We start from the raw sequence: 142,837 nt of genomic DNA on the forward strand, positions 1-142,837 counted from the left end.
AGTAAACAGAGGCCATACATGGTAACAGAAAGAGAGATGCATGTGTCTGTGGAATTCCTCAAAACTAAAACATTACGTGGTGGAGGTGGACAGGAGGTGTTGATCTGTATTTCTGCTAGATCATGTCGAGGTTTAACGATATAAGGACAGTTTCCAGCTCAGGTTCTCATAAGCGGTGCTTTTGTTGAATGGAGACTGTTGAATCAAAATGTTTTCATCTTAGGGAAAATATCTAGAAAACGATGGCATAAAGTTCTTATAAATGTCTTGTACTGCAAGGTTGCAGAACATTTCTATCATAACTGATATATTTTATATTATCAGCATTAAACATTTTATACATTTTGCAATGCAAAAATAAGAGGAGAATAAAGAAGGAGGGCTGTGAATATTCAGAAATGTTAATGACCAGTTGCTAAATTTTCATCTGAACAATTAGAAGTAAATAAGATACAAACTTCAACAGACCTCTGTTTCTTTACAAATGAAAAAAAACATGGATGTGTTTTTCTGTACTACAGATGGATGTGATTCACTCATTTGCCGTTTTATCATAAAACAACTTTAACCGATTCAGAGTACAAAGCAGTTTTAGAATAAAATGTCAGACCTCTTCATATTTTACACATGCTTTTCATAATTTACAGCATCACGTAAGAATGCAAAATGTGTGCTAATGAAGCGTTTTTGGCAGTATCAGGCTTTTATTTGCCTGGACATAAGATAAAAACAGTTCCAGGTGGGCCGCTGAACTCTTTTAACACTATTAAAGGGATACTTCAGGTTCCTCATTAATGTTAGGATTTGGGGCATAATGTTAAGTTATGTTCAATATAAAAACTTTGTTGCCATGACAACAAGGATAGTAATTTTTACTAAACTAAAATAAAGTTACACATGAAAGAAATCGTACTGTAGCTAACCTATTTTTGAAACACAGAAACAGGACCAGTCTTCAATTACTCACCCATGTTGTTTAAAATGTTGTTCCGATGAACACAGAGGAAGATATTTGAATGCTTGTAACCAAATAGTTCCTGGCCACCACTAACTACCATAGTAGGAACAAATATTTGTACATTTTGGGAAGATCTTTTGAAGAAGTTCTCTGGGACTACCATTGTCATTTGTCCTACTTAGGGTTGGATATCGATTGGGTTTTTTCAGTACCGGTGCCAAATCAATACTTTTAAAACGGTACTGGTGCCAAAACGGTGCCTGAACCGATACTTAAAAAGTTAAAGTCAAAAAAGTTATTTAAATTGAACTATTTAAAAGTTTAAAGTATACATGAATATATAAGTAAATACAAAACCTAACATAAAAACTACCATGGAAAAGGAATGCAGTCCCTTGACCACAAATTTGGTCACAGCCCTGTTGACTTAATCCACCTTCTGCATATTCAAAGTAGCCTTCTTTGCCATGGTAAATGGGGTCATGGCAAAACAACCTTTTAGTCAATCAGCAGTAAGGTACAGGATGAACATTAGTCGTGCCGAGCACTGAGGAAAAAAGAAAACACATTGAGAAGAGACATTGACACTGATACATTATTAGATATATCAGTGCAAGCTATATACCTGTACTGTTAGGAGAGCTGAAACATTAATTTTAGTCTGGGAATTTAGTCTGGGAAACCTGGGCTTTAAAGGAGGAGTAACATGCTATTATATTCATTTTGCTGTTAAACGTGCTGGGTCCTCAAGCTTAATTTGTTAAAATACGAATTGGACGTATGATGTAGTATTTCTGAGCTCGATACTGTCCGCCAGCACTTCAAAAAAGTTTTTTATAAGTCTGGATCCCTGTTTCGAAACAAGGATCCTAAGATTTTATTGGCCATTCTCCTGCAAGAGCCAACCCATGAATGAAGAGCACGCCCATGAATGAAAAGCACACCCATGAAAGTACTCTACTTTTTTATAAGTCTGCATCCCTGTTTCGAAACAAGGATCCTAAGATTTTATTGGCCATTCTCCTGGAAGAGCACGCCCATGAATGAACCAGAGAGCGAGCAGAAGAGCATGCCTATCAGCGTTGTTTTAGCTAATAGAGCTAATAATGGCACCTAAGAGATGTGTTTTTGGATGTGAGGGGAAACAAGCCTTGTTCAGGTTTCCAAAAGACCCGGTGTCACGACATCAGTGGATGGAGTTTGTATTTCCCGGGAGGTCGGGGTGTGGCGAGCAGGGCGGGACGAGAGCCGTGAGGGATGGCGCGAGGCTGGTCCCGTGAGGGATAACAAGTGTCAGCTGTGCGTGCACCGGTTTCACATCTCTCACGGAGGAGCTCAGGAAGCATAAGAGAGGAGCGACAGGAGTGTAGGACGAGAGAGGACCAGGCCCCGACATGTGTTTATGTTTTATGGCACAATACATAAATACATAACCTTTTACTTCCTTGTTTGTTTATTTAATTAAAATTTTGTTCAATGTTCGCCGGTTCCCACCTCCTTCCTTCCCTACATCTACGAACTGTGTTACAGTCGGCCTTCTTTGGAAATAAATGTAAAGCTGTATCTGTCTTCTGTAAATGTGAGAAAACTAAACACTTTTCAGAGATATGAAGAACGCAATAGTACTCAGGTGTTCAAGATTAACATAAGATTGGCAAAACCAGCTTATTTAACTCCTCCTTTAATGTTACATATGAAACCTTCAAACCATATTAGTTCTGAACTAATGTCTAGCTATAACATGACATGATTGCAGTAAACTATAATAGGAAATCCCAATGTGACGCCAGCAGGGATGTCTGAGAATAGCTGCCAAATTAGAGGTGTCAGCCCTTCCTGAGCTTAACCAGACACTGTACATCATGCATAACACCTTTCAATGGGTTTGATCAGACATATCACCTTCCACACAAAGTATATGCTTAACAAATGGAAATCGCAGATGATAAGACAGAAATGTACTATACAAAGAATATAGGCACATACAACGAGTGCTCGATAAAGTAAAAACTAAGAGGCACCATTAAAATGTAATTAGCATTATCTTGGCAGCCATTACAAGCAAAGAAGCAATGCTGATTTCCCCCAGGAATCAACAACCATTCAATAAGTTCTTCCTCCTTAACAACAAAGGTTCATTAAAAGCAGACTGTGACCAATGTTACAAGCTAATTCCCACAAACATTTGTTTCGATTTTATGAAATGTTCAAATACAATATGCAAGGAAAGTTAAAAAGACTCAAAAAACGCCTGCCATTGAACATTTTCTGTGCCATGCAGGGGCATCACAAACACTTTAAGTGGGTGGTTACTGCATGTCTCCCTTGTGGGAAGCTTTTTGATCATTCCTACACACTGGTTCTGTGCTAACACAAGGTAAACTATTTCTTGGACATAAACTGCTCCATGGAGTCTTTAATAGAGTTTGTCCGTAAATAACGTCTTGCCAGGTTTCACTTTCATCCACACTACTGAAACACAGCTGGAAGAGGGTTATACTCACAGTAAGGATGTATGAGTTTAAGGACAGGATATTAGTGCTGTTATTCAACACAATGCTTATATGACTACAGACCTGTAACGCTAGCTGTGCCACATTCATGTCTGTGTAGGAGTTTATGCTAGGCCATCACCCATCGCTTACACATAACTAGGCTGCAATTCACGCTTTTACTCAGGCATGCAGGTAGCCATAGCCAGCCAATTTATGTCGCATGTAATTTGCAACAGGCAGTATTGACTCCCCGCCTTCAAAACAGTTACTGATAGACACTTTTCAGAGCGCACACAGTGAGAGCTGATAATTTGCAATATTCGAGAATGACCTGCATTATAGGTTTGTTTGTACATTTTCTAAATAAAACACAATCTTGACTGTAGCACTGATGGTTCTGACAGTGTGAAAGATAGACCACATGCTGGATTACAGTAGGAGAAAGAATATAAATCATTATTTAAAGCGTCTTGATCAAAAGCACTGTTTTAACAAGTCAGAAAGCTTTTAGCAGTCCTTCTTTTGAATATTTTATTTATTCAACTACAAACTTACTGACAGGCATATGCACACATATATACACCATTATGAGTTAACAGGTAATTCACCAATCATAAATGCTCATTATAGGATGAAATAAATAGAATGAGTTTAAATTAAATGAGTCCATCTGTGATATCCTCTGTAAATTATACACACTACAGTATGTCCACATTTGATCCACTTTTGGTCTTGTATTACTCATACAAACAGCTACATTTAAACGTTATATTGCTCAAATTTAGGCCATATCACACAAGAATGCTGTTTCTTGAATACAGTGTGTTGTTGTGCAATTCACACGTTTACTGAATAACTGAACCATTATGGACGGGCCATTGTAGACAGAGAACAGAGAATTTCCAAAACAAGCAGCATCCTCAACCTAATGTGCAATTTTTCCAAAGATCTATTGACAGAAATGCTAATATAATGTACATAATTATGTCAGAGGTGTATAAAGACCTTACATAATGAGGGGTTACGCCTTTGTGATCTTAGTATCAGAGCCGATCCTTCCTGTACACAGACTACGCAGGTTGTGTAGGGCCTCTGCCCATTGAGTACCAAATCCAAAACACTATAACAAGACGCTATTTGCATAACTTGCGGATTCAACTATACAAAAATCATTTAGAAATGTCCTTTTTAATACTTAATTTATTGAATTACTTTACTCGGTCTCATACATCATGTAGTGCGCAGCAGGTTATGTCATGCGTGTGATGTGATGCCTCTTGAGCAAACTATATTTATCACGTTTTATTTTTGTTGATCACTCATTTGGTTAGTAAAAACACACCGCATTTGCGTGTACAGCTAGATGGTTCCAGAGCCACACGTCACTTGAGATAAATAATTATTTACATGTGAATCAAAATGTAAATTTAATTGTATACTTGTTCTAATGGTCAGTTTAATGTTTTTTATTTAAATGTGTTAATTGATTTAATATTTCTTATAGTTTATAGTTATGTTTATCTAAATTTAACTGACATGGGCCCCCGCAATGGTTTGCTTAGGGCCCCAGACGTCTAGGATCGTCACTGCTTGAGCTATAGCCTAGACACGAAGTCAAGGGAATTCGCCGGACAAAGCGCGTTTCGTAAATATGTTATCTCTTAAGGGAAAGAAGTAAAAAAGTGACCTTTAAAACTAAACAAGCTATGTTTGTGTAGCGCCACAGAACAAATAAATCCTGACAAATAACGTTAAACATTTAATGAACAACGTGAGGCTAGTTTTTATCATCGACGTGGATTTCTGCAATATTCGGAGCCTTCCCTTATTGGAGCCGAACTACAATTTTGCTGATGATAAATTAAGCAAAGGTTAACAAAGTAAGACAGAAATGGCCTACTCACGTGAGAACGAGATGTCGGGACAATACCATGCGCCAAAGATGCTAACGGAACAGGTAAATACAGAAATACAGTTACGCACGTGCCACAAACGTTGCCATATACATTGTAACTTTCTAACAAAAAAAAAAACTTTTACTCATGCAGGTTAATTAACTGTATGTGGAACCTAAATGTTTTTTACATGTCATTAAAAATAATTATATACAAATAACAAGACGAAAGCGTATGCAGTTTGAGAATCCTAAATCAAAGCTTGTCGTAAACAATTTACGTACTGTTGACGTAAGTTACCGTATAAGATGCCTGACGTTACTTTCTATGAATACATCTGTACATTTTCAGAGGGCCCCAGGAAAATCTGTTTATAATAGATGAAGGATGAGAGACTTTACAATGAACATTCTGCCGTCTGTCATTTTATTGTGTCACTACGGCCAATGTTTCCCTCTGCTGGATTATACTATTATTACAGCCCAATAGTAAACAGTGTACTGTAAACAGTTTTTGGAATATTTTAACATGGTCAAATATTTAACGTTATATTTAACTGCTGCTATCACATGTTTTCAATTCAATTTTAATAGGGCTATAAATGTACAGTATAAGCCCAAAGACTCCAAATAGGCAGTTAAAATGCCAACGCTTACAATAATTAAACATGGTTTAACTATTATTCATATTTATTTATTTGTTGTAGTAAAACCAAAACGCCCATAGATTGACTCGCCATAATTTAATTATGGTATTTATAGTAAAACTGTGGTAATACAAATGAATCATGCAAGCAAACAGGCACTTGCTGTATCAAGTGTTTAGTTTTTTGCTCAAGGCAGTTTACACAATTTGTTTCAGAAACTTTCATTTTTAATTAAAGTTGGAAGGTATACAGAAAACAGATTTAACCACAGATTCACATAGTTAGAACAAATATATGTACACAGAGATAAAAATACGTATTTACAATTATACAAAATCATCATAACTGATCTTTAAACACTATGAAACAATAGCAATATTTTTATAAAAGAAAACAGAAGGCTGCACAGAAGTTGCCATGTATCTTGCATGCTTGCACATCCAAACCATTCCTATGTTACAAATGTCAAGCCCTCCGTCAATGTACTTCCATTGGTGTGGTTTGTATTATCGGTGCAAGTAGTCTCCGGATTGGTATGATCAGAAGGCTCTGAGTCTGTTTTCTCTGAAAACCTGGTGTCCATGTCTTCTTTGTGACTGGTGTTAGACACCATGAACTCAGACTCCCCCTGGGAAGGGATCATAAGGCTAGTATCCGTCATGCTGCATTCTGGACCAATGCTGGAGTGTGAAAGGCCAGCGTTAGTTTGAGCGAATTTATTTGCATGGTCCTGATGTGTATCCGTAGAGTCAGAGTATCCTGCCAGTTCTCTCCTCAGATTCTGTGCGCTGTCCATATATCTCTGACATAGTTCTGCATCAGGCATGTGGTTGGCATGGATCTCTGCCAGCTTCATGTAGATGATGTACAGCGTGCTTAGGCTTTCTTTGTCCTCTAGAGCTGCTGCCAGGGCCAAGTGAAAGTAGCCCATGGCATCAAACGCATCCTGAGGCAAAAACACCAATGAACATTCTTCAATATGTATAGCAGATGCCATCAAATATAAAAGTATCTCTAAACAGGCACCTTGCCTTAAAACATGTGCTTTGTTGTATTCTTCATTCAAAAGGCACTGTTATGTCTTTAGATTTATGTAAAAATATAGAAACACTATAAAACAAACATGACACACACACAATTACGCAACTGCAGCAGACCAACAGGATGCAATCAGTTTTGGTAACTTTATTGCTGTAAGTAACTATATTATTTTTATACTTTGTACTCTTTAATTCATATGGAAAGGCTCTCACCTTTAATTTGTATAGTGTCAGATCCGCCAGTCTACAGTAAACTTTAACATTGTACCGAACATCAATGGCATGTTCCAGTGCAATGGGGCAAAGTGAAAGAGACTTCAGGTAGTAGTTCTCAGCCATCTCATACTTCCCTAAATAGAAGTTCACTGATGCAAGACGATGGAAGGACACTCTCTCATTCAGAGGCACACCTGTAATTTACACACATAACACTTATAGTGAACTGTGGAAATAACATTTCTGCAAACATTTATGCTCCACTGGGAGAAAAGAAGAAAGGAATGTTAAATGTAATCAATGTTAATAAAAAAGTGATCTTTGATTCACCCTGTCATTTGAAACCTGTATGACTTTATTTCTTTTGCAAAACACAAAAGACGATATTTTGAAGAATGTTGTTAACTGGCCCCTATTCACTTGCATTGTTTGTTTTTTGTCTATATAGAAGTGAATGGGGTCCAGTGCTGTTCGGTTACGAGCATTCTTCAAAATATCTTCTCGTGTGTTCTGCAGAAGAAAGAAAGTCATACAGATTTCTAATGAAAAGAGGGTGTGTAAATGATGACAGAATTTTTATTTTTAGGTGAACTACTATAATTTTAACTGTTGAAACTGTTGAAAACAGGACCATGCCCACAAGGAAGCCTCAACAACCTTTCACGGGGCATTGAGATGCCTTAAAATAATTTAAAATACAAAAGATATTTAGATAAGTGTTTAAAATATTTATTTTAAATAAGTGTAGTTTAGTTGTTTATTATATATATACATCTTAATATATATGCCAAGCTCTGAAATATTTTTTGGGTAAAGACGCAGGGGCCTGCAAATATTGCTATGGACAGTAGGGGGTAGTTTGTCGAAAAATAGCTTCACTGCTGGAAATGTCCAACAGGGGGAGACAGAGTCCAAGGTTTACATACACTCACATTTACACACACAGGCACATTTACAGGGGTAGTTCAATTTCAAAATGAAAATTCTGTCATCATTTACTCACCCTGTTGTCATTTCAATCCTGTATGTCTTTATTCCTTCCACAGAACACAAAAGAAGATATTTTGAAGAATGTCATTAACTGGCTCCTATTCAATTTGTTTTATGTCCAGACAATATAAGTTAATGGGGGCCTGTGCTGTTCTTTCACCAATATTTTTCAAGATATCTTCTTTTGTGTTCTGACGAAGAAAGAAAGTCAAACAGGTTTGAAATGACAAAAACATTTTTTTGAAGGTGAACTACTCCTTTAATTTGTCTATTGTCATCCATAGATTAAACATACTTAATATACATTACCTTAAGACTAGCACAACAAGTTTACAAAAACTAAAATCATATTCAAGAAAATGAAAAATGATATTTGTTTATAAATCATTTTAAAATTAAACCAAGGAGTTGAAGTGTAACAGGTCTCACCAGTGGTGGTGCTGACCTGCACTGCGAGTGTGGCGTATTGCAGTGCCTCTTCATACTGCTTGTGATTCATCAGAAGCTCTGTGAGTTTACCCAACAGCCTGAACTCCGAGTGCACATCCTTAATACTGCGGGCAAACGGCAAACTCCCATCCTTGTTTAAAAACAGATTTTTAAATTTAGAGTTATTTGTGTCTTGATAATATCTGTTTTGAAATCAAGGTGAAGCATACCCTGAAAAAAGGTAGAGCAGCTAGGCGGTTTCTGTGTCCCTTGAAAAACACATCTCCCGCCTCCTCGTAAATGCTCAAAGCGAAGCATGGGTCATTCACCTTCAGGGCTGTCTTTACTGCTGCCTGTAAACATTTGTTTATGGAGAAAACGGTTATCACAACACCTGATAATAATAGTTTTACTTTATGGATTACCACTAATGATTGATTTAAAGATTAGTCTTTCCATATAACTGGTCAGATACTTCAATATGTAAAAATTATCATGCTGAACAATAATTAACATCAGTCCTATTTTACCTGAAGGTACATGTCAGCCAGCTCATCCTCATGAATCAGATAGTAGATACGGCCCACCTGCAACCACGTCTCAGACTCTTCCTCTCTTTTACCCAGATCTATGGAGATCCTTAAGCTTTGCTTTGAGTAATCAAGAGACTTCATTGAAGACCTGCAATGGTTTTTCTACATTACATTTTTGGAAAAACCAATTGACCCATTCACAGAAAAGTACTCCCAAAAAGTATATAGTCATAATTCACTTGTGCAGCTAACACTATGTGTAATGTACGGTGTAGCTCTTACTTCTCTGTGTTTAATGAGAGATAGAGGGTGCTGAGCAGCTCCAGATATTCTCCTTCTAGTTGTTTGTTTTTAAGAGTTCTGCATAGCCCCACACAATGCTCATAATAAACAATACACTGTCCGTATAGCAGCAAGTCAGCATAATGACGACTTAGAACATTTGCCACAACCATCTGACCTGCAGATGAAATAAATGTTTATTCTTGGTTTATTTAGGAATGATGTAGGTCCAGCAAGTAACTCATCCCTGCCACTGACAAGATTTAAAACATTTACTTGATGAGTTCACCAGAATCAACTTTAACAATGCAACTCCAGAATATGCTCCAGAAATAAAATTATATCATGTTATACTCACTGTGCAAATTTTTGGCACTAATGGCAATAAGCAGACCCATCTCGTAGCACAGCCTGACTTTCTGACTCCCTCCTCTATCCTTGTAGCTCCTGCCCAGCCAGAGAAGAGTCTGGACGTGCTCCTCGTCCGTAGGGCTCTCTGAGAGAAACTGGTAGAGTTGTAGGGAATTAAGCAGAAAACATTCTGCCAGGCCAGAAGCCCCTACAGACAGACACAAGCAACCCATGTTAGCCAGGGCCAGCGCTTCATTCCTCTTGTTCCCGTTCTCTCTGGAAATCTGCAAGGCACAATGGAAGTTTTTGGCACCCTCTTGAACTCTTCCCTGTTTGCGGAGGCACAGGGCTAGGAGGTTGTAGACCACCCCACGCTGTGCCGGACTATCTGTTTCATTCAAAGAGTTGAGCAATGGATACAGAGTGGACTGGGCTTGTACGGGTTGCTCCGTTAGAACCAAGAGCCAGGCTAGCAGTACAGATGCCTCAAAGCCCTCCTCCTCATTTATTTGCCTCCCAGCACATGCCGCCTGGTGGGCAAAGGGCACAGCTTTTTCTAGAGCTCCATGCTGCTGGTAAACACTAGCCAGGCAAATGCAAAGATCTCTTTGAGTCTTCAGATCTTCCCCTTGGCTAGCTATGGACAAGGCCTGCTGAAGGTAAACCACAACCTGTGCAGGAGGCGCAGAAGTACTTTCCTTCCAGTGGGGATTGAGTCTGGCTGAGTTTTTAATAAAGAGTTCAATTTTCTGGAATGCATCGTCCAAGGAATGTTCTCGTTCTGAGTCCAGGCTTATAGAGGCTAGTGTAAGATAGGGCAAATACTTTTTATGATACAGCCTGCACAGCATCCAGTTAAGATCAACTGGAGCAATAGGTCTCTCTTCATCAGCAGACAAAGTGATGGTAAGAAACTGAAGTCTCTCAACGAACGGCAAAGCATCCTCTACTTTCCTCAGGCGAAGAAAGAGCGACAGGCAGAGGTAGCAGGTCCGAGCTTCAAGGTGCTTGTCTTTTTCGATTATGGCTGTGCGCATGATTGGTTTGAGCAGCTCAAACTCATCCGCTGAGCAGAAGTTGTGGCATGGAAGACACAGGATCAGTGCACTGGCCTTCTCCAGGGTAAATAGCAACTTGTCCATCATCTTCTGTTTCAGATAAACAGCAGTGAGATTAGTGTACAGGGCAATCAAAAGTGGTTCATCATAAAAACCATTAACAGGTACTTTCAATGCCTCCTCAAAATATACTCGCGCCTGGGAGTATTTCAGCTTCTTGGCGCACAGCCTGCCTAGGAGGAAGCAGGCTCGCCGATGGGCCCACAGCATCCTTCCTTTCTTAGCTACTTCTCGCAAGTTTTCCAGATGCTGAAGAACCTCGTCCTCTGAAAGACCACTGAAGACAGCGTCCAGGAAAGAGTATCGGATGTCGTAAAGAGTAGCGAATGAGTCCTGGAAAGTTTCCAGGTTTAGGAAGGTCAGGGTTGGGTCAGCAGTCTCTGCTTCATCAGCCTCCCAGATACCCTCATCCATGAAAGTTAGAGGATCTTCCTCATATTCATCCATCTCTCGGAATGTGTCCTCTGGGCTAAAGGAGAGCACTTCGGCATCCCGCTCGAGATGATTCCGAGAGGCGTAGAATGACGGCCGTGGGGACGAGTGGTAGGGAGTTGTGTCACTCTTTTCTGATATGGTGCTCTTCCTTGGATCTTCTACTGGTGTTTTTTGCTCTGTAGGTTACACAGAGTAAAGATGAGAATTTCGAATGCTACAAAATTGTTAAGTAGAAATGACATAAGATAAGTTGATAAGACAATTAAAGTCCATATTTACTTGGTGACATAAAATGAAAATTCTGTCATCATTTATCCACCCTCTTGTCATTTCAAACCTGTATGACTTTCTTTCAGAAAGGAAATTATACAGGTTCTTCTAAATACAGGTTTAAAATTCATTTTTGGGTAAACAATCTCTTTTAAATGGCTTACCTGACTTTGGATGGTTTCTAATATAAGTGAAATCAGAATCATCCAGTCTGTCTGCAATATAAAATGTAAAGATATAAATATTATCAACAAATTACAATTACATCATTGTCTCCAAATGTTAAGGTATCTCCCAGAGAGGCAATGCATAATCTCTTACCTAATCTGTACACAGTGCTTATGTCAGAGGAGAAGAGATTCCCCATCACATCAGACTGGCAGGATTCAAAGCAGGGGTTAAGTTTAGACAGTGCTGCCCTTTCCTCCTCACTCAGAAAGACCAATTGTCCATTGCTGTGAGAGGCCAACAAAAGCAACATTATCAACCACATGACTCTAATTCGAATCTCTTCATCACATCATCACATAACTTCAACAAGTCCCGCCTTCCAATTCCTGCATCGCCACCAGCTAGACAGAGGCACATTCAGCAAAGGTCAACAGAATAAAACAGTGTTTGCCAGCTGGATGCTTTCATCTGATAAGTCAGGGTCGCTGAGAGACACGTCAGATAAATAGTTTTACCAAACACAGATGTCAAGCACACAAATCTGTAAAAATGTTTACTTACAGAGGTTTGATGTTCTCAGGTTTTACATGGGCCTTGTGAACAAATCCCATCTCTCCACTAGTAGTGTGTTTTCCTATGAAAATGTTCAGAGAATTGAAGAGAAATCCCTCGATCTTGATAATGTCGCCCTGGTGTAAATGCAGCTCATCTTTAACCACGGAGTAATGGTCCACTATTGCCACACATGTCCCCACCACTAAAAGGAAGGTAAAAGAAAGAACAAATGTATAGTAACACCAAAAGTTGTTTGTGATTCAAATAGAAAGGTTGTGTTTAGGACACAATCAAGAACCTCACCAATAGAATGATCAAAGACACTTTCTGTAACCGAGACCCCTCCTGCGTTGCCAGGATATTTTTTAAGAAACCACCTAAAGAACAAACGTAGTTTTTTATGGCCAAACCATAGAAGTTTTTTTCAAAAATAGTAGAATAGAAATATGTTGAGTAAAGTAGTAGCCAGTCAATTGACCCTTCACGTGTAGTTTGATTGACAGGCGACCTTACCAATCATAACAGCGATATTATGTGCCCCTCTGTTGCTTTTCGCCATTTTGTCCCTCAATCAAACCATAGTGTTTAACGGCTGCAAAAGTCCTTCGCGACTGTCTAAAAGTCAATTTGTGGTGGAATCTTAGTCATCATAATGCACACCAATGAAGACTTCTTAAACCAGAGTCATACAAGAAGACTTGTCCGGAGTTTTACCTCATAGACTGACTATAATATGATCCGTGCTGAAGGACTGCTTCTCATCAACACGCTATCCAGACGTTATGTTGTTACAGCAAGCAGAGTACGTTAGGCTAGAGCTTCGATCTTTATTTTTGTTAACTTAATTCCGAGTCACTTTCACATTTTGAATATATACTTCAAATGCATATTGCAGACTTTCTTACTGCTTTTGGCTGAAAGTACACATAATTTTTTCCCAGAAATGTTTATTTAACGATAAATATTCTTTAGTACAGTGGAAGCGCTTTAGCTGATGTCGGACATAGCAAAAGGTGGCGGGCTTTGCGAAGGGTCAATTGAGTACACATTGTACATTGTATAAGTGTGTATTAGGAAGCCAGTTTGACTTACTGATAAAAAGGATAAGGCAGAGGTTGCGTATCATGCAGGGGCACTAGACCATGTCGGCCCGTGGACAGCTGCGTGCCTTCCCACATGTGCTCTTGACCAATGTCTTTCACCGTGATCAGGTCATTCCTCATGTAGGTCAGCTCATCTTCCTCCTCTCTGTCATCACTCTTGACTAAAGCCTTGGCAAAGAATGTACCTGCAAACAGTTATGAGACCGTTCAACTGCTTTTATATTCACTGTTCTTATTTCATATCTCTCTGTTGGCTTCTACTTGCTAATCGCAATCACTTCTCCTTATCTCATGTTTTCTTGCAAGTGCAAAAAGCTCATTGTGGACTTTTATGGTTCTGAAAGTGATAGTTTGACAGTTAACAAAAAAATTTATTCATATGTCAAGTATAAGGCGGAACAATTTTTGAACAGGGATTACCCTATCCTGGGACTAATGCCAGAGAACTTTTTCATTACTGTTTTGAATAAATATCACAATCATGAACAGCCAGACTTTGATATGAATGATATGTTGTTGACAGTGTGGCTAGTAGTGATTCTCGGAAGAAAGATATTTCATATGCAAACAAAATTCAAGAAAATGTTGTATCTAAAAACCGAAAAAGATATTTGATAACAAGGAGTCGCAGTCACATTTTTATCCTATATTGTTTCCTAATGTGACCTCTAAATAGGCTACCAAGCAGTCTTTCAATATGGGGCTTTAGAGCAGAAGAGATATATTAATCTGTCCATGTAGTTGCTATCTGGTTAGAGGGATGGTTCACCCAAAAATTTTTATTCTTTTATAATTTACTCACCCTTAGTGTGATACTTCACCCAAAAATGATAATTCTGTCATCATTTACTCACATTCAGGTTGTTCCAAATCTGTATACATTTCTTTGTTCTGATCAACACAGAGAATTACATTTGGAAGAATGCTTTTAACCAGATTTTACCCCCTTGACTACCAAAGTAGGAAAAATACAATGGTAGTCAAAAGTGCCCCAGACCTTTTGCAGTACTGCATTCTTCAAAATGTCTTCTTTTGTATTTACCACAACAAAAAATGTATTAAAGTATGTTTTCCTACTATGGGAGTCAATGGGGGGCTAAATGTGTCTGGATATAAGCATACTTCCAGATATCTTTCGCTGTATTCACATCAGAACAAAGAAATGTATACAAATTTGGAACAAAAGGAGTTGAGTAAATTATGACAGAATTATAGTTTGTTTCAAATCTATCTTAGTTCTGTTAAATACAAAGGAAGATATTTTGAAGAATGTGGGAAACCATACAGTTCTAGGGCACCAATGTCTATTATAGTAGTTTCCTTTCCTACTATAGTTGTCAATGGTGCCCCATAACTGTACAGTTCTTCCAAATATCTTCTCTTGTGTTCAGTGGAAGAATAAAATGTACACAGATTTGGAACCATTTGAGACTGAGTAAATTATGACAGAATTTTCATTTTGGGGCCAACTATCCCTTTTAAGGTGATGTTATTGATTCTTGACCGCCTGCGAGATGTGGTGAGTCCTTACCTTCCTGTAGCAGGAGTCCGAGGTAAAGAGTAGCTAAGTGATCCTCATCCACTGTCACACAGATCTCCACATCACAGAGCAATGCAGGGTCCAGCCACAATGACTGGTCACACAGAAAGTTCTCAAGACATCTTGCCACGTATCCTGAATTACAATAGTGCAACCATTATATTCCATCAGATTCACAAAAACATTATATTTATTCATACTAACCTAGTGCCAGATAAGTGGAGAACTTCCAGATCTCCTCAACAGTCTTGAAAGTGATGACAAAGCTGTCCTTCTCAACATGAACGGACACCAGTCTTGCAGACAGATCCTGTGTGCGGCATCAGCAATCACCATGATTGAATAAAGACTGAAATAATCAATAGTAACAAGTTCATCAATGGTGCCAGTGGATGTTTCGCAAGGACATTTCAGTGTCTGACCTTGAACAGTTGTGCGACGTCCTGGCTGTTGCTTTCTACAACCCTGAGTCTAGTGCGTAACGCCTCCTGAAGCTTAACATCAGGCTGGACACTAGATCGTCGCCTCCCTCTGAATAATAATACGACATCTCCAAGACACAAATAGGAGCTGAGTTAAGTATCCATCAGAAATCCAGATATATCAAGCCATCTTATTACAACTAAAATTTACTATATGCTCTTGTGGCAAAGGGTGTGATTATTCTCATGATATAAAAAAAATTATGCAGTAACAGCAATGACTGCATCGCTAAAAACATACCATTAGAGAAAAGATTAGACTGAGTGTACACATTAAGGAAGTCTGGCATTAGTCATTAGGGTGTGCTTAATAAGTGTAGCCATTAAAGGCCATTATGGAGAAGGCGGCCATTATTTCCACCGAGGTCTTCGAATACCTGGAGAAAAACGCTCTCCTGAAGATATGGTGCTGCTTCCGCTCAACGCCTCCTTCCTCCTCCAGTTACTCTCTCTGCCTTCTGCCTCCACCTCTGCGTCCGCTTCCTCATCTCCAATGGACAAGGAAACTGGGGTCAAACACAATTTTTTGGAGTGCAAGTTTGGTATGTATTTCTGTTATTTGGATAGAACCTCAAAACCTGAATTTTTATTCCGGTCACACTTACATGAATCAAAAACATACCAACAGCTAAACACTTCAACTACTATATAATTAAAGCCAATGGCAAATTAGAGTGTTGCTTTTATCAGTAGACATACTTGTTCATTCTATGCAAATATAGTTGATATTGATGTTAATACACATGGTATGGATACAATAAGCATGTTTGTTAATAATATAATCAGATGTATTTACAATCTCTTAAACCTCTGCTCATAAACAGGAAGTGCAGACCATATCATAATGGGTCTATAAATATCAGCCAGATGGCTTAAATCATAGCCCCTTTCTCATTTCCGGATGGTTATGACCTTCCCAGCTTTGTCCATTGAAAGAAAGGATGTTCCAAGCAGTTTCTTAGTACAACATTTACTGTATATAACACAACATTTTATAATTAAATAAAAACATGTATCATACAATTATATTAGAAAGTCATCTACATTTTGATATACTAAAACTGTAGCACTTTACAATGAGGTTCAGCATTAGTGAACTACATTAGTGACATTACAGTATGTTAATAAACGAAACCTTGCTGTAAAGCGCTGTCACTACAACTTTACGATTGTCTCATGGTTTACTCAAGAAGTCCTCTTACCAGCTGTCATGATGTCATTGGGTGGAAAGAGTTCACTGACGGCTGCTAAAGTGTATGGAGGGTCATTCCATAAGGCATCAAGCTCAGCAGGTGATATCACTATTGAAAGGGAGTGGGATGTTAAGGGATTGTTATTGAATTAACTACATGAGAAATAAGCAGAAGCTTTTGGGGTAAATGTGTCTGACAACGAACAGGAGGAAAATGTCATTACCTGAACATACAACAAGACATAATAACAGCCCTCATGCCGGCATAACACAGACTGAAATCTGATAGTTCAATGTGCGCATGCAAACAATGACAAACACGTTGTCCCTCATACGAATCGTCCTGAAACGTTGCTTGACATCATCTACATGCAGTTTATGTATTGCAAATACTCAGGAACATCAAATTAATACAATTTATCCATTTGCTATTTATTAGTCAACAGCTTGATGGTAGTATATTATCTTAAATCACACAAACGAAAAATACAGTATATCATAACTCACACAACAACAACAACAACAACAGAACACAATTAGTTACCACAGGCGATCAGAGCATTACACAGGACAAAAGCACACAAACCCCCAAGGGAGGTGCACATCCTGCATTACCTTCATGGGTAAATCTATTACCCATGACTGACAGAAACACTGTGATGTCTCCCTGTGAAAGTTACTCTTTCTTCTCATGGCACAAATCTATGAAAGCCAGGATGAGACCAACCTGAAAACGAGAAGCAGTTTCTGAGGCAGGGAACAGGACAACAGCAGCATGCCATGATGTGTACAGCCAGCTTCAATAGTGCCCGCTATAAGACAGATCCACTTTAACTCCAAGGAGCGTTATTGATGGAGTCGCTCCTCTCCTTCTCTCTCTCTCTCTCTCTCTCTCTCTCTGTCTTCCTATCCATCTTCCCCTTGTACATACACCGCACGCTCTTTAAACTTCCATCGATATCATTCTCTCTCTTCCTGTCTGCGTCGGCTCTGCGGATGAGTGAAGCACTTTGTGCTGCTGGCATGTTTGTGTGGGTTTGTCAGTGCCTCTCTGTGCCAGGGCTTTTCTGGAAAGTGAGAGCAGCAGCATTCTCACATCGCTGACATACGGACACAACTGGCCCAGTGAGAAACTCACTCACAATTACAAATTAACGTGTTGGAATTGAATAAGTTGGTGCTTAATTTGACTCTGTCTTGATGTTTCTTCTCTTTTGTTGTACTAGCTTAAGTATCATGCCGTCATCACTTCTTTTCTATGTCCTTTACATTATAGAATGATCAGAAAAAGTAAAACAGAAAGGTTCTTCGGCTGGTAAAGATTCTTTCTAGAACCAATCAGCCAAAAATGGTTCTTCTATGGCATCGTAGAGTATCTTTTAAAAGTTAAATAACATTGTTTTTGCATTGCACTGTTAAACTACCTTAAATGTTAAGTAAAATCAACTTGGCTTTACAAGTCATTTCACCTTAAAACTGTTTTGGCCAGCAGTGAGTTGTTATAACTTCAAATTGAGTTGATATAATGTAAAAAATAAGCTGAAATGGCTTGTAAAGCCAAGTAATTGTTCACCCAAAAATGAAAATTCTCTCATCATTTACTCACCCTCAAGTCATTTCAAACTTGTATGACTTTCTTTCTGTAGAACACAAAAGATGATATTTTGAAGATATCTTGAAACCGAACAGCACTAAACAGTCCCCATTCACTTCTATTGTATGGACACAAAACCAATGTGCAAAGTGTGTTCCAGTTAACAATATTTTTCTTTTGTGTTCTGCGGAAAAGCCACACAGATGACAAGAGTGTTTTCATTTTTTGGTGAACTATCTTTAAAGCAGCTGAGAATGTGTTCTTGGCTATAGATCATGGGTTCAATTCCCTGAGAATACATTTTAATGTATTTGCAACACAAGAGGTTTTAGGTAAAATGTCCAAATCAGTATAAATGTAAAATATTTTGCACATTCAAATCATATTCATATATCCTAACAGAGTGTTAAATAGTCTCTCCTTTTCTAAAACTGCAAAAAATGTGTTTCCCTGTCTTAAGTGCACAAAGAGGATCCTTATCACTACAGAATAATGCTGATCATCTCAGAGTTTTGTACAGAGAGGACTCAGTCAGATTCTAATTCAATTTGTGATGATCCCATGAGTCTGAACAGCTGTAAACAGCCAGGAGGCATTTCTCAGCACAGCTCCTTAACACTCACAGCATCTCTCTTCGTATTCATCTTAAATGTAAACACATTTTCTCCATTATCTCAAATCACATAATATTTTACTGTGTGAACACCAGAACATACAGTACTACTGCAAAGACTACCAAAGCACATCTGCAGAGAGCAGATAACAACATTAACTTTATATTCAATATAGTCATATTTTAAGAATCGACAAGGACAACAAAGCCTAATAAAATGTCCTTATGGCTTATAAACTTAACAGAGAAGTAGAGCGGTTTCTTTGTAGGTTACTGGCTCAGTGTGTGTGGCAGTCGGTGGAAAGAACAGGGAAACGTGTAACATGAGTAAGGGCTATAGACTCTAAGTTTAGAACGACTCCCTCCAGAGCCCAAGCTGTGCCCGCTGTTGCTATTAATTAAATAGGGTGAATAACACGTTCTCAAACACAGGCAGCGAAAAGCTTTTGGCAGTAAGAGGAAGTCAATATTCAAAGGTTTGAGAGACAGACTTGACAAAAAAAGATAGATAAGAAGACAACAAACTCAAGTTCAAAAAGTGAATGTACTGTTTGTCAAACAAGTTCACCTTCTTTTACAGACACCGTCAAAACTGTCGAATATATTTATGGAACAATTTCGACAAAGCGTACAGTTAGCCACACACAAACAGTAAATTCTAACCAAAACACATTTGCCTTTGAGAGAGCGAGGGCATACCTCTGTCCTGTTGACTCCCGGCTGTGGGTTCTCACCTCTGTCAATCTGTGCTCTGTGGAGGTGACGGTGGTGATACTGACTGGTCAGACCGACTTAAACTAACTGTCATTATCCCGTGTAAAGCTCCTGTAGGACAGAGAAATAAGCAGGAGGTGTGTGTATGACTTTGTGTGTGTATGCCCTTGTGGCATGAGTTCAGAGCTTGCGTTGAAGGAAGTATGTTAACTCCTCCCCTAAATGCTATGGTTCTTTCTCTCCCTCTCTCCCTCTCTCCCTCTCTCCCTCACTCTGAGTCTAGCCCTTTCACCCCCGTCCTGTTAAACTCTGGGTCAGGTCAGCAGAGTGTTGGATAACCTTCAAAGCAGAGTAGAAACAACCAGTCACATTAATGGCTCAGCCAATCTTACTTCGTCAGGAGGAGTCATGAATGCAAGTCATTTCTGTGAAAACGTGCAAAAATGAAAGGTATGTTTTCTTTTGACAGAACACAAAGTAATCCATCTGGTCGGACTTGTTTTGCATACACCACAAGAAAATGCAACTGGTGTCTCTATCAAACTCAATACAGGGCGTCAGATACGCCCTCTTGCTCACATTCCAAAGGTACCTTCGACAGAATATCCAGACTTATGTTTGTGCATTCCCATCATTCACTGAGATAGCAATAAGGATTTGAAATGTTCTTTAAATGATTATTTATTTTTCCAAGAACTTGCCGTGCTTCATCGTCAAAAGTGCAGATAACAGACTGAGGAGTCTTGGGTCAGCTCATTTCTTGAGTTATCCTTCTAGTTAAATATAAACCACAGAACATACTCCATATTCCACAGACTATTGTTGTGTTACTAAAGTCACCCTGAGAGCAAATGTTACTACAGTGTGGCGATTTCCTGACACACAGTGCTCAGATGATCTGGGTTAATAGATTTCAAACCACATAATAAGAGAAAATCACAATGTATGCCGTTGGAGCCAGCTGGTTATGTGTCTGGCAACCAACGGCTCACTCCACTGCCCCTTTAATGGTTACAGATTAAACCTAGAGAACAAGCAATGATGATTCACTGTTATGAATTCAATATTATGTATCTTAAGCTATAGGTTGGCTATATGTCAGCATAAACATTACAATATGACCCTTCATTTATACTATTATTATTAAAAAGGTCTTCATAACAATTACATTTTATGTAGCACAACCTAATAAACTGCCAATAAAGCTTGTCTTATTTGTAACTTTCTGCCAGAGCAGTGCACAGGGGAAGCAGTACAAGAGAAAATTCCGGTACCCCTTTGCACCGATGCCCTAAGGAAGAGCAACTTCCTGTTGTTGTGGACTCTGTCATATTTCAACACAATGGTATATCCAATGCCCTGACGAGCTGCTTGGCCCTCGGCATCCGTTGAAAACACTCAATCCTGGTACAAAGTGCACTCCAGTAAAGATATACAAATGTTGTAAAATCAAAGCTAAGGTTATACAATTCTGTGACCAACTATACCACGGTCTTTCGAAAGTCACTGTTCATAAGTGAAATCACAACAATTTATCATACAACTATGTGCTGGATATATTGTGGTGATAAAGATTATATCCAATCATTTAGTAGAATGGCCCTGGCTTAAAATAAAAATGTGATAAAAAATATTATGTGTTCCACATATTCTATGTAAAAATAGTGCCGCCACTAAAATTCAAGTGGCCTGGGATAAATGTAGACCCAGTTGCCATACAGCAGCAGTGTAAAGATACATTTACTATAGGCATCTAGTCTCATCACAGGGCCTGGTTCCCCTGACCCCCCGCCCCCTGGAGTTGGCCCTGGTTACATGAGGAGTACTCATATCACACAGATAGTGGGTGAGGGGTTTTGCAGCTGACGCGAGAGAAAGACTGTCTATTCCCAACAAAATGCTGATGCTATGACAGGCATAAGAATGCTGACTGTCTGCGCTCTCTATCTCAGACCCTAACCTTATGGCCCTGTCAAAATATCCAACTGTGTCAGGCTGAACGCACTGCATGGTCAGGCAAAGAGAAAAAGAGATAGAGAGACAGAAAGAGGAAGAAATGTAGAACGCAATTGGCGTCTGTCACATCCCTCCATTGTGCTGTTTCCCCTTGGCTTTTGTTTCTGTATACACATGACAGTAATGGAAAAGTCAAATACACAGTCTCTGGAATAGAGCACAGAAAACAATAATAGTCTTCCTGTTGAATCTAAAATGTCTGTCTCTCTCTTCAAAAGCGTATTATGGAGCACAGATTGTTCTTTGAATTTATGTTGTGCCGAACAAAGTATAACAGGGGGAATGTGGTCCAATACATTACTAAACAGCATTCAGAAAGAAGTAATTCAATGGCAGGTTAGTAGGCCTATATAGGTTGAGGTTGAGGTTGAGATTTAATCTTCTGTGGTGCGGTGTGTAATGAAATAGCGCCTACTAGTGAAAGTAAATCATAGAGATTGTCATCGAAACGAATACAGTAAAAAATCATTACGAGGGTGAATCCAGCTTCTTATTCACGCTATCAGCTTCACATTAAAACACGCAAAGTTTCCGTTTTTTCCGGTTTCTTATTCACGTTCATCTTAGGGACCGTCTTATATTTGAGATATTCGCTCTTTTCTTGCTCTTGTGTCTAGAAAATAATAATAAACATTTTCTCAATATTACTGACACAGTGTGTGTGCACACTTGCGTGCGTGCATGCATGCTCACAAAAGAGAGGTTGCTCTGCTGGCTGGTTCCTCATGAAGTCCACTATCATCTCAAGGGGCATTCAGCCCAAGCTTGTTTAAATCAAAACCCACAATTGGGCTAAACAAGGCAAATGAAATATAAACAAAACATCAAACAAAAACTTCCCAGGAGGGGGCAAAACAGGCAACAACTTGCAAAAATTATTTCAAGAACTAGATGAACAGGAACAATGCACATGGCAATCATAACAAACAATGACTAGTCCGGAAGGTGCTGGAGAAGGACGAGAGCAGGGAGTCTGGGGAATGGTCTCTTGGGACCAGGGCGAGGCAGGGGGCCCAGTTAAGGTGGGAAGGGTCCGGGGGTGACTGAGTGACCAAAGACGTGAGTGGCTGGGTTCCAGGACAGATGAGGGGCAGGAGAGGTGGGACCGGACAGGACTGAGGGCAAGGGCCACGAGGGAAGAGGACATGGGGCCAATGTGGGTAGGCATGGGGTAGGCATGGAGTCCATGGCAGAGGTCCCGGGCGACGAGCGCACAAGGGGAGGCTGCCGTTGACTTGGAAGCCGGCTCTGGGGAGGCTGCAGCTGACTCGGACTCCAGCTTTATGGAAGCGGCTGCTGGCTGAGGCGCCGCTGACTCGGATGCCGGCTCTGGGCAGCTGACTGAGGGCTGGCTGAGGGCCCACTGGCCCTGGGGTTGCTGCCGCTGACTTGGAAGCTGTCTGTGGGGAGACTGCTGCTGAATCACGCGTTGGGACAGGGGGGGACTGATGCCAAGGGATGAAAACTCTCTTCCTCCTCTTCTTCCGCCTCGCTCAAACCACAGGATTCATGGCTGGCTGAGGAGATACGGTCGGGAGCATGGCTGGCTCTGAGCTGGCTATAGAGGAAAGAGGAGGATAAACTCCGGGGATAGAGCACTGTCCATATTGTTGGGTTCAATCTGGGAAGTTCGTTCTGTCAGGCTGGCGCAGATAGACAACAATTGTAAATGTATTTAAATTGCCACATGAGTAGGAAATCATAACAAGGTTAGGCAGGATTATGACAGCGATTATGTTTGTATTGTAACATTTCCTGTGTTTTAACACGTGTGCACAGATGGCAAATAAAGCTTGTTCGTATTGTGATTCATAGTTATTTTAGTTATACATAAATAAAATGACATTACAACTTTTCAATGTACCATTCAATATAGTAATTGATTACATATGGTGCTCTTTGCTAATTACATGTCAAGATATTTGACATTTCTACTGTAGCATTTTTTAGTTATGGATCCATGAAGTTGGCATATGTGACAAGAGATATGAATGAGACACTGAAATATTGGACCATTGGTGGAGCTATATCTCAGCTGGCTTTGACGATGAGTTGAAAGGTTCTCTGAAGAACCATATCAATTATTATAGCCTTTCACCATGCAAAATACAGACCATTTTACTGTAACGTGTTTTGAAGCTATGGACCCACGAGCTTGGTATATATCACCAAACAGTTCAATGGGCCATTGCACTCATGGGCCATTTTGAGTTGCTTTATTTCTCAGGGTACGTTGAAAATGTCAAAGGTGGGTCACCTCTCCTCATGCAAAATGCCGACCTTTTTACTGTATCCTTTTAAAGTTATGGACCCAGGAATTTGCCATATATCGCAATACAGTTCAATGGGCCATTTTGAGTTGCTAATTCTCAAATAATTTTAATATTAAGAATTGTTTTACAGTGTAATTTCAAAGTATATGGACCCATGAAGTTGGCACATGCATATTCTGCGCACACACACACTATTTTATTAATATTTATTTTTGTAGACAAAAGCAAAAAAGAGCGAATAACAAGAACTGTCCCTATAACGGAAGTTTCGCGTCCTTTCAGGTGAAGCATCGTCAATAAACTGTGAATAAGAAGATGGATTCAGCCTCGTCAAATCATAGATGAAAAACTGGGATGTTAAGGCAATTTGGGAATAAGTGTGTTAGACAATAAGGAGAGTAAACAAATACGGTATATCTTTGTAGGGCGGATGTCTAGATTAAAAGACTAAACTATTTTATAAATTGTTTAACTAAATAAACATGGGATTTGTTCCTGTAATACTTTAATATAAATATTAAAATACATTATAACAATTATATTTATAAAAAATATAAAATATTGTTGTCGAACACGTCCCTAAACGAATCTAATTAGCTTTATTATGTGTTTATATTGACTCCGCGTAAGAGGGCGCTATATATCCACGTATATGTCACAGCAAATGTTGTAATCTGCGAAAACCCAACCCTAATCCTTCAACTTTCTCCTGCGTGACACAGTATCCCACCTGCTCTGCGACCGAGCAACGCGACAATGTGCACTTAAAGAACCTTTCTGCAATGTAAGCTTGACAGCGTGGATTATAAAGCAATCGCACCCGTTCCACGCTTCGCGAGCGGTGTGGATGGGCTGTGAGGAAACACGCTGCACGGCTCCGCCTGACGTCACCCCAGCAGCGAGCGCGTCCATAGATGTGAGAGTACAGTGACAGCGCCTCGTCCACTGTACACTTACTGTCTCAGGCATATATACCCGAGAAACAGCAGCAGAGGAGCAGGGATGTGACTAGGCGACATTCCGCGTTATTTGCAATTCGCCGTCCGCCCTATACTGATCCAACATTATACGGGGTGCAGGACTTTAAACGCTGCATCTACTGTGAAAAAAAACACCGTTCATGTTATTAACCAGCTGTTCAATGCCCTCCCGACGTCCGAGAATCGTATTGGGATATTTTATTTTTTGTTATCTATTTCTTTAGTTATTTTCTCCACTGGACTGTGACTTCAAACTGGGGTTCAATAACGGGATTTTACTGGCGGAACAATAGACGGTCGCGGCTGTCTGGATATTACATTTTACTGTTGGATTATTGTCACCAACATGAACACGAGTGGTAAGTAAATTCTTTGCATTCTTACCTTGGTCTACGTTCAACGACTAATGTCATTTCAGTGCAAACGAAAGCAAACCCATTTTGACCTTGTAAAATAATAGCGATTTGTCTTAAGGGTTTGACTGACCTGTCCTAAATACATTCTCATAGAATCGGGTATTTATGATAATAATAGTAACCATATTAAATGTACATGCGCATCTCGTGTTAGTGGTACACGGGACTTTTATTTCTTTGATGTGTATTTTAGACGACTTCTGGTCATTTTTTGATGTTGCAAAGATGTGTCAGGGGGATACTTGGCCGTTTTGCTAAGGCTTAACGATGCTGACAAAATGTTGAGATGTTATCTCTATAGAAAGCATATTTCAACACTCTAGTGATTGTTCAGTCCAGTTTAGTGCCAGAAAAGTCAGATACTATTGCTTAGATTCATTAACTTTGTAATGGTAATAAAGTCATTTTGACCAATGGATGTAGTTACATCATGTTGGTGTCCAGCTTTCCTCTGGCTTGTGCACGTCTGTCAGCTGATGTTGCAAAGGCATGACCACTTATAATGATCCTTTCATTGGGAAAGTTCAGAAGGAGCTAAGAAAATATCAAAATAAACCACAGATAGCGTTTCCTTTGTTTGTTGTACCATCTTGGCAAATGCCTTCTTGGTCTGTGGCATCTTGAAATTAAAAATAGTTTTGCAGTTCGTTGTTAAATTGAATTTTCAGTTGGTGAGTAGGTCTCGGATCCACAGCTCTCCTCAGAGTTCAGGGTCACAGCTTCAGGCACTGCTCACAGCACCGTCCCCTCTGATAAAACAGTTTCACATTGGCCTATTGAGCTTGCCATACTCTTTCGAAGCCATTTGCTTGTCAGCTGGGGACAGGGTTGCTACCAGCTTACCGTATGGAGGGCGAACATTTTCAGATGCACACAGATGGCAAGGAAATGTGCGGTCAGCCAGGCTCTGTCTTGTGGCAAGAAAAGCACTAATTGGAAGGTTTCCAATAAATGAACAGACATGCCTAGTCCACGAGGGACCTGGGACATTTTATTCTCTGCTTTACAGAGCATGCACAGATAGTTAACAAAATTACCAAACATTTTGTGCACTTTTCTCATAAGCATGATTGGTGCAAGAAATGTGCAGAATTGCTTTTTCACTTTGAGGGGATCACTTTAGATCTGTGATCTCCTCTTTGAAGTTTTTCAAACTGGTATTTCTCAGTTTTCAGTCTTCAGTGTACAGCCATTAACCAATTTCATGATAGACATCAACTCTCCAACTCTCCTACAACTCAACCAAGCATACACATGGCATTTGGATGGAGCTCCAGCCATGCACAATGCAGTGTTGTACGCTACATTGGGCATGATATAGCCTTGAGCCAGTGAAAACACAGAGCAATTACACAGAGGTCATTCAGTCTCTCTTTATTTGCTCTCATTTCTTATGGTCAGCTGGCTTCATCGGCCCTTTACCTTTTGTACCTTTGGGAGAACCCCCCCCTGTTATTAAAAAGGCTTTAAAAGTAATGTTGGAGAAAATAAAATACTTTTGTACTTTTCAAGTCTTTACAAAATGACTGAGGATATGCCTGATTGACTATAATGATTAATTATCAGTATTTTACTAAGCAAAGACCTTAGTTTAATCTGCAACACTTGTAGACTTACAAACAAAGTGTAAAACAGAGTATGAACTAGACAAATGCTGAAATATGATGGCAGAACTAACTAAACTCGATATTGAAATATCTTGATGAAATTGTTAAGATTGTAACTTTCTGAATGACCGTGACAGTCTGTCCATTTTTCATTTCAAACATCCATACTACATTGACCTAATGTATGTTCCTCAAGTCATCCAACCCTAGTGCTAAGAGTCAGGATATAGTCAGAATTGCTGAGTCGTGCATTTACAACTCAGCAGTCCTTCACATCAATCACATCCTAGCGCACACACACACTTCCAAGTGTCTCTGTCACCAGTGTTCTTTCATGCCAACCTTGTGAAGAGCAGTGGGGTGGAACCAACAATGTTTAGAGAACGACTGTTATCAGATCTCTTTATCATGGCCTCTTATAGACATCTGCAACTGCAGCAAGTTATTCTAAAACTGTGGACCGCAATATTGTTCAGATGTTATCAGCAGCTATTTTTTTTCTTTACAAAGAAAGTGGATGGGGACCAGGGATGGCAGCAGTGACCATGTACTCTCTATGGAGAAAGAGCAGCTTTACTTTCCTGCTTGATCCTTTGCCTTCTATCGACGGAAGAAAGTTATACTAAAACGGAAATTACAAAAAGACTCACTAAATGTTGACACAACTTTAATTTTGGAACAAACTTTTGTAATAACTTTACCGGTATTAACAAAACAAATGTATAATTCATTTTACAAATTTTATTATTCATTGTTCAAATTATAACTGCGTAACCACTGGATATGTGTAGGCAAAAATTCGATTTTCACGTTATTAATTTGGAATTTGCATCGATGTCACCATGTAGCCTGTATCTGCATAATGCATAACCTCTACCTGCGAGTAAATTTGAAATGAGCGATTGTGACATAGATATTGACTCACTGTGACACCAATAGAAACACTCTCATCCCATCTGAAGTGCAGTCCAGTCCTGTGTCAGTATCCATTTGTCTACCCTGTGGTCCACATTATGATTTAGTAGCACGGGGAACAAAAGAGAAACCGGCACAATAAAACTTCTCAGCAGTGAATTCTTACAGATTCATTCTAAAGATTCAATGCTTTTCCCAAGTAATGTGCATGCAGTAAAACGTCTTTTATGGAGCTACTATATAGGGTCATGTAGATGTGATATGGATGCAGGATGTCTTTTGGCCGTCGAGATTGGTTATTTTTTCCCCTTCTGGATTTTCTTTTTTCATGTAAAGCTGCTTTGAAACCATGTAAAAATTTAAAAAGCACTATATAAATACACTTGACTTGACAAGAACTTTTAACTTAGAAATGTTAAATATTACCAACTTCTGGGCATACGGTATACAGTATATGGTTAAACATACTGAAGCTGAATAACACAAAGCATGTCTAGGGAGCTCATCGGATGATCAAGCCATCAAACACATGTCTTGAAGTTTTGCTGAAATCCAAAATCATTAACCCTGAGAGCACATCGCAAGTCCTTGAGGCCCTCATACCTCATTCTGTTGATTCTGTTGAGTGATCATCATCCTGACAGGGTCATTTCAGCTCCTGTTGCCTCTAATTTAACAATAGACATATATCATTTTTGGATAGGTTCTCCAAAGGCTCAGTTCTACAGACATTTTCAGATAGTTTTAACTAAATCACTAGATCACTGACTTTTGAATGTTTCTATTAGTATGCTAACCTCACCACAGAAATATTGATCAACGTCAATCATTTTATGTTCAGTACAATGTTCCAAATATGTTGGATTCTGCAGCTTTATATTTTAGATGATATATCAATGACGTGAGCAGCTTGAATCACCAATAATCTCTGAACTTTGTCTAACTTCTGTCACAATATATTTTTGACTCTGATTTTAGTTCTACCTCTACAAAGAGCAATAGATCTATGACTTCTGATAATTGGATATGCTGCACTCTCAAGAAGTAACTACATTATCCAATTATTTTGACTTTTTATTTAGCTGAATAACTTTTACTGTGGTGTTGAATTTAAAGATATGGGTTACTTAGAATGAAGTGTAGCACTGGATATAAACATCTTCACACAGTGCTCATTATTGTGAAGGATAAGTGGACTCTGTCTGGCCACAAGGTCTTTACACCTCCCTTTTCAGCTGTAGAGGAATTGAGATCAGACCTGTCACCTCCGCTCTCCCACAATCCTCTGTGACTGTAATCCCCAAGAGGCTCCACCGCTGAGGGCAGAAATAGCTGAGGCCCCTTAGCTCCTCTGGTTATCAACTTACACCTTGGGCTGCATGTTACAGGTCATTTGCTAAATCTTTTTCGATTACTCTTTTATGGCAAAATCATTAGGATATTAAGTTCCATGGACATATTTTGTAAAATTCCTACTGTAAAAATATGTGAGTGGATGCAGCACAATCGCTAACAAAATGGCTGGAAAGATGTCTTTAAACTTCGCTAACTGCTGCCCGCTCTTTGGGAACTACCCCCTCGATTTGGTGTCTATGGAAGGCTTAATATTGCGGCAACATCATTATAGCTGTTAGCCTATTGAGAATGTAAAACAAACCGTTTCTTCTCAGCAACTCCCCGCTATAGCACCTATGATGAACAACTTTAAAGACAATTTTCTCAATATTTTGAATATTTTGCACCCTCAGATATTAAAATAGTTGTATCTTGGCCAAATATTGTCCTATTTCAACAAACTTATTAGTACAATTTAAAACACAAATTTTAATGTATTTTTTCTTAAAATGATAGAGTGTCAACACACTGTGTACCTAAACTATTGCAAATAAAAAAACAGTCGAAATGTCAGTTCTTAATAGAAGGTTTACTTTTAAAAACTTGGATTAATTTGAATCTAGATGTTATAGTTCATTAAGGTAATGCTTTCTAACAAAGCATAAGATGTATCCATCTGATTTAGGTGCTGTTTAAAACTTTAATCCTAAAAGGGGTTGTGTGTCTGTGTGTGTGTACGTGTGTTTTCTCCCTTGATCTCTGTACATATGTTCTGTGTTCTAGCAGGGATTACACAGTTTCTGTTTACACCTCGCCAGAGACCCCACTCTTTACTGAGCTTTTGACATAGACGCCCGAAAATGACAGATGAATGAATCCTGAAAGACGTATTGTCTTTTAATAGCATGTAGTTTATTCTCTTTTCAGCTGTCTCTTCTGTTTATTTGTGCATCATTTGTATGCGGAAGCCCTGACAATCTTTAAGGCACAAAGAAAAGTCAAGCTTTATATAAAATAGCTTTATATACCATAAATACTCCTGGTTGTGATATATGGAAACGCACGTCTTTTTACAAATTTTCTCTTGTTGCTGTTATCTGCTTTTAACAGCATCATGACTATGCAACACTCAAATCTGTACTGGCAAAAGCCTGTGGACTCAGAATGTCTCTCACAGAGCTGAGGGCCACACATAGGATTGAGAAAACAGCGCTGGCAGTCGGCCAGGCAGCGTGAAGCTCTGCCAAAAGAATAAGTGCTTACAATATTACCAGTGTGAGATTGAGCTACTAGAGGAGTCTTAACAGCATTAATGGATCATTGGGTCTCATTCACTAAGCATGCGTACGCACAAATTTGTGCGTGACACCTGCAATCATGATTCACCAAAGCTTTCGTCCTAAAATGTGTTGTAAATATAAGAAAAAAGATAAAAGATTTCAACGACGGAAGCAAAAAAATCATCAGTCTCTCTCTCTGTCTCTCAAGACAAAAAGACCAAATGTTTCGTCTTAGTTTAATAGTTATATACTTTAAATAATATATACAAATAATATGATGACAGAATTTTCTGAATTGTGAAGTGTGACGACAGGTGGTAAAGGAAAGGTTAACATGGAGTTAGACTGGGTGTGTTTTATGCAAATGACTGAACTTGTGCACATGGATGTAGAGTACTCCAAATTCACCAACATGAAGATGAGGTCAAGAACAAATTCATGTGAACGCACGTATAGTGAATTAGTCTGAAAGTTTTCATGAGAAGTTATAAAGACAAATCTACGCAATTATTAGTGAATGAGAGCCATTGTTCTTCAGCTGTGGATGAAAAAAGTCAATGAAATGCTCTATTCCAGTTGGCTGACAATATGTGAAATGGTTTAGACGTACAAGACACTGTTTGTCCCATTGAATGGTCTGAGGGAGGCTCTTGCTCAACTTCTGTTTTACAGACCCAATATGCAATGTGTTTACAGTATAGATATCTGGATAGTTCTAGTGGGGGCATTTTGACAGTCCTGATTGATTCTTCTATTAAGTCAACAGGTTTCCTGGAAATTTCCTGCTAATTCCTGCACACGAAAGTGATCAGTATCACTTCCTGACCCAACACGTTCAGTTCACTGATTACGTTTGTCTTTTCCAACACCCACAATACAACTCATTCAAATCCATTATGCTTTTTATTGTGTTTCCCGGTATTTCCTGGCTCCCGTCTCACTCTCTTTCCCAGGTACTTTACATGTGAGAAAACAATGCTGATAATCTTGATTTTTCAGGCCTGGCAATTCTAACGTGCTACCAGCATTGTAGTTAAAACAATGGAGATCAGGGTAGGAGTATGGTGCCTTTGCTGTTTTAGACATGATCCCCCAGTTAAATCCATTTAGACGTAAAGCGAGCACAACACTTGCTACAGTGACTGCACAGTAATTGATTCATTCAAGTGCTGAGTGTTTGAATGCTTGTGCAGCTTTAATAGGAGGGCGATCGGCACAGAACTTCTAGACATCGATACAATGAAGGAGGGTGAACGAAAGATGCTGTGTTCCAAAGCCTAGTGAGCTGCCTTGCTGTCAACATAGCCAGCACATATGGTCATATGGAGTATAGCTTGTAGCCCGTGAAATAGAATTATTATTTCTCTCACCTATAATTGGATTTGTATTAGGGTTTCACAATGCAAATAACTGTTATGATCCTCTACAAGTTTAATGCATGTGATCCAGTTTGTAAAATCCAGGTTAAAGTCTCAAAATGTAATTAAACTTTTATGTGATACAAAAATGTAATTAAACTTTTATTTCAACCATTAATTTCACTATCCTCTTGTTAAATCGTAAATTAAGGAATACTGTTTTTTTATCCAAGTATCCACTTATTTAAATAGTCGTTTATGAGCACATATTTACACAAAACCTTTACTCACGGTGTACGCTAAAGTCAAAATCAATCGATAAATTTTAATCCGGGACATTATAAACCGACATCTGTAAGACCAGGTTTTTTTATAGTTTTACAGCAAACCATCGGTGTATATCTGCATTTTTTGTTGTTTGCCTATGAGTTTGGACCAGGAAACGGTATATGGCCTTACGACGGGGCGTGACATCAGGCCTAACAATTGGATGATTACAATTGTTGACTACAATGTCATTTCTCTATCAATATTAAAGATATCAAGGTTAGATTTTCACAGAACGTTCTTTACATTGTGTATCATGATTTTCTGTAGAAAACAGTAAATCACAAAAAATGACATACAGACTCAAATAACAGTACAGTATCACCTGCTAATGGTGTATTTTTGCCTTCACAGTTCCTTACCAGCAAAGCTCGTGCAGCAGTGAACGGAGCTCTGGACCAATCCGCTGCTATCGCTGCCGGGAAGTGTGCAAAGGGGAAGTGGTACGAGTGCAGAATATCCACTTCCACATCAAATGCTTCACCTGCCAAAGTAAGAGATCATTCCTCAAATGCTGTTTATTGGTAGGGCTGTGCAATTTATTGAAAATTAATCGTAATCGTCAATTTTGGACTTCAATTACAGAAACTTATAATAAATATTATTGTGCCGCCTTCCATTTTGCAAGGATCCTCTTTTTTCTTGTAGTATAAATCCACAGCGCACCCTTTTCTTTACAGTGGTTCAGCGCTTCTATTTCTTTACATTTATTTTTCAGTTTAAAGGTATTTTTTAATTTTCTATGTTGTTTTAAAGGTTAATGCTTAATCATGTTAAATAATCAGGATCTCAATATTGGCCAAAATAATTGTGATTATGATTTTTATTTATTGGTTACCTAAATAAAACCTATTTATTGGTTTAACTGTTGAGCCAGTTTAGACCAGCATGAATTTCCACTGAAAACATTACATGCAGATGTGAGCTGCTAGACTGTAAAATACTTAATTTTGGGATAAGCTTGGAATTGTTTCAGATATATGTGGTAATAGCACTTCATTAAGTAACAAAGAAATGCTCTCTGACCTTAAAACAGTTTGGCATCAGTGCTCTAAAGCAGTACAGTTGTGCTTTAATGATCTCGGATGTACTCCTGGGAATCCATCGATGTCTGAGGTTGGGACCTGTTGCGTAATGAGATCCTCTGCCCTGACATCATCAAAACGTTATCTCGGCGTTGTGTCGCGACATTGCCCTCGATTATCATTGGCATTTGTGGCATTAAAAATAACAATGTCAAATGAATGTGAATACGCCATCACCTGCAGATTGAGTTTTTTCTCTCGGGGTGACCACATTGTCTTATACAGTTTAAAAATACTTGTATTTGTGCTTTTACTCTCTTGCTTACAACTGGAGTTTTCACATGGCTCTTGCGTTGCTTTTAAAGTGTTGCTGTGGTTACTATGGAGGGGCACCCTGCCCCTGGTTGGTGGTTATTCTCAGCCACACAATCAGCCAATCAGGGTCTTCCAATGCAAACCCTAGGGCATAGTTGGTGGGGATTGGGGATAAAGGGGGCTGATAGACAGAAAGGTTGAAGTCGAAAGGAAATGGCATCCTCCCACCTCCATGATGACATCACACGTTGCCTCGGAGCACACGAAGTTACTCGGAGCAATAACGATCCATCTCCCCTTCCGTCCTCCCACTCGAATGTGCCCGCTTACCCTCTGCTGCCATTATCTTCCCTGAAAATTGCCTTGAGCAATAATGTATTTCTCCTCTAACTCAACCTCACCCCTTATCTCACACTGTATATTATTGTGTCCAAGCGTGTTTCCTGTGCGCTATGTGTGTAGGATGTCCAGCATCAATCAATCTGCACCCACAGCTCATATCTTCATCATGAAACAACGTTGTTGCATTGTGACGCTTTGTTTATAGTCCCTCTCTATGAAACACCGGTGACTGACAGCTCGGCTCCCGTGCATGCTGCGCTTTGTTTGGATGAGAGAACGGAGCATTTGGATGAGAGGAGAGGCCATTGGGGTTTGAGGCCCCAATAATTGGATGAAGGGGCTGTATTTGTGGGGTTTTTCACAGGAATCCCCTTCTCCCCCAGTATGTATTATCAAAGGTCAGTTAATGTGATAGTAAACACAGTTTATTTACTGTATGTAGCAAATTTTGCTAAAGCAATTGATCCCTTTTCATAAAACTGTGCCCATTATATTTTTGGTGTTTTTCTTTTCGTTTTTACGTTTGTTACCAATGCCTTGTATTGATCCGAGTTGCACTTTAAATGCAAAAGGCAATAAACTTGTAAGGGAATATTTTACTGCATCGTCTGACACTTGACAACATGCCTTTGCCATTGTACTGTAGTTAATAGAAACAGCAAGCACTCCAGCACACAGGATAAAGCATGTCGGCCAAGGTCACATAGATACGCTGAAACTGAAGCAGTTACAATCAAGCAGTTTCTTCAGGGAGTGTTTTACATGCTCTGGCCATAAGAAGAGGCTGATGTTATACAGTACATACAGGACAGGTATGAGAGAACCAGCTGTTTCCGAGGACACACCGGTTGTGAGTTTGTATAAAGAGGAGTCAGCGTGGCATTGTATGACTCTCACCACTGGTGCATCCGTCTTGTGTACACAATTACACATAGACATAATTGTTCTCTTCTCTGCGGTATTTACATATTTACAACAGGCACAAGGGCGAATTATATTTGCTTTTGCACTGCCATTATGGGAATATTGTTAGATGTGCAGGCAGAGAAAATTCATTAAATTTGGTTTTGTGGTTTTTTTTCTTTATTCAAATAAAAGTCTGATTGAAGATTGCTCTGTAGGAGATGAAACTGTGGTGCCGCTGATTGTAAGAGATATACGGTGACCCCAAAATGTGTTGAAAAACTTAAGCCACACATGCTTTTCATTTGAATAAGAAAGCTCTAGCATTATTTGTTTGAGGTTGACACTTGCTTTAATGTTTTATTGTGTAGTCCCATAACACTCGTAATCACAGTTTTAAGTGTCAAAAATACAATTGGGGTCACTGCCATAGAGAAATAGGCAAGTTTTTACCTCTTTCAAATTACTTGTATTACATTGCTTGGATTCATAAAATTCTACATAAAGCTTTTAAATAATTAATGGTAGATGTTTATATTCCAAATGACTTGTTAAAAAATGTGAGGTTTAAATATAATATCATTTTAATTGGTTTAAATACTGTATGTAATGTTTAGTTTTATAAAGCAGCTAACCACAAGGCAAAAAGACATTTCAAAGACGTGTGTATGAATTATCCCATCATTCTTTCAAATATCTTTCTCTGTGTTCATCAGAACAAAGAAATGTGTGAGCGATCCCTTTAACTTAAACTTAACTTTGAATATGAAAAAACTGAAACAGGAAGTGCTTCTGGACAAATGTTGTTTACGTCCTGTAAAATGGTCCGTATATACAGAGACTATACAGCATCTCTACAATAAATTATTTATGAATTCATTTTCCAGCTGCAAATTTGCTCTAATTTAAATGTCTGGGTGCTTGTATTTTGCCACTAAGTTTTGGCTGCTAAGGATTTGTAACAGTCAGCAAATTCCACTCAAGAGCTGTCAGGAAGTCACGAACGATAAGTTTACTTTACAAATCAAATAACTCCGCTCAGCCCCGCTTCTTCGAAACAGGAGTGGCAGCTCATTAGGATTATCTGTCACAATACAACCATTTTAAAAGACATAGGCCTTAATTGGGTGTGTTTTTCTCCATGCATATGCAGATTCAATTTCTACTTTATTAAAATGAAAACGAAAACACCTGATCCAAATTCAAGTGTTCTGTTTTTTGCTGTCTTTACAGTTGCTCTAGTTGAATCAATAACAATTCAGCAACATTCTCTGACTGTTGATGCAAAAACCTCATATATGGAAGAAATTCAATTTTATTTATATAGCGCTTTTCACAATGTGCATTGTTCCGAAGCAGAAAAGCGTTTTTCGGTCAATGGAGAGGCAGTGCTCTGAACCCTTAACGGCTTTAGGTGTCTACAATAAAGCAACCTTGATCAAGATGATAACAGGGGTCAGTAGATGAACTGTATGTGCAGAGTGGAGTCCCTTCTATTCCTGAGCTGTCAGCCCGTGGAGGAGACTGAACAGGATGGGAGCTTCTCGTAGCTATGGCAACGTATGCCTGTCCAATCATTAAGCCCATGCTATAGTTGCTGGGGAGACATTCAATATGTCTGCCCGAAGATTTGTATGAGATCATGGTTTAGTCTACTGCATTTCAACCCAATGACCATATGATAGAAAATATCTGTCACCTGGAATGATGTTAAACACATGATTTGCATTTACTCCGCTCAAGTCGTTCAGATGAACTGGAGAATAGATCACAATATTGGTTATCTTATTTTCTGGGCAAGATAATACATTTTTCTATTTGGTTTTAAAGTGATACCCTGCATCAGAAATTGCATACTATGACAGTACGGATTTAAATTAAGTACCTCACCTATCGATGTTTTTATTTGATAACTTGACCGTTGCTCAGCTCCTGTGGCATCATGGGATAGAGAAGTGTAGGCGGAAGCAGTAGATCATCCAGGTATTTCGCACCTACTGTTTTTTTGTGCATACTGAGGATTCGGACATATATTCATGGCTCTACTTATTTTTTCCTACTATGTATATATTATGGAAGTGATTTTGGACACAGGGTTATTTTACCCAAAAATAAAAATTATTTACTCATCCTCTTGTCATTTCAAACCTGTATATAGGTTTGAAGAATGTTGGTAGCCGGCACTCACATTGCATTTGTTTTATGTCTATACAATAGAAGTGAATGGGTGCCAGCTATGTGCGGTTACCAACTTTCTTCAAAATATCTTTCTGCAAAAGAAAGAAAGAAAGTCATACAGGTTTGAAATGACAAGAGGGTGAGTAAATGATGACAGAGTTTTCATTTTTGGGTAAACCATCACTTTCAGACTAAATTGAAAATTCAGACCCACAAAATGCCATTTAAACATGAAAGTAAACAGAATGTTGGTAAATGAAGAAAAAAGAAAAGTCATAATGTAAAATTAATTAGAAATACTGTTTTTAACTTTTTTTTCTACAGTATTATTTTCTTTTTATATTAATGAAATACATAGACGCACTCTGGTATATGTTTGATTTTTAAAATATCTACAATTTCTACTAAAATATAATATTTCAGCTTTGGGATGTGCTGTAATAATAGCGCAGACTTACTTTTGGCTTGGAGACCCGGCCGAGTCACAGTGTCAAAGAAACAGGCAGAAAGTTTAAGATTAAGAGTTTACGTTTTACCATCTCAATTTTCTCTTCCTCAGCTAGCTCAAGAAGAATTGAGGAAAAAAAGACGATAAATGTAATCGTACCCCTTGCTGAGACAGAAAGAGAATCTTTGAAGAAAGGGGCTGAGGACATTGTGTAGGAGAACTAAAGATTGGGAAGTGAGTAGGGCTATATTGAGGGGTGTTAAAGTTTTGGGAAGTCCTGAAGAAGAGAATTTTTAATTGCATCTGTTGGCTTCTGATAAATACATAATCAGCCAATCTCCCGCTGGTCCCTAATCACTTCTGTTTTAATGACCTCAGTAGTGAGCAGCAAATGAAAGAGAGAGAGGCTCATATACAGTAACTCTCTGAATCAGCTTCAAACGGGTAGGAGTGGCAGGTTTACTGGAGGAGTTGGACATTATTGGAGGGCATTGGTGGAGTAGGTGGGTGAAAGTGATGTAGGTGTAAGCGGAAATAGATGGAAAATGGCCTGAAATGGTTCATGGCATATTTACTGAATTAAAGTTTTTTTGCTAAAATATCACAGTGTACTCCAATGCTTTGTTTGCTTAGTTGGCTGTGAGTAAGGAGCCTTTGGCAAACGATAGTTTGGGGGGTTGTTCGTGTTTTATTATTTATTTTGTGATTTCAGGTGGTCTTGCTTGTTTAGGTCATAATATGAAGATATTTATTGACTGCTGTTGATTTGGAATCTTTAGCCTTTAATTTTGATCACTTATGTCTATTGTGGCCAGACACATCTCTTTGGTAACAGCTTTTTGAATTTTGTAAATGTATTCTTATTTGTAAACAGTTAAAAAAGCTCCTAATCTGGATAGTGACGTGTTCAAGTATTGCACAGTTTTGTCGAAGCTGCCATATTGTAGGACTAAATGTGCTCCCCATGTGGTCCCGATTTTAGAAAGCGTTCAGTGGTTTACAGCAAGCCATCAAATCCCTTTGTGAATTTTCACTAGCCCGGACCGACACACCCTACCACAGAACAGGCTTGCGGCGAACTTGAAGAATGCTACAGCAAGTTCCTTGACTATAGACATTACTGATAACTGGTATTAGTTATATTGAGAAGGTATGTTTTCATGGCATGAAGATGTTCTTTACATGTTACCGTAAAGTGACTGCATCACAAATAAGCAGTCTCTCACCTCAGGCAGTTTGAATGGGACCCTGCTGTCTCTAGGGCAACCACGGAAGGTTTAGGTTTCCTATGGCAACTGTGTTGGGAGGGATGTCCCCTTTCAATCTCTCAGCCAATGAACAGCCATTTTGAGAACCTTTTATCAGTACAGAAATGTTTTTTTTATTAATTTCTCAACCAGTTCATTTCAGTCAATCACAAATCCATTAACTTAATTATATTTTTGTATTGCTCCTATAGAGATGGGGAGGTGTGTAACTTTAAAGTTGTGCTATATTTTACACAACAAGGCATCTGCATTTATTTTAAAGGTGCTTTGTTTAATTGTTTAGAGGATCTATTGACAAAAATGCAGCGTAAAATACATAACTATGTGTTCATAAGGTCACCTTACATACAAAAGATAAAGACTTTACATAATGAAGCGTTATGTTTTTATTACCTTTCAATGAGCTATTTCTATCTACATACACAGCGGGTCCCCTTACATGGAAGTCTCCATGTTGTTTCTACAATAGCCCTAAACGGACAAACTGCTCTACAGATCGAGTTTTGTAATTATGTTATCTCTTTTGGCAATGAAGCAAAAAAACTAGCGCTGTGTCAGCCACCGTAGTGCCTAGAAAGTTAGGGGTGAAGTGAGCCATTGGTGGCAATTTGCAACCTCACTGCTAGATGCCGCTAAATATAATACACTGGATCTTTTATGTTGTCTATATAGCTTTAAATATTGTTTAACTTGCATGAAACCTATGGGGGATATTTACCCAATCCCTAATATATAAAATAGTGGATGTCCGAAAGTTATTTGAATTGCTACATTGAGTCCCTTCGCATTGTACACATATCAAGAAGGACTCACGGTTTTGTGTTGTTATGTGTGGAGACACGTGGCTTTTGCTGTTACTTGGCGCCACGTGTCTTCCTGTTATGTCTCTCAGCCCTGCCCACCTGTCTCCCCTAATCTTCTCTTTAGGGTTTTATTCCCATCACCTGCTATGTTATTCACACTCGTTAGGTTTTCATTCTTATCACCTGTCGCCACTCTCCCCATGTAATCACTCCTCGTTAGTGTCTCCCTTTATATAGCCCCAGTTGCCCTCTGCTCAGTGTTGGTGCATTGTCTAACATATGTTTACTTTATCACGTTTGGATAGCTGCGCACAGGTATTGCATACCTTTTATACCCGTCCTCTTGGTTGTTGGATTTCCCTTGTTCCTGGTTCAGCTTGTGAAATTATTTCTTCAATTCCAAGATGCTTGTTTTGTTTGGGCTGCTTGTGGGAAGTGTTTGTTTTCTAGTGTTTGTTCATGTTTTCCCCATTGCAGGTTTTTGATTTAATAAATGCTTTTTATGTTAACCCTTCGTTGTGCCTGCATCTGGTTTCTGTCCAAGCCTTTTCGTGACGGCTCTCCAACAATACTGTAAAGCGTACAAAATGTTAGTCATTATGTTAAATACTTTTATTGGGGAGTCGCTATTGATTGCATTATATCAATGCAGGCAGGTTTCATGAAGAAAAATCACTAAATGCCTTCAGTTCTCGCACGTTGTTTGAGATATGCTCACGCCCAGAGTGTCAGAGCACAAAATTCTAAACTGTGTCTGAAAATTTGGTGTCATAGCACAATCCAAATAGTTCACGAGAACTTAATTGCGTGGTCTTTCAGCGACTCTTCAGGGACCAGCAGTGACCCGTCGTCTTAAGAGCGTCTCATGTATTGAAGTGCTTCTTCTTCGTCATTCCAGTGGAGCTCAGGACAACTTTTCTTAGTCCCTTACTGGGCAATTCTCCCGGAAAAGCACACCCACAGCAAGGCGAAAGAAATATAATAAATTAATAAGATAAGAGTATTGTGCAATTTACTGTTTAAACGTCATGTATGAAATTTAGTGGCATCTAGCAGTGTATACGAAATGCGCTCTGTAGAGCAGTTTGTCCGTTTAGCGATATTGTAGAAAGAACGTGACGGATTCCAAGTAAAAGGACCCACGGTTTATGTAGATAGAAATAGCTAATGCTAATGGTATCAAAACATAACGCTTCATTATGTAAGGTCTTTATACACCTCTGAAGACATAGTTATGTGTATTATATTGCATTTTTGTCAATAGATCCTACAAAAAAATGACACATTGGACCTTTAAATGTAGCTTCACTTCGAACTTCTATTTATTTCATAGCATTTTTGTCACAGTACTGCAGTTTTGCAGTACCATCGTATTGGTTTTCAATATTAGGAGTTTAGTCTTGAGGTAAAATGTAAATGCTCTCTGTCTCTCTAGGTTATTTGAACCTTAAAGATTTTTTTCCCACTAAGCTTCCAATGTCAGTGACTTCTCTTTAATTGCAGGGTTTCAATCCAGTAGGACCATTTGAAGCAACATGCCATTGTGTTGTCTGAAATGTGGTTGCCTGGCACAGTGTCTATCACACACATGCACAGAAGGGCTATAATTTCCACGCGCATGTGGTTATACTGCCAAAGACTTCAGAATTCTGTAAAAATCCCAGTTCTGTTGAAGCCGCTGCCACAAGATCTCTTACCAGTGCTAATGTCTGCAGACAACTCATACTATTCTGCTTAATTGTTTGGTGTATTTATGATGTTTAAGGGTTCTCTCTTCTCATATTCCATCTGAGATTAAGCTATTTGTGCTATTTTTGTATTGTAAGTCGTAAGGTTATAGAAAACAGAAAAAAATATAGAGGAAACCTGCTATACTTTAGCTCGTGGAAAATATTCTTATCACTTTGGTGCTATTGCTGTTTTAGGATTTGAGTTGTAATAGAATTAGCATCAGTACCGCAGGAACACATTTTATAATACAAAACATAGAGGAAACCTGGCCTCACCAAGTAACTCAGTAAATAATGGTTTGAGTTTAAACTCTCAGTAAATGGTAAATTAACTGTATTTTTTCTGGACAATGGGAGTTTTCAATGGCTTTAAAATCACTTTTGTTTAAAAATCCTGTTGGCCTACATTGCAAGACAACTTAAATGACTCTCACATGACTTATGAGGGTACAGAACGTGACTTTAAAATAATAATGATTTACAGTGACACATTTTGCAAAAGGCAATCATTGCCAAATCTGCAAGCCAATATCAGCTGTCCGTACAAGGATGATGGATGCCATGGGCTATGAGACTGCGTGCGTGCGTGCGTGCTGAGGTGTAGTAACTGTAAGCCATGTTGGTCCTGCTGAGATAAGGATGATTCTTCAGCATGCATGTGATATTCAGCACGTATGTGGTAGCACAGTCAGATCTGCATAGAACTGTATCACATCACACTCTGGTGCAGAATCTCTGTAGAAAACTATATATATTGCTTAATGCTAAATATTGTAAAATATTATTTGATATATGTTGCTTGTATTTATTAGATCATTTAACAGCATTTATGTTTTTTTCAGGTCATTCGATGTGTGTTTTTTATTTATATTGCTGTTATACGTTAGATCATTTTACAGTTTTTTGGCTTCCATCCTGTGTGAGTTTTAACAGAATTAGCCTCACATTACTTTTACTGTAGTTACCGCAATAACTGTGCTGAATCGGTTCTGAAAGATCCATTTTCAGTTTCCTTTGTGTGCTTTCTGATGTTACAGGGCTCTAGACTGTGACCAAATGGTGGCATTTTGCGAAAAATGTTCCGGTGCGTCTGCTAAACTGGTCAATATATCATTTTTGGGCATTATAAATGTAATTCACAGAAACGTTATATTGTGCAAGCAACTCTATTTAATGGAGCCCTTTTAGGGACATGGTGGTAAGAAAAATATGAGAGGGAAGAGAATCTTTTTTTTTTTAATTTAAAAAAAAGGTTGCGTTCTCTCGGAAATATATTTCAGAGAGAACGCAACCTGTTGCGTTATTTCACAAACATATTTGCGTTATCTCGCAAACATATTTGCGTTATCTTGCAAACATATTTGCCTCATCTCGCAAAACATTCAAACGTCAATACAGGCTCGATTTGTGGAAAATTAAGTTAAAGTTCATTGTTTACGTTACATAGAATGAGGTGTGTTTTCTGTTATAAGAAAGTTTATCTCACGAGTTATAAGTCCGGGAATCTGCGACTATAGACCAATATTTATGTATGGAGCTAGTCTCAAACTCCTTCTGCCAGCAGGACATTAAACATGAAGTGTTTGTCCGATTTTAACGCGAGATAACGCAAAAAATTTGAGAGATAACGCAAATATGTTAGCGAGATAACGCAAAAGCTTTAAATAATGTAATTCTCTTCCCTTTCGTTTTTTCCACCTCATTTCCCTTAAAGCCCCCCCCCCTCCTTCAGCCATCCGTTCAGTGCCACCGCCCCCACAAAGCCCTAATGCACGGGTGAGGGTCGCATTCAATTATATATTGACGAAGCGGAGGGACTGAGAAGTGCTTACTCTTGCAAGTAAAACAAATATGTTCCACCTGCACAATGCAAGAATTTCCATGGCTAAGGTACAAAAAATATATTGTCCTGAAATATGTTGCCTGTATTGTGTGCAGTGTGAAGCTAATGCCGGAAGCAACACTTGCAACTGGGTGTTTAAACTTTAAGCACTACATTATTGTATAACGCTCTTGTCAGGACTCTGTCTTGATTGCCACGTCTTACGGTTTTGTTTTGTTATGTGTGGAGACACGTGGCTTTTGCTGTTACTTGGCACCACGTGTCTTCCTGTTATGTGTCTCAGCCCTGCCCACCTGTCTCCCGTAATCTTCTCTTTAGGTTTTCATTCTTATCACCTTTCGCCACTCTCCCCATGTAATCACTCCTCGTTAGTGTCTCCCTTTATATAGGCCCAGTTGCCCTCTGCTCAGTGTTGGTGCATTGTCTAAAATATGTTTACTTTATCACGTTTGGATAGCGGCGCACAGGTATTGCATACCTTTTATACCCGTCCTCTTGGTTGTTGGATTTCCCTTGTTCCTGTTTCAGTTTGTGAAATTATTATTTCAATTCCAAGATGCTTGTTTTGTTTGGGCCGCTCGTGGGAGGTGTTTGTTTTCTAGTGTTTGTTCATGTTTTCCCCATTGCAGGTTTTTGATTTAATAAAAGCTTTTTATGTTAACCCTTCGTTGTGCCTGCATCTGGGTTCTGTCCAAGCCATTTCGTGACAGCTCTCCAACAATACTGTAAAGCGTACAAAATGTTAGTCATTACGTTAAATACTTTTATTGGGGAGTCGCTATTGATAAAAGCCAAACATATACATTATATCAATGCAGGCAGGTTTCATGAAGAAAAATCACTAAATGCCTTCAGTTCTCGCACGTTGTTTGAGATATGCTCACACCCAGAGTGTCAGAGCACAAAATTCTAAACTGAGGTCTCTTACACGTCTTCTTACTCTGACATGTACATTTAAACACAAAATGACCTTAAGATTCCCTTATTAGCCTCAGCATGAATCAGACCTCTGTTTATAATGTTCACACAATGTGCCCAAAAACACTCACTGATATTAAAGGAATTGTGTACTTCTCATGAGTTGTTCCCAATAAAGGAAAAAAGTAGCATACAATAATTTAATTGTTAAAAGATCTGCTTGAAATATGGTAAAGTCTTAGTTTGTATAAACCATAATGATTTGTATTAATTTGTGATTCATGTATCAATGCATTAAGCACATTTGAATATAGTTTTAGGTTTTTTTTTTCTTGCCTCTGGTGCTAACAAATTAGGAGCTGGTGCCCCCCTCTCAAATGTTAGTCTAGAGCCCTGTGTTAGTATGACTAAATCTTTCAAACAGTCCATTATTGTAAACTCTGATTGTTTCTGCAGCTGTGTACTGTTTACATTTAGTTATTTAGCAGACGCTTTTATCCAAAGCGACTTGCAAAGAGTTCAGGGAGCAATAGTTGCTAATACAAAGTTACTAGTGTCAACAAAAGCTAGACCACTACCTGTTGAGAGAAAGATGAAGTTTCTCACACATCACATCATACATAGCACTTCTACAGTTTTCTCTGAACATTTATCTTGGAGAAAAGTGTTTTATGAAAATACATGCGTCTCTTGTACTTCCAGTCTGTGGTTGTGACTTGGCACATTCCGGATTCTTCCAGAAGGGCGGCGAGTACATCTGTACAGCCGATTACCAGCGGCTATATGGCACGAAGTGTGACAGCTGTGGAGAATTTATCTCAGGAGAGGTGGTCTCCGCTCTGGGACGCACATATCATCCGCAGTGTTTCGTCTGCAGAGTGTGCAGGTGAGTCCAGTAGACAAACTACTAAAGAGTCATTATGTACTAAAAGTGATGAACCACTTGTAGGAAGGTGGTAAACTGTGTTCTTTCATTGTCGTGTGAATATACACTAGTGGCTTTTGGTCAGAAATCTTTCTTTGTGTCTATTTTTATTTGTGTAATTTATATTATATGCAATTCCTACAAAAACAACAGGCATCCAATTCCAAGGCCAATTTAACTTGCATTCAGCGCTTGGCTCAAGTTGACCTCCTATCCTCTTCCTCAGCCCTCCTCTTCTCTTCATTTCCCTCCTCCTGATCTTCTCTCTCTCTCTTCTCAAGTGTAGAGCTAGAGATCAATACAGGGAAAATAAAGCACATCTGAGCAGGAATGTAACATGAGTCAAGGCGGAAGAAAGCTGTGGTTCAAGGCTCAAAATATGCAATAATGGCCAGAAAGTAAGCAGAGAAAGAAGGAAGACGTGTAAATTGAGAAGCGGCCGATGCAAGACCTGAATATTTGCCTCACAGGGAGAAATGGGGAGTTAAAGTTAAGAGGCAGAAGGGAAAAGCACATTCTCTGTATACTGCGTGGCTGGCCTGTTCTCACACTGACAGGCAAGCAAATGAGATGAACTCTCAGACATGCCTGCAGGGAGACATTATCTGTCTGCCCGACACTAAAACACCATTATATTGTATGAATCCCATTGCCTTTTGTAGCAAAACGTGGAAAATGTGATATTTTGGTACATTTACTGCTTTATTATCGCTGGCTGCTTCCTTTACATCACCTTTACTCTCTGTTACTATGCTTAGCGTGCTTTTTTTAGTCTTTCCTGAGTCTGTGAAGAATGTTTCACAGGGTTGTAGTGAATTTGGCGGAGAGCTGTGAGTATAGCTGCTAATAAGTAATGTTTTGTGTGAGTTTTTGGCGGTGTTCAGATCTACAGGAAATTAGTTCTACTAAATAACTCACCCCTCCTCTTGTACCCCATTAGCTCACAGATAGAGAATTTCCCCCGGTGAATGGATGTAGGAAGGAGACATTGTTTTTTTGCAGGACTGGGATGGCTTTGGGCTGCATTGCCATTTCCGAAGGGCCCAGTGGAAGGATCTTGGCAGGAGTAAAAATGTGTCAGTCTGACCAAGAAGTAAAAGGTCAACATGATACTACATTGTTATATTTAATATTTAGGCCACATGTGTGTAAAACAAGCTCTAGTGGGTTATTTTCCCAGTAGTGCTGCCAGTGATCATTCACTGTTCTTGAATTACATTCAGCCCCATGACTGAATAGTTTCCTATTACTCATATTTGTAATGCGTAGACTATTTTGGGCATCTTCAATGGGCCAAAACATAATAAGGCGAGGAGGCAGACCACCCATCTGCATAAGAATAGTCCCACCTTACAGGTGAAGCAAAACATTTTTAAGATCTCTTATGGCTTAATGACTTATTCTGATGATGTCACAAATTATGAATAAATAAAGGTATTCGTAATATTGTAATATTTGTAAATATTCTATATTTGTATACCTTTATATATATTTTCACTACAACTTAATGTAGTAAAAAATTAATAAATATAATAAAATAAGTCTTTTTCTATATTATAATAATTTTTCTATATTTCTCACTACATTCCCAAGTGCTTTGATTTTATCTTTTTATGAGTTTTTTATTCATTTTAGCAACATTTTGAGAAATAAAGAGAACAAGGAAAACTTGTGAAAAAGCAGCATACGTTAACACAAAAACTGTACATTTTGTAAGAGAAGGAAAAGCTGACAATGCCGTGCGTGTCTGGGGGGAGTGTGCTGTAGTGGTAATGCCAAGGTCACATAGAGAATGCATGGAAAGGCAGGCACATGCACTACATCACGAGCCCACACGGTTTTCACATACAAATATAGAATGAAGTAGGTCGCGTAAAAGTGGAATCAAATACAGAGAATGAAAACGTAGAAGATGGTGAAAGCTGATCAAAAGATCCCTCTTTCATTTGAAACGCTGGACAACTAAAGGAACTTTTCCATTTATGTGTCTCACACTGCGCTGTATAAGTGCCTCTGTTGTCTGCCCACCTACCCTGTCATCTTTCTCTCTCAATTCAAAAGAAATCTTTGTGTGTGGTCTTATAGTGGAGTAGGCTGTCGTGCCATTCTCAACATAGTTCAGTGAATAGTTTAATGTGTTGGTGTGTGTTTTGTACAAATCGGTGACATACAGTAGCACCGTTTTAGGGTAACTGCAAAGGCACTGTGTGATAATAAACAGTAGAAAACAGCATTGTAACATAAAAATGACACACTCCACCTTTTTGTTTTAAAATTAGCACTTGAATTTTAATTTCTGTTACAGTTTAAGAATAAAACTGCAAAAATGTTAATATTGTCGGTGCAACAAAGGTGTTTTATCTCTTTTTAAAGTAGCAGTCTAGTAATCTTGTAAAGTGGCAGAGCTGATGTTCGTCTAAGGTCGTCGTTCATTGTAAATGGATTGTTTTATAATTGCCGCATTAGTAGAGGAACAGTCTACTGTAATAGGATTTGACTTATTATGTAGAAGCTTCCAGTCAGTCTGATTACTCTGTAGATAAAGGAGCAACGTGAACACACCGGATTTTGCTAGCTGCCATCAGACATGTGGGCAGACACATGCATTTGTCTACAGAAGATACATTAGAAACTTTTATAAAGAATCTTATCTTTTTTCCGTGCACAACATGGGGTTTAAGTTGCACATGTCTGGTTTGGGGGTAGTTTTGGTTAGGGGCAGAAATAGTGACTGCTGACCGTGCGGAAAACACCAGCCTAAATTAGACTGTGTTTATGTTGAGAGAGTCTTTCTGGCTGTCCATGAATGTATAACTTGTTTAGCTAGTTAAGAACCCTGTTGGAGACCACCTCAGTGGAGATGAGAGTTCCTAACCATGTTTTAGCTCATCTTGTCCTTTCTTAACCCACATTACTCCTCTCTCCTTTAAGTAAATCTTTATTTAGAGTAGTTGGTTATCTCCATGCTTATCAATGATCAATGAGGAATATTGATAAATATGAGTATAATATAAGTCAAATCGTTTATATTGTTTTCTGTCTATCTGTTTGTCTTTCTCTAGGAAACCTTTTCCAATTGGGGACAGAGTGACGTTCAGTGGCAAAGACTGTGTCTGCCAGCATTGCTCTCTTAAGCTGGTTAATAGCAATGAGCCAGTCAAAATCCATGGGCCCAGCCGTAAGTCCCATCCCTTCATCAAAACCTTTGATTTGTTTTTATGTGAACATGATTCGTCTTTTACATTTCCCTTAATAGAGACAACATATTACAACTTCTACTGTGTGAGTGTGTGTATAATAGAAGATAATAGAAGAAAATATGTGCATATTGGTTCACTCTCTGTATTCATGATTTGGCTTTTTTCACAAAGCATTTTACTGCGAAGAACTAAGATCATTTTCAGTATCTTCCACCGAATCATTCTTTTTTAGTGTATATGGATAATACTGTAATTACTTTTGTATTGCTTGAATGTGTCCATGTGGGTGTATTGACCTGCATGTCTCTGAGGGGAGAGAGCAGACACCGTTCAGCTGAAGAGACTGTGTTTTGTGTCTGAGTAAACAGAGGATCCTGCTGTGGTGTTTATATTAAGGCCAGAGGTGAAAGCTGTGTTTGCTTTTTGGTAACAGGTCAAGTGTGTGTGTTTGCGTGTGTGTCATACATTACATGATTTCGTTATCTTCGAGAGTAGATATTTTGAAGACAAATCTTCAAAAAGGCATTTGATTTAAGTATTTTTGACAACAGCATTTCCCGGAGTACTGTACTGTTATTATATTCTCTATTCTCTTGATTTCATAAGTATGTTACCATGTGTAACACAGTTCGTAGATGTAGGGAAGGAAGGAGGAGGGAACCGCCAAACATTCAACAAAACTTTAATTAAATAAACAAACAAACAATAACATGGAAGCCAAGAACATAAACACAAACTTTACAAATGTCGGAAATTAATTTAATTTCATACAATAAATAAACATTAAAAATTATCATAAATGAATATCAATACAAATGAAATATAAAATAAATTGTTATATTACTAACCCCTAGCCAGACCGAAAACCAAACACAGAATGGAAGTTAACTTTGGGCCAGTCGTGTGCGTCTGATGAAACTGTCTATCACCTACAAACATGCCTCCTGTTCTGTCCAAACACTTGAGTCACAGCCACGATAACCAAGGAGAGACCCAAGACTGGGTGAAAATAAGAATAGACAAGTTTACACCTCCATCCGCCTCTGTTTTAGGATTGACCGGATTTATCTGGAAGGTGAGCTGAAGAAGTTCATGTCATGACACAAGTACCAAACATGAGCATCTCCCAAATAAAGACAAGTGATGTACTCATCTTTCAGTGCCCAAAAGCTCAGCTCAATTTTGTGTGTGTGTGTGTGTGTGTGTATATGTTCATTTTGGTATTTCTGAGGAAGACTCACAGCTGAACCTCACCTTCACATCGGAGTTATTATTACTATTGATTTTCCAGACACGTGTCTAATAAACCTGTCAAATCCAACTAGGAAGTAGTGGAGACGTTTAAATCTTAAGTTCATTATGTAACCTCTCATCTTTGCTTTATTGCTCTTTCTAGACTGTGCAGGTTGTAAGGAGGAAATCAAACAGGGGCAGTCTCTCCTGGCGTTAGAGAAACAATGGCACGTCAGTTGCTTCAGGTGTCAGACATGCGGCATGGTGCTGACGGGCGAGTACATCAGCAAGTGAGTGACACTATATCGTCACACAAAGCAGCTTGTTCCTCAAGTTCAAAACCACAATGATATTACCAGTAACTTTGGCATTTTATAATAAAGGTGTGTTTTGATCATTTGAAAATGTGTTGTAAGTTCTTGCATGCATTTGTAGTGTCAGCACATTCTTAACATGATGCTTTAGGTGTTCCCAGACGTTTTACACCCAATAAACTGAGTTTTACTTTAAGCATTACCATAGAAGCATATTCATGCGTGTTTTATTTTTAAACAGAGATGGCATTCCTTACTGTGAGTCAGACTACCACGCCCAGTTCGGGATTAAGTGTGAAACGTGTGACAGATACATTAGTGGACGAGTGTTGGAGGTGAGTATACTGCTCTGTATCTCAATGTGATACTCCGGATGTCGGAAAGGGAGGATCTGATGTGTGATGGGAGGTCATAACAGAGGAGCACAAAACTCAATGATTGGTCTTTTTGTATCAACAGTGAATTTTTGTTCCTCCAGCGGTAATAGCAGTTGCTGACGAATGTGTTTTAAACATTACCATTGTTCTGACAAACAGGCAGTCCTGTCCCAAACTAACAGTATTGGTTGAACCAATGTTAAGTCCTCCCAAGTAATCCTGTTCGAATGAAAAAATTTCAGTTTTGGTGTTGCGTGTGGGGCACACTTGATCTTTAAATAAAACCCCTTTTAGTTTATTATATTCTTAAATGCATTAGCTAACCGTGAACAGTATTGCAAGATGTATTAATCATTATTAATGCTAGTTTATGTCAATACAATGTTCAAGTTAGTTCATTGTGCATTATCTAATGTTAACAGTTACAACTTTTTATTTTAAAAATGTATTAGTGAATGCTGAAATTAACATGAACAGAGGTTAACAAATGCTATAGAAATATTTTTCATTGTTTGTTCATGTTAACAATGTTTTGAAGTGGACATTTTTTAAAGCAAATGTTAAAGGTCCAGTGTATGAAATTGTGTGGCATCTAGTGGTGAGATGGCAAATTGCTACCAACGGCTCACTCCATCCCTCACCCATCCTTATTAAGGCACTGCGGTGGCTGACACGACACAAATGTTGTAACGTTTTCGCTTCTTTGCCTGAGGAGATAACATATTAGAGCATGTTTAGGGCTACTGTAGAAACAATATTGCAAATTCCATGTAAGGGGACCCACGGTGTATGTAGATAGAAATAGCTCATTCTAAGGTAATGCTTCATTATGTAAAAACGTTTATATACCTCTGAAGACACTGCATTTCTGTCAATATGTCTTTGAAAGAAATTACACACTGGACCCTCAACAAATAACATGTGAAGTATAGTGTGGTTTTTTGGTAATCTACATGTCTTTCATTGTTATAATTACACATAACCACAGACCGAAATCGACTGTATAGACAGCGTTTGAGTTTAGTAACACTTGAAACAAACATGAATTTTATCCATCAGCCGACCCGGGCAGCAAGTTTCTGCTATAAAAAGATCAAGGGCTAACTGTGAGGAGTAGCCCAGAGAGACAGCGAATAAAACCATCGTTTGAAGCATCTGCTCTCACAAATACATGATTTCGAAAACACTTTTTCTATTTATGGCTAACAGATGGCAAATAATACACCTTCGAGAAACGAGTTAAGGAGAGTGCACAGAATGAATGCACAAGTGCATTAGGAGGGAAGTGTAAAGCGAAAGGTGTTTTGTTGAAGAAAATGTAAAAGTTAGTGTTGTTACTATGGTGACAATTACTGCTGTTGCATACTGGTATTGTCATCAAAAGATAGCACAATGAATCGATCTCACAAAGAACAATAACCATAAATATAATTATAGATTAAAAGTTTTGAATCTAAGTAAATAGTCCCATATACGCCATAACTTTGATGGTAAAGATTTAAAGGAACGATATCTTGTGATCAGTTTCAGTGGGATTTGTGTCCAAAATACATTCAAATTTGGGCTCCCACATTTACAGAGTAAAGCTGCAGCATGTTAGCCCAGAATAAACAACATTATCATTCATTGGTGTGGACGCAAATATGGTTATTGTTATATTTATACAGTACCGTTCGCCTTCAATAGACTTAAGATAGATAAAGTTCAGACTCAAAAGTCAAGCAGTGAGGGTGTATGTTGGTGTTAAAACGAAAGTTCACCCAAAAATAAAACGTTGTTATAATTTACTCACCCTTAAATTGTTCCAATCCAAACCTGTATAAATGTATTTGTTATATATAACACAAAAGAACACATTTTAAAGAATGTTGGAATCTAAACAGTTCTGGGGCACCATTGACTACTATTGTAGATTTTGTCTTACTATACTAGTTAAGAGTGCCCCAGAATTGTTTGGTTACAAACATTCTTCCAATCATCTTTTTTTTGTTCATCAGGCTTGGATCGACTTTAGGATTGGTAAATGATGAAAGCATTTTCATGTTTGGGTGAACTATTCCTTTAAGTTCTGAAGAGTAAATTCAGCACATCTTAAGTTTCTGGCTCACCTGTTTGACCGTAAAAGCCCCAAACCCTTGTGTGAGCTGTTCAAATCCTTCACCACTAGATGTTAAAGCCCTTTACCGAAAGAAAGACAGATTAAACTAATGAAGGATCAGCGGGTCCTGCCCAGCTTTTAGTTTGCCTCCCCAATCTCTCGTCCTTCAGAGGAATGGCCTAATATCCTTCGCTCTGACACTTCATAAGCAAAAAAGGTTCTTTTGGCAGTGTACCCCTGGCACCCTTCCTTTTGTTGACTTGCTGTTTTCTGTTACATCACTGAACTGGGCGTTCGAGTCATGGAGTTAAAGAGAGAGAATCTGTGCTATGTGGCGGTCACAGGGGAAGAGAAACATGATGAGGTAGTTTACATACAAATAAGAAGGGAGATAATTTGCCAGCAGAGAGTTCCAAAGCTGATGAAGCTTAATGCTAATGCAAAGCGTCACACATACGCTCATTTATTCCCGTCTGTGGGTTTGCTCTTTTCCCAGTCTGAGTGGCTGGTGTGAAGTGCTCCGTGTACCAGCGAGAGCTCAAGTTGGGTTATTTATAGCTAGTGGGACACAGGCTGATTTATCTTTATCCTGCCTGTTTGATTTGCACTCATTCCTCATGAGAGACACCTAGTGATACAGCATGCCTCAGAGCATTTAGAAACTGACAACTCTCTGATTCTTGAACCAGTGACGGCATGCACTGTTTTCATAGCTCCCATATCAGCCTTATCTTGCCATGGTTCATCTCCAGTTTAGCCATCGACGGCATATACTGTAAGCTTTCTATCAATATCTATTCAGCTGGCTACGCATCTGACTTTTACACTAAAGATCTGAATACGTTTAATATACTCAGTTTGAGTAAACATATTTCCAAATTTTTTTAAGTAAGGGAATTTCACCAAAACTTTTACTGTTAGTTCAAGTGATGCTCATTTAGATTGTTCAACTTCGACTTTTGTTGTTAGGTTGATTAAAGGACCAGTTCACCCAAAAATGATGTCTTCATGTACTCGCCCTCAAGTGGTTTCAAAACTGAATAAATGTCTTTGTTCTAAATATATTTGGAAGAATGCTTGTAACCAAACAGTTCTTGGCCTACCATAGTCATTTATTTGTTCTGTTGAACACAAAAGATATTTTGAAGAATGTAGGAAAGCAAACAGTTCTGGGGCACTTTTGACAACCGTTGTCATTTTTCCTATGATAGTCAATTGTGGCCAAGAACTGGTTACAAGCATTCTTCCTAATATTTTTCTCAGATTTGGAACAACTCGAGGGTGAGTAAATGAAGACAGAACTTTATCCCTCTTTGTATTTTGAAATAATTTGAAGTTCATTTTAAGATCAAGTGTATACATTTGTAGGTGAACAAGTACGATTAACAAAGATTTTTCATATGTGGCTCCAAAATAGTTTTTTTATCATTGGAGTTTGAGTACAAGCAAAATTATGGCAGTATAGGAGAAAGTACCAACTAAAATACTGAAAAAGCATCCAGGTTGGTTGAGAGATTGCACAGATTCATGCATAAATTAGGCATAAACTTTTTTCATACTGCTTTATTCCCACACTGTTATTTTGTAGTTGTCATGACTTTAATTGTATCCAATAATTATGCTGTCACTACAATTTTTAAGCATTTCTAAGTAATTTATAATCTGATTAATGCCTTTCTCTCTCTTAGACTACAGTAGAGATGTCAAATGTGTGTGTGTTCTTCAGTTCCTTCAACAAGCTGTTATTTAAACTGACCCAGTGGAATAGCTCCCTCAATTACTGATTCCTGGCAGTAAAGGATTTCTGTAAGCTTTATGTGCGTTCCGCGGCCGAGAGAGTCTTTAAATGAGTCTATGGAGCTCAAATTAGTCCTGAGCGGTCTTAAAAATAGCACTAAAGTAAAGGGTTCTGTTGGTTAATATGGAGTACGTTGTTGAGGCGAGCTATATGTTTGCCGTTTTTAATGCACTTGTGATAATGGGTTTAACAGCTGGAATACTTTTGTGCTTGTTCAGGTTGTTTTGAAATCACAAGAGGATCCTTCGACACTTTCTTATCATCTGGATGTCAATTCTCTGCTCTCTCTTTTATTGCCCAGGCTGGAGGGAAGCACTACCACCCCACCTGTGCCCGTTGCGCTCGGTGTCAGATGATGTTTACAGAAGGAGAGGAGATGTACCTCACAGGTGAGAAAAGGATGCAATTCTTACGGGATCTTAAACTGTGAGAGAAGTTACAACACACTGAAAATATTGACCGCCATCGGTTTTGTTAATTCACATGTGGAGACTTTTTTGCATTTTAAATATTGATGTTTCTTTAAAATGATAGTTCACCCAAAAAATGAAATTTCTGTCATCATTTACTCACCCTCTTGTCATTTCAAACCTGTATGACATTCTGCTGCAGAACACAATAGAAGATATTTTGAAGAATGTTGTTAACTGGCAGCCATTGACTGGGGTTTTGATTTTGTGTCCATACAATATAAGTGAATACTGAGATCTAATTTTGGATTCCCTTAGCCTGTGAGTTTGACTTTTGCGCAACAGTAAATTAAGTTTGAGTTGACAAAGACCTCTTTGAGAGTTTTCCATGACAGTCCTTCATAATTAGCTGTTTCCGGAACATTACGAACAATGTGCAAGATTCATGCGAGAGATAAAGGCTTCACTTTTAGTGAAGTGATGTTGTTCATCAAAGACTCCTGCGCAAAGGCTCATCTAGATTTGGCTTAATGGTCCATTCAGTTCCGTCCCTGTGTGATCGCTCATATGACTCCCAGTGCCCGTGGCTGCTACACATTAGGATGCACCACAGGTCCTGCCGTGTTTGTCTGTTCACATATGGTGGTGTTAAGACAGTTGTGTAAAAGGTTAGCGAACATGCCTCATGGCACATTAAATGAAGTTAAGAGTCAGCAGTGCTCAGCGTCAGAACTTAGGCACTATGATCATGTATAGAGAGAGCAAAAAAGAAGGATATGTAAGAAGAGGCATAGAGAACGAGAGAGAGAGAGACCCAGCAAGGGATTAAAAGAAATCCATCAATTTGAAATCGAAATTCCACGGTTGAATGGATGCACTCTGGTCTTTTATTCTCCAAGAGTGATTACATTGAATTTGCCTTAATAGCTTTAGTTATTCATCTCATTCCAAACCTCACTTGAGAGGTCAAGAGATATTAAATAAGAAGTCAAAACACAGACCTTCTTTCTTTCCTCAAGCCGTGTTTTAAATACACACTTGATTTACCCTCTTACATATGGTTATATTTGTGTATACAGTATCACACAGTACAGTAGCTTCTGAACATTCTTCTCTCTGTTTGCTTCTGTCTCTCAGGTTCAGAGGTGTGGCATCCTCTGTGCAAACAGGCATCTCGAACAGAGAGGAAACTCAGAGTGAGTGTTTTGATATAACAGTGTTTGGACTGAATTTGAAATGCCTTCTGATTTTGTTTTTTCCTTGTTTGTTTTGTTGTACAGCTCAGGCGCACATCAGAAGCCTCCATCTCTCCTCCGGGCTCCAGCATTAGTTCACCTAGCAGGGTCATCTGTGTAAGTAACAAATCACTGTCCAGCCTTATGGGAGCATGAATTTAAAGTGAAATCACCCATGTTATCTAACCTTCATTTGTATGTGGATTTTGAAGAGAGGCACACACAGAAATGTTTATGCGAACTTCTCATTTGATTTTGGCTTTATAAATACATTAACATTAAGATAATACATGAAGGTTATATCACCCCCTTTCTTGACATTGACAATTCTAATCAGAGAGTTAATCAAATTACCATAAAAACACACTGTACGTACCTCTCCATCCCAAGATGCATCACTCACATGCAACACATGCTTTAATTTATTGGGTTATTCATGACATGCGTACTGTGTGTGTGTTCTGTAGTGGTGCAGTCATTAACATCTCGTGTAGAAGTAAAGGTTGCCCATATGTGTAACCTTTGTGCTGTGTGCGATAGATGTATGTAGAATGCAATGTAAGCATCGGTGCTGTCAGGTCCATACACTGCTGAAGGTCAAGCGTGAGAGTTTTGCGGCACACGTCATGTGTGTACTACAGCATGCATGAGTGAGATGAGAATGCAATTACATGAATTTACATTTATGCGATTGATGCTTTGTCAAAAAGCAGCTTTTAGTGCATTCACGCTATACGCTTTTCATTATTGTATTTCTTCAGAAACGAACCCACAATGTTTGCTCTGCTTACGTCATGCTCGACCAAGGGACTTACAGGAACGATTACCCTGCCCCTTTGTAATTAAATCCAACAATCCGGCGAAGTCAAAATAGATAAAGTCAAAAAAGAAAAACCTTCAAAATGTACGCTTCCTGGGTCAAAGGGACAGTTCACCCATCTTCAGTCTTCATTTACTCACGTACTCAACCAAACAGTTCTTGGCCACCATTGACTACCATAGTAGGAAGACATTACAATGGCAGTTAAAAGTCCCCTAGAACTGTTTGCTTTGCTTCTTTTGTGTTCAATAGAACAAATACATTTGTCCTATGGTAGTCAAAGGTCGCCAAGAACTGTTTGGTTACAAGCATTGTTCCAAATATCTTTCTCTGTGTTCATCAGAAAAAAGACATTTATACAGATTTGGAACAACTCAAGGATGAGTAAATGAAGACAGAATGTTCATTTTTGGTTAAACTGTTCCTTTAAAGTTGTATTTGGAACTGAAGAATCCTTAGATTTGTGCGCTTCAACAAAGATCGTATTTATATGCTCACCGAAAAAGACCCAAGAGACTTTTGGTGTATTATAGATTTTATTTATGAGCACAGTTTCTTTTTTTGCTAGTGCACAAGCTATGCCGAGGGCTCATTCGCACACTTAATTGTCCCATTGATGTTGTCGTTTGTCATCACCGCTGTTCGGCTCATTGTGTTTGACGTGCGTGAGTGTGTATTTGACGTGCGTGAGTGTGTATTTGTCCCTCTCCTCAGGCCAAAATGGAGGACGAGATTCTTGATTACAAAGACTTGGCAGCGCTGCCTAAAGTTAAAGCCATTTATGAAGTGCAGAGGCCGGACCTCTGGTCCTATGAGCCCAGTCACAGCTACTGCTCCGATGACAGGCTAGAGCGACTCAGCTATGGGGAGGTACTGCTCTAGCGGGCCACTTCTAGAACCACTAGCATGTCTTCCCCCATCCCTGGATCTTCTGGCGTGGTCCTAGCTGAGCTTAGCATAGCTTTGCATTATCTGTTTCGTCTGTGGACTGGATGTTTGCTGTAACAAACTGAATGTGTGTGTTTTTCCAACAATTAATACTGAAAGGTCTGCTTTAAGAAACCTCTCATACTGGCATTAATGCAAAGTTTTGTCTAATTCACGCTTGCTTAGAAAATGTATGATGGTAATTTGCAGCTAAACAAGGGTAGGTGGGCATTGTAGGCCTCTTTCATCCTGTTCCTTTCACTTTTCCTCGCATATCATGGCATAAGATCTCTAAGCTGAAGATTTATTTCTGATTTTGTGTTATTCTGACTTACTCCATCCTTTTAATCCCCACAGTCCCTGGGCACACTCTCTCCTTATTCTCAGGTAAAAACTTTGGCTCAAAACTTTTTTTTGTTACTTTTAGCTTGCTCACTATGAGTTTGGCTAATAATGCCAAATTCAAGCTATATTTTATGGTATTATTGCAAAATAAATATTGTTTTGCAGATTTTCTTAATAGCAACTCTGATACAATGTTCTGATTACTGTCATACATACGCTTACAGTACTACATATGCTACAGTAGTCACTGTACACTTCTCGACTTCAACACGACTTAATATTTGAAATCTAATATGAATATTTAATAGATGTACTGTACTGTACATCTTGAAAAAATATATACTGTATATTTGATTGTGCTATGTAATATATCGAACTGATTGTTTTCATTGTATTTTGTAATAATACTATATATCCTATACATTTCATGCATCTTTTTATTTTTACCTATACTACCCGTATTTTCTGTAAATCTGCTTTGATACAATGCAATATTGTGAAAAGCACTACAGAAACACACTTGAGTTCAAAAAATGTATTGAAAGAGTAACATAAAAATGCAAGTGTATTGCTTAATTAATCATGTTTGGTCTGCATGGTCATATTCAGAGCAATACATTACAGAGGAAGTTCTAAATAATGACATTGTCTATGTGGACAGGACATGTATGAAAGTATGGATGTGAGGTTGAGAAGATCGTCCAGTCCAGGATACATAGACTCTCCCACCTACAGCAGACAGGGCATGTCTCCCATCATGCCTCGCTCTCCACAGCACTACTACAGATACGGTGAGTTCCTGCTTGCTTTTGACAGTTACATAGAGAACTACACTGAATATATAATACATTATACTGTATTATAAATTAGATTTTTACATTTTTTTACAACTAGTATCTCAATTATTTTCCCTTGCTTTCTAACAACAGTTAAAGGGACAGTTCACCCACAAATAAAAACTCTGTCATCATTTATTCACCCTCAAACCATTTAAAACAATTATCTTTTTTCTGCAGAACACAAAATAGGATTTTTCTAGAAACATGTTATTTTGTGTCCACACAATTGAAGTCAATGGGGACCATTTTTGTTTGATTACCAACATTCTTCAAAATATCTTCTTTTGTGTTCTGCTGAAGAAAGTAATACAGGTTTGTAATTATTTGGTTTTTTTTGGGATGAACTATCCATTTAAAAAGAGTTGAACCAGAAGTTCGAGCAGTTTCTTACAGTGACTAATAGTCCCTTATTTACTTATTACTATAGTCACGTATTTAGCAATACAAATAACCAACCAAAGCCCTTTGATGTGTGGAATACTTGCTTGTTATAAGAGGGACTTGATCCCACCCATCCCACCCACATCCTGCGCACCCGTCTGTCTGGCACAGTATGGTTTTTCTCTGTTTTGAAATGCATACTGTCCCTGCCTGGCTAATCACTGTCCATTGACATAAAGATCGCTGTTGTGTTGACTGAGCGTGTGTGACTAGGGCACCCAGGAAGTGTGCACTCATGTTCTGTTACTGTCATTGGCTTGGGGCTTGATGCAGGCACTGAGAGTGGCAGAAGTTCACCCTATTACAATCAGCTAGATGCCCGGTCCGGCACGCCCACAACAAACCAAGCTCCCAAGCATTTCCATGTGCCAGGTAGGCCATGCCTAGACGTTCACTTCATTAGCTGCTTTCATCTCTTTCATTCTCATTCAGCAGTGTATTTAAATATAAATGAGAATCCTTTATCTCACATAAAGACTCTCTGATGTCTCTATAACTGCTGAATCTGTCTATACTATACACCTATAGTATGTCTTCTTACCCTCACAATCCCACACTCTTCTCCACCTTGTTTTTAAGGTCCCTGGAAACCTGAACAAGAAGTACAATAAAGCATTTCCTGCCCCACCCTTGACATTTTACTGTCTTCTGCCTTTCACTTACATCTTCTCCATCTTTAATTTGTAATGTCTTCTTTCTTCTCAGCCACAGGGGAGCCCAACATCTACAGGAAGCCTCCCATCTATAAGAGACATGGTATAGTGTGCTCGGCTCGGCCCGACCCGGCCTGTTTCCGTTCACGCTCAGTCTTGCGGCTGTGTGGGCCCATGGGAAAGATTTGTCTGATTGGTTTTGTCCATGGGTGTCCTCAAGCAAACCCTCTAGTCCCCCTTTAGGCTAAAGACACATTGACTTTCAGAGTAGCGAGCCAATGATAAAGAACAGAGGCTCAGGATTTTGTGGGCACAAACAGGATAGTTAAAGGAAAAGGGATAGTTCACTCCAAAATGAAAATCTTGTCCACATTAATTCAACCTTGTGTGGTTCAAAACCTGTATATAAAATTTTCTTCTATGGAACACAAAAAGAGGATATTTTGAGAAAATTCCATACAGTTAAAGTCAATGGGGGCCATTGTTGTTTGGTTACCAACGTTCTTCCAAAAATGTTCAATGCAGAAGAAAGAAAGTCGAAAGTTTGCACGAGGGTGAATAAATGATATAAAAATTTACATTTTTGCCTGAACTATCCCTTTAAAATGATATTGTGACATAACAGATAACAAGTACTCTCGTCTTCTCGGTTAAATCATCAGACTTGCGTCCTGCTTTTAGTTCCCTGCATGACGGAAGACTGTAGAACTGGCACGACCCTCATCCTGCCTGCCACAGGAGGGTGATGAAAAAAGGACGAGGCTTGCTGTGGCATGATTAAAGCCTGCCATGCCCCCCTCTGCTTTACATTGACTGAGACATGGCTGTGTTAGATGCCACAGAACCCCCCCACTGAATGCTAAATTAAGCTCTTACTCGATAGAAAAACTGCTGTTAGCAGGCAAACCAGTTTAAGCATGCAGTAGGCAGGTGTGAAAGTGTCTAAAATAATTTTTTATGCACTGAAGGGTCACAGCTTTCCCCATGTAGGGAGCGGCCAAACATGCTTGTGTTAGCGAAAACACAACAGGTGCATAGTTGACATTCAGTCTATGGCAGTGTAACAGACTACACTGTATATATGTAATGTTTATCATATCATTTGATAGTTTATGTATTAACTCTGTCTGTGTATTCCTAAATTTGTGATCCCACCCCTTTTTGACTTTATCAGTGTATGCCCTCAACACACCATCACTTCTGACTTTGTTATCTCAATAATAACAGTAGTACATCTTTCCTTCTTTACTGCATGTCTGTGTGCTTGTGTGTATATTCTATATGTATGTGCATTACAGGCTTGTGTCATTTTTGAAGTATTAATGAGTTTTATTTGACTAGAGTAAAGCCGGTTGCACACTGTGCGATTTTAAATCCTTTAAGGTTGTTGCTTGTAACACTGCACAAACATGTTCCCAGATAAAAGACATGTGCTTCGGTGTGAAGAATAGCTCATTCTAAGGGAATAATAACATAATGCATTATTATGTAAGGTCTTTACGCTGAAGACAGTATTTCATATATTATATTGCATTTCTGTCAATAGATTTACACATTGGACCTTTAAAGATTGACATATTCACGAAGACTCATCCAGAGTTTTATGTTGTTGGTTGTCTTATGAGAAGTCACATTGCAGGACTGTGTCTCAAACATTTTGACAGTAAAAAGAATGTATCGTAGTAAAAAATCTGATTGCATTAGTCAAACGAAGGATTTTATCATAGCGTCATAATACGTTTTCAGGATACTCAAAGTTAGTCACAATCGCACAGTGTGCACCCGGCTTATCATTGACAACTGAACAAATTTTCACGGATAATAGATAACGATTAAAAAGTATAACTAATTTATAGGCCTAGATTGAATACTACAAATTTGAAAAAAAGTTCTGAATATAAATATAGTAAATGGTGTTAAATGGAGCAGATAGTACCACATACATTTTGGTATCTGTAACCATAATCGAAACAGTCGGAAGGGGTGAAATCTGTGTTAGTTTGTAAATTACCAATTTATTCTGTAGAAAACCGCTTAGCAGTATTACATTCAATATTTATAAGTTGTATGGATATAACCTGAGAGATTTATGTGAAGGAAACAGATGAACTCCTTTCTGTACTGAAGTTTTGCACAGAGCAGCATTAACAGTGTAGATTTATTTACTGGACAGCTCAGATACTTGCTCATTTCATTAAGTGTGAACTCTGAGAAAGGTTAGAGTCATCTCTGCCAACTTTTGGGCTCAGTTTAGAATGTGGTCAGGACGATGTGAAAACCTGTGGTAATGCGCACCACATGACCTGCTATAGATAAAGAGGAAAACACACATAAACAAAAACTGCAGAAGATGTTCTTAGCTGGGGGATTTAAAGGTGGGAAATATTAAAGGGGTAGTACACCCATTAATGAAATATGTCCCTGAACATGCAGTGAGTTAATATCACAAGCCGGTAATGAACACCTACAGAAAATATTTTGCTACCCATATGTTTGATGTGTATGTGTGAATAAACTTATTGTGTGAATGTCTGGCTGTGTTTGTGTAGTATAGAGACATACTTTGAAAGCACACAAGTTGCTTTCCTGCCATGTTGGTACAAAAAGATCTCACTGAAAACTCTTTGGGATGCAAATATTTTCTCCCTTATTGCTTTCTCCCTCTTTTGTCCCCTATTACCTTAAATACAATTATCTCTGCTGTCCTCGGTCACTATTCATTCTGTAAGTATTCTCTCTCCCTGTGCACTTGCTCATCTGTCTGTTTGGGTTTTGTGTTTGTTCACTCTGACAAAGTTTGTTTTTGTTTTTAATACTGTGAAGTGTTTTCTATAAGGTGGTGTGTTCTGTATATTTTGTGAGGTCTGTGCTTCCTTATTTTTGCAGAATATTGTGTGTTGATGGGAATTTACTTCAGGAAATGCAATAAATGCTGTAGTGAGTTTGGCTAAATATATATTAATCTGCAACGTTTCTAAGAATGACTTTCACATACAGTATGTAGCATTTCATTCTTTGCATAATGCTTTATAATCAGTGTTGATTGGTTGAACTTTGTGTTGAAGTCATTTCCTGCTGCGGCCTGTTGTGTGTGGGCAATGCAGTTGTTTGTACACTTCTGTGTTATTTCTTTCATCTGAAATCTGCTTGTGTGCTGTTATATCTTTACCTCAAAATGTTAATTTCACTTAAAGTGAATGTTCTCCCCACAGACAATTACTGCAATCCAGCAACTAAGAGCAAAACCAGTGAGGACATCCTTCAGTCCTCCAAGTTCTCAACAGCATACTCACCTGAACACTACCAGCACTCAGATTACTACCATCACACCAGCTCTCCTAAATGTAGGTGACAAATGTATTCATAACACAACATCCAAGTGCAATAAAACAAGTAATTTCATCTCAATGCCGTATTTCAACTGTTGATCAAGTAAGTTACATGTTGTCGATGTAGGGAATCGACTGTCGATGAATTGTTCCTAACAGTTTACTTGAAATAACTTGACGATGATCAGGTTCAAGGTCATGCAGGTGAATGTGGCTCATGTGAAAAACACATGCAGTGTACTCATGGAAAACCACAACTTATTACATTATTTGGCTACCAACACGCCTTCGTTTTACATTTATATAGAAATAAAAGAAAGTTCATTGGGACAATGAATGCATGAGTTTGTGAGGCGTGATGATTGACAGATCACGAAGGCGGAGGGGAGCTATTGTTAATAAATGTTTAATTTCTTCGTTTAATAGAAGTATTGTTGTCCTTGTTTTATTGTTGTATTTTCATTTAAGATAAAAATAAGCCACAAACTGAAGTAAGGGGAAAATAACTAAAGCACTATTAATGAAAACTGATCGTTCATTTTAAATAAAGATAGATTATGGGAATTTGGCTAAATTGATATCCCTAGTTCTATGTGTTAAGGAAATGTAATTGAAATTTTCTTTGATGCCTTGAACTTTTAAATACAGTGTAGAAATAAATCGAATTGAATATTTTCTGAATAACATCATAGAGCATTCTTTCCACTCGTTTGAACTGTTTTCATACATGAATGCCAATAAAAGTCCTGATTATGGAAACAGTTGGTATGACTTGCATACATAGTAGCCATAATTATGATGTAGTAAACTTAATCCATTTCAAACGCATTTCACTTTCCTTATGAGCTGTTCTGTGCCCCTAAAAACTCTTAATGCATTCACATATTTGATGTTGTGACTTTTTGTTTGAGTATTTTGAGAAAAAATGTAGCCCCAAGTGGGTGCAAAAGAGGATTCATGTTAAAATTTTGATGACAGACTGCATGTATATTTTATATTGCATATCTTCCCCTGCTGCCAGGGCTGTTTATTGTGTAATATGCTTGTGTCTCTCTAGAAGCTTAATTCAATGCTGATTGATGCTTCGTCAAGACATTTCTCTGTCCTTGACTTTCTCGCTTCTCTCTCTGGCTCAGCTTTACGTGCTCCCAGGAGAAGATATTCTTCAGGTGGAGAAGAGGATGGCTGGAGTAAAGTAAGTCTTCAAAGAGTTGGACTCTGAAACATTCTCTCTTTAGTTTCACATGTCTTTATCTGGCGTTTGGTCTGTAATTAAAGCTTACAGGGAAAACAGCGTTCCTGGATATTTTTATCAGAGATCAGCTATCAAGTTACAGCACATTAATCTGCTCAGAGACACAGACCATTTAACCAACAGCATCCAGGATCTGGATTCAAATCATACATTCAGAAAAGAGGTTAATTGGGGTTCTTTATAGATCCTAAGGGATGTTTATCCAACGTCAATTAAGTATTTTTGGAAGTGAAAATGGTTTTGTATTAAAGGCTAAAATGTATTATATTACTATACACTGTAAAACATTTCATTTCATATGAATTTTACTATTTAATTTTTACAGACTTTTCACACATTTTTAAAACACCGGAAATGTTTTTTGAAAATTTTAGGTTACATATTTACAGATACACGAAAAACTTGGAAATCTTATTTTACAAAAATGTTTTTACTTTTACTTTATATTTTTAAAATGTTATTATTATTTTATAAAAAGAATATTTGATTGTTATTTAGTTTTTAAAGGTTTTTTAGTGCATAGTATTTTTTATATTCTACACTAGAAAATAACTCAAATAACTAACGCTATAAAAGGTTAGGATGTTAGGATATTGAAAGAGGTCCTGTATATAACCTTTTCACCTGAGTTTCATGCAATACCTTGGAGCCACTCCAAATATGAGGACAGGAAAATGCAATGAACTGGTTCTCTGTATATAGAAAATGTTTTGATGTTCAGTATTAATAGTAATTATATTAATTAATAACACTCAGAAAGTTAAGACACATAAATCAAATCTATCGGCAGATTTCACACTGAATAATCGTATCTGTGGAGAAATTTTGTATTGGTGTATCTCTAATATAAAGCAAGATCTTCTATGAAGACACTTCATCTTAATTTCTCTATATTCTTACATTTTCATCTCCCATCTCAGATTCAGGGTGGTATCGGTAGGTTGATCCTGAAGGAGGAGATGAAAGCCCGCTCTGGTTCCTATGACAACGACCCCTGGGGCAGCGCGCAGAACTCCCGCAGCGGGAGCAGGGAGATGTTGCACAGCATGGGCCACAACAACACTGTTAACGGCTGTAAGTGCTCCACCAGAGAGATGATGTACAACCACACTTCACAGAGAACCGCTAGGTGCATCTGCGTGTTTGAAGGGGATCGCTGTAGTGTCATCGATCGTATAATACTTCAATGTGGCATAATTGTCGGTCACCGTTTTTAAAGGGCGAACCCATCGCTTGTGTTTGTGTAAGACCCCATTTTCCTTTCCGACAATCCCTTTGGGGCAAAGCGTGACGGCAACAGGTGCAGTGTTGTTTACACTGCGGGCAGTATGGGAGTTGGTTTAGTGGGCTTTAGTATGTCATTATTCAATGTGAGGTAGGATGATCGATGAAGAGGTGGCACCGAGCCATTTCATTAAGACAGTGGAGCTCTGGAACGCTTTACAGTAAAGGCAGTCTGGACTCTACATATTGACACAGGACGCATACAGTATGCTGAAACAGTAGTGTTACAGGGGCGGGATATTCTGAGGAGTGCAGACTCAGCATAATAAAACACTATTACAACTCTACAGCAGATGCAGCGCTATATGCCTATGTCTCCACGGTTGGCACCATACAGAAAAGTCCTGCACTAAACTTGCACCATTGGTTACAGTGACTTCTTAGGTTTGATTTAGTTGAAATTTAATAGACACTGGACTGGAAAGACCCCCATACATCTAGAAATGCTGATAAAATGAAAATTTTGAATGGTCTCTAATTTTTGTCCACGACTGTAAAATGTAAATGTTAAGCCAATGTTGTTAAGTCTGGCCCAGTCTGACCTTTATAATGTCGTTTGCTGGTCAGTTAGCCTTTCACTTCATATATGATGTGTTCTACCGTCATACATCTTTCCTCTCCCTCTCTCTCACAGCGTGCATGTGAGGAGGCTGCTCTCCTTAATTCTATTTCTGTGCATCTCATGGGGAAGTTGATAAAGCATCTGGAATTTTCCCTTCTGTCTTCGGCTCCACTATTACTATATTTCCCTCCCTCATATTCCTCACTACAGATCTCAATGCCTGGTGCGGCCCATGCTGTCGTCCCATACCCTCTTCTGTCCACGAATAGAAATACGTTGCAGGCTTTTTGAGCTGTTGCTACACATCACATGAAATAGATGAACGGGAGAGGGAGTGAGCACAAAAAGAGAAGATTGAAAGTGGAATTGTAGGGTTCTTTTTTTATACAGCTGAGATAATACACTGGAATACAGAGGTGACGTCATACGGAACGAAAGGTTACACACTATCTGCTGATAATAAACCACTAGAGCACAAATCATGGATTGTGGGAGGTAGCAGAAATAAAAAAAAAGCATTAACCTGAAATTAGGGAATTTGTATGTTCATCATTTTCTTGTATAGCCGGGAGGAGGTGTTGAAATAGGAATGTTATAGCCTTTTTTAGAGACATTAGGCTTAACCTTTTCTCTTGTTTATTAACTGAGAATTGAACCTGTGACCTTGATATCACCAGCACCATGCTCTACCAGATGAGCAAGAAAAACTATTTTATGAATAGATGGGATAAAAAGGGAAGAGAGAGATGCCAGCATTATCTTTTCTAACTATATTAAATCTTATGTTTAATTTATAGTTGTCAAACTGGACTGGACTTGGATGTGCAGTACTGTTCAGATGTATTTGTTAATTCAAACACCAGAAGTTCTTTGGAAATGAAAGGCTTTTGTTTTGTTTATTTGTGAGAGGGTTTCATTTGCATCCATAACTTGCCTCTTGATCCTTTCGGCTTTCTCCTTTTCTTTCTTTTCCTCTTTCAGTGCCACTCATGCGCATTCATCAGTCTTCTTCAGTGCTTTGATGTGCTGTGTGACTGCTGCGCAGTTTGCTCTCAATTCTGTTTGTTTACAGTTTAAGGACTTTTTAAATGGTTTATTCAGCAGCCCCAGAGCTCAGGGGTCCGACCTGATGGTAGACAATTAAAGCAATCAACACTACGATGCACCTTATACTTAGTTAAAAGGGAATTATGTTTTTGTAAGAATGCACAGAAAGTTGGTAGGTCCTAGTTTACAGCTACATTTCCTTGTTTAACCCAAATTAACAACCTGTTTTTATTAACATAGATTTATTAATTTTATATGGTTCTCTCTGTTTTTTTTCAGCTCCTCTGACAAATTTTACAGCTGATGGTGAGTGGCTTTTAAACTCTGTCACCTGTGCAAAGTGTGGTTTGACTTTGGAAAAAGAGTTTTACGATTACATGCAGGATCTGATTTTGTCAGGGATTTAAACTGGGAATGGAATTAAGTAATTGTGGTATTAAATTATCACACGAGTTCTAAGAAAGCTACTGAGTTGCAGGGTTCCTCTTATCCACATGAGAAATCACTCCATATTTTTGGCAAGGCTTTTATTTCCATGAGGAGTGTGGTAGGTTTGGTGTAAGTCACTTCGGATTGAAGTGTCTGCTAAATAACAAATGACCATTAAATATTTGCAGTGTAGCCAACATAGATTATAGCCTGGTGACTGGCGCCCTCTGATGTCTAATAATGGATGATACTCTCAATTTTAGGCTGTACTTAACACAGAAAATTTAAGAAATATGCTTGTTACATCTTTTTATAACAGTTATTATAACTTTAATTTCTGTTGTTTTAATTTGAAGACTACATATCAAAGTCAGCTTCTTTACCCGGATATGGCAGGAATGGATTGCACAGGGTAATGTACTATTTTTGTTACTTTACCTACAATATCAAATATTTGCCTCATTTGTTCTGTTTATTTTATAATGAACAACTTATATGTATTTCATTGGAAGGACAGAGCTGGAAAACAAGTGGAGATGTTATTAAACTATCCACAATTTATTTACTGGTGTGTTTGTTTTCCAGCCACAGAGTGCCGACTACTATCAGTATGACAGTGGCAGTGAAGTCAACTGGGGAATCAGAGGTAAATTAAGGTTATTATTTTTATTCATTAAACCCTTTTTCTTACACTGACTGAGTTTTCTTTCTTTCTTTTCCAGCAGAGTACAAGGTAAGCAAGCTGCCTTAACAAGGGTCTCAAAGAGAGACTGTAAACTCCTTTATACAGAAACACCAGTGAAATTGTCCCACTGTCAACTTCAGAGCAAAACCCCAGATTTACTGTATGTCAGTCTAATGAACCCTGATGGGTGAAAGCCATGTCCTGCGGGTCAAAGCATGTTTAAACTTGAGCATGGAGAATTCACTACTTCCAAGTCATAAGGGCACTGTGTAATATCCCATCTGACCCTTAATGGGTCAGGAACTACAAGAGAGCCTGGAGCTATGAATGGGTCAGGGGTTTGTTTGACCTCTTTGCTCATGGTTGGACGAGAAGCGTATTGTTCTTTGGTGCCACTTCCTGTCTCTGTCACAGCTACTGTACCAGTGGGTTTGAACCACAGTGAAGTAATTTCCTGTCACTTCTGTGGTTGAGAGAAAAGGGTGGTCCGTCAATGCACAGTACCGAGAAGAGTGCTAAACTGTATATACTAATATATGAAATGTTGTTTTAGTTTACAGAATATAAGCTAAATATTTAATGAGCACAATAACTGTGTATTTTAGTAGAAAAGGTCGCTTAAAATGCAAAAACAATTTCAACACATTTTTATTGATACTGCCCATAAATTTGCAATTACAACAATAGAGGCCTATTCAATAAGCCAATCTATATTAGGCAGCTAGATAACTTTACTGTGTCAGTCATTTTTAACTTCCACATTGCATTTTAATATCCACCCTCCACAGGTCTTTCCATATGAGGCGCTTATTGTGACCACAAGGGGGCGCATCAGGTTGCCAAAAGATGTAGATCGGACCAGATTGGAGGTAAATCAGATGATTTAGTCTATCCCTTTTGAAAACAGAGATTGTTAAAGTATAGCTTTAAATTAAAACATATCGTTTTTTAATTGTGATCTGCTCATTGAAAAGTAACCTTTCATTTTAGCGCCATCTTTCTCCTGAGGAGTTCTATCAGGTGTTTGGAATGACAATGGCTGAGTTTGACCGACTGGCACTGTGGAAGAGGAATGAGATGAAGAAACAAGCCAGGCTGTTCTAACATTTCTTCCCCCCCCCCACACACACAGAGAGCAAGAGACCTGAAAAGCTGTTGCAGTCAAACTAAACAAACACATCCTGAGACATACAGTCATGCCTGGACTGCACCTACAAATTGTGCAATTGTCCCGTGTGAGAGGGAAAATAAATGATCAGACAGTGTAGAAGACCATACGAAAGAAGGATAGTTTTTATTTATTTAAGTAAACACATTTCATATTTTCAGACATCTTTTGTTTGCGTTACAAAAACAAGGAATGGGAATTAGAAGGAATTTATAGTATGCCTTATGTTATGTGTTAATTCATGCACAAGCAAGGGGATTGAGAATGTAGATAAAGTTATTACGATAACATCGTTTTACTATGAGAGTGGGTGGATAGCCTGACATTAGCCATTTTAAGCTCCTCGATTAAACAAGATTATGTTATAAAATAATATTTGTTTCAGTCGTGTAGGAACTACATAAACTTGGATGGGGTAAAATCGTAATTAAGAGATGATTTGCTCGACAATGAATACCAAAGTCTGACTGTTATTTGTAATGTTAGCAGATGTAATGGAGCACTGTTTGGTGCTGTGCTTCGTTCAGGTCATTACCAAGAAGTAATGAATACTGAATGAATACTTTTATCACTAAAAGACTATTATTAGATTATTAGACTAAGTATGCTGAGACATACATTGGATATTGTGATGGTAGAAATACATATCTTTGACTTCAATATGTTTGCATACAGATGACTAAATGGATACCATGAAGAAAGCTGCAATGCTTTTTTCTCCAAATGTTATGCTCTTGAAAAAAAGGTGTATTGTTAGGCTAGGGCAGTTGTCTTTCCTGTAAGAGTGGATAAGGAAATGCTGTGATCCCTTAAACGGGTTTATAATAGTTTTAGTTATCATAGGTGATTTCTGGGTTACATGATTTAATTGACCATTGATGCAGAGGGAGTAAATATAGGTTGTATGGACAATGACAGGGAAGACATGTTCATAATCACACATCATTTGACAGAAATACACATCTGACTTGCAACAAGTGACCATTAACAAACTGTAAACTGGGACCTAACAGCAACTGTGGGCTTTTATTCCCTGGTGGTATACTGACATCCTCACGATTATTGTAGTTTCGTACCTCACTGACAAACAGGTGAACCATCGTGTTATCTGCCTTTGTGTGTAGTGTTTACAACCCGTATGCCCAATAGACTATGAAGTGTTATATTAATTTCATAGCGAAGAAAGAGAGTTAAGAGTATAACCATATTTTTGATTCTCTCTTTTTTTAATCGCTACCTTGCTAACTTTATTTATCTGTCAGTTTCAAAAGACGATGTACATCTTATATTGCAATAAAAGTTTGTTTTCTTGTGTACAGCTGTGATTAATTTCTGTGATGTGGGGTCAGAATAAATGATGGGCGTGGGGCATTAAACCGGTTAGGCGCAGCGTTAGGACCCAGCGGGTTGGAGGGAAGTCCGTGTAACTTCATTGAGAATCTTTCAACGCTGCGGTGTCTGAGTGTCACTTAACTTTATCATCCATGGGCGCAATGAGGACGAGGCTTTTTCTTCGATTCTTTTGACATGGAAATAAATACCAAACGTAAGTCAAACAAGTGCATGCTTCATTGATAGTGATAAATGATCTGAGAATTTTACGAAATCAGTTGTTACAAGGTGTAGCGTGTTATTTTCGATGAATGTGTAGGTGACGTTACGCGTTTTGCCAAAGCTAATAACACTGATGACCGATGACAACTTGTGCGTTTAACAAATGTTTATTTTGAATGCAAATAACATGCATTGAAAGCGACAGCTCCTGTTGCACACAGGGCACGTGAAGAGTGTTTGGAAAGCAAGTGTAAAGATCTAAACGCAACTTTCTTGCGTTTGTTTTTGAAGTTGCACCGGACCAAACGCGTCGTTTGCATATCAGTTCCCGCTGCTGTGTCTTATCTTTCACCCATAAAGATGTGCTCCACACGACCCTGACTTCAAACAGCTCTTCTGTTTCTCGTCTCATCATCGTGTTCCTGCGGGATTTGCCGTTTCCATTTTAATCTGAGAGCTTCCAAGGTCCCGCAGAAACGATGCACCTGGAAACTAAGCCTGCCGTGGGTGGCGTAGTGATTCAGGGACTTGCAACTAGGTTGTGGACCTCTCACATGTGCCTGTCTCTTTGCTTATTATAATAGAACACGTCTGTCTTTTTAAGGAGCAGAGTTCTAACAAGACCCCTCAGTGGTACTTTTATTCTCGTAAAGTCCTACTGTGTCTTGTATTTTCATTCCCCCAGTGAGACAATGAGATGAGTCCTACCGGTTTTCAGAGCAAACCGGTTGCTGCTGGTCAGGCGGTGACCCAGAGAGAGAGACTGGTACATTCTGATACATTTCATCCCTACAGCTCGGCTCCCACCAGAGTTAAATCCCGTCAGGTACCTTTAAGTCTGAGTTTACACAACGGATCAAAGATAAAAGTAAAGATTAGTGTGTCTCCTGTTTGGGGCCCAATGTAAACGGCAAGTTAATGATTCCAAAAAAGGTAAAGAGTTTCATTGCAAAGACAGTAATTACTGCGGAGGTAGAGGAGTCAAGAATGCTTGGTTGACACACTTTAGTTGTTACTGTATATAAATATGCGCCTCTCCTACTTTAGGTTGCTACTAGTTATATTCATAATTGCAAAAATACACTACAAGACTTTTGCTCAGATTTTCAGTCACATAAAGTGTTTCTATCTGAAACTTTCTAAAAGTATGCAAGTGAATGATAAAGTCTAGTTTAAAAAAAATCTGTTCAGAAAGCCTTGCAGTGTATTACATGCACACACTCGCACATAGGAAATGTGCATTTAATTTAACTTAATAGCACAATTCCTTGGGCATCTGGAGTTTTGTATAGAATCATAAAACTTTACGCACTTAAAAACAGAGATAAGTACCTGCTACATGTAATTATAGAGCAGAGAAACTCAGTTGGCATTAAACAGCATTTTGTGAGTGACTCTTATTTCTTTCACTTTTTCCTAAGATGCATCACTGGAACCAACATTGTTTAGTTTTGGCATCCCATCATTAGGTTTCCACAGGTGCGTTCCAGAACCACCTGCCTCATGTCCGCAGAATGTCATCCAATTGCAGTTCACAATACAGCAAACAATTCTTGTTGTCTCTGATTCTTCGAATGTGATTTTGTTTATAAAATGTCTGGCAGACATCCCCTTCAGAGCAAGCATGTTGTTTAAATCAATTTTTCATGCATCTTTTGCATTTGATGGACTTTTTGGAAACTGCATTTGCACAATGAACAGTATTGGCGATTGGTTTAGTTTACTTCATTAACTAGATTGGAAACATTTTTGACTGGATAAGTAATTTTCTCCAGGGTAAATCATTAATAGAATGGCACGGAGTATAGATCGTTGCTTTATTCGAAAACCTAGTAAACTCCGTATACGTTCAGCACTTGAATCCATCATAAAGCCAGTGACATAAAGTCATCCAACACCAATGTGAAAGACCGACAGCAGGACAAGACCCATGAAAACTGTGATAGAAAAAACAGCTTATCACATGAAAAACAATTTTGAACTTTTCCTAAATGCATGTACAAATATTACTGTTGTATTGTTTAAAAGCAAAGATGAACTTGTTTTCTTTGCAGAGGTCTGAAAAAATACAGAGCATCTAGTTATTTTGACCTTTTTCTCCCGTTTTCATTTTCTGCAAATAGAAACCGTCTTGAAATTTGAATTAGGGAGTAGTATTGTAAAATAGCTTACAGAATAAAAGGTAATTTTGGTATGTTTTAACCAAATTCAAAAGCGTCATCACGTATATCCTTTATGGGGAAGGCGTCTCAGAATGCAATGAAAAAGAAATGCAAATTGACAGCAAAAGCTAAAGGTTATTTGACCAACTTTATGAGTGCAGTATTTTTATGCTTATTAGAGAATCCTTCTCATAAAGTGATATCACTTGAGTAATGTGATATCTTCGTGCTGAGATGCTGCCAAAATGTGTTTCAGATCAATCACTGCCTTTCAAGCTGCTTAGTAACCTTACTAGGTTTTGGAACACAGCTAATGTGTGAACATAGAGGATCAGATGTTTTAAGCCAAAGAAGTAGGTAGGCGTGAAGGGGACTATACCTCTCCCCACTGACTCATTGATTCATTTATTTGAGAGACTAAATCATGAGCATTGTTTTATACTGTAAGCATGTGGATGAGCTTAGGAGTGTCAAGAACAAAGATCACTTGTTCTGTAAATCGTATAATAAACATGAATTTACACTACCCGTCTCAATCCCACTTCTAGAGTTATTGAGATCAGCTGTATGTATAGCAACAGTGTTTTTTAGTTCATGCAGGGAAGACATGCCCGGTCCGGCCTTGATCGTTATATGCCATGGTTGCATGTCAGCACGATGTAACTTGTTCCCTCAGGCTTACGGGAATTCCACTTTTGTGCTACTACGTGGATATGGGTGAGCTTTAATACAATCGCACAGCAGTTAAAGCTGCCGACATAAACCAGATATCTGAAGTGGAAATGCCACTTGTGGAATGTATTGTTTTGTGATTATAGAAGTGAATTGCTTTAGAAACATCTTTGTTTGGTTATGGTTTGACCATTTTATTATTCAGAATGCCTATTCCCTCTTTACGAACATCATCTGCCTTCTTGCCAACTCTATGACAACTCGACCATCTTAAATGGAGTAGATCATACACACCCACCAAACTCTCATGTACGTTAATAGGAATGTTTAACATGGTCTGTGACAGTGTTTAAGGACTTTAACAAGTCTCCTGTGAGTTATAGAGGAGGATGTGCTCACAGGTTTCTATGGTAAAGTGGTGGTGGTCTGAGGTTGCCACGGTGATGGCCTTAAAAACTCTAGAGAAAGTTCTGCCCAACACATGGCGATCAGCTCCATCTGGTAGTTGAGAGCAGGGACGAAAGCTTAAAAGGTTTATACACTTCAAACACCTACTGTGGCCCCAGGTTGATCCAGGTGGGGTGTTTGTGTTATGTGTACAGTATGTTTTAGTCACATTGTAAAAGTAGGCTGTGCATTGTGGATTCTCTGCCTACACTGTATCTAACTAAACATCTTCATACAGGTGCAGATTGTGTTGGTGTGACAATCTTGATTTATGGTCCCTTTGAGGGAAATTCATATGCACTGCAAACAAATCATTTTCTTTAGCCATGTCTGACATTATATTTAAAGTATCTACATACATTTTACTTTGAAAGCAAAAAATCAATTTGCAAGTTAAATGGTAATGTATTATAAAAGATAATAGCATCTGCTAAATGCCTAAAGGTATTTCTATTAACCTCTTTCAAAAAAAAGAAATGGTCCTAAACCAAATTCAATATATTTTTCTACGATTTTGCAGGTCAGTCCTCTTGAACGCGTGAAAATTCAGCGTTATATCCACCGTTTATAATCAACATCCATCACTGAAATGCCATGAAGAAACAAACACACCTCAACTTCTCTCACTGTCGCAATGGTAACAAGCTGCAGATCTTCCTAACACTCGTCGGTTGGCACGTGGGTGGGCTATTTCTTTCGCCTTGCCGTGGATGTGCTTTTCTGGGAGATTTGCCCAATAAGGGACTAAGAAAAGTTGTTACGTAACCATTTTCATGTTCGAAAAAAAACTTTTCGAAACCTATTTGAACCTTGGGGGAAGTGCATCGAGCCCAAAAATACTACGTAATGTCTGCACCTCTTTTTATGACTGGTTGACCATGTTAAGCATGAGAAGCCAGCACGTTTAACATTGTAAAGAAGTCAGAATGCATTGAACAGCATTAAATCACCCCTTTATGGATGTTTATATATTTTTATTAAAATGCAGACAATAACACTGATTAGGAAAATGATTTCTTAAACTATGATATTCATGCTGTCAGTGCTCCAGCGCAAACCTCTTATCGCTGTTAGCGCTTGTTAACGGCTGTGCCGTGGTCAGGGCAATGCCTTAACCCTATGAAGTTTTTTCTTTTTTCTAACATGCAGACGCACACATTGCAATTCATATCCTCTCTATGAATATTCCCACACAAAGCTTCCAGTCTTTCAGCAGCCACAATAGCGCCTGCACAGCCTTAACAGTGTCAGTGAAACACTGCAGCTCTTTACTGTGAAAAAAATGAGTGCTGAAGGAAGGCATAGCTGCAGAGTGAAATCATGGGGGTTTTCGGGTGATAAGCAATATGAATTAGGCTGGCAGAACTGAAGGCATTCTTTGTCTTTGAGATGGACTGACTCATCCTCTTCGTGCAATATTGCCGGGGGTTTGGTGTCTGGGTTGAAGCGCTGACCTTCATGACCTCACTGTATCAAAGTCGGTGCTGCATTCATGCACCCAGTCTCTGCTCCTGACCCCCGGAGCCCACCCCACTGTTCTGGGGACAGTGTGTTTTACTGTTGTGTTGTGTGTTCCACCACCTGGCTGACCTAATTCCAAACTTCTTTTCACTGTCAGTGCCAGATCTCAGAATGGCTCAAATGAACACAGATGGGCTGTTGGGGGATTTCCCTGTACTCTTACTCTCTGGTTGATGTCATACAGAGGCACAGAATATAATAGATGGAGATTAGAAGGGCAGTAACTATTTTGTTAACCAATTTATTTATTTGATCAATTGTATAAACCAACCGATTAATCGCAAAATACCAATTATCAAAACCAACCAATTATCAAAAATAATTAACATTTATATTCAATTTAGATTTATATTCAATTTAAATTGATATTGCATATCGCAATATCAATTTAGATATTATATTGATATGATTAAACTATACATGTATGTGCTTATTAATACAAAAAGTATATGCAGGGAACATAATTGATATATTATGTAAACTCAAACTTTTATTCTGGGTGTGATTCATCGCGATTTTTTTTTGGACTGCTGTTAAACTATATTAACGAAAAATTTAAACAAAATACATAAAACAAAAACATATATATGCAAGTATATAATTTTTTATTGCAAATTGCTAAATTCATATTGAGATATGCACATGATCATTCCGATATACCTTGCAGCTTTAAAAAGTATGAAAGTTGTTAATAAAACTTGCGCAGTTTGTTTAGTGTTTAAAATGCAGTGTTTAAAAGAGGCGGTAGTTGAAAGCTGTGCATTAGCACATACTGACATACTTCTGTACCATAATATCCCCTTCAGATTACATGAATTTTGTCTGTTACAATCAAAGACTGTAAAAAAGATGGATGGCTGTAACAAACTGAGCGTAAAACATCCGACGATGGGCGCTGACATGTCACGCTAAGAGTCATTTTGGGGCCTGGCCATGTGCAGAAGAAATTGTCATTGGAGCCAGAGTCTGCGCAGTTGTGAGCATGAAGTGGAGCCCCGCCCATATTTCCTGATGACTCAATCTTAAAATGAAATCATGTTACTACACTGCCAAAATTGGGAATTTGTGTAATCTGAAGAAGGCATACCAGAAACTGATGCAGCAGCTTTATTATTCTTAACTCCTCTCTCTTATCATGACCTTGAGCTGCTCATGTTTTTGGCCACTTTTACCAGATAGTTGTGAACGATTTTATATTGGTTTATAATTGAGTCGCCTCTCCCACATTCACTTCTGCAGTGGTGCATCAGAGAAAACCGTATTAAAGGGCCCATACTTTACACTCAAATTGGATTTCATTTGACTTAAAATTTGGATTTTCAAGGTAAATTGTCTTTATTCTAGTTTTCATGACCATTTTCCACCCTCTTTTTAACCCATACGGTTTTGCTTTTGTACCTTTTAGACATTATGTCATTCATCAGGGTGGGAGAAACTACTGAATAATAAATATGCCTCGATATGTATATATGGCCAGGTCATATGTTAATGTGTTCATGCTCTCTTGTTGCATCTTAGTTTTCATAAATCTTCAAATCTCAGTAAGAGTAAATTGGGAAGGGAGCGATTTACATAGTAAGTGTAGGTCATGAACACAGTGTATTGAGTGCATGCTTCACTTATAAATAAGCAAGAAAAATGTCATTTTTCATTGTATGTTTTGCTCTTCTAAATTGGCATATACAGTACAAAACATAGCCTACTGTACATCAGGGTCTTAGCAATGAGGACCCTCGGGCCACAACGAAAGAGAATCAAAGGGGAGTGTCAACATAAAAGCTTCCTGCTCCCTACCGAGCCAGAATCTTGCCTTCAAAGCCTGTTAATGCTTAAACAGGTGAGTAGGAGTTTCAGGGACCATAACTCTGCTGCTGTGTGTGTATACACAGAGCGCTGTGACCTGAGGGAGGCCTCGTCCTAATGGCCAACTCCCCCCGCTTCCCTCAACCAGCAGCCAAGCCCCATCACTGAAGCAGGGGTCATTAACCACAGCGGTTCCCCCTCAAAGCACTACGGCGTTAAAGATGGGCTCTTTCAGTATTTATTTTGTTTGGTCGATGAGCGCGCCTTGAAGTGTGCAAGATTGTTTTTCTTAAAGCTGTTGATCCACGTTTGAACTGGTAGCTGGGGGGGCAGATGTTAATATCTCTGATATATGTAATTGCATTTTGACACAGCTGGTCTATAAACCAAAACAGAAGAGTTTCATTGTTGTTGCTTGAAAAATACAATGGGGTTGAGATTGCCGAATGCTTTCAAAATAAGAGATGTGAGTACGAGAGCAAGGCTTGGTTTGTGTCTGTGCAGCTGTATGACTGTGCGTGTGTGTGCTGCTTCATTTTATGATGACCTAAAGCATGTTTTCATTTATCATAAAGCAGCAGGAGTGACATGTAATTTCCCTTTTCCACACAAATGTGCGCAGATATGACTCAGATCTCAGAAAGAGAATAAAAACGCTAAACTTTTCCACATGTTCACCTGCCAACTCTCGATCTGAATACGTGTCGTTTTTAGTTCAATGATAAGAAGAGGGGCAAGGTTTTATTATACAGTTATAGAGTGGACACATTAAAGGTGATGTGTGTAATTTTTGAAGATATTTGTCATGTTGTTTCTACAGTAGCCCTAAAGGGACAAACTGCTCTACAGAGCACGTTTCGTAAATCCTTTATCTCCTTTGGCAAAGAAGCGAAAATCATATGACATCTTTGTTCTGTGTCAGCATCCATAGTGTCTCGAAAGGGAGGGTGGAGTGAGTCGTTGTTGCAATTCGCAACCTCACCTTTAGACGCCGCTAAATTTCATACACTGAAACACAAAGAGGAAAGATTTGTGTTCATGAACACAGAATGGTTCATGCGGCAGGCATACAGTATGTACATTACATGCTGTATATAAGGCCAGCTTGGTGTGAGGTACATTTTTATTTGAAATGGATAATGTCGAAGTTTATTTACAATCAGAAAAGAAAGGTTATGAGAAAATATAATTATCTAAATGAGATGTTTTTAAGATAACATTGTCACACCATATGATTTAATGTCCCCACATTATGTAGCATGCAGACTTAGGTCAGTCTGTCATCTAATTGAAATCATCTTGCAGTTGGGATCTTGTATCCCATAATGCTTTTCATCAGTATGGCCCCTGCAGCGCTCTGACAGGCATGGGTGTGTTGCGTTCTGGTTTAAATTATTTGTTTTAGTTTGACTGCATATGTAGATACACTTTAGTACGTGTTGACAGATATGAATGGGAATGTAACATTCGATGAGTACGCTAACTGATGTCAACAGCCGCTGTAATTTGTGGCATACGCTCAAATATGTGCTTCTCACCACGGCCTCCCATCAGGCCAGAGGCCTCTGATGCAAACATCAATATTGCAAGGTGTCCAAACATATGAGCTTTCGTGTTTGTTATCTCTCAGTGTAGGGATTCTGGTGTGACATCATCACTAAATGCTTGCATGAACCCGCTCCCTTCCCCCGTGGAGTTTTGGACATAGATGATCCGAGTATGCCTGGAATTCTGAGGGAGATTTTCATGGCTGAATGTAGTGATGAACTCAGAACAATAATCCTCTACAGCCTTCATTCGGGAACCATGATCATTCCGTTCAGATCAAGATAAGATTTTCAAAAAAAATGCATTTTTTACGACTTGCCTCATGATGTTCCTGATGTTCTTCACGTCTGATGTTATTGAATGTAAGAACTGATTTGATTTACATTTGAGATGCCGCCGTCCTTATCCACGAAGCATCTTTTCTGACTCACTTGTTATGTCCATCACTAAGAGATGCACGTCAGGTGGGGCAAAGCAAACATCCTGATACAGCTCCAACATCTGTTGCTTCACAGGATGTCCACATTTGATGACAGTCGGTTGTTTTATGTCGGAGGGGTCTTCCCTGCTATTGACTTTGGGAGATTTCAGCCTCTTTTATCATCTGGCAGAAGTGATGTGAGGGAAATAAATATGCTGGGGATCCTGAGATGAAGTCTGAGTCCTGCCCGTAATGCCCTCAATTGTAATAGGTCGTGTGCACATGACGTCACCGTACTGTGTGAAGTGCAGGTGGAGGGCAGGAAGCGATTTTCTCCATAGGAATTCACTATAATAAACTCGAAATACCTGTGGTGATAAAGTGATAAATCTCGCCCATATAAGTCCATTATAATGAAACGGCTTAACGTACCGAAACAACGACCATTTAAAAAAATCTAATAAACCTTACTTGTAATAAACATTAGCTACTGTTAAAAGAACTTATCCCAGGAAGAAGAATAGTCTCACGTTAAGATTGCTACTCATTTGTATGGCATATCACTTATTGCTCCCTGAATTCTTTGTAAGTTGCTTTGGATAAAAGCGTCTACTAAATGACTAAATGTAAATGTAAAGTTCATTATAAAGAAACCACATAACGGGGCTCAAGGCAGTGACAAACTGAGAAGATGATTTCAGTGATAAACAAATGTTTTTATTTAGGTTTTCCATGGTTGTTGTTTTGGTACATTAAGCTGTTTCCTTATAATGGACTTTTATGGAGAAGAAAGGCTTAAGGCGAGATTTTTCACTTTTTCCATTTAATAAGGGCTTATTCTTTTAACGGAAGATATAACAAGTATAGGTTGACAGAAATGTGGGTTTACCTGGTCGTTGTTCAGGTCGTTACTTTGAGTTTGTGATAGTTAATTCCTATGGAGGAAAATCACTTATTGCCCTCCAGCCGTGCCTCACGCATCATAACCACATGACCGCACACAACTTAGTGTGTGTGTGTGTGTGTGTGTGTGTGTGTGTGGTGGATATATTTATATCAGACTTGTAATTTTCAGTATGACAGTCAGGCTATGTGTATGTCCTCGTGGACGTCTCTGGATAGGTCAGAGGTCAAACTGCTCCATCACTTTATTGTTGTCTTTTCTAATTCGGCCAGACAGACGTCTGTGGAGTTCAGACAGACCCAGTACCATGTCAATGATTTGATCTAGTCCAACACGAAAGATTTATGTTTACAAGTTAAAATGAGTCCACTTTTATATTGGACCTGGGAAAAATATAGAAAAAGGTCTGATTGCTTATAAAGATAATATTACTGTTCATTACACTGAAAGATTTATAGTAACATTGATGCTTAGCAATGTTTCCTTTTATGATTTTTGTTATACGGTTAAATACCATGGAGGATCATTGGTTAGAATAGTTGAATTATAAAAAATCGATAAATAGCCAATAATAGCAATAAAAGGGAAGGTTCACCCAAAAATAAAAATTCTGTCATCATTTACTCAACGTCAAGTTTTTCCAGATCTGTATACATTTCTTTGTTCTGTTGAACCCGAAGAAAGATATTTAGGAGAATGCCATTTTCAGTTTGGGACATCGACTTCCATAGGAGGAAAAATGTTAATGGTTGTCAAAGGTGCCCCAGAACAGTTTGCTTTCCTAAATTCTTCAAATATCACATTTTGTGATCAACAGAACAAAATAAAACATACAACATTATTTTTCTACTATAATTTGTGAATGATGTCCCAGAACTGAAAATTACTAACATTCTTCCAAATATCTTTCTTTGTTCAACAGAACAAAGATATTTATACAGGTTTGGAACAACTTGAGGGTGAGTAAATGATGACCGAATGTACATTTTCGGGTGAAGTATCCCTTTAAATACAACGTAGGATCATTAGGTAGAAGCGTTGTTATAAAAAACGAGAAAAGAGATTAAGAAATGAGCATTATTTGCACAAACTATCAATGTCTTGATAATCTTGTCCTGAACACCTCTTATCTGCAGTGCCAGGCTGTCTAGCAACATGCTTGGAGAGTTTAACCACACAAACCTTCAGTGTCTCATCTGTCTCTTAAGCGTGACAGAACATGCCTCCAGAAGCAGTCAATAGTGAAATGGACAGAAAACTGTCCACTTGCAGCAAAGAGAAGATCGAGCTGCTGATATCACCTGAAAACCAAACTTCTGCCTACCTGCACAAAAGTTGTTTGTTAGAATAGGCGTGCACGTGAGTGAGTGGGTTTTGAGATATTCAGCGTGTCGGATCATGCAGAGTGGTCTTAGGTTTTGCCTGTGGCTTTGAGATTTGTCAGTGGAAGCGTGTGCTGATATGCGTCTGTGCATGCCAGCACCCGACTCCTCTCTGCATGGATGAATACAATGAAGAGAACAAGACTCCCTCGTCTGTTCACTTGAGTACACCAGCAGAATTGCTCTTTTGTATTTAAATACAATCTCTAGGGCCACTGTAACATCATGTAGGGGCAGATACACCCAGTTCCTACAGCTTTAAGAGATGTGTGGCTTTAGACAGTGCAGATAGATGGAGGTCAGCGAGTGTCTCATGAGGATCATACGTCACAAACTGTGCTCAGATTTGTCAACATGATAAAGCCTTAAGGTTGGAGTTTTCAATATGATCTCACACGATTCTTATTAAATGTGCTAGGCTTGTTTTTAAAGCTTTGTTTTCTCTGTTACTGTTTGTCTGTAACTCTGTCTTGTAGTTCTCGGAATCTTAGAAGAAACAAAGTTGACATAACACAAAACTCTATATGAAGAGATGGTTCAAATAAAAAATAAACGTTTTCATCATTCGCTCATGTAATTTCTAAACTTCTGCGGAAAACAAAAGAAGAAATTTTGAAGAATGTTAATGACCAAACAAGACTTCCCATTGACTTCCACTGTATGGACACAAAACCACTGAGACTTTTCTCAAAATATCTTCTTTTGTGCTCCACAGAAGAACAGTTTTCAAATCACATGAGGGTGGATACATGATTTCCAGATTTTTCCTATAAGAGAGCAATGTCTACGTTATTAAGAACAATCTTAAAGCCTTGTCTCAATGTCAGAAATGTTCTTTTGAAGCCCACTGAAAGCCTGTGAGAACTGTTGATCTCCCAGTTTTTTCCTCTGTAGGAGGAGGGATTTGTGTATTTACTCAGCGTCTGTCCCAGGTGTTATTGAATCCCCTCGGATTAGATCAGGACTAGGTGCCTCCCCTCCCCTCACTATACACACACAGCCATCTGAGCACCCCACCCCACAGATACACCAACAAACCAGAAAAAGAGGATAAATTCCCCTGTTATGCCCCAGTCACCTCCAGTCTGGGGAAAGAGAGTTAGAAGTTTGAAGGAAATGCACCTTCGCTGAGTCACTTTATCAGCTGATTCTGTAACTGTGTAGTGAGGCTTTGTTTCTGGATCGCTGTTCAGATTTTCTGTGAGAAACAATTGTATGATTTTACACATTCAGTCGTCTCGGGAGTGGAGATGGTGGGCCTGACTGCCTCCTCAGCAGATGTTTCTGGTAGGTGTTTCTCACTCGATTCATTTTTTTTCTTTCATGGAAAATAAATTATTGTATTTTTGGAAGGTTTGTGCATTTATCTGAATGATTTCCATACTGGCTAATGTGAAAAATATTGGTTAGTTTTAGTCTGTTGCAAATGTAGTCAGCTGCAGTTTGTAACTTTTGCCTTCACAGCATAAAACCGAATTGTAGGTTACTTTCTTTACTTTATGCTCGTTGAAGTCAAAAGATCTCAAACTGTATCTGAATGTGAAATTGTATCTGACAACTCGACTTATAAATCATTAAGTAAGTGGTAAAAATATACACCAAAGCCTCAAATTTTTTTTTCTTTAACATATATAATGTGATGTTTCGATCTTGCAGGCTCTTCATCAGACATCAGGTGTGCCGAGTTATATCTAAAAAAATATATATTTTTCTGATATGTTTTTCTTTGGTCGGCCACCCGCTTTTAGTTGATGTGTGTGCTTTTGGTTTTGTTTTGTTGTAAGCTATTGCTACAAATAATTTTTAATACTTTCTTAATAACGGAATTTTGTTTATTTTAAACAAAAGAAAAAGGAAAGTTTTAAGTGAAGGGTAGTAAATCCGGTTACAGTGTAATTTCTTGAGTATTCTACTGTTGATGTATATCGCTTTAAGGAACAACTTTATTTATTAGTGCACTTATAAAATTAAGACCAAACAAGTTTTTACAGGTGTTTTGTTTGGCTAACAGAATGCACTTGTAAAAACAAAGGATTTCACTGAGGTGTTCAGGAGCGTTGCGACTTGACTATACGTTACTATCTCTGCTAGGCAGCTTAAAGCTGTTTGGCTGCACTTTTAATGAGGTGAGGAATGTTTCCTCGCCTAGCAGCTATGTGTGAGGTGCTGAGTGCTAAACCGCTGGTGCAGTTCTGGGAAACCCGCCCCATTGTCCTTTTAAAACACATCTTTCAACGCCAACCTTACATTCCTCAACATGGCTTTAGATTGCGCTGAACCAATACGAAAATCAGTGAAGGTCTTTCAAGTGAGCAATGAAAGAAAAAAATGATAATCTCTGATTCGCAGGTAAAATCTCACAAACCTCTTACGCAATGTTTATCCACAAAGAAAGCAACTAACATTAAGGGAACCTGCAGGTGAACTGGATTGGGTTTTGAGCGCCATTGTGGATCTTTCTGCTGTTTTGATGTGGTATTATCAGAGAAGACCACATGTGTAGCTCTCGAGAGGGAAGGGGGCATGAAGCCTCGTGTTGTGCTTGGCTTTGGAAGTGACCCTCCACAGGTGCAGCTCAAGATAAAGAGAAGCTCAAATATGTTTGATCTCGTATCTCGGTAGGAATTATATACGCTCCGCTGTGCTGGTGTTGTTTTAAGCTGGTCCTAACTGCCCCCAGAAGACTTTCCTCACTAAATTCTCCAAACGTTATTTGTAACTTCACCTGACTCTTGTGATCTTTTGGGGAAAACAACCTAAAAAAGGGCTAGTTATATGAAGGATGTTATAGTGAGAACTTATTTAAAACATACTGTATGTCTGTGAAGGTTCTTTTTTTGTTTTTCCAAACGTTTCTTTACTTTTGTTATTTTCCATGCATTGATCAATTAACCATAAAGATGTTAACTGGCGAACATCTATGCTACAGTATGTTTGTTTACCAAACAGACCAACACCAAACCAGTATTTGCCAATATCAACCAGCCTGAACCATAAAACCATAAAATGTTACCAAACACTTGAATGTTAGCAATAGGGGTGTGAGAGACACTCAAGCTGCATCCGAAATCGCATACTATGAAAGTACCTACCAATGGACCATTACAACAACATGTTCTATATAGTGTGAGTGGGGGTAGTATGAATACATTTCAGACATACAGTATACTGCGTCTGCCATGTTTTCAGCTACTGAAAACTATATTCACCTACTGTTTTTTTTTTGCATTCTGAGGTTTCAGAAAATAGTTTTTTGAAAATAAATTGAAAACTGTACAAATGGGTCAGATGTTTACGGAAGAGATGTGTTTTAGCCAATTCTTAAAGACAACTACAGAATCCACTGATCTTGTGGCAAGAGGGAGATTGTTTCAGAGTCGTTGAACACATTCGGAGAAAGTGCGTGAGAGTGCTTCTTTTTTTTCCCTTTGTGGGACGGCACCACAAGACGTTGTTCGATCGATAAATAAGTCTGAAAATGCAAGTGAAGATAATGGGGGTGCCAAGCCAGTGGTGGTTTTGTAGGCCAAGAGCAGAGATTTGAATTGAATGCGAGTGACTATAGGGAGCCAGTGCAACCTAACAAAGAGAGGAGTGACTCGTGCTCTCTTCGGCTCGTTGAAGACCACTCTTGCCGCTGCATTCTGGATCATCTGAAGAGGTCTGGTTGTACAAGCTTGAAGACCAGCCAGTAGAGCATTGCAATAGTCCAGTCTGGACAGGACAAGAACTTGCGGAGTATGCTCGGACTGGAAAGGTCTAATTCTCCTAATATTGTATAGGATGAATCTAAAGGACCAGGTGGTGCTGGCAACATGATCTGGGAAGTTTAGATGATCATCAATTACCACTCCCAGGTTTCTGGCCGTTCTGGAAGGAGTAAGGGTTGATAAACCTAGTTGGATGGAAAGGGCATGCTGAGTCTTCGGGTCGGCCAGGACCACAAGGAGTTCAGTTTTTGCAAACTTCAGCTGCAGGTGTTTGTCCTTCATCCAGAGTGAAATGTCATTCAGGCATGTTGAGATGTGCACATAAACCGTTGGATCATTAGGCTGAAATGACAGGTGGAGATGTGTGTCATCTGCATAGCGGTTATAGGAAAAGCCATGTTTCCGAGTAATAGGAACCTAGAGACAATGTGTATATGGAGAAGAGCTGTGGTCCAAGAACTGAGCCCTGGGGTACCCCTGTACTGAGATGCTGGGACTCAGGGACCTCACCTCTCCTGGATCCTCTGGAGGTTTGATTCTTACCTCTCCGATAGGTCAATCAGAGCGCTGTTCCTGAGACACCCATAGTCTTGAGGATGTGGTGGTTGACAGTGTCGAAAAGTGGCAGATAGATCCAGGAGGATGAGTGCAGATGATTTAGAGGCCGCCCTTGCCAGTCTCAGTGCTTTGACGGCTGAGAGCAGTGCAGTATCTGTGGAATGACCACTCTTGACACCAGACTGGTTGCTGTCCAAGAGGTTTTTCACAGTTTCGACTGTATCATGATAAAAAGTTACAAATTTAATTGTAATTTAAATTACACATTTATTTTAAAAACATTAACGATTTTCAGTAACATTTTAATGTAGAATTAATAACATCAAAGGTAAGAGGTCTGTCACAAAAGATTTTAACACAAACACAAAATTTTATTAAGAAATTTTCGAAAACTCAACTCTAAAAGAGAACTTCTTTAAGCAGTAAATACTGATTTAAACATAAACAAAACATTATCTATGTTGACACGAGTCATCTTTTTGCAACCAATAGGATTAAACAGATGCCATATCATAGAATAATCGCTATAGCTCTGACAAACATACAGTATTAAAACAATTTGTATCACAACATGTCATGCAATACATTGTTTACTCACTAGGGGCTTAATAATGTCTGATGTGTAATTCTTGATGTTTCTTCGTTGTAAAGACTATTACATTTAAAACAAGACTATCCCAGTTTCATTTCTGGCTTCTCGGCTAGGACTAGTAAGTATAGTCTTCACAAAAGAACTCTGTATAGCCTTCACATAGCCCTGGTCCTCAAACAGAGCCGCTGGTGATTCTCCACAGGACCAGCTTTTTAAATACATTAACATAAGTTGCCAAATGGGCACTCTCAAATTAAAAACGTTGGTTTTCTACTCTGTCGAGTCTCCTGGAGGAGGTCATGTTAAGGGCAACACTCAGACGTTTTGTGATGACAGGGGCCTTGTGTCAACAAGTCTGAATGGAGAGGATGAAACATTCAAACATACTCACTGGTGGGAGTGCTTGTAAGGCAGCCGGTGGCACGATGAGAGGAAGTGTGATGTTTTGCAATATATTAGCAAAGTGTGACACTTGTGAAACAAAAACAATGTGTATTTTTTTTGTCAGAGCAGCAGTACGCTGACCCAAATCTGAGATGATTATTTTGTGTACATGTGGGTGTGAATATCTTGTGTTTGTGTTTCTTTGTGGCTTTTAAACTTCTCACCTTCCCCATGGAGAGATGATGAGAGTGAAGCTGACTCATTTTGACATGTCCTGGACCACAGCACGATTTGACTGAAGGCACATCCTTCATTACATTTTCTCAGGGGGATGTGAATAGGGCGGTGGCCATTTATGTATACAGTAACAGAGTGAAGAACTGAAAAATAGGGAGAGACGTGCATATGGAATCACTCTTGAACTATATTCTCACGAATTTGTTACATTATGTTTTGCCTCATCACATATTTGCTCTGAATAGGAATTTTGCCCTTTTTCCATTTCAAACCTGTATGACTTTATTTCTTCTGCAAAACACAAAAGAAGATTTTTTTTTAAATATTGAAGTGAACAACAGTGTTTCCCAGTCACTTCTATTGTATGGACATAAAACCAATGCAAGTCAATGGGTACCACTGTTGTTCGGTTACCAGCATTCTTCCAAATTTCTTCTGAAAGCCACATGGCTTTGAAATTACAAGATGGTAAGTAAATGATAACACAATTTTCACTTTTGGGTGAACTATACCTGTTATTTAGTCATTAGCATTATATATCTGTCATATTATATAGCTACATTCACCAGCAGGAATATTATTGTTTTTCTTTTCTTTTTTTTGTCACTCTGAAGGATTGACAAAAGTTAAAAACATTTCATCGTGTTGTTGATCAATTAAGTTAATGCGAAACACACCTTTAAAATCAGTAAACCCACAGAGATGTATACTCTGGCTCAGCTCAACCTCTGTTGAAAGCCAGATTGTCCAGCTGTGTGATGATCACTGCCGTTCAGCTTCATTCGCGCTCAGTTTGTCTTTCCACTAAGCTTTCTGTTCATGATCACTGTGGCCATAGTGTCAGTTGGGATGTGTTTACATGCCCGTGTCCTTCGATATCAGCATGACTCCTGCCCGGGTGCCCACAGCCCTCGGGTTGCTGACAAGCCCCCTTTGGTTTTTACTCATCCCTCCAAACATACTCGCAGGATCTTTTGTTACATAGTTTTACTCATTTGCTTACAGCGCATTACCCCAAACTCATAGACTCAGCATTCGTAGCGCTGGGTCATTAGTTATGGGTTGTGGGAGAAAATAGGGCATAGCTGGCGTGGAAAACTGTGAACTGTGCAGTTTGTGCGCAATTTCACAGACCCCTTTTATCTGCACAATCTACACAAAAGAGTCTGCATCTGAAAATTATTTCAATGGGAGGGTGGGTTTTCAGATGCTTTGACCTTCCTCTTCTCTCTGTGAGCTTGCTAGGTGGGATAGGAGGCTTGCTATAGATCAAACGTTACACCTTTGTCTCCATGTGGGGGGTTTTGTTTTCCCTAGCAGGACAGTTTTCATCCTACAGAGACACCGAATGGACCTCAAGAGTCTCAGCGGCATGAAGGTCTCAGTTCCAAACCTGTTCCAATTTATAATCCCGGTGAACCGTTGTCATCCCCCTACCCATAAATCATTTTGTGCGCTGACACGTGTGTCCATTCTGACGACACCCTGTAGAATATAAAGTTACAAAGAACCGAGCATCAAGATATTTTTGATTCAGTCATTCCAAGATTTGGCATGCTTCTGAGAATCTGAAAGGATAATTGATGATGTCATGTCGCTAAATTTCTTTACTGACAATGTTTTTGTTTGCTCAATGGTGAGATGGTCGTTATGACACGCTGTGTAGTCTGGTCTCTATCAACCTCTAACCCTAAACTTTGACTTTCAGAGATGGAGCTCTTGGTGACCGAGTTAAATGTGCTGTTGAAGCTGTTGGACCACGAGACCCTGAGCTCTGCTACAGAAGAAAAGAAAACGGCTGTGAAGAAACTGCTAAAGCGATTACAGCCATCAGGTAAATATCAAAATGACATGGGGGAAAATCCTTTCAGTTTTCTGGTATCACATAGTGATTTTGTTTTCTGACTCTCCTTGCAGTCACTGGAAAAGACTACATGTACATGAACACATCGGTGTACAGAAATGGAACCAGCTTTGTTGAGTCTCTTTTTGAAAAGTTTGGTAAGTGGGGGAGGATTTATTAGATATACAGTACTTGCCTCACTCATCATCATTATCTATTATTTCAATGTTTCTACAGATTGTGACCTCGGGGACTTAAAAGTTGAAATGGAGGATCAGAAGAAAGATCCAGAGATTAACCACACCGACCACAGTCACTGTAAACCGGTAAGAAATCTTCTCTCAGAGGATTACCCATAATTCTGTGCTTCAAAGCGTTTTCTCTTAGACTAATATATGGTGCATTATTAACCTTGATGTCAATGTGCAATAAGGGCCATGGTCTGTGACCGGGGGGGGTATAGCGGTAAGATTTATCATCCTGCAGTGAAACATCGTCTTCTCTCCAGCTGCATTGCAAATTTAGGGCCAGGCAGTTCTGCTGAAGTCACATCACCATCAGTCCTTTACCGAGGGCTCCACAGAGTCATGATGCATTATTAAGAGAGAGTGCTCTCCAAGCAGCCAGGATGTTTTATCGTGTGCTTGTGTTTGTGTGTGCCGTTGTTGCCACAATACTGCTGAATGGGCAATATCTGATGTATTGTTAAACCATCATCCGTGTGCATTATTGGTTTTGATTGGATGCAGTGGACGCTATCATTTGTAATTAGGGGAAATGAGTCACATAACTTTATGATTCTGCTGAAGTGCTGATGTTAGTAGGAAATGATGTGATAAGGCAGGCAGATGGAGAAAGTCATGGTGTGTGCCTTTTTTTGGACCAGGGCTTGGCAGACTCTCCTCCCCCTCTGCCCAACACACCCCCTCCGGAGGAATATTACGAAGAAGCTGTGCCACTGAGCCCTGGCAAGATGCCAGAGTATATCACTAGACGCAGTGAGTCTTATTGCTGTATTTTCCATGCTTGGAAATAGATTATATACACTAAATAAATAAGAATAACTATAATAAATAATTAACTTTGTTGGAAAATGTTCCACCATTGACTTTGATTCAGACAATTAACAACAAACTGAAAGAATAAGCAACATTTGTTTGCAAAAACTACTATTAAGATCGTGTTTACAAGTCTCGTTTTTCTTGTAAGCATGGAAGTAACAGGAAGTACAAGGAACATGTTGGAAGAGGGGATAATATTTAATAATATTATTTACAATATTATAATTAATAATCATATAAATAATTATTAAAATAAGAATTAATGATAATGTATACATATAAATGAATTGGATTCAAATTAATATAATAAATAAAAGTATATTTGAGTGCATTTCAGATCCAGGATTTTGTCTGGTCTTCCACTTCTTATTTTATTGGATAGCCACTTTGTTTGTTATTCATTTGTAAGACATAATAATTCCCTAAAAATGTTTAGCTAAAAGCTGATTTTAAATAAGTCATGTGATGATGTACATCTTTCCTATTTATACAGGCAGCTCCAGCCCTCCAAACTCTATTGAAGATGGATATTACGAGGAAGCAGAAAACAATTACCCAACCACCCACGTGAACGGACGACGCAAAAACTCCTGTAAGCGAGGATCTCTGACCCACTAAAGCAAGTAATTTCCTCTTAGTCCTACTAGTTACGTAATTCCTTATTAAGCCTATTTGTTTGACATCACGTTTCACACAGATAATGACTCGGATGCCTTAAGCAGTTCTTATGAGTCATATGATGAGGAGGAGGAGGAGAAGAGCCAGCGTTTGACACACCAGTGGCCGTCAGAAGAGAACTCAATGGCCCCAGTGAGAGACTGCCATATTTGTGCCTTCCTTCTGAGGAAGAAACGTTTCGGCCAGTGGGCCAAACAGCTCACTGTCATCCGTGAGAACAGACTGCAGGTGAGCTGCCAAAAGCCCGAAGGTATTAACCGAGCTTTGTTTTTGTTTCATATTGATTCAGGATTCATACGTTGAAACCTCTGATTCACTGTTTGTGCATCTGCTTTTACTTACAGTGCTACAAAAGCTCAAAAGACCAGTCGCCCTACACCGACATACCACTCAGCTTGTGCACTGTTATCTACGTACCCAAAGACAGGCGGAGAAAGAAGCACGAGCTGCGTTTCTCTGTGCCCGGAGGAGAGGTGTTGGTGCTGGCTGTTCAGAGCAAGGAACAAGCAGAGAAATGGCTCCAAGTAAACACAGTTCTTTCTTCATTCAGCTCATGACTGCACACTTGATTATTTGTTATACCTCCACATAATGGTGCCAGAAATAATATTGCACAAGATGACAAAGGTTTTTGTAAGGACCCCCCTGTGTGATGTGTGTTTACATGTGTGTTGAAGCACTGATGTGTGGATGTCTTTGTGTCATTGCAGGTGGTGCGTGACGTTACAGGTCAGAGAAATGGTTTGGAAAGCCCGTCATCTCCCATGATTCCTAGGAAGGTTGAACTGGATAAGGTGGGATCCCAGAACACATCTACCCACACTTTTAATCATCATTACTGACATATAAAGTGTGCACATGATGGATTGGAGGAACATTTTGGGGATACAATTATTTATTTCAAGGTCTCACTGCAACTTGAGTTTGTCTGTTTGAGAAAAAGAATCCCAGCATTTCATCATTAGCTGAATATACTTTCCCTAAAACTATTTTGAACTGTGGTGCAGTTTTTTTACGATGGTACTAAATTATATGCTGCATTTATAAATTATGATATTTTATAGTATTTTTTTATATATAGTTATTTTATAGTATAGTATAACTCAAAGACCATGTGTTTTTAATTTAAAAAAAACATATAGCATTAGTATGCCTTAAATCGATTTTAAGACAGGGAGTGTTACAGTTGCAACTACTTTGGTTGGTGACCATTGTTGTGTGTGTATCATAGACATATAAAATATATCAGGAAAACACATCATTAGATGAATAAAATCATCAGTTGCTTGGTTGATAAAAAAAAAAGAGCAAGATTAAAATGATATTAACATGGCACCATGTCATGTTTTTGAAGAACATGAGAAACAGACACTTGTTTTGAAAAGTGTAGTTTTGATAGTTTTTGTGTAATTATGAGTTTGTATGTTTAAACATGTGACATATATTGACTTTGGCCTGAATGCTGTTTTCCCTGTAGTGGCCGTCTGTAGAGAAGCAAACCTCAGATTCTGACAGCATGCCAAGTGGAGAGAGTGCACGTGACAGTCGGGAAAATGGTGAGATATCCAGTTTTACCCCACTGTTCTTCTCTCATTACACCTTTGCTTGTGGTGTTTGCTTAGGCAAGCATAACTTTCACTGTTCCTCATAGTCTTGCGGATTCGATCAGACTATGTGTTGGGCTCTGTTGACAAGGGACCGCTTCGATTTCACATTCCTTTATCAAATTGTGTCTTTCTCTATTAAAGCTTTATGACATGTAGCTTTTAAAAAAGCAGAAAGTATTTAAGCAGGATAAGCTTATAAATTGTAGAGAATGATCATTTCTAAAAGATTCTACGATCTTTGGGTCTGGGGTTGGATAAAATATACAGTTTGTACAGTATACAACTCATTACGCCTATGGACTGTCCCCACAGAGATAATAAAGCATACATGTGTGTGTGTTTACAGGTAAACCCAAGCGAGGTGCCCTATCAGAGCTCACAGGCACCGTGAGCCGAGCAGCAGGAAGAAAGATAACAAGAATTATTAGTTTCTCCAAAAGAAAACCTCCTTTACCAGGAGACGTCCGTGGCTCACTCGATCAGGACCCTCGATGCGGTAGGAATCCAGTTACTTTTCTCACATTACAATACCCGAGAATCTCTCCACCTGTTATTTTCAACTTGCTGTCTGAGATCAAAGGCAAAGAAAGACAAGATGGAATAAATCTTTACACCATGAAATGGAGGACGGTGTGGTGTAATAATTGCTGAAATGCTTTGTGTGTGTCAGGTTATGTGGGTGTGCTATTAAATCAGTGCTGGAAAGAGCACTGGTGTCGTGTACGGGCCGGATCTCTTTACCTTTATCATGAGAAAGGAGAACAGCGAGTCCCTCACACCACTATGGCACTGAAGGGCTGTGAAGTCGTTCCTGGCCTGGGGCTCAAACACCCCTTTGCCCTGAGAATACTGAGAGGAGGTACAGAGGTGGCTGCTTTGGAGGTAATGAAGGCTTCATGTTGAGCTTTTACACATATACAGTACTTGGCTGATATTTTCTTGAAATGTCCAGTTGGATTGCCAAACTTAATCCATGTCAAACTTAAAAATGAAACCTTCTTCTGCTGTAGCTTTAAATAATTGTCAAAAATCATAAAATAAATTTGTCGTCATAATTGATCTACCCTCATGTCGGTGACTCTCAACACAAACGAAGATATTTTGAGAAATGTCTCAATGGTTTTTTATCCATACAATGGACGTCAATGGGTTACAATCATCTTCTTTTGTGTTCTACATAAGACAAAAAAGGCACACAGGTTTAGAATTACATGATGGTGTCATTTCTTTTATAATTTATTCTTATACAATTTAATAAAATATTTCAAATGGTCTTAAAACACTTCAGTATAACTGAATTGCCTGTGATGTGTTATGTTTTTGTGTGTGTCGTTCTATTATCTCATGTTTGTTCATGTGTGTCAGGCGAGCTGCTCTGAGGAGATGGGTCGCTGGTTGGGGGTTCTGTTAGCAGAGACCGGTTCCTCAGCTGACCCAGAGTCCCTACATTATGACTATGTGGACGTGGAAACTATTGCCAACATCCGCACAGCTGCCCGTCACTCTTTCCTGTGAGTGTGGAGTGAAATGTTCAATGAGATCATCTTGGCGATGTTGGTTATTTTATACTGAATGTTATTTCATGTTTCCTGTTTATCTAGATGGGTAACCTCAACAGATTCAAGAACCTATGATGAGGTCCCTTTTGAAATCACAGAGGTCCGTGGTTACTTTATGAACAACCATTTGGTTGGGCATCTACACACCCCTGCACATTATTTTCTCAACTGGTTTTGAATCAACAATGTTTTGTTTTTAATCGTTTGTGTGAACTTAAGGCAAATAGCTTGACAGTTCTAATGCACACTAATGAAGAGCATAGTCATATTCTTAGGTTCACTGTAAAACCTCAGTTAACACCCTCTGTCCTACAATAGCGCTAATGTTTTGCACAATTCCTCCAGAGGGTTTTAAGCTTGGAAAAGGTGGTCTGTATGAGTTTCCTAACATTCAGACACAGCACCTAGAAAAGGGGAGAGTCATACGTTTTTGCTTCTGTGTGTGTGCCCCGACTGCTGTGTGAATGAAAGATGAGAAGTGTGTGATGAGTCTCGGGGTTACAGCAGCTTTAGTCCTCGTGGCCTCTGAGCTGCTTGTTAAACCCATACTGAACCCTCAGATACCCACAGAGAATAAGGCAATGTTGATGAGGGCACACGATATACTTTGGATTTTTTACATCCCACCAGGCCTCTATAATAAACAAATATATGTAGTATGAATTCAGGTAGATTCAGATATTTTTGACAATGACAATCTCAATGTCGAAAAGTTTTATTTCTTCCTATATATACTGTAGGATCATGCAAAAAAGTATTCGATTTATATTAGGACAGACAGTTTGCTCTAATATAGTTTATATGTACATTTAAACAGCTAAAATAACACATTAAATTATTTTATTTCTTCAACAGGAAAATGAGAGGCTAAGGGGAGGAACTCAAATAAAACGTCACTCTTTCACCAGCAGTGACACAGGAAAGCCCAGTCCACAAATCACCCTAAAACGCCACGGCTCCAGTGAGTCCTGTCACACTCGCAGATACACAAACACAGATGTGTTGTGTGTATCATTGTTACACACATTGTAACAGACATTCTTTCAATTTTCTTGAAATCATTTTGTGGTTCAGTCAGTAATATATTCAATCTTATGATTATGTGGTTTAAAGGGACCGTTCAATTCTGTCATCATTTAGCTTTGTATACTCTGATAGGCTTTCATGGACTAGTTTTGATGCACTTATGTATTTTGTTGCCTATGTTGTTATAACTGCTTCCAATGTTTCCTCATCTGTAAGTCGCTTTGGGTAAAAGCGCCTGCTAAATGACTAAATGTATATGTACTCACCCTTGAGTTGTTCCAAATCTGTATAAATGTTTTTGTTCTGATGAACACAGAGAAAAATATTTGGAAGAATGCTTGTCACCAAACTGTTCTTGGACACTAGAGACTACCATGTAGGAAAAAATGCTTTATACATTTCTTTGCGCTGTTCACAAAAGAAGATATTTTGAAAAATGTAGGAAAGAACTTTTTACTACCATTGTTTTTTTTCCCTACTATGGTAGTCAATGGTGGCCAAGAACTGTTATACGCATTCTTCCAAATATCTTTCTCTGTGTTCATCAGAGCAAATACATATATAAACAGATTTGATTATCGCCTTTCTGCATTTTATCACTTTTTCTCTCACTCGTATGCTGCAGACAAGTGCTAAGAGCTTTGCCACCTTCCCACAGTCTTCTAGAGTCTGACCTCTTCCTGACATTTCAGACGCAAATCAGTACGGAAGGTATGGGAAAACCCGGGCGCAAGAGGACGCACGCCGCTACTTGAAAGAGAAAGAAGACCTGGAGAAAGACATAGAGTCCCTCAGAAATGCCCTGATCTCTCTGCGGAAGAAGAAACGAGAGGTCAAAGAAAAGATAAAGAGTGTAACAGGTGAGAAAAAGGGATAAAACAGTATCATGCAGAGTCTGTGTGGCAGATTGTTCACCTATAAACTCTACATACAACATGTTACTGTTGTTTGCAGAGGAGATTCAATAAATTGAGATAACTGCACTCATTACTACATAAGTTGCTTTGGTTTAAAAACATATAATGTGATCAAAATGTTGCTTTATAATGTTGCTTCTTGTTTTTACAACAATTTAACGGGGGATATTGCAAAAACAAGCCATGTAAAATGTGTGTGTCAATTAAAGTGAATTTAAGTTAGGATGATGCATGGGGTTAATAAAACAAAACTAGACTCTCTTAAAAGCCATTATAACATATGCAAACACATTTTTGTATTCTTATGATAGCAATATAGTATGAGAAGTAGAACATTTACAGAGATTGTACTACAGCTTTCCTGTAGCTCAGTGGTAAGAGCATTGCGTTAACAACCAGGGAATTGCAGATACATATGTAAAATGTATAGGATAATGCAATTTAAGTCACTTTGGATAAAAGCGTCTGTAAATGTACAGTGAAGTTACATAAAACAGCACCAACGATAAATATATTCTCCTAAGTAATTAATATATTTCTTGGAAATAATAAACATAATTATTCCAAATAAAATAATTAATTAGCTTAACTTTAGGCCATTTACTGTTACCAAGCAACACATATTTATCTGCCTTTCACAACAGATTAGAAATGCCTCATTAAATGAGAATTTAAAGACAAAAATATCATTTTTAAATGATTAATGTACACTTATAAATAAACATGAATGCAATTGTGTAACTGTGTTGTAGATAAGCAGAAATTGGCCTTAGAGGAGCATGTCGCCGAGTTAGAGGAGAGCTGTCGAGTGAAAGAGGGTGAACGTGTGGATCTAGAGCTCAAGCTCACACAGGTGAAGGAGAACCTGAAGAAATCTCTGGCTGGTGGAGCGCTGGGGGCACCTTCAGAATCTAATCCTTCAAACAAGGTACTGTGTGGGGCTGTTCTGTAATCGTTTTATTGTTGAAAAAACATTTAAAACAGTAGGCCTATTCATGGATCTTTAGATCAAAATATTGTTCTGTTCTCAAGTGCTACTTTCTTCCTAACCAGGCTCAAAAGACAGAGTATACGGAGTCATTTTTGCCTGTCAACTGTTCTTCTGAAATGCGGAAGCGCCCCCCATCCATTTATGCATCCACCAAAGGAAATGTTATGCAGAAAGCCAAGGTAAAACGCATCAGTATTATAATAACGATTTGAGATATATAACTGTATATCACAGCTGCAAACAAATGTCAATTAAACCTTTGTATGTTATAAACAGGAATGGGAGTCTAAGAAGAGTACTTAAGGAGATTGTTGAGCTGACTAAAACGACGGTGGGCCATACCAAGCCGAACACAAAAACACTCTTAAAATCACCATCATATGTATACCCTTATAATTGAGATCCAGTGGCGGAGCAGCTGCTTCACTACAATCCAGTCAAATGGTCTTGTGAAGTTCTTTAATGCCAAAACGATGTGGTTGAACAATGGATAAAGTACTGGGAAATAATTCCTTGTCAGTAAATAGAGAGGCTGGTTGGGTTGTAAAGAAAGTTGAGGCTGATGGTAATGCGAATGTAGGATGATCCACTCTATAATGCAATTCTGGTTGTGAAAGTCAGAATAACTGCTTTGTGTTTGTGCAAAGTTTTTACTGTATATTCTTTTAGGATAATTCCAGCTCCTAACTTAATGGTGCTAACACGAGTGTTCATGTGACAAATTGAAAAAATGTTTTCTAATCACTACATATTCAGCCTTAATAAGTATCTATTAGATACCTTCTTAACCGATCTTTTTACCTTTCAATGTGAGGTAACGTTTGCACTTTAATGTCTTTAGACATGGGTAAGGGGAATATTCTTTTAATAAAGATAAAATTTGCAGATGTGTTTGTTGATTAAACAAGAACTATCACGCAAACAGTAAAACATGACATGTGTAGAACATGCACAAACAAAAACTGATGAAACACCGAATAAAGTAAACCGCAAGCAACAAAAACATCATTAACAATCCCAAAAGCTTTGAGTCAACAGCTACATTTGAACAATCAAAACTTTAATAACATTATAAAACAATTCCAATAAAAAGTAGATAAAACATTCAGAATTCAGCCTCTGGAGGAAAGTCAACCGTCAGCTCATCGATCGTCTGTAGAAAGGCCTCCATTTCATCAACAAATTCTGCTTCTGCACAACCGAGGATTAGTTATTTTTTTACTCCGAATTGGCAAACAACAAGACTCAAACCAAATGTTAAACATACAAGTTACCTTTGGGCATCTTTAGCGGTGAAAGTGGCAAGCATGGGTCCACCAAAAGCAACTCGTCCGCAGGTGAGGCAGTTGACCACGGTTGTTTTCCCAGACCAGCCAGAGAAAAACGACTGAGGTAGACTTCATCTGGAACGCCATACGTCTCAAAAGCTACAAATTGACCACAGCCAATAAATGTGGCGGTTCAGTAAAAGGCCAAAAGAGAAAGAGCAGACAATAAAACTGCAAACAGACTCACCGCTTGGATCATATGGGAAACACTTCTCCATCTCTGGAAACTCTTCAGCAGCAGGCTGAGAAGACACCTTGCACTAAAAGAAACAAAACAGACGACAAATACTAAGTTAATTGCTTACAAAGCTGTGATACATAATGTTAAAAAAATAAGCAAGAACCAACTTTTGCTTCGGCAGGTTTAGATTTCTCTTCAGTTTTAACAGAAGCTGCTGAGGTGGCAACGATCTTATTCACAACTCCCAAAGCTTTTCGGCTGGATTGCACAGTAGCACCAAGACGAACCTTGCCTGTCAGCGGTGTTTTCAAGCACTGATCTAGAAAAGTAAAAAGAGATATATATGTGAACGCATATTGAATGTCACTGCAACAGCGAAACGGACTAGCTGAACACTAGTTTAGGCATCTTGCACATTGACGGACCTGGAGCAGAGTGCAGTCTGTTCTGGCGAGACTTCACGGCTGGAGTGGTCAGTCTGCCGTTCTCCTGATCCAGGTAAATCATTGCGTCCATGTTTAGAGCTGTGAACAGAAAAAGTTAAATTAAAAGACGCACCTAACAACGTTCCACACCATCGTGTCGTTATAAATACGCATTAACTTTTCTTTACCACTGAAAGTTTTGGTTGTTAAACGACACGAGTCGTGCATCGAGTTAAAAAGGTGAAAACAGTTTGAAAGAATGGCAATGGTCCAACAAACAGCGACTCCATTTTCTTAGTAAATTCGCAGTTAACATTCAAATGACAAGTGAAGAATTTGACTGACTAAAGATTCAGTTTATGAAACGTAGTTATTTACCATTACCATACGTTATCCGAGTTCGTTGCTCGTATTTTGTATAATCATTTAAAGTTAAACACGACTGTGTATATAAGGTATTAAGAGCTTACCGTTTATTATTTAATTCTCAAGCTTTTCTTTCACCGCTGAAGTGAAACAGCTCAAATGACGTTTGTTTTGGTTTCACGGGTCCCGGCTAAGTTTTAAAAGGCAACTTGCTTCCTGATTGGCTGCGGATTTCTTCTCTTTCACTGCGCGAGGCTCTTAGCGCAACAGCGTCACCGTATGGTTTGAATGTGTGCAACAGTAGCACAGATAAATAGATTGTAACTTGACATCATTTATTTTAACTAATGACATTTCATGTGGTCTGTTTACAGCATAACTATAATGCATTACATTTTTATATCGTTCAATAAACAAATAAACAAAGAAAACATTTACAAAGCATTAGGCCCTTCAATAAACAAGCAATGTCAATGCAATTGTTTGTGTTTCGCGTAGCTGTGTCCATGTATGTGTTCATGTAACGTGTGTGAAAATGCAACAATGAATGATGTTCAAGAGAGAAAGTCCAACTCGGCATTATGTGGCACTAAAATTGATTCTGTTATCAGTAGTCCTTTTACTTTTCAGTCATTGTGCAATACTTGTATTTATGGAGATGCGAAAGCTTGTGTTTCTCCTTTAGAACAGAAGGTAGTATAGCCAGTAGAAGACATTCACGAGCAAAAATGCCATAGGGAACAGTGTGCGTGCGTGGCTGTCTATGTTGTGAGGATTCTCAACACTCATCACGGATGCTGCCTTGCGAGACATTTGCTTCACAGAGGACAAGCCACACCCTTTCTCCTTCTTCTCTGGTGTGGGCTCATCTCCTTCACACATCACAGTCTGGTCCGTTATTTCTTGATCTGTGGTGTCTTGTGGCTGCGTCTGTGTCTGCATCTGCATCTTTTTGGGTGTTGAGGTGACAAGATAAGATGTACCGTTTGACTCCTCAAATTCTTTCAGAAGTTCCTGTGAAAATGAATTGTACAAAAATGCTATTTATAAAAGCCAACAGGTGCTTATGTGTTATTTAAAATTTTAATGGTACGCTTCTAACCCTTTGCACATCTATGATGGTTTGGTGCTGCATGGTGCAAAAATGAGCACAGGCATATTCCAGCAGAGCTCCAAAGATGAAGGTGAAACAGATGCCGAGATAGACATCAATGGCTTTAATGAAACAGTTGGCATTGGGCAGTGAGGTCCTGGCACCCATCATTAGTGTGGTCATTGTAAGAACGGTTGTCACCCCTGGAAATGAATGGGTTAATTTGTTTATATTTTATTAATTTCATCTTGTAATATTTTATAGAATAAGCACATTTTAGAAAGTCACTAACCGATGCAGGTGCGAGCTGGTACAGAGGATTGACTGATCCAGAAAGACACCCATGACAAAACCACCAGCAGCGTTGATGGCACATATGTCTCCAGAATGAAAAAGAGAACATTTCTGCGCAAAGCAAAGTGCAGCACCAGCTTTGGGTATAAACCTGCAACATATCCAGATATTTACTTCAAAGACAGTGTAACAGTAGGCTTTTACAAAGCAGTTGCTGTAGCTCAACCAGTACAGTATATCATGGCACCTATCAGCAGCAAGGTCATGGATTTAATTTCCCCAGAGAACACATTCGCTAATAAAATTTACATTTTGAATGCACTATAAGTAACTTTGGGTACAGAGTCTACCAAATGTGTTAACATGGTGGGAAAGATATTCATAATGCAAATATATTCTTACCTGTTTCATACATAGCCTGAGATACAGTTGTATGATAGCTCTCGACACTATACTGGGCCAGACGCAGTGTATCTAACCCCTTCACTGAATCATTCCCTCGGGTCCAATAAAATTGCACATCCTGTATATTATAGCCCCCTGAACACACACACGCATGCGTACGCATACGCACACACACACACACAAACACACATTCAAGTGTTATAGTAAAGATTTCAAATATTTATATTAGAAGTAAAACAGCATAAAAATAAATTAGATTTTAAAAAAACTGTTTCACAGCAAAAAGGCATACAGCTTTCTAATTGCAAGGTGCATTCTTGTCTATCCATTGGATATTTGGTGAGGTCCATGTTGCAGGCAATGGTTGCAGTTATACTGTGGAGAGAAGGAAGAATATCGATTATACCGCACGTTTCATTGAAAAGGTTCCCCAGACACACATAGATTGCCTGTAGCTGTTCAGTCTCTACAAAGAAGCTGTAAATTTTCAGACACTGTACCGCAGAGCGTAGAGCACGGTTCCGTTGCTAAAGATCCGGATGAGTCTGTTTTCCACAGTGACATCGTGGAGGAAAGAGCGCTTAGAATCAGGGATAAACGTATCCGGGATCCACAGCAAGGAAACCAGCCTTCCGTCCAGACTTACACTTTCATTTCCAGGGAATACCAACCGGGAATCTCGCCATCGTTGCCTTAGAAAAATGGTGGCTGTGTAGTCCTGTCAGTACGTGAACAGAATCCTATATTATACTCATAAAATAGGCGCAAGTGCTATAACAGGTTTCTCACTCCGATGCCACAGAAGAACCTCTTCTTCCTTATTTTTATAATGTAAAGCACCTTTTTCCACAACAAAGCATTTGTTCTGAGTGTGCTAAAGGGATAGTTCACCCAAAAATTTAAATTCTGTCATCATTTCAGGGGGTGAACTATCCCTTCAATGGTTCTTCATGGACTCGGACAGCCAAAAAAGGTTCTTCTATGGTACCTTTTTAAAGAGTGTTTGAATGAAATAGCATATCAATGTCTCTGTCTTATCTCAGGGAAGAAAGTTTTTAAGCAATCTGTATAAAGGAAAAAGTAACTGTAAAAGAGAAAATTACCATGTTGATCTCAGAAATGGCATCAATACTGGCAATATCCAAACTCATTCCAATTTCAACTGGACCCACTGTTGAAACAGAGAAAGTAATTCTTAAAAATGTTTTTTACTCTATGAATGCCTGGTTAAATGTAGATTAGATAGTGTCTGAGTGTCAAGTTAGGCTTTACCATTAAAGTTTGGCCTCAAGTACCGGTTATAGCCTTTCATCAGCTTCTGTAGGGTGGGCTGAAGTTGAGAATCATTCCATTCTCCAAAATGAAACCCTCTTTCACTATGAGACAGATAAATCATCGTGTTATCATTTGAGTGGCCTGTGATAGATTATTGGTGATTAAATTTCAGATTTGAACTCTTACCCATTTGTAAACAACAGAAGGAAACTTGTCCAGAACAGAAGACAGAACAGCATCTTGCGATAGGTCAGCGGTAGCTGTGGAGAATTTTTGAGAAGCATATTTTATTAACATCTGTGTCTGTTGGCCTTGGGACTATTCCATATTTGATCCCCATCAACCGTTCAAATGTTTTTTCAGTTCTTTGCCCACAAGATGGCAGCAGGCCTCCCTCTCACAAAACTGCACCACCATTAGCGTTTATTTCATGCGCAACTTCCCAATCACGTTTTAACTCATTTTAACTAAGCTTAATCTTATGAAGGTGATTACTTTGCAGTTATGATCACAGGACCTGCGCATGGAGCAGTCCATAATGAAAGGTGCTGGACCATTTTGCCACAGCCCCCACCTTACACAATCCTTTCTCTCCCGCGCTCTCTTTTTCTCAATGGCTTATTTTAGATTAGAGTGATCTTTCAAAATGTCACTGCCCTTCTATTCTTAAGTGAGTCACATAAAATAGACCTCTTGAGTCCTGCAGTGACGCATACATACAGTTATGCAAATCTGAGATGATCACATTTTAATACTAATGCGTCTGTTCTATCCTGCATTGATTTTGAGTGCCACACAAATGCATTGCTATGGTATCCTGAACGTAAACAACATATTTACATGTTGACCAATATCTATTATGAACAGCGCTGTGCAAATGTTATATTGCATTTAAAATGACTTGTATTTGTTTTTTAAATATATATTTACCAGAACGTAGACTTCTTTAAGCTTTACCTCTTATTATTATCCTCACTAGCTTTCCTTTTTCTCCCACTATTCAATTCTTTTGTTCTTACTTTCCTCCTCAGCGCTCCATCCATCCCGCCAGCAGTTCTCCTGAACTAGTCCCTGTCACGCTGCATGACCATCACAATGACAGAAGTTACCTGTGGAGATCTGAGATGTGTCCTTTACTCTTCCTCTCGCTCTCTTTGTCTACAGCTGTCCCAGTAAATCCAAGGGCTGTTCTCAATCCTCAATAAATGTTTTTTATGTTGTCTTTTTCCTTCCGATTTTCTATTTTCTTTCATCTGAAGCTCTTATTGTCTAGCAAACAGCATCTCTTCAACATCCAGGCATGGCTTCCTCATCCCCATCTCTCGTTCTGTGAATATTCCCTCTCTTCCTCCCCTATTCCCCCTCCCCCTCGCCTATTCCCCCTCCCTTATCCCAGAGTCTCTAGCTATATTTTATGCACACTCTTTCTCTCTCTCTCTCTCTCTCTCTCTCTCTCTCTCTCTCTCTCTCTCTCTTCCCCTCTCTCACACACAGACACACAAATGTGTTAATCTCTATTAGTCTGTAGTTTTGTAGATGAATCTACTTTATTGCTCGGCTCGTCAAATCAATATCATTAACATTCTTCTGACCTCTCACTATTCGCTTTGAATGAACTACCCCCTGCCCTACATTTTCAATCATTGTTCCTTGGTCCAAATTGACATTGCACATTCTGCTTGCTCTTTTTGTTCTTCTATCTCACTGTCTTTCATCTTCGTTATTGCTTTTTGCAGCATGTGCTACTTTTGAAGTTGTGTGTCATTTAATATCTACTTTTTTCTCCATGTCTAATCAGAAACTATCTCTCAATCTCGCTTATTCATATGTCATAATTTTTTTTCTTTCACAAAGCCAGATGTCTGCTTTTTGTGTTTACCCGTAGTCATTATTCAGTTTAATTGTGAGAAAAGTAATACAGAAAGTCATGATACGTACAATGATATTTTTTAGCGAAGTTTCCCTAGAACCCTCAGAGAGGGTTTATTATTTCACCATATGACTATTTTCTGCTATTATAAATCGGTTCTCATGTTTGCACATACACAGACCGTGGCCTCATTATTTATTACACCCAACCTCATTCCCTCCGACCAAGCCTTATATCTTAACCAACATCAATTTATTTTCAGATGTCCATCCCGTGTTTTTCCCTTAAATATGGAAGACAGTGGTAGACGAAGGGTATGTGGTTGTGAAAGGTCCTGTTTTAATCATTCCCCTGCAGCTTGACCAGTTCTCCCTAATCAAAGCAGACTCCTTTCAGCATCCTCAGGCTTTAAACCCACAACACTGCAAACCCACAATGATGATGTAGTCACACCGTTGGCTAAAGGAATGTTTGACAGCATAGATGCTCACAGGTGATGTTTCAACAAGCTGATTTATATAACCTCTGCTCTCCGGCTCGGGGAAGCCTTGTTGTTTCCTTGGAGTTTTGATTATCTTCTAGTGCAAATCACATCTGGTTTTACATAAGAAAACCATTTTTACATGAAGCCTTCACAGAAGAGCAGCACCAGTAATGACTTTGTTTGATGAGCCATATGTAAGAAGCTCCTGCAGTTTAAAAGCCTTTTTTGTAAGAATAACAGCCCTGCGTTTGACAGAGACATAGCTTATGTCATGATCAGCACCGTGGCCTGTTCACACCACATGTGAAATCACAGACGAATACTGCACTCATACCAAAACTTCAAATATTTGGCTAAATAAATAATTATAGTTGGCACTGACTGATGAGGGGCCAGTTGCATAAACAGCTTAGACTAGTCTTACAAATTAGTCTTTAATGGCTTCACTTATTTTCTCTATTTTTATAAATGATTTAAGCAAGGGAATAGCTTCGGCAACGATGCATTGCTACGCTGAGGACACAATGATGTTACCTCAAACTATTGAAATCCTTCAGGATTCTTTTAATATTTTACAGCATAATTGATCAAAATTGAAATTAGTTTTAAATGTAAACAAAACAAAGTATATAATTTTTACTCGTAGTCGTTCAATGTCATGGGCGCCTTCTATTTTCTACCTCGGATGGTTTGCATATTGAAAGAGTACCAGCCTATAAATATCTCGGATTATGGCTTGATGAGAAGCTGACTTTTGATGCTAGAGATTACTTGGTGAAGAAAATCAAACCAATTTTTGTGTTTCTCTTTCGACAAAAATAAAATCTCTCTTTTGGCATTAGAAAGCAAATTACATACAGAGTATGATAACCCATTCTAGATTTTGGTGATATTATCTATATGCATGCATCCTTTTTATTTTATGAAAAAGTTGTGGTATTTATCATGCTATTCATTGCGATTTATTTCAAATTCAAACAACTGTTATACTGATACTATTCCTTCTTTGAATAATTTTTTTAATATGCTGCTGTGTACTATGATGTTTTAATGAACCACATTTTTTACGGTCATCTTGGCCAGGAGTCCCTGGTAGAAGAGATTTATTTTATCGCAATCAGACTTGGGATAATAAACGATCTAAGAACTAAATCTATTTTTTTTCCTTCAAGACTGGACATAACTTCTTTAAGTCAGTTACATAAAAAGTTAGATTGGTCTAATTGAAATCTGAAAAGTAAGACTGATCTGTCCTAACTAACTGCTAGTCAGTGAGACTGGCAATGCAACTGGCCACAGATTTAGACCAGGGCAAAGAATATACTTATATCTATATTATATATTTATATTTATATTCATTTTTTCTGCACATATATTATTAGATTTTTAAAATGTTTCCTCTTTCTTCTTCTGCTGTTGTTAGACAAAATAGAAAAAATAGCCCAACCGTGTGCTGGATGGTACTGTCTGAGCCAGTGATTTATGTCTGAATCAAACCCGAGACCCCTAAAGGTTTATGGCGGGAAGTCAGTCCACCACCAATCACAGCAGCATGTGAGCTGTTATTACCCCTCTCTTCTGTTCCCCTCACCACCTCCAACACCTCTAGTCTCACCTTGAACCAGACAGTCCATAATTCACGTTGTCTTTATCTATCTCCTCTTGATTTTTGTGAGGCTCTTTGGATGCTGTTCAGTCTTGTAATTGACTAATTTTTATCCACTTTAGTACATCACTTAGACAGTTTTATTAGAGAGCCGTGTGTCAATATGGCTCACACACGTGATTGAAAATTGAAATGTCCTCATACGTGCCTCATGCTCTCATTAGTCATCACATGACAATTTTATGTGCAGCTTCCAGATTTGCTCAAATATACCAGCCTACCGTTTGGTCGACATGCAGGTTACTGTAATATCTGCTCAAATATTTCTTGCTTATGGCTTAGTCTCTCTCTCCTGCTCTCTCTTTCTCTTTTGCTTTCGCTTTGACCCTCTCACTAGTCCAGTGTTTTATGTTTAAGGAGGAAAGAGAGAATTTCTTGTCTCCATCCCAATGTCAGGGATGATGAGGTCGGCGTAGCTGAGAAGTGGCATTAGTTTTGGTTTGGTTTATCCTAGGCTTATCCGAGAGTATGATGAACTAAATATCTTGTTTTTAGGATTTTGTCATATTAACATCAGTTAAAAACATCAGATCATCAGCCACATGAAATCATTTTCGGACGTAAGAAAAAGTTGGGACAGCAAATTCCATTTAATCTCATGATCTTCAGTGTGGCAGAGAGCAAAGAAAAACATTTGAGATTCGTACTAATCCTCTTATTGGCTGAAAGTGTGTAGGAACAGACCTGTGACATCACTGTATTATTTTGTAAAAAATTATGTTTTTATGGCAATGTAGTTAGTGGACAAGTCCTTTACAACAGTCAAAACATTTACAGTAAGCTTACATTTAAACATCAAAATTCAGCCTATGCAAATCTCAACAATGCGGCCGAATACCTGTACTGGCCATTTGGGATTCATCAGAGAAAGTGTGGAGGAAATCCACCCTACATCAGCCTTCAGTGACTAGACAATTGGGATTTAAAAGAGTGTAAACAAACAAACACTCCCCTTATTTTGTATTCCTCTGTCGTTTTTGTTCTCTGGGTATACAGTATATCTTCAGACAGGCTTCAAACTAGCAGGCTTGCTCTTAATTTCCTTCTTGTCCTCCCTATCATTCTTTATACATGCCTTCTGTCATAAATCTACATATGTCACATAATAAGATTAGCAGGCAACTGGCTTAAGTAAAGGATGTGTATAAAAACTTCCAATGGTAAAATTCCCAAGACCCTATAATTCCCAAAGTAAAGGATTTCAGAGAGAGGGAAAGAATGGAATGAATAAAACATCAGTTGATAATGAGGTAAGGGCACAAAGGGACTGGGAGATCCTAATGTGAGTGTGTTGGCAGGATGTAAAATCAGGCAGAATAGCTGGTAAGGATTAGAGCAGTCTTGGGAAGACTATTGACACATTGCTTGGACAAGCATCCTCCATGAACAATTGAATTGGCCGATTCTCCATTCACAGAGCAAAGCTTTTCATTCAAAAGACTTGAAAATTCAACATTTTCTAAAACTGTTCAAAGCAGATCACATGCTGGTGGGGTACTGGGGAAGGAAACTCCTTTTTGAACTGCATACACTCACAAATCAGAGATATATATCTGCATTTGATGCATTTTTGTGGTTTTATATTCATTTTTATAGTTTTTTTATTTTAATTAATTAATATTTTTTAATAATTTTTGTGAATTTGATATTCCGGCATTAGTGTAACACCATGTCTACCTGATGCATCTGGCATGATGCAACGTGACAACGATTTGTTCGTAATGGGTTTGTCGTGTTGTGCCGCGTCACGCCGCGTCTAGTGTGGACAATTCTATTGTCTTTTATCGTATAGTGTCACGTAGATTTTAGATTGTAGATTGATAATGCAAAACCATTATGGAATTTAATTTGAAATTTAAATACATATACAGGATAGGCCATTATCATTTTCTGAAACACATACTCTGATTTTTCATAACTCTTATTTTGAAATGTATTATCCACCAATTATAAAAATAATACTTAATCTTAACCTTAAGTGTACCACCTTCTGCACCTAAGCACAACCATTTGATGTACATGTGTCTGTTTTGTGACATACTGGCAATTTCCTGTCCCTCAGGTACCGACCCACTGATAGGTCATTGAAGTATCAGACAGTTACCTGGCAACCACAAGTAAAGGTGAAAAGAACGTAATTTCAGCCATTTTGTTGACAGGTTAATCCATTATTTTTTAACACGGTAAAACCCGAGTCCTTCTAGGATTCTCTTGATGATTTTGATAACTCCTAACAGTTTTATAATGGTTTCAGTAATAACATTTTGGTGATCTATTATGTAAACACTTTTTTTAGTTTTTACTGCTTAAATAATGCAATTAAGAAAATAATTTCAGTTAATATTCAATAAACATGCACTTTTGTTGTTGTTTATTATTCTCAACCTTAAAATACAGATCCACATGTACATTCCTTTGCTTGTTAATTTTTATGAATTTGATTTAACGTGACATCCAGCCTACATTTATCACGTTGCTTCCCGGAAGCAATCATCCCCACTTTACATCTCCGTCAGTCAGTGTAAATGAGGTAAGAGCCAAAGCGCACGGCATTAATCTATTTCCTATATTTCCAATCTAATTCCATAGGACTTTCTTTTTCCACTCCATCCATGGAGGGATGTTAGTGAATGCTGATGAATGCTGCACAGGGTGACCATATCTTACCCTGGGCTAAATAAGTGCACTTGAGTGAATATACCAGACTAGTCAAATCAACATGCGTCAATGCATAAATGATTTTGGATTCAAGTGACATAGAAATTTTGAAAACGTAAAGGTCAACATGCATGACAAAAACAAAATGCAAACATGTTTACGGTTTTAATACGTGTAAGGACCTTGGATGATTTCACAAATGTTTTAATTTATTTGTTTAGTAGCAAATCAATATGAATAACACGTTTACAATATTGGCCTCTGTATTACATTTGTCCCTCTGAGAAAATGTATTAGGTTTTGTCCTGATGCCTTGATAAGTTAATTGAATTGCAAAGCATGGTTAATGGTAAAATCCTTTCTCAACAAACACAGGCTATATGACCCAATGTGGTTCATTAGTCGAAACCCACGTTTTTTACCCAGCATGTTGACTCTGAGACAAAATAAACAATTCATGTGTCTGTGTGCTAATAGCTGTCATTGAGATGAATTGGAAGCATGATAAACCTCATTGGTCTGAACCGATTGCCAGGTTCTTTAAACAGGTGAATTCTAATGTTTTTATTGATCTCATATTGACCTGACAGTGAATTTGTTGTTTACTAGACAGGAAAATATCAATGGTGACTTTCATTAAGCAAATGCTATTCCGCCTTTTTTGGGTCCTGATAGTGTTCCAACAGCTACCAGCAGGGGCTCACTAGACCCATCACCCAAATGGTTTCTTACCCAGAAAACATAGGTCACTGAATTACAGTTGTCCACATTTCATCCACAAGGGGGAGCATCAAACATTTAACCTGCACAGGCTTCCACATTGGTTTTCTTTCTGTTGTATTTTAAAGCCTTGCAAACAGCAGATCTAACGCTCAGTCAGATGCGTATCAAAGTTTTGAACATCAAACATGAAGCACGTCTAAATCTAATTCCTCAGGATGTGGTGAGGCTGTAGCTCTGTGGACATAATATTTGGTTATGAAACATCTCAGTTGTTAGCTGTTGAAACTAATAAACAACCATGATGTACGAAACCAGCAGCCTCCAGAGTCGGGGCCAAATGCCTTAATACTCCAGTTTTGTTTTTGTCATGTTGACATGTCAAATATTTTAGGGGGAAATAACACAGAACACTTCATTACACTAAAGTGTTTGTTGTCTCTTAACACTATTTTCACTAAATATACTATATAAGCCCTGGTCCATGTCACTTCATTTAGACTGCTGTGGTTTCCAGTCATACAGAGACGTGTTGCATGTGGAATAATATATCTAAAAGCAACGATGATTTCGTGTGGGAATGAATTCTGAAGTTGGATTATGGATAAGGAATATTTCTGGATTTCTACTTGTTGGATTCATCCGTGGATCATGTTTTTACATGACCTGTAAAACAGATCGGTCACCGACTCATCCAGGCTATTGTTTTACTATTTTTCGTGATTTCATTTGTTCAGTTGATGTATTGTTTGTTTTTCTTAAAAAAATTCTGATTAAATTTATGGGAGGATTTAAGGATTTGAAGTTAAAATCTAAAGTCTGAATAACATTTTTAGACTGAATGTGTTGACCTAAAATGTTCTGAAAGTAGTTTTTAATTGTATTAAGAAATTTGAAAACGTTTTTTCTTTCTCTTTCAAAATATTTAACGTAGAATACTTATCCTTTTTGTACGTTTATCGATAAACGCGATGCACTGTAAATGTGAATGTGTAAGTGAGTAAGGAAGTAAAGGAATGAATCAGCATCAATCAAACTCACAAAGGTCAAAAGAACGTTGAAGTGACTTTGCAGGAGAAGGTTAGTTGTGTACATGAGCCCCAGCAATTCAAGGACAGCCACTTTTCATTTCATCTCCTTGGCATGCGCCTGAAGTGTGTGAGAGTATTTACACACAACAATAACCTGGAACTAGATGGTCTTTCTCCGGCTTGATTCACTGAATCAGAGCTTCATCTCTTCTCCTGACATCTTCAGGCTGAGTTTACTAAACATCACTAATCAGTCAATACTGTTTAGCTATCAACAGTGCAGCGTGTGGTTGCTGTTTTGGTTCTGGTGTTACTTAGAACTTGGCAGCAGTGCATTGCCCTTTGGTGCAGGGGGGTTTGCTCCCGTCCAGTGCACTGTGTTCCCCAATTCAGACGCATAGAAACAGATGAAAAATCACCAGGTCAAAAGCTTGAAGCTTATCAGTTCAGTTATCATATTTAGCAGTTCAATTTCAGTTCATGTGACCCCTCCCCCAGAGCACATCATTGTCCTGATGGGTTTGTTCATGTCTGTTTAGAGTTTACAATATCAACACTACACAGCACAAGCTGGAATGCACTACAACCTAATCTCATCCTTGACATAATCCTCTCCCACACAAACACCGAAAGGAAATATTAAGAATTTTACCCCATACTAGGTGCAGGAAGAATGAAGGGGCATGTTTAAAATTATGCATGGGCTTATACAAAAAGAAAAGATACAATCAAATATTATTGTAACACAGTGATATGAATTAATGGTAAAACCACTGTACAAATTGATGGTACATGGATGTTTTGACAAATTCAGCCACTTTTACTGTATATTGCAGATGATGATATTTATTAAAACAAACTTTCTATATTTTTAGTTTTGAAGTATAAAGATTACATAAGGAATTTCTTGGAAACTTTTTAAAATTTGCCATTTTTTATGTGCTACTTTTAAACGTCTTTTATTTATATATTTCATTGTTTCACCTTTGTATCAAAGCCAGACATTCAATCTGAGATGCAATCACTCATTTTATAATAATTCCAAAAAAATAGATTTCCTGTTTTACCTGTAAATAATCTACAAAGATTTAACTAAACATAAATTATATCAATATTTGAAAAAAAAACATATAAAACTACATAAAATACATCATGATGACATAAGAAGCTTTTTGTTTAAATGGTTCCATAAAGAACTTTTAACATCTGAAGAACCTTTCAGTTTCTCAAAAGGTTCCTTTGGTCCGAAAAAAGGTTCTTCAGATTATAAAAAGGTAAGAATGACATGGTTCTTTAAAGAACCTTTCAATGAATGCTTCTTTCTGGGACCAAAAATGATTATATATGGCATCGCTGTGAAGAACCTTTTAAAAGGACACTTCACCCTAATATCAATTCTGTCATCGTTTACTGGCCTTTGGGATGTTCCTACATTCTTCAAAATGTCTTCTTTTGTGTTCAACAGAACAAAACATATATAACGTAAATTTTCCTACTATGGGAGTCAATGGGGCGCAAAATCTGTCTTGCATTCTTCCAAATATTTTTCTCTGTATTCATTAGAACAAAGAAACGTAAACAGATTTGGAACAATTCCAAATAAATGATGACAGAATTTTCATTTTTGGGTGAAGTATCCCTTTAAGCATCCCTTTATTTATCATGATCAGCCAGTTACTATCGCAAAAGAAACGATTTTCATTATATTTTTAATGATAAGACCTAGAAAAATAAAATGACATGTGGACAAGTTTTGTACTTTTACTGTATATCAGTGATCGCTTCAGACTGTTATTGGCTAAAGCAGTATGATATCATGTATTTTCCTGGAAAACCGAAAAGCAAAATGACAGATACCGTTTGAAAGACAGGTGTGTCCCACACAACAGACAGCAGGTGTAACAGATCATTTATAGATATTAATCACATTATGCTTTTTAGTAATAATTCCTCCCCAAGGCTACAGGAAAGTGTGTGGTCGATGAGTGTTTGTTCAGCCTGAATCATATCTTTATTAAGTGAAGTCTCACAGTACATTTGTCAAATACTAATTTGCATTTGTAACCAGTGATTACATTGACCTGTTGCTGTATAGCGTCTTTCCTGCCCTGTGGAGCAGCTCAAAAGAGAGAGTATTCAACAGAACATAACTGCTTTTAGAGAACATTACAATGCTTTCTTTAAAAGTGCATAATACAAGTGTCATATTTATTTAATATTCTACTTTAACATATTACATTCTCTCGTGCCTGTATACGTGTACACTGTAAAAGGTAGCTGCTTCAATCAAATTGGCTTTACCAGTCATTTCAAAACAATGTTACAAATATTGTCCAGCAGTTGCTATAACATGCTGTAACAGATAGATTGAAAGCCAGTCTGATAGTACTTAAAACTGTTACAGTGTATAGAAATCTGCATTTTGGATTCAGATATATTATCTGACAGTTAGCTTTTGGATATTGTGTACATGCCCACCAGTTAAAAAGAGAAAAAAACTGTTCTACATATTTTACTTTCCTTGAAACAGGGATCACCTTTGAAATAACTGAAAATTACCCTCTGTACGGTCATTAATGTCCTTACACTCATGCCAAAAAAAGCACAGTGCGCTTCCAAGTGATAATATAAACAGTTGGTAATTTGCATCATTACGGTTAGGTGAAAGGTGTAGAGTTTTCAACTAAAAGCCAACTTTCCTTACATTTGCTTTTTGGTCAGTTTTTTAAGTGTGTTTGTTGCTCCTGTTTCTTTTGGCACATCGAGTGCAGACGGTACAAAGAACAACAAGTTCTTCAACTGCTTAAGGCTGGTACTCGGTTGGCATCGAAATTTAAACAGTATGTCAGGTAAAGTATATAGCATGAAACAAAACAAACGCAAAGCGGGCAGAAATATATGTCATATGCAAATAAAAAATCAGAGGTATCACTTGTACTGTTATTGCATATTTTATAATTATTTGTCTTTATAGTTCACAGGCCAATAGGAGTTTCAGATAAAACACTACCACAATTTATTCTTTGACGTGCTAAAATAACTGTATGTGTTTTGCATGCTTAAAACGTTTTAGTAGTAAATCCACAGATCTCTCCAAAACAACATCTATTTCCTCATCTGAAGAGAATCCCCTTGGCATGAATTTGCTCAAGGCCTCATCCTCCATGTATTTGAACTCCCACCCATTTAAAAGAAAGTGAAAAGCAATACAGAGAATTTCTTAAAAATTGAATTATGTGATCTCCTCAGGTGTGTGCTGTGAACTGTTATGCAAAACAGTTGTTATTTGATATGAGCTGAAGGGTCTGTGGAAAATTCGTACCTCCTTGCACGTTCTCTTAAATCAGGTAAAACCTCTCAGATCCACCCAAATTAATTCTCCTCTGTCAAGACAACTGATTTACCGTGCAATTCTTCTGTTGGTGACCTCAACAACTTGTTGAAAGTTGCCAAACTAAGTTCTCCATCTTGTAGACTGTTTAGGAGAATGTTTATGGACACCTACAGTACAAACACACATGTGTATACACACAGCACCACAGCTTCTGAAATTGCTCCAGGGGCAAGAATTTCAGTTTGTCTGTTGCACAGAAATCTGTTTTTATAGTCTGTATCATTTAATACAAAGGAAAGTCAGATAAAAAGACATTACTTTACTATACATTTGAACATCCATAGTTGCTTTACACACATTTAAAGTGACGGGGGAAAATATAGTAGAAAACAATGGAATCTAAACATCAGTCATCGATGAATTACAGCTAAAAAAACATCAAACATATATGCTGTGCTATCAACAGATCATCCTTTGAAATCATCGCATTAATACAAATGCTGAAAAATTGTAGATACGCTTGAAGCACTGCCAAAAACTGTGGGCTCAGCAGAAGCCTCCATAATAAACAACAAAAGAAAAGCGAGAAGTGACAACAGTTGGAGTGACCTGGTGAAACAAGTTCCATTTCTTACAAGGTCATCTGTTTTTCATGTCTTTTCTCAATCTGAGTCAGGGTTTGCATTAAAAATCCCAACGGCTCGAGCTGTGTTTAATTTTTGGCAGTATTATTCAAATAATAGTTTTTTTAATTCACTTTATGTGATCAATAAGTCATGGCAAAATATATTTTTTTACATAAACATCAATCATCTTGTTTCTGTAAGTTACACCGACTTATAACTGGTCAATTAATTTAAATTATAGTAAATTGATTTGATACAATTAATGAGAGAATTAAGGCAACCAAGAATTTTGATAAAAACAGAATTCAAAAAAACAATACAATTCAATGGTGTTTAAAATCTTTTATTTAAAAAAATCAGAAAGCATTCCCTCATTATAAATAGTTAAATTATACAACACTGTTTTAAATCATTTATTTAAAAAAGGCCATATATCCCCTCAAAGAATACCTTCCAACATTCAAACACACTCAACTTTACAATTATGTACAAAAGGCTGTCAAAATAAAAGACTTGTATTTGCATTTGTATGCATTTTTCTGGAATTTTTCCGCCTGCATTAGATGTGATTTATCAGTTCTTAACAGGTGCTTAAATTCAGGTTCAGTAATATGAGTTCGAGTAAGATAGCTGTGCAGAACGGCTTGATGTCAGCAGCTGGCCTCAGATCAGAGCTGCTGGTATCGGGGGCCTTTGCTAGTGTCAGCCTGTCATATCTCATGCTGACTAGACCATTCCTGTGGGAATTCATTCGTATCTTTCACCCACAGGAATCACAAAGGAGTTCGGTTATAGATCGCCAACAGCAGTATGTGTTGTGCGTGTACTGTTTCATGAAAACAACAGTTTTTTCCTTCGGTTTGCCCCCAGACTCTGTAGTGTGAATCGATTGCTCAGCTTGTCTATGCTGTCACATGCTTCTACACCTCAGTGCCCTCCCGAGGGTAAAGAATACCGGTCGAGCTCAAACCGGGGTAGAAATGGCCATTAAATTGACTGAGGGGACTGCTGTAACCTAAAGTGGAGTGGGATGGTGTAGGGGAGATGGACGAGGGTTGGGGCAGAGGTGATGCCCATTCGGACACTGCAGAACTGGGGGAGTAGGTGCCAAAACCTGTCGATTGTGAAGCTCTCTGTGCTCCGTCCACTGGAAGACTGAGAGAAAACGGACGATTCATGGTGTCTCCTTCAATATCCAGTGATCCTGTTGCAACACCGGACATCTCGGTAAGGAAGTTGCTCAAGCATGGGGACGGTCCCGCAGAAGGGCCCTTTTCAGGGGAGGTGGAGATGTCAGAAGCTTGGTTTTTCGGGCTGCCCCTGCCATTACTGTCTCCTGACTCTGAGCTCACATTGCCCCCAGAGCCGCTTTTTTCTAGGAGACTGTCAGACTTTCTCTTTCTCTTGCGTCTGAAGTTGCCGTTGTCGAACATTTTTTCACAGTTTGGATCTAGGGTCCAGTAGTTACCCTTGCCTTTAAGATAAAATAGAGGACTTATTCGTTTTGTTTGCAGTAACTTACAATGGTTGTTTTAACCGCAAAAGTTGTATTAATTGTTAAATAAAATAAAAAATATATAAAAAATTCAAACACTTACCAGGATCATCCTCATCTCGTGGAACTTTCTTGAAGCAGTCGTTCAGTGAAAGATTGTGCCGAATGGAGTTCTGCCATCCCGCTTTGCTCTTGTTATAAAATGGAAAGTTATCAGCAACGTACTGATAGATTTGACTTAAAGTCAGTCGACGACCAGGCGCACCATGTATCGCCATCGCAATGAGAGCAGAGTATGAATAAGGCGGCCTAACCAGCTTCATAAGATCCTCCTGAGAGGGCATGGAGAACCAGCTCAGTTCGCCACCAGGTCCACCTGTTCCCCCAGGACCCAGATAGGGTCTTTGCATGCCATAGTGCTGAGGAACGAAGGGGGGTCCCACAGGGCCCGGGGCTCCACCCAGATGAGGAGCACTGTTCATCCCTGAGCCGTTGAACCACAGGTAGGGGTTAGGAGATGAGGCAGCATAGTCTCCAAGTTCATACGAGGAAGGGTTTGTTCGCTGAGGACTCGGCAGTGATGGAGGGGGATAGTAGCTGTCATTGTAGAGACTCAGTTCGGGAGGTTCCTGTCCCAAGCTGGGAAACTGAGGCCCACATCTTGTCGGAGACTGACCTTGAGATTCATAGGACGTCATAGCTTTGTGATCCGCGGCGCTTCACCTGTGTCTCAAAGTTTGTTGAGATCTTGTTGAGGTTTCTGTGAGGCTTCTCTTAATTTGATGTCCTGTGGTCGAGGATTTTTTTAAGGATTCTGAATTTTTTCCTGACAGTGTGCTTGTGTCCTCTCTCCCGCTGTCTTCTGCTGTAACAACATTGTCACCTGTTGCACCTGTTTTATTTATGCATAAGAAGGACCGCCTTAGTCCCACCTTATTGAAATCCTCCACGTGTTCAGGCTCTTCCCACCAACCCACCACCCCCACCAGCCACCCACTCATTCCTCTCAAAACAAACCAGTAGCATCATGGTAACCTGCAGGCATTCAGCCTGACATTGGAATTTTCTGTTACAACCGCAAATTATTTCTTCTTTTTATAACATTGCATAGAAAGTTTTAACCAAAAACATTTAAGCAAATGCATATTCTGTAATGTTGGAATTGCATTATTTCTATTTTAAAGTTGAAAAAACATTTATAGTTTTTTTTTTCTTAAGGGCAACCTTTTTCATCTCATAGGAAAGGTGATATAAAATACATTTATATGACATATTTAAGGCATTTTAAAAGTGACTATTTCTAATTTTATTTCATTTTTAATAGCACTTTTTCGGCTTGTCCTCCACTCAACAACAAATTACAATCAAGCAAATAATACGTTGTGCGTTTTTGTCTCATGTTTACAATTTGTTATTTGTGAAAAATATGTTAAAAGTGCTACTGTTTAAAGTATCATACTTATTATTGTCATTGAACCGCGTTGTGTAGAACTATCATAATAACGGACAACTTTAAATATTTTATTATTAAAATCGTTCGCTCGAGTGGATCCCGTTTTTACATAAAACGCGAGCACGTAGGCCTACTGGACGTGTTGTGTGCGCGTTCACGCAAAAGAGCCGTTACATCTGACGCCAGCAGCAGTCTGTGTAAAACAAGAAAACGATTAAAAAAGCCGTCCAGCATTGCACTAGGCCACAAAGGTAACGTTGAATTTCAACTATTTTATTACAGAAATTTACAAAAGGACAATTATTTAGATATAAAAAGTCTTCTCTTTGGATACCGTGTGTATGTGGATTTATAAAACAAGTAACCTCGATCGCGAAAGTACAAATTTTACTCCCCGACATCTGTAGGCTAATTCATCACGAATAGATATTTTATAGATAAAATAACAAAACCAAGCGGGGCTCACGTTAGTACGTTGGCTTTCAGATGTCTGACGATATTTCGCGAGGGAAATTATGTGAGGATTTAAATCGCTTGAGTTTACAACTGAACCAAGATTTGGAGACGATGACTGAGGAAATGGAGAACATCTCAGGTAGACACCTAAAAGTGTATCACATCTCGTGAAGAAAGGGGGATTCCCAGTTTAAATATAGTTTTTTTGTTTGTTTTGCCCTCAGTGAAGTTGTCATGGATGGCCTATGACATTGTGGTGCTGCGGAGCAGTCTGGATCTTCATGAGAACATTAGGAACCTCGAAAACGAGTTCCTTCAGTGCAAAGCTGTTATTTGTGGCCCTGAAGCTGGACAGGATCAAGAATCTTGCTCTGCTGATGCTCTGCCAAGTTATTCCCCAACAATGGATTCATTTTAACGTGTCAAAGGCTATAGATTTACATTAGAAAGAGTGATTCAAAACTGTCATGTATTGGTGGTTAAACTGTCATTTGAGATCATTTGTGCCCTAACACCTCAATAAAAAATGTTACCACAAAACCAGTGTGTTCTGATTGTCAATCTGTTACCGAATCCAAAATAGTGGCCTAAACCTATTTCACTTCTAAGCTCAGATATTCGCTGAATGTGTTTGTTTAGAGAACATGTGATTAGCTGCAGATCAAAGGCATAAAGTGCACTCTGAGCAGATAAATATCTTAGATCTGCACACAACACATAAAGATAACAACCTTTAATTCTGTTTAGGACATTGCTTCTTTATGCAGATTATTCAAAACGAGTTTGTCAAACAATTTAGTTGTTGGAGTTACATGGATCATTCTGTTTACACGTTTGGAAAGACTACAAATGCAACAGATTTAGCCGAACGTGGTCCTCGTGCTGTTTCTGTTAAGGGATTGTGTCCCTTTTCTAAATGTTCTCATTGGGTGTTTCACATTCTGAAGTCTGTAAAAGTTCAAATGTAATAAAATAGACTTTCCTCTGTGTCTGTAATAAACCTGCAGATGGAGTTTGATGGAAATGCCGTAAACAGCAGTGAACAGAGATCTACAGCTGGCCTGGATTATATTTTGAGAGAGCTGGATTTAATGTCGGAATCTATGGAGCAATTGGAAGGTAATACAACAAATTTTTCAATGATCTTGTCGACAGTTGCAACTAATCCTTCTATGCTTACATACGTACAACAGTATTGTAAAAAAAACTTTAAAAAGTTTGGACCGTCTGCAGGATAATGTCTTAACAATTCTGAAATATGCTGGCAGTTTAATAGTTCTTTTATTTACAGTGTTGGCAGAAATCGTTCTGGTAGCATTCAAAAGGTTATTGCATGAACATATTTTAGGGGAAAACGTGCCATCCCTGCCAAGGGCGGCAGTTAGTCAAAAGTCATAGCTATGACAGTAATCTAACACAAACATATCAGCACCCAGAACCTAACTGAATCCTCCAGGGCTGTCATTATCGTGTTTTATTGTATCATATATATTGGCATCTATCACTTTAAGCGTTGTAATCCTACTTAAGCTTGAATACATTTCATTATATGGTTTGACAGTTCCATGGAAAAAAAGAAGGGCGACACGTCCACAACAATTGTGTTTGTCACTTTTTCAAGGTAAATTTCATATAACGACCTGCTATAGTCAAGTCAAGTCAGCTTTATTTATATAGCACTTTTTACAATTTTCATTGTTACGAAGCAGCTGTACAAGAAAACATTGACTATAAGTAAAACATAAAAGGTTATGCAAGTCAAAACACAGGTCAAATATCAGACACACAATAAATTCCTATATGCAGTGTTAATTAAATAAGACTATCAAATTCTAGCAGCCCCCCTGGCCAGGCAAACAGTGCAAAACAGTATGCAAACGGTGGCGAGGAACCCAATACTCCTTTGGAGGAGAAAAAAAAACCTCAGAGGGATAAATAGCCATACTTAAGATTACTGCAAAATGACAACAGACTAAAATATTTTCTTGGTATTTTTCTGAATGTGCCAGAAACTTTGTCTAGTACATAACAGAGAGCTTCTATTTTTGTACTTTGATTACAGTAAACTTAACCTCAACCTTGAATTATTAGTCACAATGGAATATTGTGCTATAACGTGCTTGTGTTCTTCGTGCTGAACATACAACCACTACACGCTTTTTTTCAGTGAAGACCCAGCTGCTGCAGTGTAACCTGACTGTGTGCTTCACACACCCTGATAAAAAGGTATGTCTCCAGACTAATGTGGTCAGTTGTGGCCTGGGGGTTAGAGCGTTGGGCTTGTGATCAGAAGGTTGCAGGTTCAAATCTATGTGCCAGCAGGTCATGACTGAAGTGCCCTTGAGCAAGGCACCTTACCCCTGACTGCTCTGTGTCACTGTAAAAAAACTACTTGTAAGTCGCTTTGGATAAAAGCATCTGCCAAATGATTAAAAATGTAAATGTAACTACAATGTGTACTATATAGGTAGACAAATTCACAGAGATCAATATGAGTAAACATTATTCGAACCTATTTTGTCCCTCATTTTGAATAAAGGATTTTATTTTGGGATAGACAAATGTACATTGTTTAATGTAAGACTGCTTTATGGTTTTAGCATTTAAACTGTTTTAAAAAGGTACAGTATCTTCCTTTTATAAACTACACACTTTTGTCTGCTTGAAACAACTGATTGAATATTACCAGACTATATAATTTACTTATTCAGCTGTATTGTATTATCTTTAGAAGAGATAAGTGCTTCTGTACATTGTCAAGTGTGTAAATAGTCTGTTGATACATTTAAAATGGATGCATTGCATTTGAAATCCATCAAAGTCTCTTTGATTTTTAAACGTGATCAACTTTCTGTGTCATTTCAATCCACTGTCCGGCTTAGAAACCTGCTGGGTGCATGAGACAGCACTGTCCCTGAGGTCCAGCTCCACGCTCCATTCCATCTATTAGAAACAGTGGGTTCTTCATGTGATGGTAAACCATGTCCATAACTCTGGGGAAATTCTGGGACACAATTGATTGGTTTAGAATGTCTGTCTGTTTTCCCTGAACCAATGAAAGCAATCTATTTTAAAATTTAAAACCCAATCCTGGCTCTGACATTACTGTGGTCTTTAATAACAACATCATTCATGACAGACATGTGTCAAAATCATCAGCTGCCATTACCTCGGTGCCTTTAAGGCCTGTGCCTAGGGAATAGCCATCCTTGTTTCCAAGGAAACGGATCTGGATGTTGTACACTTTGTGCTGGTGAAGCACCATGAGTGTGTACGGCTGCTCGTTGCATCCCTTTGAGCTGTCTCTTATCAGGAAAGAGCCATCCTGAGAGGAAAAGGTTATATCGATTTATTTTGTTGACATGTTTTGAAGAACTTGCAAAACCTTTTAACAAGTTGAACTGAACTTTCTTGAACCTTATTGGCATGCTATTTTAAGTGCTGTGTGAATATTACTTACTGAGTGATATTTCTTTAGGAGACCTTATAACTTATAAGATTTATTGAAATGATTTAAATTGGTTTCAACAAACAATTATTCTTGAAGCATTCAAACGACTCACTCTTTTTGCTTGTCTAAGGGCAACTTCTGCTTCTCCTCGTGTCAGTTGACCCACATACCACTGAGGATCCATGTCCTAATGTGTACAACAAAATTATAGCCTTTAATTCACAGTGTTTGTTTTGTTTCCTTCTTAAAGAAACAGCACGGCCACACGGAACAACAGTGCCATCTTGTGGTTGTTTTGTGCATGTGCAGGCTCTCTGTGAGATTTGTCTTTACCTGCCCCATCATCACATTTGCAGGTGGAGGAAGGTCCGTCCTCTGTAGTGAGTTAAATCTGTGTTGAAACATTACAGAATCAAAATGATATCGACATGGTATTGATGCGACAATTAATGTAAATTGTTGATTAAGGCTTGTTACTTTGGTGTGGGTAAAACCCCCATCGGCGTGGAAACCGTATGTAAGTTGTTAGTTATATTTACAGCACTATTTCTTGCTGCAGATATAAAGAAATGACAATTAAATTAAATATTTAGTGATCAAATAGTTTAATAGGTTTGGATAGTCTGTGGTACCTGGTTTGCCAACATAACTGGAATCTTTTTTTGACGGAAAAGATGGACCAGGTTTCTTACTGCGATCTACCATTGGCACAGCCGGGCCAGGTTTTGCTATGGATGTCATAACAAGAACATTTAGAGACCGTGCTGTGAAAATATAGGTAGGGTCTATGTCTTAAGATGAAACTCACTTACATTTAGAGGGAGGGAGAGGCTTGTGTGGAGATGGATCTGGTCGTGCTATAGCCTTAGATATTTACAAGAAAACCGATGTAATATAAACAACAACCCTAAAGTTACACAAAGCATTAAATATGCATATCATCTCTGTAAATACGGCATAACATTTATTACATACACTCATATGCCCCCTGGGTAAGGATTCAGATTTGTTGTTGAGCCTAGCAGTCTGATCAGCTGAACCAAGAGAGCCCCTCCCTACACAAAAGTACGCACAAAATAGAAGGCTTATGTGTGTTTAACCTGTGCACAAAGATTAATATTTTGGAATAACAGTAGTGTAATGGATTACCAAAGTATACACCATCATCCAAAGGCTTGGCGACACGTAAATTACTTGGTATAACTGAAGATTGTATAGTGGGGGGAGATTCATAATCATCCCCGCTGTCTTCATCTAATTTACAGGCGTCTGCAACAATATAGTTGTCGTCTTCAAAGTTTTTGATATCTGGTTCTTCATAGTCACTGTCGCTTTGCTCTTCTGGCTCCTTTGAAATAAATCCCACGAAAGTACAAGCTTAATGCATGGTAAAATTATTTTTTTGGACATTAACAAAAAAATAACCACTCACAAATTCATCAGAATCCCAACCGCCAAGATTAGATTCTAAATGTGTGTCAAAGAGAGCAAAATGTTTAGGTTGCACTGTAAAATGCTAATGTGCTTAATTAGTTTCAATGCACATTTTTTAGCTGTGCAAAGGTTACCTTGCTGTGGAGGCATTGGCAGTTCTGATCTGGTAAAGCAAAAGAAAAACTCTTATTAAACAATACAACTATACAAATAAAACTATAATTGAATATAATATCATAAAGTAAACTTACCGATTAAACAGATTTTTCTTTAGTTTATTATTCTGATTAATATCTTTGCAGATCTTTGTGATAAATCTTAAAGTAAAGATTAAATAAAGGCAGTTTAATGATGAAGATGATAAAAGCTTAACAAATTTGTTTCTATTGCAGAAAATCGTTTAATTTAATCAAGCCGATTATATTGTAACCGTTTTACCAATGTTTGAAGGCTTGCATGATTGTACTTTTAGGTGACTAACATGTCTCTCACATCGTCCAATTGAAATCATTCATTTTTATAACATCATTCTGTACTTTTTTCCAGGCTGTGAGACAAACTACTGTCTGTTTTAAAAGGGGGAGGGACCAAACTTCAACTTCCCATTTCTGTGGAAATTACGTCAATGCATCAAAGATATCTGCACAAGGCGCTTCAGTGGGTCATTAAAACTTACGGAATATGTGCTGTGGGAAACCTCTTGAGGTCTTTATCAGACATGTTCTGGAACAAAATAGAAATAGGAGTTGTTTGTTTTGTAATAGTACTTTAGAAATATTTATATAAATAACTGTTTAAGAGACATTAGGACTCACCAAGAATTTTGCACCACTCATGTTATTTTTCATAACTACTCTATCACACCCCGACAGTCTCATCTGATAAAACAAGTGTAAAACAGAAAAAAAATGTGTGGTCACACTTTATACTGCAGCTCGGTCTTGAACAGTTTCCCACTCTTTCTTGCATTAAAGGGACAGACACAAAAGCTGTTTAGCCAACAACTTTTCTATTTACTAGTTGCAATGTAAAAACTGTACAAGAGCAGATCCAAAAATGAAAATCCACATTCATTTTAATCTGTTTTTAGGCAGTTTAAGTTTCTGAGATGACAGTGCATTTGTCACAATAATTGCGAGGCAAGACTACTAAAATAGTTAGACAGTTAAACTGGAACCACAAACACACACATACATTGCATGACAATATATAGCCACATTTGAAGCGTTGCAACTGAAGAGCAACAGTGAAAAATGAGAGATGACGTATAAATGTTTTTGCACAAGCTTCAATACTAAGTGGCTATTAGGTTATGATATTGTTCAAAGGCAAAAAGTTTAACATATTAAATATGTAAATAACAGATTAACATTAAAATTATTGTTGAATAGTCGATATAAAAAATACAAGGGTTAACTCGGCTTTTAATTTAGATAATTATAATAATACGTAGTTACTTATAATCTAATGTGTTGATGAATGCAAAATACAGTCATCTTGTAATACTCACTTTTTTGAGATAGTCAGCCAGGCTTGAAAAGTTCCAGCCCATCACCTCTGACCTGGACGGTACACTTTCAAAGCTCATTGTCATATGAAACCCTGAATTGCCTACAATTACCACTATTTCTTGAGATTGAGTATTAAATTATAAAGCAAGCCGATGACTGCTGTTACAGTCCGTCTTTAATGAGAATGGCTAGTCACGGTGTTGTTGACAATGCAGAAACACGGTCTCGGCTCTCTGTGTTTCCTGTTACTTTGGATAGAGGAAGTATCTCATCATCAAAGACGTGCAAAGTTGGTTGAGCATTACCTAGTGTGCATTAGTCCAAAATATGAAATATATTCTGTATTTAACGAACATGAATGTGGAAGTGACGTTTTAAGGTTTTATAGCATTGCTCTAGTCATCCTGTATTAGCAAAGTCATGCATTTGTGTATATGTTACAAAATTGGTGAGGGGTCCATGTTCATAGCATAGTTTTTAAGTAAATCTCGAGTTACAGCAACACTTTAGATGCGTAGACTAACAGACTTCAATGCATTTCATGCATGCTGCCCATTCACCTGTTACGCATTGTGTTTTACAAACACAGAAAAAGGAAACTTTTCCTTTTGAGAACAGAACAGCATGCGATCTAACACCAAGGTGAGAGAGGTGAAGGCACTCATCAGTCAGCCGCAGGCCAGCAGGACTGCCACAGTAAAGTAGTTGCCTTCACAGGGGGCTTTGCAAAGAACTATAGACTTGCATTTTAGCTCATAAAAAGCAGAAGGGACTTTGGTTGCAGGATGTTTTAGATGTTAAAGATATCTTAATGATCGCATTCCCTTGTTTTGCCACCATTTATGTTCAACCGTGTTAGTGAGATTTCTGAATATTTCTGTTGTGTTATTTTAAGTTTTGTATGTGCTGGTTTGATTCAGCATAGAGAACCATACAATACGACAAAATTAAAGTGGGAGATCCATACGTTTGACATAATTAAAGTGGGAGATCCATAAGTTTGACATAATTAAAGTGGGAGATCCATAAGTTGTGATCACTTCCGATCTTGCTTGAGAATGATCAACATCCAAACCGTTTTTAATGCAACACATGTCAACGATTCAACATTTCACTTGATGGAGAGCGTGTCAGAGCAGACCTTCTGATGAAGAAACATGGCATTCTTGCTCTTTGTCATGCGCAAGTGGAATCCTTTAGCTAAAAGGAAATAGGTCTTTTGTGGAGTGGAACAGACTGGGATCACTGTTAGTGCTGGGGTTTTGATGTGGGTAAACCAAAGGGCTGCACTGAGATTACAACCTGATTCTATCCATATGAAAGGTTAGTAAAATAAGAGACAAGGAGGGGATGGGATTGGGGGTCATGGTTGAGATGACAACAACATGGTACTGTATTTGAGGGGACGGCCACTTTGTCTTTTATTCATCAGAGCTCAGCGGGGTGGCCTGGGAAAACAACATCCTGAAAGGCAAATGAGCATTCTATACTGAAGGAGTATTTAACAAAACCACTTTCTGTTGATTGGAGTTTCTTTACTGACTTCTACTTTACAGAGATATTGTCATTTTAAAACCAAACAGATGTGATCAGCAATAGCATAATATTCTGTGACAATCACTGTTGTAGTTTGTGTTTGAAATCATAAGGATGGCACTGTTGTGTTCATTACTTTATGTCCTCACCAAAGTCAAATCATGTTTTGTAATAGCACGATAAGTACCCACAGGAAACAAAGTTACCTATTTGACATATAGTCCATTTAATCCCCCTTCCACCCCCTTCTGAGCCAAGACCACCACTGGAGCCAATATCCCATCATTCATCAGGCCAAACAGTTTGGCAGATTTATGGCATGTCCCACTGAGAAAATTGACTATGCATATAGAAAGCCAAACTAATTATATAATCAGTTGAAAGCACCGTACAGTCACTGAAAGCACTGTTGAAAGCACTGCTGTACAGTCACTCGATTTATTTAGGAAAAATACGCCTCTTCCCAACTCCGTAATGACGAGTAATTGAATTTGGTGCCTTGCCTTTGATTTATTTGCATGCATTGCGGTGACTTCCGCAGGTGTGATTATGTACACCGACACAGCGGTATGGCGGATTATCATGCCAAACACCTTTCAGCGTGGCTGCGTTTCCTACGGGCTTTGTCTACACTTTTGCTAGTGACAGCTTTCTGTCTGCATATCAAAGTGCAACTGAGTCAAGGCACCCGGGGCGAGGTGCCAAGTGTGACAAAGTTAATCCCCTCAAGAGTATTCATTAAATAAACGCCCTGTACTGTGTTACTAATTGAGCCCCCGATCATTTCTTTAAAGTTCTTTTTCTCGGGGACGGCGCGTGTCTGGAATGCAGCGCTTCAACGAATCATTACGATAGATAGATAGATAGATAGATAGATAGATAGATAGATAGATAGATAGATAGATAGATAGATAGATAGATAGATAGATAGATAGATAGATAGATAGATAGATAGATAGATAGATATAGAAACTTGGACTTATTTTAATGAATTAAGAGAGACCACATACCACTTGTTTAATTGTATTATAATACTTTAATTTATAAACAAATCTATACAGAAATCACAAATATTAGAAAGTGCATGCAGAGTGTTCTTTCAATACATAAAAAAATTGTTTTTGAGTTTTATTTTGGTCCGCGAGGTCTGCGTCTGTGGTGTCCGCCGCCTTGTCTCCGCGCGCAGACGTGTTTGGCAGTGACCTGAGAGCAGTTTTCGCACTTTACTGTGCAACACCAATGGAACTTGCAGTTACAGCTGCTCACTACCTCCGTGCGCCTCTCTTCCACTCGAAAACCACACTCGTGGCACAGTCTGCGGCAACTGCGCTTTTCCCACTGTGTTAGACTTTCTTCGTGTTGCACGCATTCACGACCCTCTGTGCCAGAAAAGCCGAGGCTCAGATTTTTGGCACAATAATCCGGCGAATCCTCCAAGTATATGAGCTCTGTCCGCGCTATGGAGCTGAACGTGTCTGCCATGGCCAAGCGGTTGTCTGCGCTGTTTCCTGCGCGCATGCGCCTCTTGTCAAGTTCGAGTTTCCGAGCCTGGTCGTGCTTGACTTTCAAGTAATTGCCAATCTCACGAAAATCAGATAGCTGCATCCAGCATGTCTGCATTCCGCAACTTTCTGACATTCCGTGGCACCTACAGATTCTCTTCATGGTCGTCTTTACAGCCTAGAACACACAAATGATGTATTATTAAAAGCAATACATATCATATATGGCATTATACTCAATCTTTAAATGGCAGGCTGTGAATTATTGTTTTTAGATCGACTTACCAAACGACCAGCTTCGTTATTATGAAGATTAACAGCAGCTCGGGAGTCCTGTCCGGTCTCCAGCGCATCCACATATTGTTTTGAAATTCTCTCTCCAAACTCCACGTTATCGCTACATCCTCCCCAAAGCCAACCACGACCTCCTAAAATGAATAAAAGCCTTTCAATTAGAGATACACATTAACTCTTAATATTTGTATTTATTATTGAATATTTGATTATAATACTTTTTTATGAATAATACCCACCGAGTTTACCGTTCCTCGAGCTGTCACATCCGCAGTTGTCTAGATCTCCAAGACTGCAGTTTCTGGTTAAAGTATACATCACCCCGGCTGCGCTTATTGCATGGACAAATGACGTCTCTCTCGTTGCTGAGAAAGTACACAAAATACATCAGCTTAAAGCATGGTTTAATATTTCAAATTTAGTGCACTCCCAATTATTTTAGTAGGCTATATCTTACCACTTCTAAATCCTTTATGAGTAGAAAGTTGCAGTGCGCTGTCCGGACAGTTCCACCTGTCCCAAGCAAACTGGTGTTTGCATTCTTGTATCCCACTATGCGCACCCGCCTGGACACTACTTGCATAGGTAAGATACGCCTAAAAGTAAAATATAAGGGGCTGTTCAGTACTGTAGTTAAACGGAATTTTAATAGGCATTCGTTATAAACAAACAGTAGCTTACCTTGGGTCCAGTCATCAGCAAATTGTTTATTGCCCTGTGGATCGAAAATGGAAAACAAATTACGCATTTTACGTTATCAAAACGTAATTATGTATCCATTAGTACAACTAATGATTGAAATCCACTAACGCATCCTTACCATGTGTGCCCACAGGGAAGCTTGTCGGAAATAAACATTAAGATGCAAAGGACAAAGTAAGCCATTTATATTTTTCGAAATACTCTGTTAAAGCAGACAGCGCAGTGATGTAAGAAATGATGTTCCGTCATGGATTTTATACTCTGGAGCTACAAGGCAGAATACCTTTTGTTTCTGCATTCCCGTTCTGCTATTGGTCCACAGAGACTGCAGCCAAGTCAAAAAAACGCCTCCAAGGAACTTCAAAGGATATGAATACACGACAGTTTATTCTGTGTCTGCATGCGGGCAGTTTGGTAAGTAGTTGGGACTATTGCATAATTTCGGCCCGGTGTGAGGTTTTACAACATGCATTCGTCAATAAACATTTTAAATTCAACACTTGTCAAATTGTGCACTAAAATTCACCACTCAAAGACTGTAGTTTTTTTTTAATATTTAATGTTCTTCCCATGAAAAAATAAGTGAATATATAAACACATTGTTTTAGTTATAAAATAAAATAATTGCTTTAAATAAGTCCCATAACACTTCAAACCCCTTTTGAAATTTTACACACAGTCAAGTGAACTTCAATAAATCATTGTGTCAGTGCAAAAATGTAAAACATTCTTTCAACATATTTCAGCAAAAAATCTGTGATCGAAAAAGTGCAGAAAATGAACAGAGTCAATGTGAATTTGAAACTTTGTGACAAATCCAATTGACATGGAAAGACCTTTTAGGGGATCGAAATGGCATTTTCCTGATAGTAATGTGCAGAGTAATAAGTAAAAACAGCATATTTTAAAATCTAATTAAAAATATATTTACATTGCAATTATATTTAGTTGTATATTTCCAAATTCATCTATTACGCTTATGTTGCCTTCTGCGTGAATGGTTGTGCGGCCGGCGGCTTTTATTCCTTTTTGCGCAGAAATATTTGGTAACAGTTTGAGTGCACGTTTCGCATTTGACTGTGCAACACCAGTGAAATTTGCAGTTACAACTGCTAACAGTCTCTATCTTTCTCTCTTCTACTTTCAGACCACATTCGTGGCAGAGTCTCCTGCAGCTTCTTTTTTCCCACTGAGAAAGATTCTTCCCGCTTTGTAAACATTCTCTGCCTTCTGTTCCATGCAGTCCCAGGCTGAGATTTTTTATACAGTAGTCAGGAGAATTTTCCATATAAATGAGTTCTGTGCGCGCCACAGTGCTGAGCGTGTCCGCGATTGCGCCACGATTGTCGGCGCTGTTTCCTGCCCTCATCCTTATTTTGTCCATCTCGAGTTTTTGCGCTTGATCATACTTGATTTTCAAATAGGTACCGATATCCCTGAAGTCAGCTAGCTGCATCCAACATGTCTGAATACTGCAGCTTCCGGACACACCGTGGCACTTACAGGTTCTCTTCAGCGTGGCCTTGACAGCCTAAAATAAGCACAAAAGTTTTGCCATGACAATTTGCAACCAAACATAATAATACACAAAGTATTTCGATTGACTAAGAGAAAATAATGATTAAAAGAATATTAGTACTTACAAGTCGACCGGCCTCATTGTTGTGCAGATTGACTGCTGCGCGAGAGTCGTGACCGTTTTCCAGCGCATCCACAAATTGTTTGGCGATTCTTTCCCCAAAGTCAACATTGTCACTACAGCCGCCCCAAACCCAATCACGACCACCTTTTAAAAAAAGAAAAACGTAAGCACATGTATCATGTAGGCACTTTAGATTGAATATAGTGAATTGTAATTTTATAAGAAAAGGTCTTACCCATTTTTCCAATCTTGGAGTCGTCACAGCCACAGTTATCGAAGTCGCCCATGCTGCAGTTTTTCGTTAAGGTGTACATAACTCCAGCAGCACTTATGGCATGTACAAACGCGGTCTCTTTGGTGGCTAAAATTGAACAAAACGTTTAGCTATTAGATTTTTGGTCAAACAAAATGTTTAAGTGACATTGTTTAGTTGAACGATGGTTGTGCTTACCGCTCCGCAGACCGTTATGTGTAGATAACTGTAGCGCGCTTTCCGGGCAGTTCCACCTGTCCCATGTGAACTGATGTTTACACTCTTCAATACCTCTCTGTGCGCCAGCCTGCACACTGGTTGTGTATGTAAGATAAGCCTGTTGACGAGAAAAAAAGATTACTTGGACACTGCATGTAAAATAAAAATAAACATTATATTGTTATAATATCATTTAAGATAAATGACCCGTCTGGGTACAAGTGTCATAGACATGAACGCTTAAATTACCTTTGGACCTGTCATCAGGAAGTTATTCACCGACCTAGAAGACAACGACAGAAACAAGTTAGCAAAGTAATTGATAAAACAAATAGAGTATTACATAATCAAACGTGACGTCTTAAATATATTGTAAAAATAAATGTACCATGCTGTTGTCGACAGTATGTGACAGCATATAGACATCACCAAAGAAGCAAAAAGCTGGCAAGGGTTCATTGTTGCGTGAGCGACCCCTGATTCTTCAATGTTCCCTCCTTGTTGAGATCCAAGGCACAAGCACTGAGATGGATAACCAGGAAGAGATGGAGACAACTGACTCAGTGCTTGACCGAGCACGGCATTTATACCTGTAGCAAAGTTTGAGTGACAGGCATCTCCCAACCTTTGTCAATTCGTTGTGAAAAGACGTGGGGTCGTCATTGAAATTGCACTTCAAAGCATGAACTTTTTTCCAGTAAGTCCTCAGTATTCGTATTTTGCTTAGTCCTGAGGATTCATTACAGTTTGTTGCTAATACATAAGTTTAAAAGGTAATTTTTTTAATACAATTATTTGGATTATTTGTACGGGTCGTGTTCAAAGCTAATTATTTATTTATTTGCACCATTTGTGGATTCGTCAGTCAATTTGTGTTGGACTGTCCAAAGGGATCAAATTGTTCATTAATCTCTATTATGCATTCATTAAGACTTGCCTGTATAAAGAGTAGTCTAGGCCTATTCATGCAATACACTGACTGTTGATTGCGCATTAAACATGCAGCACTGGACGTACACTTTTTTAACAAACGGCCCTCAAATATTTAACACAATTTAAAGGTTTTAAAATAATTATAATAATAACAATTATAGCATTTCTACACGGAATTGAATTCCTGATCTAATAGTTTGTTTTACCTTTTTAACCTACATTTTAAAACTTACAAATTAAGTTTAAATTATATTTTACAAATGTCTTTATTTCATTTGTGACCTCTCATGTTTTGGGAACGTTTTTTATTTTGACTGGGAAATGACACTGAAATGTAAGGGGCTGCTCTACATTGTATAGAAAAAGCCATAAAATCATTCGGCTCCGTCCGCTAAGGGCCATGCAAATAACATGTAACACGTCTGCGCATCTGACACTCTTGTGTTAATAGATGACCAGCTGATGTCCTGGGAACAGCGCTGGTGTGAATTTGAGTGATGTCTGGAAAAGTAGTAGTCAGATACGTGTCCTTAAGCTCCCCAGAAGTGCCAAATCCCTGCCAGGCATGCTTTCTCAGAAAATACAATGTGCGTGTTTTAAGAAGGCACCAATCATTGTAGGCTACAGTCATATATGGCCATTCAAGTTTTCCTAACTTCCACTTGACGAGTTTTCAAAATTCAATCATGTGTCATACGAGACAAATTAAAAACAAATCAACTCAATTCGCACAGAGTTATTACTTGTCTCAATGGGGGATCAACAGCTGTAACGTGGCTCAATGTAAACAAAAGAATAATAATCATGAGAACAATTGTGTCATCAATTTACTTTCGATTACTTTTGCGATTAATTAATACGACTTGATTTCATACTGCTGCTCGTGGGAAGATTAATTGTTGAAACCACGTATTGACATCTTCGAATCAAATCGTTAGCCACTCAAGATCCCTTTTTAAACAACATTTTTTGATGGTCGGGTAATGGATTATCCAGTGCTGCTGGCGGGAAGACAATAGAGGGACGTTCAAGTGAGGATAATCCCCACTAATTGGACATGGGCATCATCAAATCGACAAGGTGCCTGAAACCTAAATTCCCACACCTACTTGTCACAAAACAAACCCGTGTTAGGCAGTGATCTTCTTTGCGAACAGACCTAACTTTATTGCTATAGCCTAAACATTGCAGGGTAGTTTTGAGGGAGTGCATGGTAGCCAACAAATATGAATACTTCTTAAATTTGGGGGAACACGGCTCACCTTGCTGCACAGATGATCCATTTTGACCAGTCACCCACAGAAGCTCAGGTGCAGTTCATTAGCCTGTGATGTGTTAAGACCTTGCGCATTGTTTTGTGATTGAGGAACGTTTTTTATGCGGCATGGGAGTTATGAGGCGTTTCTCCTTTTATTTTTGTTTTGATTTCTTAACAGTTTACTTCATTGGCAAGTTATTTATGTCCGTTGGTAATAACAATCGATAAGGGCCCGCGGAGTAGTGTGGTAGATGGGTGGGAAGAACAGAGACGCCAGACCAGCCGTGCTTAGTTCAGCAACAGTCGAGTTCAAAGGAGACGTAGGCGCGTCCTCTAACACCTCATCGGCAAGTGTTAATTGTAAAAACACGAATAGCCCCGTAAAATGCATGTAGTATCGGATAATCAGCGATGTTCGAGTGGGGAGACTACCCGACGTAAGGTTAACATTTTCTCACGTTATTTTGCGAAAGCGCACGAATTAGTCTAAATTGGATGTCTTATGAGATATCGTAAGCGATTCAAAACCGTGTTGTAAAGTTGCGATTAAGGTAATAATGTGAACTTCAGGTGCGAACTGTTATAATCATTATTTGTGGCGCCCCTGCTGGTCACGCATAAAAACAGCTTCTGAAATGAACAGTTCACTCGAAAATGAAAATTAGTCTTCCACACACTCGCCCTCAAATTGTTTAAAATCTGTATAAATGTCTTTGTGCTGATGAACACTGAGGAAGATATTTTCAACAATGTATAGAAATCAAACAGTTCTAGGGCACTTTGACTACCATCGTAATATTTTCTTGGTAGTCAATGGTGGCCAAGAATAATTAAGCAATCTTATACACATTTGAAACAACTGAGGGGTGAGTAAGTGGTGACAGATAATTTTTTTCTGGTGGACTGCACCTTTAAGTTGACCGAAATAAATTGTAGTTTTATACTAATAACGTGCACTTGAATGGCTTTCTGTAACGCACACTATCTCTGTCTTAATTTAGCTGGCTATGGGTAAGATGACTTAAATAAATAAACGACACAACTCCAATGTTGCATTAAATACAACGATGGAGTCTTGCGGAAGTTGATATGTGAGGTCAATGCACACCGACTCCTATGCAGAGTGAAAATTAACTTCACACTATTCAAAATAAGGGGAACTAGCTATCAAATAGGGAAGTTACCTTTTTAACATGGTGATTTTATTGTATTTGTTTCAAACATAGTTACATTTTGTTGTGAATTCTGTTCTGTTCTGTTCAAAGTGAACACTAAAACCCCTTAAACATGTAGGCCTATTGGGAGTCAACTATATAATTCAATTTAGACGTAAATATGAACATCTTAGAGACAATTTAAAGTTATGAAATGTGATTATTGGGACAAGAACATTAAGATTTTGGTTCCAAAAATGTATTCAAAACAATTAAAATTTTTATTGTTGTGTTTTAGTTTTCATATATATTTTTTGAGATATGGCTTTAATAAAAAAACTGGAGTTTGATTGATATTAATTAGAATGCACAATAAATAAAAAACATGAGTTAAGGAGTTATCTCATTTTGGAACCAAACTCTTCAAATATTCTTTTGTCACATTAGTGTTAACAAACAACAGTCTTTGAGTAAAAAATTGACAGATAACAGTGGACGACATACTTCTTTACCTTAGCAAAACATTGAAAATGTTGAAATACAGAAACTTACGCAAGTAAAATGTGACATTTATCTGCAGTCTAAGCACTATTAATATATTAACAAAGGAAGTGTTTATTTGTCACACTTGCTGACATGATAACCATATGCTGTTTTAAGATTATGGGTCATTTTGGGGTTTAATTTTTTTACATTTCGTTTGTCTTTATTTCATAAAGAAACACTTTTAGAAAATAATAAAGTCACTGCACTTAACAGAATTTGGTAAAATAACTAGTTTAAACCCTGCCACATCACCCCCTTCATCAATCTTCCAATCGGAGGCCCCAGTGACTCCAATCACCATGGTAACCATGCATCACATGGGGCAATAGCACCCTTAAAACAGAAATAGGAATTGTAATATCTGTTGTTGTAACATTAGAAGATTATTTGTGCTTGTCATCTGATCTTATAGGTCACGGGGTGGCGTCTCCTTTCCTCTCCTGCTCAATAGCTGAAAATAGAGAATAAATAAAAAAAAAGTTTATTTATGCTCTTATCCTGCCATAAAGAAATCCATTTGAATTTTTAAGAGCCCATCAGAGAATATGTTTATAAATATGTAGAATATGTGACAAAAAATAAACGCTTCTATTTTAGCATCTTCAGTATAGTCACCCTTTGCCTAGAATCTGACAAAATGCACTCTTGGCATTTTGATCAAGCAGCTTCTTGTGGTCACTCAGAGATGCATTCTATGTTTATTTATGCTTTGGCAGTGCAAATGCTTTTATCATGCCAAGAAAGCCTCTTAAGGTCTTGAGAGAGAGAGAGATGCATTTAAAGGTTCAATGTGCTCGCCTCCCATCAAGGAACAGTGGCATTACTGCAAATACGACATTTATTCACATGGGAAATTTTGAACTGCAAACAGGCTTCGGTCCACCCTGCAATGCTGATGGAGGCTTTTGATGGCAGTGGAGCTGACACTCATCTGCTGACATAAGATGCTAAATAAAAGAAGCCGCTTTTTGAGCCGTGTTTAAAAGAGTGAATGCAAAAAAAGGACAGATTCTTAGATTTCTTTTTCGGAAACAGGTGTGATAAAGAATCAATCTGAAATAAAGTCAATACTATAAGATCTATACTTGCTCATTCACTTTTATTGTGAGAGTAAAAAAAGGAAGATAAATAGGAGAATAGACAAAACACTGCAGAGGACAGCAAGAAAAAAAGAGAGAGAGACCTATAGGCTACCACACCCAAAAGCCGACTGGACACACTGTATGCAGTAATGTCATAGATACTCACTTTCTTTGGTAGGAAGAGGGTTTTTCTCTTTTGTCTCTGTTTTCTTCAGCTTGGTTTTGTCAAAGCTGGCGATTTCTGTCAGGTCTGGCTTGTCAGACATGTTTGCTGTCAACAGAGATAATAGATGTGACTTCCAGCCACAAAGCACTGACCTTGCTTTGTCTTCTGCGTTTCACAAAAGCCTGTGTCTTCACACACACAATTTTACTTCACAGTTCATTTCTAAAACCTTAAAAATGTGTGTGATTAAACATAAAATATAATTGAATATAATATAAAAAAACATCAGCTACATTTCAGAATTGCTGTGTTCTGGATGAAATGAAGTCAGTTGAATAGGGGAAGTCATTTGCATGTTTTCTCTGTACATATGTGCGATGGTAGCATGCAGCACACGTGTGCAACAGCTTAGCCATTTTCCATGTATGTATCATGTTGCTAACCGCCCACCAACCAACACACCATGTGCCTTAACATGTACCTACCAACATACTGCTCGTCCATTTAACTCCAAACACCTTTCTTTATTTCATTAATGAAATGTCTAAATATTCTCTTTACATGAATTCATATGATAGGTGATTTTGGCATGCAATCAGCATTATGGCATTTTGATTTATACCTCCACCACATGAAACAATTGCATTTGATATCCATATCAGTCCATGTTTCTATAACCCTTATCTCTCTGCATTCTCAGGCTGCCGCACCCATCTAGCCGATGTGAAATCACAACCTCCGGCCATCACATTAACAATGCTACTGCTTTGAACCGCACAAGCATGCAGAGAAAAGGGATGTGTATTGTTAGAATAAAAGACTTACCGTAGGGCACAAAGTGGCTGTATCTACTAGCTGGTTAAAAGAGAGGAGGACAACGTGTCTGCTAAGATTATCCAGACTGCGTCTGCTGATGTCTGTGTGTCCGCCAGGGTGTGGAATTATGAGAGAGAGAAAGAGAGAGAGGATGCTGGAAAGGCTTTACCAGCCTATCCCTTCTTTGCTTTCTCATCCTGTCTGTTTAATATTCATGCTCCATAGAAACAGGGGACGGATGCTTTTAAATGATCAAATGATGAAGTAATAAGGATAGAATATGACAAATACAGCGAAGAACGTTTTATATTTATATAACAACAGTGTATAATAGCGTGTCAGTGTGTGTGATGCAGCTGTCTGGTTGGGGGCTGGGATCCTGTACTGCTGATTCTGTTGTATGAGAGCGTGAGACCCTGAGTCATCTCTCCTTTTAACATATATGGTTGAGCAAGTAGAACTGTCTTATTAAATACATTATGAAAGCTGTACATTCACAAAAATGAATCCTTAAAGCAAAGTATAAAAATATAAAGCAGTATGGGTAACACTTTAGAATAATGGTCCGTTGGTAACAAGAAACTATGCAATTATAAGAACCTATTAATTACTAATAATCACAACAGAAACATGTCGAGGAATGTTCATAAAATGTGTCTTTTCCAGAAGGGGTCAAATAAGTTCTTTGTGGAAACTTAATAACTTCATTTTTTTTATCCCTCCAAATTTGTCGGCTTGCTGCAATTTGAGATGGTGACTACTATAGAAAATGCTGGGTTATCATTTATTTATTTGGGCTATTTTCCAAGCCGTGGGTAGTTTTGTTTGGTTGACTAAAGGTCATTATAAACAATAATAGTAATTAAAGAAATGGAAATAAATACTTCAATAAAATGTTTGAATTTCAGACAATAGTTTTATTGTTAGTAATTCAGCATGACTTCTTAATTATTAATTTTTACACAACTGACTGTTGGTATACTGACATAATTTTCTCTAGGCGTGGCTACTAGTCAGTGTGACATCATCAGTCTGTCAGGTTGATCACACTGTCGAAAAAGAGTGAAAATGTAATATAATATATTTAAATGAACAATTCAGAATATATTCAACATAAAATCCAAAATAAATTGGGAAATGATTTTGGCATCTTGGGTTAAAACTTTTGGAATTTTATTACACAGTAGCTTGATCTATCACAGTATTGAGGGAGATTCAATTTTTTAGCTTTAACTGGCTTCTTTTCTTTAGTTATTAAATTAAATTAAAATATTGTAGCATTTTTATTTTTGTCAACAAACTAACAATATACTGTATTCTGTCAGTAAAGTTAATTTGCAAAGATTTATATTTTCTATAGTAGTGGTTTGTATATTGTTAATAGTCTAAAGGTTTTTGAGTGACCAAACCAAAGTGTGTTAGTGAACCAGCAGATGGCGACTTTTCACTTCAGTTTAACAGGACACTCATTGGAGCAACATAAGGCAATGTAACAGATTCTAGACTGCATTATATGTATTTTTATTGCTACATGATTTCATTTATTTATTTGAATATATAAAAATCCAATTTTACTTTTCATTTACATTTCATTTATATTTTAGACATATTGAATGGCTCCTGACTTTTTAAAAATAGCTCATTTAATTTGGTTTACCTCAGCCTGGATGAGAAGCTTAATTGTAAAAGTGAGACACAAAAATTGTTGATTGTGTAAGTGAAAGACTGTGAAGTTCTGAAGACTAACATTAGTTTACATTTATCCTAAAGGCTTATTTATTCATACTGAAAGGCAAAAACTTGATTTAAAATGAGTAAAAAGTAAGATTTAAAAAACTTTCCTGTAGCTCAGTGGTAAAATATTGCGTTAACAACGCAAGGTTGTGGGTTCGATCCTAGGGGATTGTAGATACCTATGTAAAATGTATAGGATAAAGTCAGTTTGGATAAAAGCGTCTGCCAAATGCCTTAATGTAAATAAAAAGTGCAGTATAAGAATGAGCCTGCTTAGATGCACATTAGAACTAAGATGGCGGCGCATGCACATGCTGCGGCTTGTCTCTCTCTCCCGACAGAACAGTGTTTTCGTGTTTTCCGTCTTGTAAGTCGCAGTGTTTTTGTATGTCTTCGTCGCGTCTACCTGTCCTTAAGTGTAAATACAGTTGTGAGTTTCTTCTCGATGTTGAAAAAACAAAATTTTTAGAGCTAAACTTCGTGCACCTCGGTCTGCTCCGGAGGACTAGCGTGACAAAACCGGGACGCTAATATTAAGTTTCAACACCAAATAACAATAATTATGATGTTAACATGATCTTCATGTTACTAACATGAGGTTAACAAGATTAGTTGACAATGTTAACACGATTAGCATGATGCTAACACGATTAACATGTTGCTAGCATGATGCTAACACGATTAACATGTTGCTAACACGATTTGCCAGTCTGCTAAAATGATGCTAACATGACTGGTATGTTGCTAGCATGGTACGCCAAGCCATGAGTGAAATTAATGAGCCACCCCCATGTCTCTAAGTGGTTGTACTATGAAGATATCCACCTGTTTCTTTTATAATAGGAGTCTATCTCTGTAAATTATTGCTATGGCTGTGGCTTTATAGCTTAATGATGATCGTGTGACACTGATTGGTTGCCTGAGTAAAATGAGCCCACTACCTTGTCTCTAAGTGGTTGTACTGGGAAGATATTCAACACGGGACAGTTGTAACATCTTATATGGGCATATTTCCTGCCCCATTTTTTGTCAATGGGGAAATTCAGGAGACTCTTAGGCCCCAGGGGTGCAACTTACACCCCATTGTTATGTATGTTCTTACAGAGCCTGCCAGCCTCTTCAAATGTAGGTAACCCGCATGTTTCTACGATATCCTCGCTCTGAGCCACGACCCGTCAAACTTTGTCGCAATGTTAAGTCAATGGGATTTTACAATAGTTTTCTTAGCCCCCTATGAACACCCTCTGCCTGATCGCGTACATAAGTCAAAGCACACTTCTCCTCAATCCGTCGGTCGATTTGAGCTCTCATCCTACGACAAACCATGTGGGACAAGTTACGTGATGAAAATAAAATCCTTGCAAGATTATAATAATATGATACAAGTGAATGTTCGATCATTTACTCACCCTCTTTTCATTTCACACTTGTATGACTTGCTTTCTTCTGCAGAACACAAAGGAAGATAATCTGAAGAATGCTGGTAGACAGCTGTTGTTCGGTTAACAATATTCTTCAAAATACCATATCTTCATAAAGGGTTTGAAATGACTAGAGGGTGAATAAATGATAACAGAACTTTCATTTTTGGGTGAACTGTCCCTTTAACTGTGGCATAATCTGTGATACGAAGACTTGAAGGCGTGCCAGTTCCTGCTTGTTGTCTAGATCTCTGAAGATGATCTGATCTCTGAGCTGGCAAGTAACCTAGAGCTCCATCCAAAACCTTCATTCTGGCTTCAACTCCTACCATTAACCTTTGTGCTGTAAATGCTAGCAGTTAGGAGATTGGGGCCAGAGTCCATTGAAAAGGTCAGTCAGATATCCAATTTACCTCATGAAAGGCCAACATATAGACTTTCTGTAGTGTCTTGTCAGTTCTAATCCTGACTCACTCTGTTCTCCTCAGTAAGGCTGTGTCCACATTCATAAAGATCATTTGAAAACACTATTGATCTTTTTCTTATTTGACCATATTTTAGTTTTGGCCTTCTGTCTACAGCGAGACAAAAAAGCTCTTAAAACTTTTAAAGCTCTTAAAACTGATATATATTCATGTGCTTCAGTCAACCCCAAAAGAATCAAGACAGACTTCTGATGTACATAGTTGTTGTTCCTGCATCCACTTTCATACTGTTTTTAATTACACCTGCAAAAAAAAAAACATTGTAAAACGGAAACCACACCTCGAAATTAAAGCGATAATTTCCACCAAAATAAAAATTCTGTCATCATTTACTAACCATCAGGTTGTTCCAAACCTGTATACATCACTTTATTTTAGAAAGAATGTCAGATCTCAGCCAACATTTACTGGTGTAGAAGGGAAAATAAATACTATGGGAGTCTATGGGGGGGGGGGGGAGATTTGACAATCTTCCAGATATATTTTGTTTGTTCAGCAGAACAAAGAAATTTATTAAGGTTTGTAATAATCTGAGGGTGAATAAATAATGACAGAATATTCATTTTTGGGTGAAGTATCACTTAAACCAGTTAAACAGGTGTTTAATTTAAATATATGGTATATAACCACATGGTGGCAGTATGAGCATGTTTATTCTATTCTGAGCCGGGTGGCTAAGTGGTACACAAACAATAGTACATGGATCATTGTCATACATACCATCCTATACTGTAGAGCACCTGAATTCACTCATCACACTTGACCAATATTTCTCAACCTTTTTTAGGTAGATTTTCATATATTCTCAAATCATATTTTATTGCTTTAGTAACAAATCTTACAAGTCCCACACCATGTCATCAATTCTCATGTGTTGTGGGCGGCCCTGTGCGATGAAATCATTCAGATGGAGGCAGTGCTCTGCAGTCGATCCATTAAGGACCATGAATTTGGTAAATACATTACTCATGAACACCCGCAAAGCTTTGCTGCTAATGTTGACTGGCTATACTGTAGTTGTTGTTGGGAATTTATATTATTCTTGTCTGTAGCATATATTGTATGACATAACAACAGATGAGGGAAATATTGTGATGTTGGTAGACTTCCCATCAAGTAAATAAACTCAAGAAATAAGATGGAAGCTATCCCTTAGCCTACATGGAAAAGGAGCAAACAATATAAATATTAGCTAATCCTATTTACTTTTATAAATATACAAATAAAAAGGTCACTTGTAGTTAGTTTGAATAAATGATTCTTAGAACAAAATGATTTCGATACAAATACTATTTAGTACTCTACTTAGTTGGTCATGAGAAGGTTGCTCAGGACAAGCTCATAACCAGCTCATGACCAGTTTATACCAGCTCATGACCATCTAAAGACCATCTTAAACCAGATGCATGCTTCTAAACATACCTAACCAGCATATGTTTGTTTTTTTACTGGGTGCTCGAATGAAGGTGCTCGAAAAAACTCCTACACAGCACCTATACATGACAGGACGAGATAAACTTTCTCTAAATAATTGTTTTCTCTAAAAAACTAACAAAAAGAACCACATCTAGTGCCAACTTTCTTTTGACAAGTATTTTTTTAATGAGTAATTTAGAGCAAGTTTATCTCGTCCTGTAATGTATAGGTGGAAAAGGAAGGAGGAGGAAGGACCTGCCGAGGGTAGTGAGGGCAGCTGAGCCTGTGATTGGTACATGTATGTCACTGCCCATGACATCTACACTGGCCGACTTCAGAAGAAGGCCAACTGCATTTCAAAAGACCCTGCTCATCTTGGACATAATCTGTTCAACCCCTTACCTTCTGGGAGAAGGTACAGACTGATCAAAACAAACAGACTGAAAAACTGTTTCTATCCCCAAGCAGTTAGATGCTTAAATACATAATCACTTAGAGACTCCGAACCAAACTAAAATGTGCAATAACAACTCCTATAATGGTGCAATAACCATCTCCTACTATATTACTCTGCTGCACTTTTGCTTTACTTGCACTTGCACTGTCACTGCACTACCTCAGAGGACTTATATTTGTATAATATTGTGTGTATATAAACCTTTGTTTATGTATGTTTTTTTTAATTGTCACAACTGTCATCCTGAAGAGCTGCTAAACTGTATTTCATTATTACATTTACATTGTACATTTAGTCATATAGCAGACGCTTTTATCCAAAGCGACTTACACAGAGTATGTGTAAGCGATATGTCATAAGAGAGCAATAGTACATTAGGTGCTAATACAAAGTTACTTGTTTCAACAAAGCAAGACCACTACCTGTTGAGAGAAGAGGGTTAGTGTTTTTTTTTTCATTTGTCTGTCAAGTATTCGCCGAAGAGGTGTGTTTTAAGTAGTTTTTTTAAGGTTGTGAGAGATGTGGTTGACCGGACGGCATTAGGAAGAATGTTCCAGTTGTGAAGGTGAATGAGCGAGAAAGGGATTTAGTGACCTTATGAGAAGGTATTACAAGGCGCAGCTCGTTCTTGGTATTACAAGACGCAGGGTTCTTGATGGGGTGTAGGAGTGTAGTAGGGTGTGAAAGTATGCATGCGCAGTTCCAGTGATAGTCCTGTAGGCAAAGAGCAGGCACTTGAATTTGCAACTGGCAGCCAGTGGATAGAGATGAAAAGTGGTGTCACATGAGCCATTCTAGGCTGTTGGAAGAAG

The 142,837-nt window shown here is 38.4% G+C and overlaps 10 protein-coding genes across 18 annotated transcripts; 2 read left to right on the plus strand and 8 right to left on the minus strand.

Annotated features, from left to right (window-relative positions):
* Positions 1-6,022: 6,022 nt before the first annotated feature.
* sh3tc2 (SH3 domain and tetratricopeptide repeats 2) lies at positions 6,023-19,804 on the minus strand. 2 transcript variants are annotated; one of them, XM_079480284.1, is made up of 18 exons: positions 19,608-19,804; positions 16,712-16,810; positions 15,887-15,997; positions 15,450-15,577; positions 15,232-15,337; positions 15,019-15,162; positions 13,477-13,672; positions 12,688-12,761; positions 12,391-12,586; positions 11,980-12,113; positions 11,823-11,873; positions 9,843-11,564; positions 9,485-9,662; positions 9,200-9,350; positions 8,900-9,022; positions 8,670-8,820; positions 7,248-7,444; positions 6,023-6,940 (listed from the first exon to the last, which is right to left on the minus strand). In XM_079480284.1, exons 2-18 carry the CDS (start codon positions 16,719-16,721, stop codon positions 6,446-6,448), a joined length of 4,167 nt encoding a protein of 1,388 aa, XP_079336410.1. In that variant the 5' UTR covers positions 16,722-16,810; positions 19,608-19,804; the 3' UTR covers positions 6,023-6,445. The 2 variants fall into 2 exon arrangements, with proteins under 2 accessions (XP_079336410.1, XP_079336409.1); XM_079480283.1 differs by having other exon boundaries at positions 15,887-16,015; positions 19,608-19,796.
* A 4,839-nt stretch (positions 19,805-24,643) lies between these two features.
* Positions 24,644-70,593, plus strand: ablim3 (actin binding LIM protein family, member 3). 6 transcript variants are annotated; one of them, XM_079479893.1, is made up of 23 exons: positions 24,644-25,250; positions 32,484-32,621; positions 44,605-44,788; positions 47,890-48,005; positions 49,424-49,550; positions 49,816-49,909; positions 54,149-54,236; positions 55,395-55,453; positions 55,538-55,609; positions 57,027-57,182; positions 57,597-57,626; positions 58,246-58,375; positions 59,138-59,236; positions 59,570-59,620; positions 62,730-62,861; positions 63,983-64,056; positions 65,022-65,175; positions 67,274-67,300; positions 67,780-67,835; positions 68,009-68,069; positions 68,149-68,156; positions 68,897-68,977; positions 69,099-70,584. In XM_079479893.1, exons 1-23 carry the CDS (start codon positions 25,238-25,240, stop codon positions 69,210-69,212), a joined length of 2,064 nt encoding a protein of 687 aa, XP_079336019.1. In that variant the 5' UTR covers positions 24,644-25,237; the 3' UTR covers positions 69,213-70,584. The 6 variants fall into 6 exon arrangements, 1 of the variants encoding a protein (XP_079336019.1); XR_013787919.1 differs by lacking the exon at positions 68,149-68,156 and having other exon boundaries at positions 63,983-64,041; positions 68,009-68,079; positions 69,099-70,591; XR_013787920.1 differs by lacking the exon at positions 68,149-68,156 and having other exon boundaries at positions 62,748-62,861; positions 63,983-64,041; positions 68,009-68,079; positions 69,099-70,591.
* Positions 70,594-70,641: 48 nt separating this feature from the next.
* afap1l1a (actin filament associated protein 1-like 1a) lies at positions 70,642-97,872 on the plus strand. 2 transcript variants are annotated; one of them, XM_079479895.1, is made up of 19 exons: positions 70,642-70,822; positions 88,880-89,005; positions 89,089-89,172; positions 89,252-89,340; positions 89,901-90,012; positions 90,569-90,667; positions 90,773-90,981; positions 91,098-91,277; positions 91,464-91,547; positions 92,231-92,309; positions 92,707-92,856; positions 93,031-93,242; positions 93,726-93,871; positions 93,962-94,019; positions 94,775-94,880; positions 95,638-95,805; positions 96,615-96,790; positions 96,916-97,032; positions 97,130-97,872. In XM_079479895.1, the coding sequence occupies exons 1-19, from the start codon at positions 70,804-70,806 to the stop codon at positions 97,154-97,156; spliced, it is 2,241 nt and encodes a 746-aa protein (XP_079336021.1). In that variant the 5' UTR covers positions 70,642-70,803; the 3' UTR covers positions 97,157-97,872. The 2 variants fall into 2 exon arrangements, with proteins under 2 accessions (XP_079336021.1, XP_079336020.1); XM_079479894.1 differs by lacking the exon at positions 70,642-70,822 and adding an exon at positions 82,773-82,977 and having other exon boundaries at positions 97,130-97,751.
* Positions 97,013-99,370, minus strand: pttg1 (PTTG1 regulator of sister chromatid separation, securin). The gene is made up of 6 exons (XM_079479896.1): positions 99,258-99,370; positions 98,788-98,886; positions 98,530-98,681; positions 98,369-98,441; positions 98,128-98,280; positions 97,013-98,044 (listed from the first exon to the last, which is right to left on the minus strand). The coding sequence occupies exons 2-6, from the start codon at positions 98,876-98,878 to the stop codon at positions 97,959-97,961; spliced, it is 555 nt and encodes a 184-aa protein (XP_079336022.1). The 5' UTR covers positions 98,879-98,886; positions 99,258-99,370; the 3' UTR covers positions 97,013-97,958.
* Positions 99,371-99,468: 98 nt separating this feature from the next.
* On the minus strand, positions 99,469-103,555 carry gabrp (gamma-aminobutyric acid type A receptor subunit pi). Its single transcript, XM_079480134.1, has 10 exons — positions 103,330-103,555; positions 102,407-102,480; positions 102,218-102,321; positions 102,049-102,116; positions 101,446-101,663; positions 101,238-101,320; positions 100,943-101,080; positions 100,539-100,691; positions 100,256-100,449; positions 99,469-100,167 (listed from the first exon to the last, which is right to left on the minus strand). Exons 2-10 carry the CDS (start codon positions 102,457-102,459, stop codon positions 99,835-99,837), a joined length of 1,344 nt encoding a protein of 447 aa, XP_079336260.1. The 5' UTR covers positions 102,460-102,480; positions 103,330-103,555; the 3' UTR covers positions 99,469-99,834.
* A 10,697-nt stretch (positions 103,556-114,252) lies between these two features.
* On the minus strand, positions 114,253-116,979 carry foxi3b (forkhead box I3b). The gene is made up of 2 exons (XM_079480436.1): positions 116,208-116,979; positions 114,253-116,083 (listed from the first exon to the last, which is right to left on the minus strand). Exons 1-2 carry the CDS (start codon positions 116,800-116,802, stop codon positions 115,530-115,532), a joined length of 1,149 nt encoding a protein of 382 aa, XP_079336562.1. The 5' UTR covers positions 116,803-116,979; the 3' UTR covers positions 114,253-115,529.
* Positions 116,980-119,631: 2,652 nt separating this feature from the next.
* On the minus strand, positions 119,632-124,661 carry lcp2b (lymphocyte cytosolic protein 2b). Its single transcript, XM_079480388.1, has 15 exons — positions 124,409-124,661; positions 123,714-123,776; positions 123,575-123,621; positions 123,150-123,215; positions 123,033-123,061; positions 122,897-122,931; positions 122,614-122,812; positions 122,440-122,519; positions 122,277-122,328; positions 122,097-122,192; positions 121,942-122,017; positions 121,798-121,855; positions 121,577-121,651; positions 121,183-121,338; positions 119,632-121,017 (listed from the first exon to the last, which is right to left on the minus strand). Exons 1-15 carry the CDS (start codon positions 124,490-124,492, stop codon positions 120,892-120,894), a joined length of 1,242 nt encoding a protein of 413 aa, XP_079336514.1. The 5' UTR covers positions 124,493-124,661; the 3' UTR covers positions 119,632-120,891.
* Positions 124,662-127,073: 2,412 nt separating this feature from the next.
* wnt8-2 (protein Wnt-8a ORF2) lies at positions 127,074-128,626 on the minus strand (the record flags this gene model as incomplete). The annotated part of the gene is made up of 6 exons (XM_079479452.1): positions 127,074-127,625; positions 127,733-127,875; positions 127,981-128,106; positions 128,199-128,337; positions 128,423-128,456; positions 128,562-128,626. 6 exons carry the CDS (start codon positions 128,624-128,626, stop codon positions 127,074-127,076), a joined length of 1,059 nt encoding a protein of 352 aa, XP_079335578.1.
* Positions 128,627-128,812: 186 nt separating this feature from the next.
* Positions 128,813-133,271, minus strand: wnt8a (wingless-type MMTV integration site family, member 8a). Of its 2 annotated transcripts, XM_079480620.1 has the most exons (7): positions 132,753-133,271; positions 130,946-131,079; positions 130,807-130,840; positions 130,537-130,675; positions 130,321-130,446; positions 130,087-130,229; positions 128,813-129,974 (listed from the first exon to the last, which is right to left on the minus strand). In XM_079480620.1, the coding sequence occupies exons 1-7, from the start codon at positions 132,771-132,773 to the stop codon at positions 129,408-129,410; spliced, it is 1,164 nt and encodes a 387-aa protein (XP_079336746.1). In that variant the 5' UTR covers positions 132,774-133,271; the 3' UTR covers positions 128,813-129,407. The 2 variants fall into 2 exon arrangements, with proteins under 2 accessions (XP_079336746.1, XP_079336747.1); XM_079480621.1 differs by lacking the exon at positions 130,946-131,079 and having other exon boundaries at positions 128,995-129,974; positions 132,753-132,839.
* Positions 133,272-133,921: 650 nt separating this feature from the next.
* On the minus strand, positions 133,922-136,634 carry tmsb2 (thymosin beta 2). Its single transcript, XM_079480622.1, has 3 exons — positions 136,522-136,634; positions 135,697-135,801; positions 133,922-134,899 (listed from the first exon to the last, which is right to left on the minus strand). The coding sequence occupies exons 2-3, from the start codon at positions 135,794-135,796 to the stop codon at positions 134,862-134,864; spliced, it is 138 nt and encodes a 45-aa protein (XP_079336748.1). The 5' UTR covers positions 135,797-135,801; positions 136,522-136,634; the 3' UTR covers positions 133,922-134,861.
* Between the last annotated feature and the right edge of the window lie 6,203 nt (positions 136,635-142,837).

This window comes from Barbatula barbatula, assembly GCF_947034865.1.
Source record: "Barbatula barbatula genome assembly, chromosome: 18".
NCBI lineage: Eukaryota > Metazoa > Chordata > Actinopteri > Cypriniformes > Nemacheilidae > Barbatula > Barbatula barbatula.

Bases quoted from the DNA above. Each gene is read 5' to 3' on its own strand.
- sh3tc2 (XM_079480283.1), bottom strand. The intron at 15,578-15,886 runs GTATTCGAAGAC...TGTGTCTTGGAG, and splicing joins AGGAGAGCGTTTTTCTCCAG to ATGTCGTATTATTATTCAGA. The intron at 9,351-9,484 runs GTAAGAGCTACA...AAACCATTGCAG, and splicing joins CTCTCATTAAACACAGAGAA to GTCTTCAATGAAGTCTCTTG.
- foxi3b (XM_079480436.1), bottom strand. From the start codon at position 116,802: ATGACGTCCTATGAATCTCAAGGTCAGTCTCCGACAAGATGTGGGCCT. The intron at 116,084-116,207 runs GTAAGTGTTTGA...TTTATCTTAAAG, and splicing joins ACGAGATGAGGATGATCCTG to GCAAGGGTAACTACTGGACC.
- afap1l1a (XM_079479894.1), top strand. From the start codon at position 82,941: ATGGTGGGCCTGACTGCCTCCTCAGCAGATGTTTCTG. The intron at 90,982-91,097 runs GTGAGCTGCCAA...TTTTACTTACAG, and splicing joins TCCGTGAGAACAGACTGCAG to TGCTACAAAAGCTCAAAAGA. The intron at 96,791-96,915 runs GTACTGTGTGGG...CTTCCTAACCAG, and splicing joins AATCTAATCCTTCAAACAAG to GCTCAAAAGACAGAGTATAC.
- gabrp (XM_079480134.1), bottom strand. From the start codon at position 102,459: ATGCTGTTCTGTCTTCTGTTCTGGACAAGTTTCCTTCTGTTGTTTACA. The intron at 102,322-102,406 runs GTAAGAGTTCAA...TCTGTCTCATAG, and splicing joins CTTCTGTTGTTTACAAATGG to TGAAAGAGGGTTTCATTTTG. The intron at 101,321-101,445 runs GTACAGTGTCTG...TTCTCTCCACAG, and splicing joins ACCGTGCTCTACGCTCTGCG to TATAACTGCAACCATTGCCT.
- pttg1 (XM_079479896.1), bottom strand. From the start codon at position 98,878: ATGGACGCAATGATTTACCTGGATCAGGAGAACGGCAGACTGACCACT. The intron at 98,682-98,787 runs GTCCGTCAATGT...TTACTTTTCTAG, and splicing joins CAGACTGCACTCTGCTCCAG to ATCAGTGCTTGAAAACACCG. The intron at 98,281-98,368 runs GTGAGTCTGTTT...GTCAATTTGTAG, and splicing joins TTTCCCATATGATCCAAGCG to CTTTTGAGACGTATGGCGTT.
- ablim3 (XM_079479893.1), top strand. The intron at 48,006-49,423 runs GTAAGTCCCATC...TGCTCTTTCTAG, and splicing joins CAAAATCCATGGGCCCAGCC to ACTGTGCAGGTTGTAAGGAG. The intron at 49,910-54,148 runs GTGAGTATACTG...TTTATTGCCCAG, and splicing joins TTAGTGGACGAGTGTTGGAG to GCTGGAGGGAAGCACTACCA.
- wnt8a (XM_079480620.1), bottom strand. From the start codon at position 132,773: ATGGATCATCTGTGCAGCAAG. The intron at 131,080-132,752 runs GTGAGCCGTGTT...TATCCATCTCAG, and splicing joins TGGATCATCTGTGCAGCAAG to TGCTTGTGCCTTGGATCTCA. The intron at 130,230-130,320 runs GTAAGACCTTTT...TTTTTTTAAAAG, and splicing joins CTCCAAGATTGGAAAAATGG to GTGGTCGTGATTGGGTTTGG.
- tmsb2 (XM_079480622.1), bottom strand. From the start codon at position 135,796: ATGTCTGACAAGCCAGACCTGACAGAAATCGCCAGCTTTGACAAAACC. The intron at 134,900-135,696 runs GTGAGTATCTAT...CTCTATTTTCAG, and splicing joins CCCTCTTCCTACCAAAGAAA to CTATTGAGCAGGAGAGGAAA.
- lcp2b (XM_079480388.1), bottom strand. From the start codon at position 124,492: ATGACAATGAGCTTTGAAAGTGTACCGTCCAGGTCAGAGGTGATGGGC. The intron at 123,777-124,408 runs GTGAGTATTACA...TTGTTTTATCAG, and splicing joins TGGCTGACTATCTCAAAAAA to ATGAGACTGTCGGGGTGTGA. The intron at 121,018-121,182 runs GTAATGGCAGCT...ATTGTGTCCCAG, and splicing joins CAGGCCTTAAAGGCACCGAG to AATTTCCCCAGAGTTATGGA.